General features: G+C 49.3%; 2 protein-coding genes, 2 long non-coding RNA genes and 2 other non-coding genes across 9 annotated transcripts; 2 read left to right on the top strand and 4 right to left on the bottom strand.

The window, feature by feature from the left end:
- The first annotated feature begins 3,476 nt into the window (after positions 1-3,476).
- Positions 3,477-97,374, top strand: RAB7A (RAB7A, member RAS oncogene family). 3 transcript variants are annotated; one of them, XM_073787778.1, is made up of 7 exons: positions 38,556-38,726; positions 58,762-58,866; positions 81,157-81,217; positions 83,889-84,015; positions 91,461-91,679; positions 93,167-93,295; positions 95,988-97,374. In XM_073787778.1, exons 3-7 carry the CDS (start codon positions 81,165-81,167, stop codon positions 96,081-96,083), a joined length of 624 nt encoding a protein of 207 aa, XP_073643879.1. In that variant the 5' UTR covers positions 38,556-38,726; positions 58,762-58,866; positions 81,157-81,164; the 3' UTR covers positions 96,084-97,374. The 3 variants fall into 3 exon arrangements, with proteins under 3 accessions (XP_073643880.1, XP_073643879.1, XP_073643878.1); XM_073787779.1 differs by lacking the exons at positions 38,556-38,726; positions 58,762-58,866 and adding an exon at positions 3,477-3,501; XM_073787777.1 differs by lacking the exon at positions 58,762-58,866.
- LOC141275713 (uncharacterized) lies at positions 23,997-30,425 on the bottom strand. The gene is made up of 3 exons (XR_012323940.1): positions 29,986-30,425; positions 27,066-29,500; positions 23,997-26,600 (listed from the first exon to the last, which is right to left on the bottom strand). It is a non-coding gene; the product is annotated as an uncharacterized lncRNA (long non-coding RNA).
- Positions 52,917-53,023, bottom strand: LOC117314048 (U6 spliceosomal RNA). Its single transcript, XR_004528731.1, has one exon. It is a non-coding gene; the product is annotated as a U6 spliceosomal RNA (small nuclear RNA).
- TRNAG-CCC (transfer RNA glycine (anticodon CCC)) lies at positions 62,876-62,948 on the bottom strand. Its single transcript has one exon. It is a non-coding gene; the product is annotated as a tRNA-Gly (tRNA).
- On the bottom strand, positions 96,999-117,921 carry LOC117313985 (uncharacterized). Of its 2 annotated transcripts, none has more exons than XR_012323939.1 (3): positions 108,036-117,921; positions 100,281-100,400; positions 96,999-97,325 (listed from the first exon to the last, which is right to left on the bottom strand). It is a non-coding gene; the product is annotated as an uncharacterized lncRNA (long non-coding RNA). The 2 variants fall into 2 exon arrangements; XR_004528673.2 differs by having other exon boundaries at positions 108,095-117,536.
- Positions 117,922-119,106: 1,185 nt separating this feature from the next.
- Positions 119,107-120,497, top strand: H1-10 (H1.10 linker histone). The gene has a single exon (XM_019947284.3). It carries the CDS (start codon positions 119,446-119,448, stop codon positions 120,085-120,087), a length of 642 nt encoding a protein of 213 aa, XP_019802843.2. The 5' UTR covers positions 119,107-119,445; the 3' UTR covers positions 120,088-120,497.
- The last annotated feature ends 1,743 nt before the right edge of the window (positions 120,498-122,240 follow it).

Here is a 122,240-nt window from a genome sequence, read left to right as displayed (position 1 = left end):
AGAAGTGCTGATGATGAGTGAACGGTATGTTACTTTTTAGCTTAAAAAGTACTGCCCCCAAATTCTCCGTTAAACATGAAGCCATTTTCATTCTCTTTATTAATTCATCCTTTCACTCCCTCAAGAAACATTTATTGAGCTTTAAGTTGCATACCCATCCGAAAGAGAGGCAGTAAGACATCCTTTTAACAGGGAACATACTTTTGATGTGGAAGAATGAGAGGGAAGATGTCTTGTAGACGGTGAGCAGTCTGGGCCACAGAACTCCACAATCCTTTTGAGGAACTTGCATTAGTTCCGTCTGGGGCAACGAGACCCAATCTAGGCCAGACTACTCGCTCTCCCAGAAGCTGGAATCTGAAGGCAGCAACTACACCTGAAAACTGCAGAACTGATTCATGTGCGCTGGGCGGCCTGCAGAGCTGGCCAGGGTCCCGCTCTGATCCCCAGCTTCTCCGTGTCTGCTTCTTCAACGCCTCCCACTCTGGAAGCACAGGCTCTTCTCAAAAATAGAGGAGGGGGCTTCCCTGGTGGCGCAGTGGTTGAGAGTCCGCCTGCCGATGCAGGGGACACGGGTTCGTGCCCCGGTCCGGGAAAATCCCACATACCGCGGAGCGGCTTGTGCCGTGAGCCATGGCCGCTGAGCCTGTGTGTCTGGAGCCTGTGCTCCGCAGCGGGAGAGGCCACAACAGTGAGAGGCCTGCGTACCGCAAAAAAAAAAAAAAGGAGGAAGGAACTCATTCCACGAGGCCATCATTACCCTGATTTCAAAACCAAAGACATCACCAGTGAAAATAAACTACAGACCAATGTGGGTTTTTTTGTTTTTTTCGATAAATTGATTTTATTTATTTTTGGCTGCGTTGGGTCTTCGTTGCTGCACGCGGGCTTTCTCTAGTTGCGGCGAGCGGGGGCTACTGTTTGTTGTGGTGCGCGGGCTTCTCATTGCAGTGGCTTCTTTTGTTGCTGAGCATGGGCTGTAGGCACGCGGGCTTCAGTAGTTGTGGCACGCGGGCTCAGTAGTTGTGGCTCACGGGCTCTAGAGCGCAGGCTCTGTAGTTCTGGCACACGGGCTTAGTTGATTTGCGGCATGCAGGGATCTTCCCAGACCAGGGCTCGAACCCGTGTCCCCTGCATTGGTAGGCGGATTCTTAACCACTGTGCCACCAGGGAAGCCCCCAGACCAATGTCTTTTACGAATATATGTGCAAATATTCTCAACAACATATTAGCAAACCAAATCCAGCAACATATAAAAAGAATTATATACCATGATCAAGTGGGCTTTCCCAAGAATAGGAGCTTGGTTTAACATCCAAAAGTCAATTAAAGTAATACACTATAATAATAAAATAAAAATGAAAGAGAAATGAAGATTCCCAGATAAACAAAAATTGAGAGAATTTGTTGCTAGCAGACCTGCATTCCAAGAAATAATAAAGGGAATCTTTCAGGCTAAAATGAAATGACACTAGACAGTAACTCAATTCCAAACGGCGGGGGTCGGGGGGGGGGAGAGTACCAATCAAGGTAACTACGTCGGTAAATATAAAAGACAATATAAAGTACTTTTTGTTTGTAGGCTTTTTTTTCTTTCTTTCTTTCTTTCTTTTAAATTCTGATTTAAAAGACAACTGCATAGGGAATTCCCTGGCGGTCCAGTGGTTAGGACTCAGTGCTTTCACTGCGGGGCCCAGGTTTGATCCCTGGTTAGGAAACTAGGATCCCACAAGCCGAGGGGCACAGCCAAAAAAAAAAAAAAAAAAGACTACATAAATCATTAATTATACACATTATGTAGATACAAGTGCAAAGGCCTGATGTTCCTATTCGCTTTGGTTTGTGTTGTCCAGCATGAATGTCACTCAGTAAGGACGATATTTGACAATTTCAGTGTTCAACAGAAAAATACGATGAGGTTTCCTTCCTTCATTTCTTCCACGACAAGGCAATAATACCTGTGCATTTGCGCACCTGGCTTCACAAATCTTGTCTATTTCCCAAGGACAGAAACGGCATCTTCCCTGGGTCCTGGGCTCTCGCCCAGGAGTGTGATGACGATCAGGATGAAAACTCTCAGACTTGCCCTTAACTACACGTGCTGCCATTAAGGTGCTAACTCATCACCTATGTGGGAACTGATACCAGATACAAAGGTTATTTTTGCACTTTAAAGAGAGGTCTCCTGAAGCTCTGGAATGCATCCAAACAGGAAGCTACCCTGATGGAATGGGAGGTGGTCTGATTGGTGGATTGAAGCAGGTAGAGCAGGTAGTTATCTAAAAAGTCCTCAAATCACTGTATTTGCACTTATGACATAGAATATAAGTGCTACGCATCTTGGAAGTGTGAATCCCAAAGACGTCTATGAAGGAGGACAAGCAGGAGCCCTACAAGGGAGGCCAGGCTGCCAGGACAGAGCCAGGGCTGCCTCCGGGGCACTGCCCAACCAGTCAGGTCCCTGAGGGCTGAGAGAGCTGATAGCCAGGTCTACCAGAACACCAGCCCGTGGGGACCCATCACCAGCCACAGATAAGGGACAACTTCTGGGTGGGCCTGGGGATGGTGCTTCCCTGGGCCGTCTCCATAACCACTGCCGTCTGCTTCACGGACCCCCTGGACACACTCTAACGTGTCGCTGGCCTCGTTCAAATAAGCAGGTATGTTCATGCCTCGTCTGCTCCGCGGGAGGCCCTCTGCAGAAGCTTCCTCAGCTCCCGTCATTAATGTCCCCACCCCATGCACCACGCTGCCCCCACTGTCCTTTACCACTTCAACGCTCCCTGCCCAGGAGGATCCTCCAGGAGACCTGTGCAGACCCAGGGCAGCACAGGGGCCATCCGCACGGGGTTGTTATCACTACGACCGATGGAGAAGAAACGGACGTTAAGAACCAGGTACTGTCATCCGAAAACTCAATCCTCGCAATAACCCCCCGATTAAGTAATGTTACCCACTTTACAAAAATAAAGGGGGGACGGATCTCCAGGTCATCTTCACCGGGGTTTAGCAGAGTGGGCAAGGAGGGCGCGTGTTCTCACCCGTAAATGGTAATAACAGCACGGGCCTCCCAGGAGGGGGCGAGGTAACAGACCACGCAGACCCTCAACCCACGCGATCCCAGCCCGCAGCCCCGCGCCATCGCCGTTGCGCACGCTCGGGTGCCACCCCACCCGCGACCCAGCTCTGAGCTCACGTCAATGCCCCACCCCCAGGAGACCCGGAAGCAGAATTCCCCGCAGGTCAAAGCTGGCGGCGCTACTCCGGCGCCGCCGCCAGAGGGCGCTCACGCCACCTTTGTTGGCTCGCGCCTCACGGGTCAAGTCAGCGGCCGGTCCCGGAAATGGAGGGCTTTGCCGTACAAGATGTACAACATGGCGGCTTCCTGTGTGGCGGTACGGCACGCTGAGAGGCTGGCCTGTTTCTGGGACACGCGGGGATTGTAGCAGGCTCCTCGCGAAAGACGGCTCCCGCGGAGTTTCCCGGTGTCTTTGTCGTCGGGTAGGTGGCCGAAAGTGAGAGATGGCGGCCCCCACTCTGCGTGGCCGGAAGTGGAGGCGAGTGTGCGGCGTGGCCCGTGGTCCGGCCGCTGGCGCAGGACGCTCGTGCTCTGCCGCGGTGGGGCGGCCTTTGGGGCTCCTGGCCCTTCCCGGGCTCGGCTTTGGGCCGTCAGTGCCCCGCGGCCACGTTAGGGGTTCCCTCTCGGCCGTTTAGGGAGGGGCGCCGGTGCCCTCAGCTGCCTCGTGTGGACACGAAGGCTGACCTTCATGTCTTGACCACGAAACCAGGAATAACCAGGTGACATGAGTTAGTCTGTCCTCTCAGAGGAGTGACCTGCTGTCGCTAGAAACCGCAAGACGGTTCCTACAGTAATGTGGACCCAACCCCAGCAGACACTAAGTGAAAAAAGCAAAGCGCGGAAAAACATGTGAGGATGTGCATTGTTGGCGGGTTTTGGGTGTTTTTTAAAAAGATCCACGAGGATAGAGATGCCCACGAGCTCGCACAGGCAGAGTCCCAGCCGAAGGGCCGAAACGGGCGGTGAGGAAGGCAGCAGAGATGGGAGGACGGGGACAGGGGCGGGGGAAATAAGTTTGGGGATATTTGAGTGTGTGATCTAAATACACCAGGTCTTTTTATGAGGTTATCACATCATAAAGCGAGAAGGCAACGTTTAAAAAAAGTAGGTTTTTTCAGCTGGAGCCACGGTGGTTAATAGATTCATGAGATTGAATTTGTGAGGATAAAATTTTAGAGGTCAGTACTGTAGTATCAATACTTGCTGCAAAGGTTTCGAACCGATGAGACGACCTGAGTCTTGAAAGCGAGATTTTTTTCTTTTTGCTTTTGTTTTTGCGGGGGGGAGGAGGAGCCGGGCAAACAGAAGGCGCTCAAGACCGGTTTGTTGAATGAATGAATGAATAAATGCCTTTTTGCTACAAGCACACATTTTCAGTAGGTTCAGTTGCTGGTATATCTTCTGTGTTTTTAGGGTTAGTACCATGGAACACAATGGCAGCATTGACTTAGGAACTGAAGCAAGTTCTGCCTTAAAATCATCCTGAAATGTCTTCTTAAATGTTTAAAAAATAAAGTAGTAGCAATTTCAGAAGTGGTATTGGTTTTGGGAATCACTTATTTGAACGTGAGAGCAACGTCCTCCTTCCTGAAGCAACTGACCACAAGTGGACACCCTTGCACGTACCACTCGGGCCTGTGGTATACACATAATGCCGTAGCTCTGGTGATGGAACTAGATAGAGTTAGCCAAGTTCCTAAGCTGTGCTAAGTGCTCAGGAAAGAGCATTTACTATTTGGGGGCAACCCTGAGTTGCTTGATAACATTTTTGCCTCTGGGACCTTATAGGGGCTTTAAAAATATGCTAGTTGCCCTATGGATCTTACTTTTATTTTTATCATCTTAGAGGCCATATAATGCAAAGAATTTAGCTCCTTATTGTGTATCGTTGAGTAAGTTACCTAACCTTCGCAGCCTTCAATCTTCTCATGAGTAAGACGAGAATCACAAAACCTCTTTCATAGGGTCGCCGTGGAAATGATTAGAGACAATGTATGTAAAGCACCTTGTGCAGGGCACACAGCAGGCGTTCAGTAGTGGTCTCTAGTTCTGCAGTATTTCAACCTCAGGGTTAAGGAACTAATACCGCACTCAGAGGCAGAATTTCTCCGGAGGGTAAGGAGCAGGTGGCCACAGGGTGACAGTTAACACAGGAAGCCTGCAAGGAGAAGTGGGGGCCAGCAGGTCTGCCGGCTTCAGGGCCCCCGGCTTCCCGTCTCCAGTGGGAGAATGCGGATATGGTCTGCAGGCCGTTTGCGGAGATGCCTCCTTGCTCACAGCCACCTGCACTGTTCAGCTCACAGGCACCTCTTCGGAGCGTCTTCCAGGGCCTTTCAGAGGCATCAGCCTCCCTTTCTGCGGCTCATTGCTCATATTTCATTGCTCATTTAATATGAAACACGTACCACGTATGTGTAAAATTTTTCTTTTAGTTTAATAATGGTAATGTAGAACTCAGCATCTTAATATTTTTAAGTGGCGTTAATATTTCAGTGGCGTTAAGTACGTTCACACTGTTGTGTAAGCAATCTCCGGAAGTCTTCATTTTACAAAAAGATGGAACTCTGTACCCATTAAACAATACCTCTCCACTTCCCCCTCCCCTGGGTCCCTGGCAGCCACCATTCTACCTTCTGTCTCTGTGAAGTTGACTGCTCCAGGGACCTCATATAAGAGGAGTCATAGAGTATATTTTGTGAGTGGCTTATTTCACTGAGCATAATGTCCTCAAGGTTCACCCACTGTAGCGTGTGTCAGGATTTCCTTCCCTTTAAAGGCAGATTAATATTCTCTTGTGTGTGTATAGCACTGAAGGGGAGCAGAATATGCCGCCCCAAATGTGCCACCTTGTTCATGTGAATTATTTTGAGCTAAAGGCTGTCAAGACCCAGCAGTTTCAGGAAAAATTTTTACCTCTTCTTTATCAGCCTAAAAGAATTGCAATAGGGGGCCAGCCCCTAAAGAAAGCAATTAGCAGAGATGACTTATTTATGTTAAAGACTTAACCTGCATGGCAGGGCAGGCGTCCGCTCTTCTCAGCTGCTGTGAATGGCCCTCCTCCCCTCTGCAGCCCCAGCTTCTATCCCTTTCCTAGTTCAGGGATGCAGGTAAGTCTCAATTGCCTGACTGCCTTTGGGTCTCATTTTTATGGGACTCCCATACATATGAAATTAGATCTGTTTTTCTCCTGTTAATCTGTCTGATGTCAGCTTAACCATTAGACCAGCCAAAGAACCTAGAAGGGTGGAAAGAAAATTTTTCCACCCTGACACCACATTTTGTTTCTTCATCTGTCAGTGGACACCTGGGTTGTGTCCACCTTTTGGCTGTCGTGAATAATGCTGCTATGAACACGGGTGCGTACGTATTTTAACATGAAGTAATATCTAATAGGATTATAGAGAGTAGAGTGTGTTTTATATAGTTGCACTTGACGAAGTAATTCTGAATCATAAAAAATGCACTATTAAGCTGTTTACAAGGTCATTAGAAGATTAAAAGATGTAGTTAGTCACTGTGCATCATGGGCCATGACGTGGCCTGGTGATGGGACACAGGTGTAAGGTACTGTGATGATCGTGGATTCCCTTCTGCCCTGCCAGTGGGTTTGGGGGATTTTGTGGATAATCTTATTTAGAGATGGCCTCGAAACCCTAAGGAATAGGTGCACAAAGATAGGAATCAAAGACCTTTAAGGATTGTGAAGTGAAATATCCGAAGCCCCTGACTAAGGCCTAATGTATTCATGTGTGAGGTGTGGATAAGTATTCATCTCAGGGGATGTTTTGGGGACAGTAGAGTCACGTGGATGAAGGGCTCACCTGGCCATTAAAAGGAAGCAGTATATCTGGGTGAAGGGTACACAGGGATTCACAGGGGTTCTTTTTACTATCCTTGCAACTTTTTTGTAAGTTTATATCAAAATAAGTTGAAAAAAACGAAGGCATCGCAATAGCATGTAAAGTAAAACACAACTTTGAGGGAAACTTTATGTGTGCAAAAAAGACATGACATTTTTATGTTAAAATTGCTAATCGTGGTTATCTCTGGGTGGTAGAATTACATATTTCCCCCTCCCTTGGTGTTTTCTTGAATTTACAAGGTTTTTTTGTTGTTGTCACTGTTACTGTTGTTTTGTGCGTGTATCAGTTTAATAACTATGGAGAAAAAACCATTAGTACGTAGTTAAATAAAACTCTGGGGTCTAGTAGTTATCTAATACTTGTCAGTAGAAACGTCTGAGACCTTGCATGCAATTGAGTGCCATGCAGCTGGCCCCTGGCTTCTGTGAAAGACCATAGCATCAGGGCAAGGATGGGGGCCCTGCGACCTCTGGTCTCACTGTTGGGTGGGTCCTTTTTCCAGGGTTGATAACACCACACTTCAGGACCCAATGCTTAGAATGTCAGCTTGGAATGTCAGCAGCTCAAGGCCTGAAAGATCCTTAACAGTCATGGACTCCACTTCCCGCTGCTCTGGACCTCTCTCCCGCTTCTCCAGCACCCAGTCTCTGCTTGCACTGCTCAAGGAGCAGAGTGCTCCCTGACTAGGGGGCCTGTTCCTTTCTTGGACAGCTCTGACTGTGACAGTCTTCCTTATTTGTAGTCCAAATCTGACCCCTGCTCTGTTCCTCAGAGATGGTCAGGATGTGTTTGTGCCCCACCCAAGACCAGCAGTGAGGGACTCTGAAGTGTCCACCCTGAAGTCTTATGACCTGTCTTTTCTTTTTTCTTTAAAGTTTATTTATCATTTATTTATTTACTTTTGGCTGTGTTGGGTCTTCGTTGCTGTGCTTGGGCTTTCTCTAGTTGTGGCGAGCAGGGGCTACTCTTCGTGGAGGTGTGCAGGCTTCTCATTGCGGTGGCTTCTCTTGTTGTGGAGCACAGGCTCTAGAGTGCGGGCTCAGTAGTTGTGATGCACGGACTTAGTTGCTCTGCGGCATGTGGGATCTTCCCGAGCCAGGGCTCGAACCTGTGTCGCCTGCATTGACAGGCGGATTCTCAACCACTGCGCCACCAGGGAAGTCCCTGACCTGTCCTTTTCTAACCCAGCTCTTTTCCCCAAGCTCCAGACCCACACCTCCTCCTCTCTCCTGGTTCTCTGTGTTTGTCTATCCCACCGGCACCTCATACTCAACATCTCCAAAGCGTGACTATTCTCTCCTTTCTCACCCAGGACGCAAGAGTAATGCATGTTACTTGTCTCTGCTACAAGTGATGAACAAATTAGGGCTTCATTTTTCTCTTTTGTAAAAGAAGTTTAGATTTCTGCTAGAGTGGCTGCCCCATGGGACCATCAAGGACCCAGACTCCTATCTTTTGATGGAAAACCCAACCCATAGTGCCTTAGCTGAACATAGATTTCCCTTTTCTCATGGAGCAAGAAGTTCTGAGAAGTACTGTCGACCCATGAAGCCATCAGAGGCCGAAGCTACTTTTGTCCTTTTGCTCACTCATCCTTACCCTGTGGTTTTCATCCTCATGCTTGTCACCTCAGGGTCACAAGATGACTGCAGGCAGGATGAAGGGAAAGGGAAGACGGCAAGTTTGCCCGGCTCAGTCAGCTTTCTTGTTCTGAGCTGCTCAGGAAGCCCCACCCAGCAGCTTCCCCCTCGTTGCCTGGAGTCCTGTCACCTGGCCACCTCTAGCTGTAGGGTCTGCTGAGAAACAGAGTTCTTTAGCTGGGCCCATTGTTGCCCTGAACAAATCAGGCTTACATTCTAGGAACCAAGGGGAGACTGGACATGTGAGCAGTGGTGTCTGTCACAATAAAGCTTCCTTGGGACCTCCCTGGTGGCACAGTGGTTAAGAATCTGCCTGCCAATGCAAGGAACACGGGTTTGAGCCCTGGCCTGGGAAGATCCCATATGCTGCGGAGCAACTAAGACTGTGTGCCACAACTACTGAGCCTGCACTCTAGAGCCCACGAGCCACAACTACTGAGCCCACATGCCACAACTACTGAAGCCTGCGTGCCTAGAGCCCGTGCTCCGCAACAAGAGAAGCCACGACAATGAGAAGCCCACGTACTGCAATGAAGAGTAGCCCTTGCTCACTGCAACTAGAGAAAGCCCGTGCACAGCAACGAAGACCCAACTCGGCCAAACATAAATAGATAGATAGGTAGGTAGATAGATAGATAGATAGATAAGCCTGGGACGTCCCTGGCAGACCAGTGGTTAAGACTTCGCCTTGCAGTGCAGGGGGTGCAGGTTCGATCCCTGGTTGGGGAGCTAAGATCCCACATGCCTCATGGCCAAAAAACCAAAACATAAAACAAAAATTGTAACAAATTCAATAAAGGCTTTTTAAAAAATGGTCCACATTAAAAAAAAAAACTTAAAAAAAATAAAATAACATAAACAAGAAGGCACCCCTGAGGGCTCTCTCTCTAGTGAACCATGGTTGCCTTCGAGGAAATGGCTGGGAGTCCTCCTGGGAGGGAAAAGGTTGGGGAGGTTGCCCAGAGGAGTCCACGTTCCCACTGATCTTTTTCAGCAAAGCACCCTGTGTGTCTTCTCGAGCATGGTGGTCAGGATGCCTATCGAGCTGCCTTCATCTGGTGGTCACATTCAGTGCTCTCTTTCCAATGAAGTGTGCTCTTCCTCAAAAGGAAAAAAGAAGTCCAAGCTTTCTCAACAGCACCATTTCCCAAAATCACCAGGCACCCAAGTGCCACCTGTCTTGTTGCTTGGTCATCTCTAAGGAGTTGCCATCACCTAAATAGTCTAAAACTTGTTGCCACACATTTGGTTCCAGCCGGTGGAAGGAGGGAGGGATAAAGGGGGTGCACCCTGATTTTAAGGATCTTATGTAGAAAGCTCTCATCCACTGACCACCACTTAAAGCTTTACTCTGAGCATCCGTGTGTTCTTGACCTTTGCCTTCCTAGAGTTTATAGTCTCCTGGGGAACACAAGGAACAATGATAGCAGTGATACGTGCTAATAAGAAAACAAACTCGGGGTTGGGGTAGAGATGAAGGTGGTCGGGAACAACCTCACTGAGGAGGAGTCGTGCGATCAGGGATCTCCTGGAAGAGGGACCAGCAAGCACAGATGCCCTGCAGTGGTAATGTGCTCGGCACATGGGAGGGGCAGCACGGTGTGGCCATGCACCTAGAGTCGTGTGAAATCAGAGGAGTGTAAACCACGTCAGGTGGAGCCTCGTAGGCTAGGATAAGGTAATCATTCTTAATTTGAGTGAGATGAAAACCTCTGCAGATGTGTGAGCAGGCAGGATGGCACTTACATTTTAAAGACCGCTTTGATTTAACAAGCTACGAACTCTGCATACTGTGGATCAAAGACCTAAACGTAAGAGCTAAAACCGTAAAACTCTTAGAACAAATTATAGGGCAAAAGCTTCATGACATGGGGCTTGGCAGTGATTCTGTGGATGTGACACCAAAGACACAGGCAATGACAGAAGAAATAAATCGGACTTCATCAAAATTTAAGATGTTTGTGCATCAAAGAATGTAATCAACAGAGTAAAAAGGCAATGTATAGAGTGGTAAAAAATATTTGCAAATCACATATGTGGTAAGGAATTAATACCCAGAAAATATGAAGAACTACTAAAATTCAGCAGTACCAAACAACGCAATTCAAAACTGGGTAAGAGTTGCACAAAAATATGAATGTATTTAATGCCACTGGTACACTGAAAAATAGTTAATTTTGTTATGAAAATTCTACCACAATTTAAAAAATGAATTTTAAATAGAATGCCCAAAGGACTTGAAAAGATATTTCACCAGAGGAGTTATCCAAATGGCCAATAAACACATGAAAAGATGCTCAACATCACTGATCATTAAGGAATAGAAATCAAAACCACAATAAGATAACGCTTCACACCCATTAGGAATCATCAAAAAAGCAGAAATTGGAACCCTTATACACTTCTAGTGGGAATGTAAAATGGTGTGGCTGCTGTGGAAAACAGTATGGAGGTTCCTTAAAAAAAACAACACATAGAATGTCCATATGATCCCGCAATTCCATTTCTGGGCATATTCCCAAAAGAACTGGAAGCAGGTACTCAAAGAGGTATTTGTACAACAATGTTCACAACGATATTTTTTTAATATAAATTTATTTTTCTTTTTGGTTGTGTTGGGTCTTCGTTGCTGCGCGCGGGCTTTCTCTAGTGGCGGCGAGCGGGGGCTACTCTTCATTGTGGTGCGCGGGCTTCTCATTGCGGTGGTTTCTCTTGTTGTGGAGCACAGGCTCTAGGTGCACGGGCTTCAGTAGTTGTGGCTCGTGGGCTCTAGAGCGCAGGCTCAGTAGTTGTGGCGCACGGGCTCAGTTGCTCCGTGGCATGTGGGATCTTCCCGGACCAGGGCTCGAACCCATGTCCCCTGCATTGGCAGGATTCTAACCACTGCTCCACCAGGGAAGCCCCACACAGCAGTATTCTTCACAGTAGCCAAAAGGTGGAAACACCGCAAATATCCTTCAGTGGACAATGACTAGAAAACAAAATGCTGCCTCTCCATACATACAATTGAATATTATTCATCTGTGAAAAGCAAGGAAATCCTGACATACCCTACAGCATAGGTGAACTTTGAGGAAATTACGTTAAGTGAAGTAAGCCAAAAGGACAAAAGTCAAATATTGTGTGACGCCATTTTTTATGAGATCTCTATAGAGTAGCCTTAGAGATGGAAGTAGAGCAGTGGCCCCGGGGGCTGGGGGTGGGGGCGGGGATTGAGGAGTTTGTGTTTAATGGGGACAGTTTCAGTGCAGGATGATGAAGAAGTTACGCAACGGATAGTGGCAGTGGTCGCACGACAGTGAGAACGTACTTAATATCACTGACCTGTGCACTTAGAAATGGTTAAGATGGCCTTTTTATGTATATTTTACCACTATAAAAATTTAGCTTAATTTTTAAAATTTAAATCTACCTACTCAAATTACCATATGGTTATTTAAAAAATTGGAAGAACTTTGACATACTGTTAAGTGAAAGAAGTTGAATGCAAGGAAAATCAAAGGCTGCCCAAGAAAGGAGATGTAACCGTAGTACACTGCTTGGTTGTGCAGGTAATAATATTTCTATCGTGCTAATCATATGAGCAGTATTTATTGAGAGAGTCCACCTGTCAACTCAGCAAGCAAGACAATTATGGTTACAGAACAACATAACACATTATCAGCTTGGCAGTGTAAAGTTATAGTTAACAGAAGTAGACAGGTGGCGGGGTGAGGGAAGGAAAAGGTAGAGAGCTGGAGCTCAGGTACGGCCGGCGTGGAAATTAAAGAAGAGCTACAGACAGTAATGAAAACCCTTGGAAACAGTGGAGGAGGGTGTAAGTGAATTAAATCCTCACGCAAAGCAGGAAGTCAGCGTGCCATTCATATACCCAGAAATAGGATCAGCGTGTTATTTAGAGCTATAGGGGTAAGCACCAGCAAAACAAACAGTTGAGAGTGACTGCTCTGAGGGGCAGCCTTGGGGTCAGGAAGGGGTGGAGCAGTTGGCTTTTATTTAAGCCCTTCAGTACTAGTAATGTTTAACCATATGCATATATTGCTTTGATTAAAAAAAAAACCTTAAAAACTATTTTAAAAATCAAATTGTAGGGTAACATGTAATCTATGACCCTGTTTTTAAAAAGAAACTAAACCCCAGCAAACCATGCATCTGTGTATAGATGATTATCTGAGCCCAGAGAAATATGTGAAGGATCGTGCTTGTGTCTGGGAGGTGGCAGCAAAGGGTGTGGGAGAAACCTTCACCTGTCCTCCACGATCTGTTGTCTGACTTGACCATGGATTATTTAGGTAAATGTTTTGCCTTTATCATTCTCTCTCTCTCTAAACCACTTGAGAGTGAATTGAAAACATCTTTGTGTTTAACCTCTAAATTCAGGGTTTATTTCCTAAATTCAGAGGCATTCTGGTAGAAAACCAGAGTGCAACTATCAAAATCTGGAAATTCAGCATTGATACAATCCTGTTATCTAATTTACAGCCCGTATTCAGGTTCTTCCATTGTCCCAATAATGTTCTCTTTTTTTTTGCGGTACGCAGGCCTCTCACTGTTGGGGCCTCTCCAGTTGCGGAGCACAGGCTCCGGACGCGCAGGCTCAGCGGCCATGGCTCACGGGCCCAGCTGCTCCGCGGCATGTGGGATCCTCCCAGACCGGGGCACGAACCCGCGTCCCCTGCATCAGCAGGCGGCCAATAATGTCCTCTTTATGGTGGTGGAGGTGGTGGTGTTTTCCTGGTGTAAGATCCATTCCAGGCATTGCATTTTGTTTTCATGTTCCTTAAGTCTCTTGATCTGGAACAGTTTCTTAGCCTTTCTTTGTCTTTTTCGACCTTGAGGTTTTTTAAGAGCAGAGGCCAGTTATTTTGTAGACTGTCCCTCAGTTTGGGTCTGCCTGATGTTTCCTTCTTATTACATCCAGGCTTTGCATTTTTGACAGAAATACTATATGTGATGTTGGGTCCATCTCCGTTCATCTTGTCAAGAGGTCCATGGTGTTGCTTTATGCCCATGTTGCCAATGTTAAGTGAGATCATTTGGTTACAGTGGCAGTCCACCAGTCTTGCTCTTTCTGACTTACTTCACCTAGTATGATAATCTCTAGTTGCATCCATGTTGCTACAAATGGCATTATTCTGTACTTTTTGATGGCTGAGTAGCATTCCATTGTCTGTATGTACCACATCATTTATTTATTTATTTGGCTGTGCTGCGTGGCATGTGAGATCTTAGTTCCCCCACCAGGGATTGAACCCGTGCCCCCTGCAGTGGAAGTGCAGAGTCTTAACCACTGGACTGCCAGGGAAGTCCCGACCACATCTTTATTCATTCATCTGTCATTGGGCATTTAGGTTGTTTATAAATTTTATTTTTTTAATTGGTTATTCATTTTTAAAATTTTATTTATTTTATTTTTTTGCACCTGGACAGGGACTTGAACACTGGGCCCTCAGATTAAAAGTCTGATGCTCTAGGAGACTTCCCTGGTGGTCCAGTGGCTAAGACTTCATGCTCCCGACGCAGGGGGCCCGGGTTCAATCCCTTTTCAGGGAACTAGATCCCACATACTGAAACTAAGAGTTCACATGCCACAACTAAAAAAGAAGATCCCACACGTAGCAACAAAGATCCCACGTGCTGCAACTAAGACCCAGTGCATCCAAATAAATAAATATTCAAAAAAAAAAAGTCTGATGCTCTAGGGGAGTTCCCTGGTGGTCCAGTGGTTAGGACTCGGTGCTTTCACCGCCATGGCCCCAGATTAAGTCCCTGGTGGGGGAACTAGGGTCGCACAAGCCACATGGCTGGCCAATTAAAAAAAAAGTCTGATGCTCTACCGACTGAGCTACCCAGGCATTCTCCCAACGTGTATTTTTAAGCTAGGCAGAAATGACAAGGAAGCACTTTAGAAGAGGGTTTGGTAAAGGCCAGCGTCTGGAACCCGCTGTCCTTCCTGCTCATCTGGTTCCCCAGGCCCCTCGGTCATCACTTGCCATCACTCCTCTATCCCATCCATTTCTGCCCTGGATATCTTCAGAGGCAGTGCGGGCCCTGTGCACAGTTCTTCAAACCTGAGGCCTAGGAGATGCTAAGGCAGTGGTTCTCAAACTGTTGTCGTTTGTTTTTAGGCCACAGCATGCGGCTTGCGGGATCTTAGTTCCCCCACTAGGGATCGAAGCCGGGCCCCCTGCAGTGGAAGCACAGAGTCCTAAGCACTGGACCACCAGGGAATTCCCCCTCAAACTGTTTTTAGAATGTAAAACAGATGAAATGGAAGTTGTTTGGGTTACAGAAGAGCAGTGAGCTGCAGCCGTGCCCAGAAGACCTTCGCCTTCCTTGCTGGCTGGCTTCTGAGGCCCTCAGCTGGCGCCCTGGGACAGCGTTGGAGCCTCGGGCACAGGAGGCACACCGATGGCCACTGGCCCCTCGGGAGGGCTGGCTAGAACAGCTCTGACCCTGAGACCTGGGCCACACGAGTCATCGGCTTTTGAGAAGGGACTCTCAGCCTGTGCCCAGGCAGCATCCCAACCCCCCACACCATGCCAGCTGTACTTTCTCGTTTGTTTTCCTGGGATATCGACTGCAGCCCAGAGAGGAGGCCAAGAAGAAGCATGAGAGCCCCAGCAAGGGCCCCCCCTCCCCTCTGCCCTGAACCTGAAGGCGGCTGCTTCCTTCCAGCCTGCACCCTGGAGGAGGCAGCCTGCTCGGATGTCCAGGCCACACTTCCTGAGCTCTCCCTGCAGCACACCAGCCCCATCAGAGGGGAGCTGGGAACGTGGTGGATGACCACAGCCGCCAGGAGGAAGTGGACTGGAAGAGTTCTTCACTTCTCCAAAGTTACGCTTACTGGTGGCTTTCGGAGTCTGTATAAGGTGGGGGTGGGAGTGGGGTGAAGACCATACCAGCCAGGAATGAATCCCAGCTTTGTTACTGACCACTAGTAGCCATGTGACACTGACAGGTCATTTCAGTGTTCTGATCCTCACTCTCCATTCTAAAGTGGGGGCAAAAATTAAGCAACTCCTACTGTTGTCACAGGGACCAAATGTCATCTTGCAGTGGGGTTTCCAAATCTTAGAACTGGCATGCCACCTGCATGATTTTGGCCATATCTTCATGCCAGTTTTACTATTACTTACCTAATTATCCCCCCAGTTGGTTTGCCTTTTAAACATGTCCTGAAGAGATACTGCTCATGAAATTGGGTTTGTTTCACATGTTATGTTTTCCTACTCTACCTTAAAATAAGTAGACAATGATTAAAATTTAAAACGTTCCTGTGTGTACCACAGTCGGGTAATGGATGCAGAGTGATGGCCCTGCTCTCTGCTAACGAACCACCAGCAGTCCCCCTCCCCCACCCTCTCCCCAGAGTCTCCCATTTAACTTCATGGCTTTGTTTGTAGGGAAGTGAAGGAGAACCCAAATCTCTGTGACGATAGGTATTTTAACTCCTTCCCTGTGTTGTTGCAGACACTCAGTTGGCCTGAGCAGTGGCTAGGGTTGTACAGCCCTTACCTTTGGGTGTGGAAGGAGGACAGATCTGTCAGAAGCAGGATCCCTGCAGCGAAGGCTGTGTCTGTGCTTGCCCTCAGCTGCTCTCAGAAGTGGTCTGTTCTCCACTGAGGCAGGCCAGGTCAGGGGAGCTTTTTGGTGGTGGTGGTGGTGTCCATGCTGCTTTTTGGGCATAACAACAATAGGCTGTCCAGAATGTAAGCCAGAGCCTGGACTTGAGCCACATTTTAGGTGGATGTGGTTGAATAGTCAGGTTTTTTTTGTTTGTTTGTTTTTGTTTTTGTTTTTGTTTTGCGGTACGCGGGCCTCTCACTGTTGTGGCCTCTCCCGTTGCAGAGCACAGGCTCTGGACGCGCAGGCTCAGCGGCCATGGCTCACGGGCCTAGCCGCTCCGCAGCATGTGGGATCTTCCCGGACCGGGGCACGAACCCGTATCCCCTGCATTCGCAGGCAGACTTTCAGCCACTGCGCCACTAGGGAAGCCCGAATAGTCAGTTTTAACGGCAAGCCTCTGCATTGATCAGAGTTCAGTTAGAGGAAACAAGCCATTCTACCAATTTTAATCAGAAAGGGATTTAATCCAGGGCGTTAGATGCTTACAAAGTCATTGGAGGGCCTCAAGGAATGTCTCTGAGTGGGCCTTCAAGAATGCAGCCAGAACAACACAGCAGAACTGGCCTACCAGGGGAGCTGCAGCCTCTCCCACAATCAGGAAAAGGGGGCATCACTGGAGCTATGTTCCAGATATAAGGGAGCCTCTGCCATGGCTGCAACTCTCTCAGTCTCTTAGTTCACACAAAGCTGAATTGCTGGGCTTCCCTGGTGGTGCAGTGGCTAAGAACCCACCTGCCAGTGCAGGGGACACAGGTTCGAGCCCTGGTCTGGGAAGATCCCACATGCCACAGAGCAACGAAGCCCATGCGCCACAACTACTGAGCCTGTGCTCTAGAGCCCGCCAGCCACAACTACTGAGCCTGTGTGCCACAACTACTGAAGCCTGCGTGCCTAGAGCCCATGCTCTGCAACATGAGAAGCCACTGCAATGAGAAGCCCATGCACTGCAACGAAGAGTAGCCCCCGCTCACCACAACTAGAGGAAGCCCACGTGCAGCAACAAAGACCCAACACAGCTAAAAATAAAATGAATAAAATAAATTCATTTTTTTTAAAAAGCTGAATTGCTGCTGAAACACAGTGTTTCCCTGGCTGTGCTAGCCAGCAGTAGCAACTGGAGAAGCGAAAAGATAACCATGACCTCACTCCTAGCTGCGTCAGTGCACTTAACTGGTGGAGCTAATTCATCCAGAATTCTAGCTGCAAGGAAGACGGGGAAATGTAGTTTTCAGGTTTCTGGCCTCAGCCTGTGAAGGCACACAAGGAAGTTGAAATGGATGATGAGAACCAGTTCACATACCACCACAGTCGGACAAGTGATGTGCCTTCCCCTCCAAGACCTGGGCCCAGCATCATCTCTAGCCACCATCCACCCTGTGTTCAGTTGAGTTGCTGGGGTGCCTCCAACGTTCAGTGCCTTTGCTCAAGATTTTCCCATTGTCAGGAAGGCTCTTTCTTGTTTTTTTCTGGATGAATTTGGACTTCCTCTTCTTAGAAGCTTTCTCTTTCCTCCTGGGAGAAGTTTGGTTCTCAGCTTCTATAGCATTTTGTGTTTTCCTTCTGTAATGATTTATTTACATGTTTGTCTCCCACACCAGACCTGGTAGGCAGAGACTAGGTCTCACCTGTCTTTGTTAAAACAGCTGAGCAAGGTCTGGGCCAATTCCTTTTAGCTCCTGGCATATAAAAAGAAGAAGACTGAAACAGGGTAGTACGTTTTCTGGTACAGTGTAAAGGTTTCAGTTTACCAACCTAATGCTTTTAATATAAAAATGATGATGCAGTATAACTGGGGCATTTTTAAAATAAGTACAGAAAAGGGCTTCCCAGGTGGCGCAGTGGTTGAGAGTCCGCCTGCCGATGCAGGGGACACGGGTTCGTGCCCTGGTCCAGGAAAATCCCACATGCCGCGGAGTGGCTGGGCCCGTGAGCCATGGCCACTGAGCCTGCGCGTCCGGAGCCTGTGCTCCGCAACAGGAGAGGCCACAACAGTGAGAGGCCCGCGTACTGCAAAAAAAAAAAAAAAAAGTACAGAAAAAAATTAAATAGATAAATCTGTAGAACATAAAAAGTATTAATTCATTTTTAAAAGGTATTGGAAACTGTAGGAGAGAATGCTGATTTTGCCCCAAATCAGTTCTCTACTTTTCATGTTATCATGACCCTCAATTTTTAGCTGGATATATGGTCAGCCAGATCAAATGCTACATTTCCCAGATTCCCTTGCAGCTGTGTGAGCCATATGATTAAGCCTGGGCTATGGGGTGTGGGACCAAGTGCTCTGTGCACTTCAGGTCCCCTGAAAGGGAAGAGGCCTTTTCCAATAGGCAGTCAGCCACATTGGGCCATGCAGACCTGGGCACCCCAGGGACAGTTGAGCAACAGTATGTATATTTGAAGCCTGGCTCCTTGATACTGCAAAGCTGGGCTATTAATAGATGAGAAAGAAACCTGTCAAGTACACAAGCGTTCTGGTTCTATTTGAGCAGCTGAAAGTACATCCTGATTATTCCTGGTTTGCAACTATGCAGTTATATGATGAGCACCGCTGTCTTGCAGATATGACTTAATCTGTACACAGTGTACACAGCATTAAAATCCTAAATGTAGCACCTGTTTGTGAATGTGTGGTGCAGGTGTGTTCTTCCTGAGTCCCTGCAATAGGGAGTTGGGCCCAGAAAAGACATTTACTGTGTAAAACAATTAATCATCTAGGAGGTCATATGTGTTTTTTACTCTGTCTCAGGTGTTCTTTTGGCAAGGTAGCCTGTTCCCAGCTTTAAAGGAGTTTCAGCAAGATATAGAAAGCTCATTTCATGGAGATGTTCATCACTGTGAAATACTGGAAATGAAGTAATAATAAATCGACATGGGAGGGATTAAAGAAATATTCATTTAGTCAAAGGAAAATTGCAGGCATTAAAATAATGACAATTATGTGTCAAGTATAATATGCTTTGAAGTTATGCTGAATCAAAGAAGATTATAAAATAAGGTTCAAACTGGGAATCCACCTGTGTCAGGAAGTGTGTACACAAAAAGAACAAAAAAGTCCTGATCACCTACTGTGTGCTAGGCCTCCTGCTGAGTCTTAAGGATACACAAATTAATAAAACATGGTCCTAGGCTTCCTTAGTGGTCCAGTGGTTAAGACTCTGCACTTCCACTGCAGGGCACAAGTTCAGTCCCCGATCAGGGAACTGATCCCACATGCCGTAAGTGCCATAAGATCCCACATGCCACGCAGCCAAAACAAAAAAGACATATGGTCCTATTATGGCTCTCTGTTATGATACCTGCACCCAGTGATGTGCAGTTAAATTCTTAAAAGCTGCCTGTCATTTGTGGGTGGGGGAAAATATTTTGTAATTTTGCCAGTTTCTGTGGTGTAAGCGTTTCCACCGTGGCTGATTTCAAGCTACCAATGGAACTTCACTGAAGGAGGGAATTGGGAAGAGATGTACACAAGTGGCTCTTCAGAGTCAGCACAAGCTGGTTCCTGCATGTCCCTGGAGCCTTCCACCACCTAATGTCTACCAGTCAGGAGATGGCTGTTAAATAAACAATAACATATTCATAGAATGGAATACTAATCAGTCATGAGAAGATCATACTTTGGAATAATTAGTCATATTTGAAAAATGTCAAGGTTTAGTTTCAAGTTTCAACACAAGCAGCTGTGAGTGAAAATGACAGTGTGAGTGAAAATGGCAGTGTGAGGATTACAAAAATTGCTTCCTCCATAAAGTCAACCAGAAGGTTGGCAAAAATTGTCAGAATCAACTTTCTGAGAAGTGTGGAAACTAGCCAAGCTCTTGAAACAAGCTGGAGAGCACTTATTCAAGAATAAGGGTGAACACTACAGATTCAGTGCAATGCCTTTCAAATTACCAGTGGCATTTTTTACAGAACTAGAAGAAAAAATCTTAAAATTTGTATGGAGACACAAAAGACCCCGAATAGCCAAAGCAGTCTTGAGGGAAAAAAACGGTGCTGGAAGAGTCAGACTCCCTGACTTCAGACTATACTACAAAGCTACAGTAATCAAGACAATATGGTCCTGCCTCAAAAACAGAAATATAGATCAGTGGAACAGGATAGAAAGAGATAAACCCATGCACCTATGGTCAACTAATCGATGACAAAGGAGGCAAGGGTATACAATTGAGAAAAGACAGTCTCTTCAATAAGTGGTGCTGGGAAAACTGGACAGCTACATGTAAAAGAATGAAATTAAAACATTCCCTAACACCATATACAAAAATAAACTCATAGTGCTTAGAGACCTAAATGTAAGACTGGACACCATAAAACTCTTAGAGGAAAACATAGGAAAAACACTCTGTGACATAAATGACAGCAAGATCTTTTTTGATCCACCTCCTAGATTAATGGAAATAAAAACAAAAATGAGACCTAATGAAACTTAAAAGCTTTTGCACAGCAAAGGAAACTACAAACAAGACAACCCTCAGAATGGGAGAAAATATTTGCAAACGAATCAACGGACAAAGGATTAATCTCCAAAATATATAAACAGCTCATGCAGCTCAATCTTAAAAAAAAAAAACAACCGAAACAAAAAATGGGCAGAAGACCTGAGTAGACATTTCTCCAAAGAAGACATACAGATGGCCAAGAAGCACATGAAAAGCTGCTCAACATCACTAATTATTAGAGAAATGCAAATCAAAACTACAATGAGGTGTATCACCTCACACCAGTTAGAATGGGCATCATCAGAAAATCTACAAACAACAAATGCTGGAGAGGGTGTGGAGAAAAGGGAACCCTCTTGCACTGTTGGTGGCAATGTAAATTGATACAGCCACTATGGAGAACCGTATGTAGGTTCCTTAAAAAACTAAAAATAGAATTACCATATGACCCAGCAATCCCACTACTGGGCATATACCCAGAGAAAACCATAATTCAAAAAGACACATGAGGGCTTCCCTGGTGGCGCAGTGGTTGAGAGTCCACCTGCCGATGCAGGGGACACGGGTTCGTGCCCTGGTCTGGGAGGATCCCACATGCCACGGAGCGGCTGGGCCCGTGAGCCATGGCCGCTGAGCCTGCGGGTCCAGAGCCTGTGCTCCGCAACGGGAGAGGCCCCAACAGTGAGAGGCCCGCATAACGCAAAAAAAAAAAAGAAAAAAAAGACACATGGGGCTTCCCTGTTGGCGCAGTGGTTGAGAATCTGCCTGCCAATGCAGGGGACACGGGTTCGAGCCCTGGTCTGGGAAGATCCCACATGCCGTGGAGCAACTAAGCCCGTGTGCCACAACTACTGAGCCTGCGCATCTGGAGCTTGTGCTCCGCAACGAGAGGACATGACAGTGAGAGGCCCGCACACCGCGATGAAGAGTGGCCCCTGCTCGCCGCAACTGGAGAAAGCCCTTGCACAGAAACGAAGACTCAACACAGCCAAAAATAAATAAAAATTAAGAAAAAAATACAACATACTGAAATTAAAAAAAAAAAAGACACATGCACCCCAATGTTCATTGCAGCACTATTTACAATAAATAGCCAGGTCACGGAAGCAACCTAAATGGCCATCGACAGACGAATGGTTAAAGAAGATGTGGTACATATATGCAGCCATAAAAAAGAACAAAATTGGGTCATTTTTAGAGACTTGGATGGATCTAGATCTGTCATACAGAGTGAAGTAAGTCAGAAAGAGAAAAAGAAATATCATATATTAACGCTTATATGTGGAACCTAGAAAAATGATACAGATGAACTGGTTTGCAGGACAGAAATAGAGGCACAGATGTAGAGAACAAACGTATGGACACCCAGGGGGAAAGTGGCGGGCAGGTGGTGGTGGGATGAATTGGGAGATTGGGATTGACATGTTTACACTGATATGTATAAAATGGGTAACTAATAAGAACCTGCTGTATGAAAAAATAAATAAAATTCAAAAAAAAAAAAAGGGTGAGCAGTGAGTGTTATGACATTTTAACTGGCCCTAGAGTCATCCTCTGTTCTCCAGGTCCACAGTAGCCTTTAGAAATAACAGCCTGCATTTCTGGTGCCACATGGCAGCTACCAGAGGAAGAGGAGTGGAGCTAGAACTCATTAAAGACACATTCTAAAATGGATGCCATTATTTGATCAGTCTGGTGGTTCCCTGGAAGCCCTCAGTTGCAAGGCTACCTTGGAGCTCACTCAGTGTGAAAAGTCTTCTCTCTAGAGGACATTTTTAAAAGAACAATTACAGGCAAGTTTTTTAACTATGTGATTGTTAGAGGCAACAGATAAGAGTTGGGTCAAACAGTAGACCTGAAAAAAAAAAAACTTTAAAGTTTAGGGAATAGAGTTCCATAAGGGCTTTGGAAGCTTTGACGCATTCCGGGAAGTCTGGATGGTCGTGCACACATGTGGGTCTGTGTGCCCAGGGATGTGCACTTGCTCAGAAAAGAACTGAGAAAACCCTAAGCTCTCACCTTTGTTGACCTTGAAGCATTGCCCACTCAGGAAATGAAGTCTAAGGTGGAGTTGTAAACTGCCTGTCTGCACCCTGAAAGCCTGTCCTAGCCACACTTACAGCCCCTTGGCAAAGAATGGGAGATTTATTTGTTCCAGGCATTTAAAGAAATCTCTGTCCTATCATTAGCTGACCATTAACTGAATAGAAACTTCAGTGACCTTATGTGACAAAGAATACAGACAGTATAGAATTAGCTCAGGGTAGTTACTTAACTACTACGACAAGCAGTAATGACAACAGACCTTGGGGACGGAGAAAATCATATTTCTAGAGCTGTACATTCAGTTATTTAAAATGTCCAGTTTTTACCAAAAATTATGAGAACACTTCCCAACTCATTTTCTGAAGTCAGAATTACCCTGACACCAAAACCACACAAAGACATCACAAGAAAAGAAAACTACCGGCCAGTATGTTTTGTGATCGTAGATACAGAAGTCCTGAACAAAATGCTAGCAAACTGAATCCAGTAGCATCTAAAAAGGATACACCATGACCAGCTGGGATTTATCTCAGGATGCAAAGCTGGTTGAACATATGAAAATCAATTAATGTAATATACCATATTAATTGAACAAAATGGAAAAAAAAAACACATGAGCATCTCAGTAGATGTAGAAAAAGCATTTGACAAAATCCAATACTCCATATGATTTTTAAAAACCACTTAACAAAATAAGAACAGAAGAGAACTTCCTCAAATGGATAAAGGGCATCTAAGAAAAATCCATGGCTACCATCATATTTAACGGTGAAAGAGTAAGAAGTTTTCCCTGAGATTAGGAATAAGACAAGGATGTCTGCTTTCATTACTTCCTTTCAGCATTGTTCTGGAAGTTCTTGCCAGGGCATTTAGGCAAGAAAATGACATAAAAGGCATTCAGATTGGAACGAAAGATGACATGATCTTACATATAGAAACTCTTAAGGAATAAATACACAACACACAGTGCTAATAAACAAGCTTAGCAAGGTTACTAGATACAAGATAAATATACAAAAAAGTTCTGTATCTGTGCACTAGCAATGAAGAATCTGAAAATGAAATTAAAATTCCATTTGTAATAGATTGAAAAGGATAAAATACTTAGGAATAAATTTAACAAAAATGCAAAATTTATACACTGAAAAGTTCAAGACATTGTTGAAAGAAATAAAGAAGATCTAAATAAATGGAAACACACCTTGCACTCATAGATTGGAAGACATAATATTGTTAAGATGATAATCCACTCCAAACTGATGTATAGATACAATGCAATTTGTATCAAAACTCAACTGCCTTTTTTTTTTTTTTTTGGCAGACACTGACAAGCTGATCCTAATCTCTTGGAAATGCAAGGGACCCAGAAAAGTCAAAACAACCTTGGAAAATAAGGACAAAGTTGGAGGACCTCACACTCCCCAATTTCAGAACGACTGCATAGTAACAGTAATCCAGACAACGTGGTACTGGCATCAGGATAGACGTGGATTAACGGAACCGATCAGAGAGTCCAGAAATACACCCATACATCTACAGGCAATTGATTCCAGCTAGGGTGACAAGCTCATTTAATGGGATCAGAATATTCTTTTCAACAAATGGTACTGGGACCACTGCAAGAGAATGAAGTTGGATCCCTAACGATACCATATACAGAAGTTAATTCAAATTGATCAAAGGCCCAAATGTAACTGCTAAAACTGTAAAACTTTTAGAAGAAAATGGGGGAATTCCCTGGCAGTCCAGTGGTTGGGACTCCACGCTTTCACTGCTGAGGGCCCAGGTTCAGTCCCTGGTCGGGTGGCTGGGATCCTGCAAGCTTCGTGGCCAAGAAAACGTAGATGTAAATATTTACGACCTTAGAGCACACAATGGTTTCTTAGCTATGACATCTAAACCTCAAGCAACCAAGGAAAAAAATTAATGGGGCTTCAAATTTTAAAACTTTCATGTGTCAAAGAACACTGTCAAGAAAGTGAAAAAATCCACAGAATGGAAGAAAATATTTGCAAATCATATATCTGCTGAGGATGTATTACCCAGAATATATAAAAAACACAATAAGAAGACAACCCAATTGAAAAATGGACAAAGGATTTGAATGGACGTTTCTCCAGAGAAGGTATACAAAAGTTCAACAAGCACATGAAAATATACAAACTTCATTAGTCAGTAGGAAAACGCAAATCGAATCCACAATGAGAAACCACTTCACACCCACTAGGATGAGTACAGGAAGAGAAAAATGGGCAATGACAAGCGTTGTCCAGGATATCAGGAAATCAGAACTCTCACCCACTGCCGGTGGGAATGTAAAATGATTGGAAAGTACTTTGGCAGTTCCTCAAAAAGTGATACGTAGAGTTACCGTATGACCAGCCAGGTTTATACCCAAGAGAGTTGAAAACATAGGTTCACAAAAATGTGTACGTGAGTATTAATAGCAGCATGATTCCTAGTAGCCAAAAAAGAGAACAAATGTCAATCAGCTGATGAATGGATAAACAAAACGTGTCTCTCCATACAGTGGGATCTTTCTCGGCCATAGAGAGGAATGAGCACTGACGACACACCACAACACGGAAGAACCTTGAAAACGTTAGTGCTCAGACGCCAAAGCACAAGATCGCATATATATGCAACTCATGTGTATCCGTATATGTAATATCCACATACTGCATATATGCATTTATGTGCAGTGTTCAGAATAGGCAAATCCATAGAGACAGACAGTAGGTCACTGGCCTCCGGGGCTGGGAAGGAGGGAATGGGGAGTGGCTACGAATGGCATGGAGTTTCTTTACGGGGTGAAAATGCCCTGGAGTAAGTGGTGCTATTTCCACACCCTGTGGATATACTAAAACCCACTGAGTTGTACACTTTAAAATTGGTGAATGGTAAGGTTTGTGGAATATGAACTATATCTCAAATAAACAACAAGTAGGTTACAAAATAATGTTTCATCTAAGTGGTAGGAAGGCAGCCTCTAAAATGACCCCAGTGATTTTCATCCCCTTGTGTCTCCCTTGGTCTTTGGTGCGGGCCAGATTTAGGGACTCATAGCAAACAACACAGCAGAAGTGGTGGAATGTTGCTTTTGACGTTCTAAAAAGTTCTAAAAAGATGGAGCCTGTCCATCACCCTTCCTCTCACACGCATCCCTCGCTCTGGGGAAGTGGCTCCAGGCCCCGAGCAGCTCTGTGGAGCTCCCGGGTGGGGAGGAACTGCTGTCTCAGACAAGCCATCGCAGACCTACGCCTGCCAACAGCCGCAAGAGTCAGCATCCAGGTGGGTCCTTCCCCCGTCAAGCCTCGAGGTGACTTCAGCCAGCACGTCAACTGCAGCCACGTTACCCCTGGATTCCCGACCCTCGAAACCATGAGATAATAAAGGCTTGTCGTTTTCAGCTGCTAAGTTTTAAGGTGATTTGGATATTTTCTGAAGATAACTACCGCAGTGTGTTATATCAAACATAGACAAAAGACACAAATGACGTATACCACATATTGTTTTACCAGTTGTCTCTAGGTGGAATGATTGTTGGTGCCTCATTTTCCTATTCACAGATGCCTGATTTTTCTAAAATGTTCATTAATGAACATATGTTGTTTACATAATCAGAGAGAAAGTGAAAGGGATAGCTGATTTCAGGATGCTTAGGAAGCATTTGGTGACATAAGTGCCTTTGGTATAACATTAGGTAGACTAGGCAGTATAAAAATGGTCCATAGGGAATTTCCTGGCGGTCCAGTGGTTAGAACTCCGTGCTCTCATTGCCAACGGCCTGGGTTCCATCCCTGGTCGGGGAACTAAAATCTCAGAAGATGCGGTGCAGCCAAAAAAAAAAAAGTCTGTATACTGATATTATTGCATAAAAATTCCATCTGCATCTGGACAAAGCCTGGAAAAGAAAACTCAAAACAGTTAGTTCTTTGGAGTCTCTGTTTTGAGTATCAAATTAATTGTTATCACGATGTTTAATTATTGAGTTCCATTCAGCGGAAACATTGAAAGTAAAGAAAGATCCCTGAGGCAGAGTGGAGGCCAGGCCCCAGTAGGAGGGTGGAATCGTGGTGCGTGCTGTATGGGATGCAAGGTCAGGCGTTGGAATGGAACAAAGGATGAACCCAGGAGAGGAATAGGACACCAGATGGGTGGATCCTGGTGCCTGGTTTAATGAAAGGGCAGAGAGAGAGATGATCCAGATAACTGTCCCACACTTGAGATACCTCCAGAGAGCACGGAGAAGGGAAATGAGGTTACTCTCTCAGCATTATTAATAACAGCCTTCCCCCACTATCCGAAAGTAAAGCGTTCCTAAGAAACCTTTCATGAGCCAAATGGCGTAAAGCGAAGGAGCAGTTACCTTAGGACACATCTTGCTCACAGATGCACAGAATAAATCTGGATAAGATGCTTGCAGACACAGTTTAAAGCTTGTGGCTTGACGCTGAGCTGCTGAGTGTGGCTCCTGGGGGAAGGGGCTTGGCGGGGCCGCTCCTGCTGCTGAGCGCGTGCGCTGCCTCTGTGACAGCTTGCGGCAGAACACACGATGAACACTACTTCTGCTTTTCGCCTTTGATCGTAAAAGTGAAAATCCTCTTTAGAGAGCTTTTGGTTAGTGAAAACAGGTAGTAACGTAGGTCTTTCGTGAAAGCGAAGTGGCATAAAGCGAACTTCCAAAAAGTGGGGAATACCTGCGTTAGGTTATTTTGAAAGCTTGACGTAACAGTTTGTGTTCTGTTTGCCTTGTTTCTTCCAAGAATGGAATACGGTCCTGGCCTTTTAAGTTGCTCACTAGTGCAGTCAGTGGGAGAGGAATGTCTAAACGGTGTGATAGTGGTCATTAATATTCAAATACTGTCCAGATATTCAATGCTGTTCATTAATACTCAGATTATCCTCCTTTCAGGGTCATAGTAAGATCATGCTTCCCTGCCTCATGGAAGTTGTTGTGACCAGGTGACAGGCTTTGTCTAAGGAAACATGAATGGAGGCATCATGTTTTACATGCGGGCAGGGGCCTTGAAGAGGCAGAGCAGGAGTTTCCACGTTTGCGCGCTGGAACAAACACAGCAGCGGCTGGTCTGCAGTGGTGGAGGCTGGCGCCATCGGCCCGGGTTCCTGAGTGAGGACGAAATTAAAAAACAGTCTGGTGGTGGATACACAGACCTACGCAGGGGATTCAGTTACGTAGCACACAGCATGCACGCGCATGGGCGTGCGCGCACACACACACACACGTGCAGAAAGGAGTACAAGACTGAGGAGCTCTGAGTACGACCAATGTCCGTGTCGTCCGCTGAAGAGCTATAGCTTTGCAAAAATGTCACCCTTGGGGGACATTCAGTAAAGTGCTCAAGCCGTCTCTCTGCATTATTTCTTACACCTACATGTGGATCCACAATTAGCTCCAAAAGAGAAAAGTGACAAAATTATTCGTTTTCCGGTTATTTTCCAATCTTTCTGAATACCTCAAGGAGAAATTCTAAGTGTGATAGCAGTGCGTATGTTGCATTTCTCTGACACTTGCAAATGCACATTTTGAACAAAGGAAGAGCAGGCTTCCTTCAGCAGACAATATCTAGTTATAATTCAATAATGCTTATTTTCATTATGCTTCTTTTGCCAGTTATCTTCTATATATATCAAGAGAGACTCGTTATCCCCTTATGATGGTGATATAAAGTTTTTCTTAAAAAAAGTTAAAAAAATTTCTAAGTCAACTCCCTTTCCATAAATAGCAGTGTTGATGGCATGGGAAGATGGTTTGCAAACAATGGAATTTGAGGGAACACAGACCCCCTGGGAAAAAAATGTAAAATTAAAAAAAAAAATCAGTGTTAATTGGTTGAAGAATCTCAATGTCTTATAATATAAATATGAAATATGCTCTGGGTAGCAGATTTCTTAATGACATTAAAAATTTTGAAGTGTAACATACATAGGAAAAAGCATTCAAATAATAAGTAAGTGTATAACTCAGTAAAATTCTCCCCAAGTGGAGTATAAATGCCATGCAATTCCAGTCTATATTCTAGCAGAATTTTTTGGGGTGGAAATTGACAAGTTGATTCTAAAGTTTACATGGAAATGCAAAAGGCCAACAATAGCCAAGGCCATCCAGGAGAGGAGGAAGGAAGTTGGAGGGCTCTCACTGCCAGATATCAGGATCTATAATGTAAGTATAGTGATTAGTGTGGTACTGGCATAAAGACGGGTAAACAGATCATGGAACAGGACAGTCTAGAAATAGACCCGTAAATACCCAGTCATCCGATTTATGCCAAAGGTGACACTGGAGAGCAGTGGGGAATGGGCCATCTTGTGAACAGATCTTTCAGGTCCCAGCTGCTCCGTGAGCACTGCCATCTCTGTTGGGCCTGCGTCCCGCACAGGCCGTGTGTGAGTTTTCCGCAGAGCCCTTTGGGGCCGTCCCACAGCTCAGGTCCGTGATGAGGGAGGGCTGACTCAGGTTTGAACTCTTCCTGCCCCTCTGGCTCATCCTCTTCAGGTGCCCCGTCCCTGGCCAGCCCTCCTGGCTGCGGAGCCAGTGAGGGAGCTGTGGTCTCCGGCCTCCACGTTGGCCCCCGTGATTCTTCCCGCCGGGGTTCATGTCCTTCCGTGGTCCCCTCTCCCACCGAATGGGAGCTGACCTGTGTGACCAGCTGAGTTCTGTGGAGGTGATGACACAGGACTTCAGAGGCTCGGTCCTATCCGACGTTCCAGCGTCTACCTCAGTTCTTCAGATCGTTTTCTCAGGGGGAAGCCAGCTGCCGTGTTGTGTGGACACAAACAGCCCTATGGAAATAAGCTTATTGGTCAGCACCGGTCGGCCAGCGTGTGAGCGAGCCCCAGGCAGGCCTTCAGATCATCCTTCACGGCTCTCAGCTGAGGCCCCAGACAGCACGGAGTAGAGATAAGTCATGCACGTGACCTTCAGTCTGACCTCCTGGCCCACAGGGATCATGAGATAAGAAATGACCCCAAGTTTATGGCCCTCAGGTTCGGGAGCGTTTAGTTTTGTCGTAGTAGATTGCTGATACAGAGGCTCAAGCCTGCTGCCCTTCGGACCAACCCCTTGACTCGGAAAGGCCTGCCTAGTGGCTTTACCCACGCAGGTTTGCAGGCAGCCGCCCTGCAGCCTCCTCTTTGAGCCCCTCTCCTGTCCCTGCCGGGAAGGCAGAGGACAGGATCCACACACCTGCTGCCCACGACGCAGAGGTTCCCTTGGGGAATGAGATGCCAGTCCGTCCTGCTTCCCCCACCCCAGCTTTACACCTCACCTTGGCAACGGCGGGGGAGGGGAGCCCAGTACTCTGGGCTCAGCAGCCCTGTGACTGCAAGAATTCCCTCTGTCCCCTCTGCCCACGATTCTGCTGCTGCTGCTTGTGTGGGTAGGGGAGGAGGGGAGCCGTCGTGGCGGGGCCAGTCCTGCCGCTTCTCTGTGCCTGTGCGCCCCCGTCTCAGCCGATGTCCTAGTCATCCGAAGTGTCAGATCCTCCATGCTCTTTGCCCTCAATTTTGGATCTTGGCTGTCAATACGAGGAAAACAGGAAAAGGCCCTGTTGACATCTGGATCAAAGGCATTCACGACCCACCACGACCCAGTCTTTGTGCGTGAGTTTCCTTACTGCTCCTGCTTCCTTCCCTTGAACTCTGTTCTCCAGGAACACTAAGCCGTCAGCAATTTCTGGAATGAGTTATGTCATGTGCTCTCTTTTCTCTAAACGTTCGCACCCAGCTGTCCCTCCCAAGCAGTCGCCTTCCTCTTGGCCCAGCAAGTTCTTAATCATCCTTCATGAGTCACCGCAGCACCTCCGGCTCTGGGAAGCCCTCCTTGACTACTCTGTCTCCCAGGCTACCTCAGGTGTTTCTCCTGGGCCGCCCCCGCTCCTTCACTTCCTGTACCCAGCGATCACCACGCTGTATCAGTGGCAGAGGCAGACAGCTCCCCAGCGAGGTTTGCTCTCCCTCTTCTTTAGTGCACAGCTGTTGCCTCACCTGCGCCCCTGTTCCGTAGGTCCTCATGCATCCAGGTGTGCAGCATGACTAGCTCTTACCAAAGTAACACGAGCAGAGGTGGCATGTGTCCCTTGCACACCCAGGCATCAAGAAGAAGATGTACCATCTCCACGAAGTTCTACCCCTGCTACCAGCTCTATCTAGACGATGGCGAGCCCCTTGGGAATGGTGTGGCCACAGGGGAGAATGAGCCCAGTCCCCACGTCAGTGTGTGGAGGAAAGCCACCTGCTTCTGTTTTGTTTGAGATCTGACTCATTTGGAGGCCTATTTGTTATAGCAGGTAGGGTTGCCTTCTGTAACACAGTACCGTGACGGTGTGTTTACCAATATATTCTTTTTTAAAAAAATCTTATTTATTTATTTATCTTTGGCTGCGTTGGGTCTTCATTGCTGCGTGCGGGCTTTCTCTAGTTGCAGAGAGCCAGGGCTACTCTTTGTTGCAGTACGAGGGCTTCTCATTGCAGTGGCTTCTCTTGTTGCGGAGCACGGGCTCTAGGCGCGCGGACTTCAGTAGTTGTGACACGCAGGCTCAGCAGTTGTGGCTCGTGGGCTCTAGAGCGCAGGCTCAGTAGTTGTGGTGCATGGGCTTAGTTGCTCCACGGCGTGTGGGATCTTCCCGGACCGGGGCTCAAACCCGTGTCCCCTGCGTTGGCAGGCGGATGCTTAACCACTGCACCACCAGGGAAGTCCCTACTAATATATTCTTGATGAACTAGCCTTAAAGGAAAGGGGGGAATTCTTTATGTGAAAGGAGAGGAGTAGGGGGATGGGAGAGCAATGAATTTGTCAGTCGTTCAGTGAATATTCGCTGAGTATCTGTCATGTCCCAGGCACTGTTCCAGGCGTTGAAATCACAGCATCAAACCAGGTAGACAAGGTCCCTGCTCTCAGGAAGGGGGAATTCTAGGAGGAGGGAGAATTTCCCCATAAAACAAGGAAACGAATAATTACAGGGGATCCTTGCTCATTGAGGTGCTTTGGAGACAATGTAACAACGTAACAAGGTTATATTGGCCCGTGAGGGCCTCCCTGTAGTGTCATTTGAGTTCAGTGGTAAGAAGGATCCAACCCGGAGAAGATCTTGGAAACGGGGGCAGGGGGACTGTCTGGGCCAGGGGAGCTGGATGGGCAGTGGCAGGGGCAAGCTCAGTGTATCTGGGAGCCGGAAGAAGCTGGTGCGGCAGGAGCGGCCTGATGCCAGGAGACAGGGAGGCCGGGGGCCGGGGTCACTCGCCACCCACTGCCCTGCTTTGTTTCTGTTCCCCACACTTATCACCATGTAATATACCATAATATTTTATTTCTTTATTTGGTTGAGCCGGTTCTTAGTTGCGGCCAGCGGGCTCCTTAGTTGTGGCATGCGAACTCTTAGTTGTGCCATGCATGTGGGATCTAGTTCCCTGACCAGGGATCGAACTTGGGCCCCCTGCATTGGGAGCACAGAGTCTTAGCCACTGGACCACCAGGGAAGTGCCTAATATACTATATATTTCGCTTATTTACATGGTGAAATTCTGTGTCTGCCACTAGAATATAGGTTACATGAAGGCAGGGATTTTTGTCTGTTTTGTTCTCTGCTGTCTCTCCAGTGCCCGCCACGCAGTAAGTGCTCAAGCTACGTTTGTTGAATGAATAAATAGATGAAAGATACAAAGGCCAGATGATGTAGGGCCTTGAAGGCCGTTCCGGGGGGATGGAAGGTGCACACGGGGGGCCCGTGTTGGTCAGGGAAGGCAGGACGAGACACCCACAGCTTGTCAGGATGGAGCCGCAGGAGGGCTTCAGTGCACAGCATAGGAAGAACGACGGGTGGAGGCGGGCGCCCCCCGTCCCCACAGTGCTTGTTAATCTGAAGCACAGAGTCTGAAAGAGTCAGGCGCAGTGACCCCGAGAAGGGGCACCCGCAGAGACGCGGTCCATGGGAGAGAACGTGGGAGGGCCACAGCTGCTGAGGGCGCAGCGCCTGCCTCCCAGCCCGTTGACTTGGGGTAGTGGGGCAGCTCTCCAGCAGTGGCTGCACTGACCCCTTGCCTCTGGCCTGGCCACCTCGCCCCTCCTAGGGTCGTTGACGTGCTCGTCCATCCTGGGCCGTGAGTGGGGCGGAAGTTGTCATCCTCGTGCCACAGAAGAGGAAACTGAGGCTGAGTTGTCACCAGGGCTCTTTTGGATGCAAGTGACAAACATCTACCTGAACTGCCTCGTCTTACCTCAGCTCCCCGGAAAACAGAGCCTGAGGCCCGGCTTCACGTGCTGCTGCTTTATGCCGGGTTCAGGACCTGGCAAACCAGGCGGGGAGCGGGAGGGAAGTGCGAGGTGAGTGTTATGCTGGCGTGATGCTCAGCAAGGACCGCCGCCAGGTTGACACAGGACGCCGCCACGTGGGAATTCCGATGAACACGAACGATGTTTTACTACCAGTATTTTTATTTGCTAATTCTGACAAACTTATTCGCACACGCCGTCCCCAGGAAGGCCGTTAGGAACAGCCACTGGGGAAGGTGGGAAGGTGACAGCAGACTCTCCTCTCAGCTCCCCACTTCCGGCGTCCGTCCTGTTGGCCAGTTTCCCGGTGGGGATGTCCACGACCTACGTTTCTGGGCTGCGGTTACTAGGGGAGCCGAGGCCTCTGAGCTTCCAGGCAGGTAGGACCTGGGCCCTGCAGCTGCTCGGCTCCATGGAGACCAGCCCCAGAGCGGCTGGGGCTCCCCAGTAAGCACGTGGGAGAGGCTGGGGGGCAGGGAGGACTCGGGCATCTCTGGATGAAGTGTCCCTGGTTGTGTCCCTCTGACGCGTCCCTGCCGCCCCACTTTAGCTCTGCCGCACGCGGGCTCTGCTCTCCAGGTGACAGGAAGCCCCCAGCAAGTCTAGGCATGGCTGACTCTTTCTCCTGGGAAAAAAGTCTTCCTTCTCCCAACAGGTCTGCTCCCTCCACCCCCCAAAAAAGACTGTGATGCTCTGGAGCTGCTCGAGTGCCCGTCCGTGAAAGGGTCACCGTGGGCAGAGGGCTGCAGTGCAGCCTTGTGGGCAGGAAGGCTCTGGAAAGCAGCCTGTGGCTAGTTGTCGGAGGAGCAGGGTCTAGGGTGATGTGTGGTTGTCTTTTTGTGGGCGTTCCACACACACACACAGCCCACTGGCACCTCCTGGAGCTCAGGGACTTGGGCTGGTTCATCTCTGTGTCCCTGTGGTCAACCTGGAAGCTGTGCTGTGCGGCATGTGGGATCTTAGTACCGTGACCAGGGATCGAACCCACACCCCCTGCAGTGGAAGTGCAGAGTCCTAATCACTGGACCTCCAGGGAAGTCCCTAATTACATTTTTAAAAATATATATATTTATTTTTGGCTGTGTTGCTGCGCATGGGCTTTCTCTAGTTGCAGGGAGCGGGGGCTACTCTTCATTGTGGTGCGCAGGCTTCTCATTGCGGTGGCTTCTCTTGTTGCAGAGCACTGGCTCTAGGCACGCGGGCTTCAGTAGCTGTGGCTCTCGGGCTCTAGAGCACAGGCTCAGTAGTTGTGGCAGTCCCTAATTACTTTTGAATGAATGGATGAGTGATCACATCTTAAAGAAAAGTGCCTGAAGCCACCACCCAGAAACCGACATGTAACTCTGGTCTCCCCCACATGTGGTGGAGCACCTTGGAAGTCACATTCACGTGTGAGTCCCCAGTGACCCAGAGAGGCGGGCTCATCAACACCATTTCAGAACGAGGACACTGGGGCCCAGGGAGCTCAGAAGAGTACCTCAAAGGCACAGGGCTCCGGCTGAGTGCTGGGCTCAGGGTGGAGGACCACCCAGCCTAACTCCTGGGCTAGTGAAAACTGCCAGGGGTGGAACCCTTGAGCCAAACCATCTGTGTTTGAATAGAAAATCTCAGAGAACTTTATCAATCATGCAAAGCTGCACCACACAGAAAAATTCAACATTTGACCCTGCGTTGAATTGGTCAGACATGTACCCAGCGGGTGCTGGGCCATTGAGGCAGGCCAGGGCAGGTGCTGGTCCCCAGGCTGGACGAGGAGGGAATGAATCAGCAGACATCAAGCAAGCAGTATCCTGGGGCTGCGGCGGGCCTGGACGGGCCATGGGTTGCCGTGGGAACAGGGGAAGGGCCGCAGTGAAGCAGCCTGTGAAGGGAGACACACCTCACACATAGACACGCACACGCTCTGCTTCAGACCCTCCCCGGACTTCTCCTCACACGCAACACACATGTCAAAGGCCTTCCCACCACCCATGAGATTCTGCGTGAGCCAGCTCTGCCCGTCTCCCCACCCCCTCTCTTCCCTCTCTCCCTTCCTCATTCTGCCCAACCACACTTGAACAGGACACCTTGTCTCTGCACAAAGCTATTGCCTCTGCTGTTCCCTTGTCCCGTAACACCTTCTGCTCAGGTAATCTCAGCAGGGTCGCTCCATCTTGTCAACAGGTCTCTCTGCTCAAATGTCACCTCCTTAGGGAGCCTTTCTCACCACCTGTGTCGAATGTCACCTCTCCTCCAACTTCCCTCACTGTCCGAGAAGCCCATCTTATCGCCTGCATCCCATTTATCACTCTGTGGATTTCTTTTTTTTAATCTAAATATTTTTTAATTAGAAAAAATTTATTTATTTATTTGGCTGCACCGGGTCTTAGTTGCGGCACGCGGCATCTTCGTTGCCGTGTGCAGGATCTTCAGTTGCGGCGTGCGGGGATCTAGTCCCCTGACCAGGGATCGATCGAATGTGGGCTCCCTGCATTGGGAGCGCAGAGTCTTAACCACTGGACCACCAGGGAAGTCCCTAATTTAAATATTTGGTAGTTAATACAGTCCCATAGTTAAAACTTAAAGATAATATAGGGACTTCCCTGGTGGCGCAGTGGTTAAGAATCCACCTGCCAATGCAGGGGACACGGGTTCGAGCCCTGGTCCGGGAAGATCCCACATGCTGTGGAGCAAGTAAGCCCGTGAGCCACAACTACTGAGCCTGCGCGCTAGAGCCCGTGCTCCGCAACAAGAGAAGCCACCGCAATGAGAAGCCTGCACACCGCAACGAAGAGTAGCTCCCGCTCACCACAACTAGAGAAAGCCTGCGCAAAGCAACGAAGACCCAACGCAGCCAAAAATAAATTTATTAGGAAAAAAAAAGTAAGGCCAACCCAAATGCAAAAGGAAGGGAAGTAGATTCCACAACTCAAAGGAAGGAGGAACAAAGAATTTACCACTTTTTTAAATCTATCGTGGTCTACCTTCAGGATACAGATTTTGTCTAGTTCTCCTGTGTGCCAGATATGCTCACCTCCTCCCAGAGGCCCTAAAAATCTCATCCCAGTACATCACTGGCTCATAGTGGATCTTGTGTAAATCAGGTCCTGGTGCAAATGAGGCTCCTCAGAAGATGAAGTTCCTGTGATTCCTCAAGAACAGTTTCTTGAATATGTTTCTCTTGATCTGAAGACCTGTGAGCTACGGGCATGTTTTCTACTCTCCACAGCACAGAGCCAACAAACAGAGTTGACAAGCACATGACAACCGGAGCAGACCCTTCTCTTCAAAAGGGGAAAAACAGGAGTGACATAGCTACGACTGGGTCACAGCAATTTTGAAATCCAGTTAGGCACATGTTGTCAGTTTTCTGATAAGGGTCCAATCCTGCTCCTTGGGAATAATTCTCTGCAGCTCCCGACTCCACCTTCTTGGCTGATGGGTTTCTTCGGAGTAGTCCTTTCTTTTTCATGAGAAATAGCCATGTTTGCATTTGAATAGCCATCTTGGTCTGCTTCTTAGAAAGCTGGGGGTTCACAGGTCTCTTTATTTTTGTGCTCTGCCTTTTTCTGTGTTCTCTAGTTGTTTCTTTAAGCCTAGCATTTTGAATGGCTGCAGAGTGGGGTGGAATTACCATAATTCTTGGCTTCGGAGTCCATTTCCAACTTGCATTGCCCTGAATACTCTATAAATGGTACTCACTGAGCATCTACTGTGCCCCAGCACTGTTCTAATCAAGGATATGGCAATGAATGAAACAGACAAAATCCCTACCCTTACGGAACTGCCATTCTAGTGGGGGAGAGGGACAGTAAGCAAACAAGAAAGCAATATGAAGAAACAAGAAAGCAGGAAGGGAGATAGCAAGTGGATGTTTTATGTCTAGTGTGATAGGAAGAGGAACTTCAGTTTTATTTAGGGAAGGCCATTCTCACTGAGAAGATGACATTTAAGTCAAAACATGAAGAAAGTGAGGGAGTGGCCATACAGATATCTGAGGGAAGAACTGTCCGGATCGAAAGAAATACAACTGCAAAGGCTTTAGTTACACGTGTGCCTTCTCTTTTCTTAAACTAGTGTAGTCTGAGCAGACTGATCAGAGGGGATGTTAGAAGGAGATGAGGTCCGAGAAGTATCTAAGGGGTCAGGACTTTTTTTTTTTTTTTTTTTTGGCGGCTTGCAGGATCTTAATTCCCCAACCAGGGATCCAACATGGGCCCTTGGCAATGAAAGCGCAGAGTCCTAACCACTGGACTGCCAGAGAATTCCCAGGATAGGACCTTTTGTTTGTAAAGCCTTTAGTTTTTATTCTGACCTATGGGAATAGTTTGAGCAGGAGAATGACATGGTTTGACATTTTTATAGAATTACTCTGGCTACTGTGTTAAGACTGGATAGGGAATGAGGTGGGAGCAGGAAACCAAGGTTGTTGCCATAATCCAGGTGAGAAATGATGGCGGTTCAGAAAAGGGGGAGTCACATTCCGGATATCTTTTGAAGCTTGTGGATGAGGGGTCCGAGAGAAGGGGAGTTGAGTTAGTTTCCTAGAACTGCTGTCACAAATCATCACAAGTTTGGTAGTTAAAACAACAGAAATGGGCTTCCCTGGTGGTGCAGTGGTTGGGAGTCCTCCTGCCGATGCAGGGGACGCGGATTCGTGACCCGGTCCGGGAAGATCCCACATGCCGCGGAGCGGCTGGGCTCGTGAGCCATGGCCGCCGAGCCTGCGCGTCCGGAGCCTGTGCTCCGCAACGGGAGAGGCCACAACAGTGAGAGGCCCGCGTACCGCAAAAAAACGCAAAAACCAAAAAAAACAGAAATACGTTCTCTCAAATACAAAAGTCTAAACTCAACACCGTTTCTCCCCGCTCTTGCTGCTGGCATTCTTTGGGTTGTGGCTACTCACTCCAGCCGCTGACTCCATCTCCACGTGGCCTTCTCTTCTCTGTGTCTCTTATAAGGACACTTGTCATTGGATTTAGGGCCCCCCCATGGTAATCGAGGATGATCTCTCTCCAGATCCTTAATTACACCTTCAAATACCCTTTTTCCAAATCAGGTCACACCCACGGGTTCCAGGATGTGTAGGGGGGGGTCACTATTCAACCCACTACGGGGATCAAGAATGATTCCAAAGTTTTTGTACCCAGCAACCAAAAGAATGAAGTTTGCATGAACCAGTAAGAAAAGGCTATGAGAGGAGCATGTTTTTGAAGATGGAGCCAAAGTTCTGAGTAGATTCTAATGTGTGCAGGTGGAGCTGGAGCTGGGTAGGGTGCCCCGTCCTTCGCAGAGCTCTAGTGGGTTCAATTTCTTTGCTTCTCTTTTGGTGCTAAGTTCAGGGGCTGAGGCATCGGTGGGTGGGTCCAGCATGGCGCCACCCTGCTCCCGGCCGGGCCTCAAAGATGGCCGCAGCCACTGGGGGCAGACATGTTTGGGCCACGTGACCCAGGCCCAGGCCCGAGGCGGCTGAACTTGACGCACGGTAGAGGCGGGGCTCCTCCCCCGCAGCCCTGGCGTCGAGCGTCTCGTGACAGGTACTTCCGCTCGGGGCGGCGGCGGTGGCGGAAGTGGGAGCGGAGCCGGAGTCTTGGCCATAAAGCCCGAGGCGGCGGCGGCGGCGGCGGCGGAAGCTTGGACAGGCCGAGGAGCCCGCCGGAATCGGAGCTTGGACTTTCCTTCGCTCCTGTCGACCCCTCGTCTCCTCCTCGGCGGAGCCCTCGCGACGCGCCCGGCCCGGAGCCTAGCGGAGCGGCCGCGGTAAGTGGCGGCCCGGCCCCATCCCCCTCCCGGCCCTAGGTCGCCGGTGCGCGCCGTTCGCGTCTTGGGCAGGCCCGGCCCGGCCTCTTGGGGAGCTCCGTGTCTTCGGGCCCGGCGTCAGGCCGGCCGAGCGTCCGCGGGGGTGTCAGAGGTCGCCGGGTGTGACCCCGGCTGGCGGCGCGCACGCCTGTTTCCCGGGGCGTCCGGCCCGAGACAGCCAGGGCGACCTAGCCTGGGCGGCCCGGCACTGGGGCGGCGGCCGAGGGCGGGGGCCGGCCGACCAGCGGCGGGGGCGCCGCCCACCCTGCTCCGGTGCCAGGCAGAGCCGCGTGCCCGCCGTCCGGTCCTACCGATGCGGATGAGGGTCCCCGACGCCGCGAGTCCACGGAGACCCGGGTCACGTGTCCCGGGCTCCCTCGGGCGCCTCGGGCTCCCGCGACTGGGAGCTTTTTATCACAAAGACGTTACGGTGAGGCGTGGAAGAAGTTTCCAAACTTGCTGGGGGAGAGACGGTGGCTGGGTGCAGAGCTGTGTTTGGTTCGGACCGCGGCGGGGCCCGCTTAGGGCGTTCAGTTCGGGCTTCCCCGAAAGGAATGGTTCGCAAAACTGGGAAAATTGAAAATAACAGTAGCAAACATTGGAGCGGTTACTTCATGTTAGGCAGCGTGGCGATATTTCTGCACCGATTATTGTATTTAATTCTCAGAATAGACTTCTCAAGTACCATTACTGTGCCGACTTACAGATAGGGAAATGGAAGATCGGAGAGGTTAAGTCATTTGCCCAAGGTCGCAGAAGTAATAAGTTATGGAGCGGAGATTTGAGTCCAGGCGCCCAGACTCCAGAGCACTGTGCTCGGCCTCCGGATTGTACTGCTTTCTGATGCCCCTGAAGCTTGTGAAGTATCTTTTGCCACCTGGTATCTGTCTCTCTCCGCCTCCTTTCTTTCTAGTGATGTCATTTTGGAAGCCTTTTCTGGTGCCATTAGTTCTGCCTTAAAACCATAACATATTCCATTTGCAGTTGTGAGTTTTAACACAGTTTTTTGTTTTCAAGTAGTGTAGTGCCAGTAAACTGGGAGCTCTAGCATCATAGCAGAGTACTCAATTGAGGTTTGAAAGTTTTTGTTACCTACGTCTTCTGTCAAATGAGTTGGGCTGGCAGTCCTGCCATGTGGTTCTTTCCTGTTGAAAATACTGTATCTTCTCTTTGGATTCCAAAAGAACAGGCTCTTGTCTCTTCCTTGTGACTGAAGCAGCTGATTACCCGCATGACTTCTCATCCATGGATTGATAAAGTCTTCTTTTGGTGTGCTTCTCTCTCCAGACTTAGGAGAGTTTGTTCAGATTTGAGTCTAAGAACTGGAAAGTGAGTTGTGAGTACTTCTCCTGAAGATCCTGTCCAAGCCCTGTTGTAGTCTGATTTCTTTTCTTTTGTTTTTAAACTTTGTTACCCAGCCTGATATACTTAAGTGGGTATTAAGTGTGGTAGCCTTAAGTATTGTTTGCATTTAGAGGAGTGTAACGATGAGTAGCGTTTCATCCATTCATCAGCTGTTTTGAGTATCTACCATGTATCAGGCATTGCCTGTTGACTCAGGGAGATAGACCTGGTTCCTATCCTCAAGGAATTTAAAGATGGTGAGTGATCACGGCCAGGAATTCTCTTGTGGAATGGCTTGGCGGTAGAATTTGAGATTTTTTTGTAAAAGGAGTTATTTTTCATCTCAGCAAGTGCATTCAGAGTAATCCAGGCAGCACGGTGTTCTGGGTAACTTGAAAGCCTTGTTCATTTTAACAACAGCATTTGATTTGGTTTGCTTTTGAAAAGAGTTCATAGAAGATAATATCACAGTTTCTAAATTGGTCGTGTTTTTTGAAGGGTAATTTTCATCTCTAAACTTGTTTTACCTTTTGCTCTCCAGCATTTTTTGTTGTTCACTGAAGAGGGGGTTGGTGTCACTGTCATCTTACAGTGCGAATGTCAGCTTCGGGGGCTGTCTGAGCAGAGGTGCACTTGGCAGGCTGGGGCTGCTGCTTTAGCCGACAGTGAAAGTTTCATGTGCCACCTCCCAGTCTCAGTACCAGTATCATCCTAGATAAAACCCTCCGCCACCCCACGTCCCACAAGTCCTCTGGTTTCCCTTCTTTAAGAGGGGACGTGAGTTTTGCATTTGTGGTAGAATTTCAAGAGTAGCCAAACAGAAGGGGGAGTGGAATATAGAAGATACTCTAAAACAGCTTTATTTGGACATTTTTTCAGGTAATTGTTAGCAACCTCATGGAGCAAAAATATTTCTTGGTGCCAACCAGGCCTAACCCCTGCCCCAAACCCCATAAACAAAGAGCATTGCTTTATAGTACAGTGTGGCTTTGAATCCAGTTCCTGACCCCACCACCAAGCGAAGCAGAACGTTTTGGTTGTTTGATTAGCTTATAATAAATTTCCAAAGGGACCTGCCCTGAGAACATCCTTGCCCTTCGGTTTGGCGTTAGTCTTTCTATGCAAAGGTGTAGCAAACCCAGACCACACACGTGGGAGAGCCCTTTTATGCACTATTTCTCTCTGAGATTTGACGTAGATATTTACCATTATTACTGTCATGAGTTGTCTGGCTCTCCATCTACGTAATTCACATATGGCTAAGGAGAACTCACCAGGCTGTTGGTCTGGGAGTTAGAGTCCGGGTGTTCCGGGGAAGTCTGGAGGAGTCCTCCTGCATGAGGCCCAGACGGTGGTTCACCTGGCACTGATGTCATGCCTGAAGGAGGCTGGAGCTGGGGAAGTTAGCTCCCCCCACTTCGCTGCTCCTGGCTTTCTGCTGCTTCCTGTCTCCCCTGTAAGGTGGCGGTTGTATTCCCGGCATTTGTTCCTCTGCGTGATCACACCTGCGTCTGTGACTGCCGTCTGCTAGAGCTGTGTGCTTCTGTCTGCAGTTTGCTGCGATGTGTTGATCTCTTCAGTTATTTGCTCTCGCACGTTCCTTGTATTTTCTGCTTTTTCCTTCCCGCATATGGCATTAAACACAGAAAAATAGTTTGCACTTATATTTTAAAACTTGTTAATGGCGGCTGTGGTTAGTGTGATTTGTGAATCAAAAGTAAAAGTGATGCGGTGCGGGAAATCAGAACAGGCTTTTTAGCACTGTCTCCGACTAGTTTCAATTTTAGTACTCCAGGCTGTGATTTCAGAAACAATTTAAGAATAGCTACTTGCAGAATGTCTCCATGGGGGAGGAAGAGAGCTTGGGAGTTGGTTCCAGTGGTGACATGCAGTATTGGCCTTGTTCATCTCCCTGAAGATGCAGGGCTTAATGCAGGGGATCTCAGGCCTTGCCCGGGGCTCTCTGTTTTGGTGATGTCGTCACTGCCGCGGAGATCAGTCTCACTGATTCTGTTGTCCATATCCTGGTTGTCTAGGACTGCTTGCTGTCTGCACAGAGCACGTTTGAGGAAGCCCATCAAGGGAGTCAGGGACCTTGCTTGGCTCTCAAGTGGCCTTGCGTGCGTGCCCGTCCCCAGGTGCAGGGAAGCGCCTTCTCTGGTCTCCCCACCCTCTCACAGCCAGAGGGCTTGCTCTTACTACTGCCTTTCCTGGACTTAAGCTCAGCTCAGTTAGGGAATACTTTAAAATTTCCATTGTGAAGTAAAAAGTTACGTCATTGGTTTCCAATCTTGGTATGCAGTTTTAATTTTAAAAATTTATTACCATTTGAGTTGTTTTGAGAGTACACAACAAAGCTACTATGAATTAACCTTTAAAAAACCTGATTGTAACAGCACAGACTTTATGAAAAATAATGCCTTCTTACATGTGCTATTCAGTCAGGCTACCGACAGTTCTCTGTGTACTTACAGGCCAGGGGACCCAGAAATAAATCTGGGTCGTTTGGGCAGCCCACAGGTTAAGAGCCACGTTAAAGTCCTCCAGCCTGTCCTGTTCAGTTGATGGTTGTTAAAGAACGTTCTTTTTTTTTTTTTAATGAATTATTTATTTATTTTAGGCTGCATTGGTTCTTCATTGCTGTGCTCGGGCTTTCTCTAGTTGTGGTGAGCTCGGGCTACTCTTCGTTGCCGTGCACCGGCTTCTCATTGCGGTGGCTTCTCTTGTTGCGGAGCACGGGCTCTAAGCATTCAGACTTCAGTAGTTGTGGCGCATGGGCTTAGTTGCTCCGCGGCATGTGGGATCTTCCCGGACCAGGGCTCGAACCCGTGTCCCCTGCATTGGCAGGCGGATTCTTAACCACTGCGCCACCAGGGAAGTCTGCATTCATGTTTTGTAGAAACTTTTCCTACATGGTATTTGTCTTTCAGTGTTTTTTAATGTTTGCCTAGTGCTTAACAGTTCACATAGGATTTCAGCTGGTGTTCACAGCAGCCCTGCAGGCTTAAGAGGGTGGCCGAGCCTGGGTGCTCAGGTGGCCCGGCTACTCTAATGCTAGTCTGGGTCTCCTGAAACACAGCTGAGGCTCTTTCTGATGCACCAGCCTGGCTTTTTGATTATTCATGATTGCTGTAACGCACTCAGCATTTGACTCCTTATAAAAACGTATCTTTCTTCCACTGTTTTTTATTTAAAATGACATTTCTCTTTTGCTGATTATTAAATAAGTCATTTCTTTTAAAAAAAAAGGTAGGAAAATTCAGAAGTAAAAAGAAGAAAAATTCAATTCACTACTCTGAGGCAGACTGGAGTGTTAACTGGTTATTTAATTCTTATGAATGTATACTTTAATGAGATTCAATTTTTAAAGTATGGTATGAGAGATTAACTTTGGAGGGCCCTGGATATTCTTTGGATCCTTTGACTTGTGGGACCCCTCTAGATAAACACTCAGTGGTGGGAAGCTGGGATCCGGAGACTAGCTGTATTTTTCAAATGTTTAGTGGTAACAGGTGAAGAACCTGATGCATTCAGTACCATAATGAGGTTTTTTTTGCCGTGGTGACAATGGATCAGTAAGTTGTTGCAACTTGTCATTTCTACATTTTAGTGAACTGTGAATTTGCAGTAGGGCATATGAAAAGCGTACAGATAAATGAACAACTTCGAGAGTTTTCATAAACTCAGAAATAAGCCCCCTTGTGCCTCCTTCAGGTCATTGTCATCCCCTCCTGCTGCTTTTTAAAAAAATGTTCTAGTTTTCCATTTACCTTTTTTTTTAATATTCATTTATTTATTTAGGCTGCACTCAGTCTTAGTTGTGGCATGCGGGCTCTTAGTCATGGTACGCATGCAGGATCTAGTTCCCCAACCAGGGATCGACCCCTGGATCCCTGCATCGGGAACTTGGAGTCTTACCCACTGTACCACCAGGGAAGTCCCTCCTCCTGCTGATTTTTAACACTGTAGTTTAATTTTGTCTGACTCGACTTTGTGTAAATCATACACTGTGTATCCTTTTGTATCCCTTTCTTTGAGTCATTGTTGCCTGTGAGATTTTCTGTTGGGTGCAGTGGTAACTCCATTTTCATTGCTCAGTAGTATTTGATTATATGATACACCGTAGTGTTTTTATTAACTTATTGATGGGCATTTGGGTAGCTTGTAGTTTGTGGCTGGTAAAAATAATGCTGTATCGGGACTTCCCTGGTGGTTCAGTGGTTAAGATTCCACGATTCCACTGCAGGGGGCACGGGTTCAACCCCTGGTCAGGGAAGTCTCACATGCCACGCGGTGCGGCCAAAAAAAAAAAATGCTGTATGAATATTCTTGGTTTGTCTTTTGATGACTGTATGCACACATTTCCATAAGTTAATGCTGAGGAGTGGAAAGTTTCAGCGTGTATATCTGTATATTGCTAGGGCTGCTATAACAAATACCACAGACTGGGTGGCTTAAACAACAGAAATTTACCTTCTCATGATTCTGGAGCCTAGAAGTCCGAGATCGAGGTGTTGGCCGGGTTGGTTTCTTCAGAGGCCTCTTTCCTTGGCTTGTAGGTGAGCATCTTCTCCTTGTGACCGCATATGGTCTTTTCTCTATAGGGGTCCGTGTCCTAACCTCCTCTTACAAGGACACCAGTCTGATGAGGGCCCACCCTCATGACCTCGTTTAACTTTAATCACCCCTTTGAGAGCTCCGTCTCCAAATACAGTCATATTTTGACATTTTGAGGTACCAGAGGGTAGGACTTCATAAATTCTTGGGGGGGTGGGGTGGGGGACAAAATTCAGTCCGTAACGGTATGTGCTGCACCTCGGTAGACACTGCCGGCTTTCCAAGGCTGTATCCTGCTTTACACTCCCATCAGCGGTACGTGAGAGTTCCAGGTATTCCACATCTTTGCTGACGCTTATTTTCATTTTGCCCTTGTGGTGCTAGCATCGTATCTCCCTCCAGTACCAGCATGGGGAATCCTTGAGGGGGTGGGGAGGTTGTTTCTGGAGCCATATGTGTCATAACTTGAGACTGCCTCTTGTAAATGCTTTTTAAACCCGTTGGGAATAGAAAAGCAGAATGACTTCAGTCTAGTGAGCAGTTAGCCCCCCTTAGTTGCCCTTATGGGTTAGTTTTTGCATTTATAATCTGGACTGATTCCTGGGGATGGAATTGGCTTCAAAGTGTCACCTGCAGGGTATAAATCTAGCCATGGTAGAGAGTGCTTTCACTGAAGTTCTTTTTCCGTCTGACACTTGGATTCCCTCATACATGTGCTAGGACTAGGTCTGTTCTGCATGTTCTGACTGACCATTTAGGTATTAGTTGGTGTTTGACCAGCCGCCTTCTGGCTGCGTGATCTTGAGCTTTGTGCATCCACTGTAGGCCTCGGTTTGATTGGAATAATAGTACATGCCCTTGCCCTTCCCCCACTCGAATCTCCTTGAGGGCAGGGATGAATCATTATTCTAGCATGGATCTTGAAATATTACTCAGTAAACTTAAAAATATTTTTCCAGTTCTCACTTTGGACACTGCTTTACTATCTGTAGCATGTAAGTTTTGCTTCTGGGCCACTGATTAATATGGATAGCCTTCCTGAATGATAAATTATGTGTTCTGTGTTCATTTGACACAGTTTTATTGTCTACTGTAAGAAAATACTGCTGACAGCTGTGGGGAGTATCAAATAAAAAACACTGGAGGTTTAGGAATAATTGTAAAAACAAGACAGGTGAGAGTCACAAAAATGCTGGAAGTGTTCAGTGACTGGGTTAGGTGGTGCTGAGTAGATTTTGGATGAATTGATATGGAGGGGAGACTCGGGAAAGCCATTGTAGTTGGAGGGAATGGCATAGCAAACGAATGGAGGTGGGGGAACGTAGGGCAGATGGAGGGACTATGGTACCTCAAATTGGGGAATGGCAGTATGTATGGGGGCCAGACGGGGGTGGGGAGGGGACGAACTCCAGTGCCATGTTGAAGGATTTATGTTTAACAAAGTGGTACTTCACTGGGTGGTGCTAGGATAGGGCGTAATCCTTTCACTTGATGTCACAATCCTATTGGGTAAGACTGATGCTGTCCCAGTTATGGATTTATAGTTTACCTAAAGAAACACACATTAAGGGATGAGTGGGGCTAGGACTGAAATACAGGTGGCATGCTTAAACCTTCAGAGAGGTACTTGCTCAGAAATGCGTTTAACACAGGTTAAAAGTAAGAGCTGGTTTGGGGGGGATGGGCTGGAGAAAGAGAGCAGTTAACTTGGTTTTCTTCTTGAGCCGGTCAGCACATGTGGACACTTCTTACCAGTTTATGGGCAATGTTTTATTGGCTAAATGCCTGAGATAATCTAGGGTTCATATCAAACGTTCAAACTATTGAAAAATAGTTGTGTGTAACTCTCGTTTTCCATTTTGTCTTACCAACAAATAAAAAAAAAGGCACTGTCGTCGTGGTCTGTTAATACAGACTCTTAGCTCTTGGTTTGGCACCTGCATTTAGAACAGTGGGAGCATCATAGTCAAGAATCTGTTGATCCAGGGGCTGCAAAGTCCTCGTAACAAGAATCGCTTTCCAAGGAACTTGATTCTTTGAGAAGGTGGGCTTAGTTTTCCCCCTCCCCACACATGAATCTGATACTTTGAACAGAGTATATATATACACACAGACAAATAATCTCTTTACTTTTTGTAGAGCTTAATGGTTACCTTGTTTGATGCTTCACTTCCAAGTTCAAACTAAGCAGCAGCATTTGCCTTGTCAGAATCTTTTTTCAGAAGCAAGAGCAGCCTGAAAGAACATGCTCAGTATCCCGACTAGCGCTCCATATTCCAGGTTAGTGGATCCAGGCAGATGTGTCTTTAACCCCAAGAATGCTGAGAAGAATAGCACCTTCTTATTTTCTTTTTTCTTTTCTTTTCCTTTTTTTTTTTTGCGGTACACGGGCCTCTCACCTCTCACTGTTGTGGCCTCTCCCGTTTTGGAGCACAGGCTCCGGATGTGCAGGCTCAGCGGCCATGGCTCACGGGCCCAGCTGCTCCGCGGTATGTGGGATCCTCCCGGACCAGGGCACAAACCCGTGTCCCCTGTATCGGCAGGCGGACTCTCAACCAGTGCGCCACCAGGGAAGCCCTCTTTTTTTTTTTTTTTTAAAGATAAGTACTTTTTTTTTTAAATTAATTTATTTTTAGCTGTGTTGGGTCTTTGGTGCTGTGCGCCGGCCTTCTCTAGTTGCGGTGAGCGGGGACTACTCTTCGTCGCCGTGTGCGGGCTTCTCATTGCCGGGGCTTCTCCTGCGGAGCACGGGCTCTAGGCGCACGAGCTTCAGTAGTTGTGGCTCACGGGCTCTAGAGCGCAGGCTCAGTAGTAGTGGCACACGGGCTTAGTTGCTCCGCGGCCTGTGGGATCTTCCCGGACCAGGGCTCGAACTCGTGTCCCCTGCATTGGCAGGCAGGTTCTTAACCCCTGCGCCACCAGGGAAGCCCAGAATAGCACCTTACGGAAGAGAATAGCCTTTGTAAACTTTAGTGATCTTTTTTAAGTGTTCTTTTAAAGTGTTTTTGAAAAGAGGGATGCTTTGACTATTCTGTTTCTTTTGAAATGTAAATTTCCAGGTAGTGAGTTTTCCAGCAGCATCTGACTGAATTGGCTGGGTTTTTCTGTAGTAACAAATAATCTCAAAATGGCCAGCGTGGGGGCTTCCCTGGTGGCGCAGTGGTTGAGAGTCTGTCTGCTGATACAGGGGACGCGGGTTCGTGCCCTGGTTCGGGAAGATCCCACATGCCACGGAGCGACTGGGCCCATGAGGCATGGCCGCTGAGCCTGCACGTCCGGAGCCTGTGCTCCGCAACGGGAGAGGCCACGGCAGTGAGAGGTGAGAGGCCCGCGTACAGCAAAAAAAAAAAAAAAAAAAAAAGGCCAGCGTGTCCAGTATGGATTTTCCGGGGGCTCTGTGTCATCCTTACTCCAGCTGAAGAAGCAGCCACAACAGTGTGGGACGCTGTTGGCTGTCTTGGCAAAGTAAAGGAGAACTGTTGGAGGGTCTTGCTCCCGTGATTAAGTGTTCCAGCCCAGAGATGACACGTCACTTCTGCTCACAGCTCACTGGTTAGAGTGAGTCACACTGCACAAGGGATCAAGAGGCGCTTGACTTGGAAAGCACAGAGTTGGAAATATTGGAGAAATGGTGCTAGCTTTACAGTGGCTGGCTTCCGTGGGTAATAGCTGTTGGGGGAAGGTGCCTCATTTGTAGATTCTTGTTCCATTAGCTAGTAATTTAAATGCAAAAAAGAATGCCAAGTTGCCCATAAATCTTCTCTCACAAATCAGCTTCCTATCGTAAGAAATTTATTTCTTTTAAATGATAAGTGGGATAATCTCAATTCGATTTGCCCGAAGTAGGCGTGAAAGGAACGTTTGAGTGTGAGCCCTCCCTTGCCGTCTACATTTTCAGTACCCTCGCCCAGCTCCCCCCCACCGCATCCTTCTTGTGAAGTGCTACTGGATAGTCTTGAAGTGGTCCTTAGGTCCCATTCCTTCCCTGGTGCAGAACCCTATGTTTTTCTACACAAACTGTCTCCAGCTTGTCTTCCTGGCTTTGTCCTTTTGATGCAGACCCTGTGTTGCCCTGACTTGCTGTATTTAACCTTTTCCTGACCACACTTTGTTCCCTGCTTCCTACAGTTCGGTTCCTACCACTCCCCTTCATCTCTGTGTTCTGTCTGTTGGCGTCCTGCCTTGCTCAGGCACCACCAGCTTCATTTCCTAAGTTATTCCCATCATATTCCCACCTTTCACTGAATCCCTGGGACCTGTATATGTGTGTCTTAAACACGTGTTATAGATGTTCTACCTGCTCTAGGAGAGGTTCTTAGGGTAAAACCCAGACTTATTTATTTAAACCAATAAGCCTTTTGCGGTGGGCGGGCACTGTGCAGCTTGCAGGATCTCAGTTCCCGGACCAGGGATTGAACCTGGGCCACGGCAGTGAAAGCCCTGAATCCTAACCACGAGGCAACCAGGGAACTCCCAGATCCTAGACTAATTTATGTTTTCCCTCCAAAGGTAACCGTATGAAAGAAAGAACTAAAAATACGTTCCCCGAGTGGCTTTTGATAGATACATACACACACACATCTGTTGTGCTCCCTGCTGAAAATTCCTCACCTTGTTTGAAATTGGTGGACCAGAAGCTGGAGGATTGTAGAGGCTTCCTTAAGCAGGGCCATGGGATGGATCTCAATGGAGTTGCTAAGCTTCAGTTTCCACTGCTGGAAAATGAGAGTACACTGGTCCCCCCTTATCCCCAGTTTCGCTTTCTGCAGTTTCGGTTACCTGCGGTCAACCGTGGTCCAAAAATATTAAATGGAGAATTCCAGAAGTAAACAATTCGTAATTTTCAATTGCGTGCTGTTCTGAGTAGCATGATGAAATCTCCCTCCTTCCCACCTGGAATCCCCAACTGTCCACATTCTCCGCTCCAGACGTCCAGGCCTTGACACTGCCATGGCCCCACCATCTGGGATCGCTGCAAGCGATGGTCCGCCTTTAGATGTGTAGTCAGAAGGCCAGCAGTGGCACAACGCCATTTTATCCTCTCACGTCACAAGAAGAGGTGGGGTGAGTACAGTACAGGAAGATATTTTGAGAGAAACCACATTCATATTTTATTACAGTATATTGTTATAATTGTTCTGTTTTGTTATTAGTTATTGCTGTAAATCTCTTTGCTTGCCTGACTGAAAGTTAAACTTTATCATAGGTGTGTATGTATAGGAAGAACACAGTGAACAGGGTTGGGTGCTGTGTGTGGTTTCAGGCATCCACTGGGGTTTGCCCGTATCTCCCATGGATCAGGGGGGACTAAGTGCCCACAGGATCCTGCCTATTCTAATTTTCTTTGGCTCTTGCTCATACTGCAGTGGCGTTTGCAGTATCCTAATTGGCAAGATGACGTCATGGAAACGTAAAGGACCCTTTCAGCCACGGAGAAGCTGTCACCTATGTGGAGCCCTGCTCATTCACTTCTTTAGAGGAGCAGGGGGGACCTCACTGCTAGGTGGCTAGATTTTTCCTAGAATGACTTGTTTCTAAATTACAGAAGCAGTGTAGAAGTCTTAAAGTCAATGGTTCTCTGTCATCCTTCCGATAGTTGGTGACCGTACTTCCAGACTTACATTTTTCTGTTTAAAGGGGGTCATACAGTGCACACTCTGTGTCTCTTGCTTGTTAAAGACTTCACTCAGCACCCGTCCGTGTCAGTGCCTGCTGTCGCTCGTGGCTGTGCGCTGCTGCTGCTGGCGTAGGCTAACGGTCCTCTCAATGAACACTTCAGGGACTTCTACCTTTTCTCTGTCACAAAATCATTTACTGTTTATCTTTGTCCACTTACCTGGTAGTTTCCCTGAGATATAGTGGTCATACCTACGTAAAATTTGCTACTCATTACTATAGTACCCCTAGGAAGGTTGTGTACTTAATATTTGTAGTTGGAGAATTCTATTTATATAGTTGCCAATTGTCAATTCTCTTAGTGTTTGCCAGTTTAACTAGTGGGGAAAATTTAAATGGTGCCTCATTGTTTAACATTTCCATTTCTTTGATAAGTGGATTAAACTTTAAAAAAAAGATTAGCCATTTATTTTTCTTTTGTGAATTGGCTTTTGTTCTTGAAAGCTCAGGTGAGGGTTTTTAAAAAACTGTATAGCGGGGCTTCCCTGGTGGCGCAGTGGTTGAGAGTCCGCCTGCCGATACAGGGGACACGGGTTCGTGCCCCGGTCCGGGAAGATCCCACATGCCGCGGAACGGCTGGGCCCGTGAGCCGTGGCCGCTGAGCCTGCGCGTCCGGAGCCTGTGCTCCGCAACGAGAGAGGCCACAACAGTGAGAGGCCCACATACCGCAAAAAAATCCCCAAAAAACATATATATGTATCAAGACTATTTCTTATATAATAAGAATATTTTTTATATAGGAAGAATATCAACGCTTTTTCATGTCGCAGTGTTCCTGGCTTGTTTCTTTTGGCTTGGTTTGGTTGATGCTGTGTTTTTGTAGTATAAAAACTTTTCTGTAGTCATGTCTGTCAATTTGTTTTGTTTTCTGGGTTTCATATTATACTTAGGCCTTCTCCTTTCCTAGGACAATAAAAACAATGGTTATTTTTTTCCTAGTACTTAGCACGTTTGGAATTCTTCTGTATGATGTGATGTCAGACTCTTTTTTTCCAAATGCATAGTTGCCTTAGTATTTCATTGTATTGTCATCTTTTCCTCACTGACTAGAAATTTTTTTTTATCACACACACTGATTTCCCATCTACATGTGTCTTTTGTGAATGCTTCTGTTCCATTCTTTGTTTCTGGGACAGTGCCGCTGGGTCAAGCTAGGAGATTGAGTCCGCTATCATAGACCTCCTGACAGGGAAAAGCCCTGGGTCAAGCTGCGAGATTGAGTCCGTTATCATAGACCTTCTGACAGGGAAAAGCCCTGGGTCAAGCTGGGAGATTGAGTCCGTTATCATAGACCTTCTGACAGGGAAAAGCCCTGGGTCAAGCTGGGAGATTGAGTCCGTTATCATAGACCTTCTGACAGGGAAAAGCCCTGGGTCAAGCTGGGAGACTGAATCCGTTATCATAAACCTCCTGACAGGGAAAAGCCCTGGGTCTAATGGCTCCACTGGTGAATTCTAACAGACATTTAAAGACAGCACCAGTTCTTCTCAGATTCTTCCCGAACATTGAAGAGGGGGGAAGATTTCTTAGCTCATTCTGTGAGACCAGCATTGCTCTGATATGAAAGCCAGACAAACACTACAAAAAAAAGAAAACCACAGAGTAGTATCTCTTATGAACAGTGATGCAAAAGCCCTTAACAAAATACCAGCAAATCAAATTCAGCAGCATATTAAAAGGATTATATACCGTGACCAAGTGGGATTTATTCCTGGAATGCTAGGATGGTTCCACAACCAAACAGCGATCATGAATACACCCCATTAACAGAATGAAAGGGAAAAAAACCATGTCATCTCAGTTGATGCAGAAAAGGCCTTTGACAAATTCAACACCATTTCACAATGAAAACGAAACACTGGGAATAGAAGGAAATTATTTCAACATAATAAAAGCCATGTATGAAAAACCCACAGTGAACGTTATACTCAGTGGTGAAAGACTAATACTTTGTCTTCTAAAATCAGGAACGAGGCAAGGATGCCCACTTTTACCCCTTCTATTCCAAACACTACTGGAAGTTCTAGCCAGAGCAGTTTGGCAAGAAAAAGAAATAAAACATCCAAATTGGAAAGCAAAGAGATACATGGTCTTATACGTGGAGTACCTTAAAGATTTCATACCAAAAAATTAAAAAACTAAAACCTGCTAAGAGCTAATAAACTAGTTCAACAAAGTTTCAGGATACAAAGTGAACACACAAAAATCAGCTGCATTTCTTTTTCTTTTTTTTTCTTTTATAATTTATTAATTTTGGGCTGCATTGGGTCTTCGTTGCTGTGTGCAGGCTTTCTCTAGTTATGGCGAGCAGGGTCTACTCTTCGTCCCGGTGCATGGGCTTCTCATTGCTCTGGCTTCTCTTGTTGCAGAGCACGGGCTCTGGGCGCGCGGGCTTCTGTAGTTGTGGCTTGTGGGCTCTGGAGTGCAGGCTCAGTAGTTGTGGCGCACAGGCTTAGTTGCTCCATGGCATGTGGGATCTTCCCGGACCAGGGCTCAAACCTGTGTCCCCTGCATTGGCAGGCGGATTCTTTTTTTTTTTTTAGTGAGATATTTTAATATAATTGCCTTATTAATAAAAACATGGAACGCTTTGCGAATTTGCGTGTCATCCTTGCTCAAGGGCCATGCTTATCTTCTCTGTATTGTTCCAATTTTAGTATATGTGCTGCCGAAGCGAGCACGGCAGGAGGATTCTTAACCACTGCACCACCAGGGGAGTTCCCATCAACTGCATTTCTATAGACTAAAAATGAACAATCCAAAGAGGAAATGAAGGAAACAATTCCACGTACAGGAGTATCAAAGAGAATAAAATACCTACAAATAAATTTAACTCGGTAGGTGAGAAAGACTTGTAAAGTAAAAACTATAAACATTGCTGAGAGGAGTTAAAGATGTAAATAAGTGGAAAGACATCTCACATTCATGGATTAGAAAAATTAATATTCTTGGGAAACCATCTACAGATTCAACGCAATCCTTATCAAAATCCCAGTGACGTTTTTTGCAGAAATAGAAAAACTTATCCTAAAATTCATGTAGAAAATCATGGGACCCTCAATAGTCAAACAAGTTTGAAAGCTCAAAGTTGGAGGTCTCTCACTTCCTGATTTTAAAACTTACTACAGGGGACTTCCCTGGCGGTCCAGTGGCTAATACTCCACGCTCCCAATGCAGGGGGCCCACGTTCGATCCCTAGTCAAGGAACTAGATTCCACATGCCACAACTAAAGACCCTGCACGCCTCAACTAAAGACTCCACATGCTGCAACTAAAAGGTTCCTCATGCCTCAACTAAAAGACTCCGCATGCCACAACGGAGATCCTGCACGCAGCAACGGAGATCCTGCGTGCCACAACTAAGACCCAGCACAGCTAAATAAATAAATAAACTATAGTAATCAAAACAGTGTGGTACCGGGATAAGGATACACATGTAAACCAGTGGAACAGAATAGAAATCCCAGAAATTAATCTTCACATTCATGGTGGATTGAATTTTGACAAAGGTTCCAAGTCCATTCAGCGGTGAAAGCACAGTGCCTTCAACAAATCATAATGGTGCTGAGAAAACATCTACCTGCAGAATGATTTGGACCCGGACCTATCATCATATAAAAAAATTAAAACCGGGCTTCCCTCATGGCGCAGTGGTTGAGAGTCCGCCTGCTGATGCAGGGGACACGGGTTTGTGCCCCAGTCCGGGAAGATCCCACATGCCGCGGAGCGGCTAGGCCCCTGAGCCATGGCCGCTGAGCCTGCGCGTCCGGAGCCTGTGCTCCGCAATGGGAGAGGCTACAACAGTGAGAGGCCCACGTACTGCAAAAAAAATAAAAAAATAAAACCAATCAAAGACCTAAATATTTTTTTCTTTTTAAAATTTATTTTATTAATTTTTGGCTGTGTTGGGTCTTTGTTGCTGCACGCGGACTTTCTCTAGTTGCGGTGAGTGGGGACTACTCTTTGTTGTAGTGCGCAGGCTTCTCATTGCGGTGGCTTCTCTTGTTGTGGAGCACGGGCTCTAGGTGTGCGGGCTTCAGTAGTTGTAGCGCACAGGCCTAGTAGTTGTGGCACATGGGCTCTAGAGCGCAGGCTCAGTAGTTGTGGAGCACGGGCTTAGTTGCTCCGTGGCATGTGGGATCTTCCTGGACCAGGGCTTGAACCCGTGTCCCCTGCATTGGCAGGCGGATTCTTAACCACTGTGCCACCAGGGAAGCCCAGACCTAAATCTTTTTTTAAAAAATTTTATTGAAGTATAGTTGATGTCCCGTGTTGTGTTAATTTCTGCCATACAGCAAAGTGACTTCGTTATGCATATTCTTTTTCATATTCTTTTCCATTATGGCATATCACAGAATATTGAATATAGTTCCTTGTGCTGTACAGTAAGACCTTGTTTATCCATTCTATATATACTAGTTTGCATCTGCTAATCCCAGACTCCCAATCCATCCCTACCCCACCCCTCTCCCCCCTGGCAACCACACATCTGTTCTCTATGTGTGTGAGTCTGTTTCTGTTTCATAGATATGTTCATTTGTGTTGTATTTTAGATTCCACATGTAAGTGATATCATATGGTATTTATCTTTCTGACTGACTTTGCTTAGTATGGTAATCTCTAGGTCCATCTGTGTTGCTGCAAATGGCATTATTTCTTTCCTTTTTACGGCTGAGTAATATTACAGAGCGTGTGTGTGTGTGTGTGTGTGTGTGTGTGTGTGTACACACACATACATGTATATACATACACACACCCCACATCTTCTTTATCCATTCATCTGTCAATGGACATTTAGGTTGTTTCCATATCTTGGCTATTGTAAATAATGCTGCAATGAACATAGGGGAATGTATCTTTTTGAATTAAAGTTCTGTCTGGCTATGTGCCCAGCAGTGGGATTGCTGGATCATATGGTAATTCTATTTTTAGTTTTCTGAGGAACCTCCATACTGTTTTCCATAATGGTTGCACCAATTTACATTCCCACCAACAGTTTAGGAGGGTTCCCTTTTCTCCACACCCTCTCCAATATTTATTATTTGTACACTTTAAAAAACTTACATGGATGCGTCGGGTCTTAGTTGTGGCATGTAGGATCTTAGTTGTGGCATGTGTGCTCCAGAGTGCTCAGGCTCAGTAGTTGTGGCATGTGGGCTTAGTTGCCCCACGGCACATGGGATCTTAGTTTCCCGACTGGGGATTGACCCTACATCCCCTGCATTGGAAGGCGGATTCTTAACTACTGGATCACCAGGGAGTCCCTTGTAGCCATTTTTTTTTTTTTTTTTTTTTTTTTGGCTGCTCTGGGTCTTCGTTGAGGTGTGTGCAGGCTTCTCTTGTTGCAGAGCACAGGCTGTAAGCACGCGGGCTTCAGTAGTTGCAGCACCACGGGCTCAGGAGTTGGCGGCACGTGGGCCCTAGAGCATATGGGCTTCAGTAGTTGTGGCGCATGGGCTCAGTAGTTGTGGCTCACAGGCTCTAGAGCACAGGCTCCCTCCCCTTGTAGACTTTTCTTTTTTCTTTTTTTTTTCTTTTTTTTTGCGGTACGCGGGCCTCTCACTGTTGTGGCCTCTCCCGTTGCGGAGCACAACTCCGGACGCGCAGGCTCAGCGGCCATGGCTCACGGGCCCAGCTGCTCCACCGCCTGTGGGATCTTCCCAGTCTGGGGCACGAACCCGTGTCCCCTGCATTGGCAGGTGAACTCTCAACCACTGTGCCACCAGGGAAGCCCCCCCGCCTTGTAGACTTTTTAATGATGGCCATTCTGACCTGTGTGAGGTGGTACCTCATTGTATTTTATTTCATTTTTTAATTTGGCTGCACCAGGTGTTAGTTGTGGCACGTGAGATCTTTAGTTGCAGCATGTGGGATCTTTAGTTGCGGCATGCAGGATCCTTTAGTTGCAGCATGTAGGATCTAGTTCCCTGACCAGGATCAGACCCAGGCCTCCTGCATTGAGAGTGCAGAGTCTTAGCCACTGGACCACCAGGGAAATCCCCCTCCTTGTAATTTTGATTTGCATTTCTCTGATAATTAGCTATGTTGAGCCTCTTTTTATGTGCCCGTTGGCCACCTGTATTTCTTGGGGGGAATGTCTGTTTAGGTCTTTTGTACATTTTTTGATTGGGTGGTTTTTTTGTTATTGAGTAGTGTGAGCTGTTTGTATATTTTGGCAATTAAACCTTTGTCAGTTGCATTGTTTGCAAATATTTTCTCCCAGTCCATAGGTTGTCTTTTCGTTTTGTTTATGGTTTCCTTTGCTGTACAAAAGCTTGTAAGTTTGATTAGGTCCCATCTGTTTATTTTTGGGTTTATTTCTGCTGCTTTGGGACACTGACCTAAGAAAACATTGGTATGATTTACATCAGAGAATGTTTTGCCTATGTTCTCTTTTAGGAGTTTTATGGTGTCACGTCTTGTGACCTAAATCTAAAGAGTTAAAACTTTGAGGGACTTCTGTGGTGGTCCAGTGGTGTTAAGACTCCGTACTTCCACTGCATGGGGCGTGGGTTTGATGCCTGGTTGGGGAACTAAGATCCCACATGCCACGTGGTGCAGCCAAAAAAAAAAAAAGTTGAAATCGGGGGTATTTCAAGAGATGGATTCAGCAGTGATTTTGTAGATATGATACCAAAGGCACAGGCAACACTAGAAAAAAAAGGTAAATTAGACTTTATCACAATTAAAAACTTTTGTGTTTCCAAGGACAGCATTAGGAGAGTAAAAAGTCAGCCTACAGAATGGGAGAAGATGTTTATAAATCATACACCTGATGAGGCTTAATATTCAGAATACATATTTAAAGCTCCTGCAAGTCAACAACAAACAAGCAGTTTGATTAAAAATGGGTTCAGGACCCAAATAGACATTTCTCCAAAGAAGATATAGAAATGGCTGATCCACACACAAAAAATACACAGCATCACTAGTCGATAGGAAATTCAAAACAGTGATATACTACTTCACACGGATTATGATGGCTCTTGTTTTTAAAAATGCAAAAAATTGGTGTTGGTGAGGATGTAGAGAAATGGGGACCCTCGTGTATTGCTGGTAGGAATGTAATATGGTGCTGGAGTTGTGGAAAGCAGTGTGGTGTTTCCTTAGAAGATTAAACAAAAGTACTATATGTCCTGGCACTTAGGTGTATATACCCACAAGATTTGAAATCAGGATCTCAAACAGATACTCGTACACTGTTGTTCACAGCAGAATTATTCACAACAGTCAACAGGTAGAGAGTACCTGTGTGCTCATCAAGTGGTAAATGGATAAGTCAAATATGGTATCTAGATACAGCGGTGTATTATTCACCATATAAAGGAATGAAGTTCTGGTGTGGGCTGCAATGTGGACGAATCTTGAAATGAAAGCATGCCAAGTGAGATAAGCCATTACAGGAAAGGAGAAATATTGTATGATCCTGCTTACAAAAGCTATTTAGATAAGGCCAATTCAGAGACAGAAGGTAGAACAGAGATTACCTCTCCCCTGCAGGGGGAGCAGGAAATGGGGTTATTGCTTAATCTGCATAGAGTTTCTGTTTGCCCTGATGAAAAAGTTCTGGAAATAGGTAGTTGTGATGGTTGCACCACAGGGTGATGTTCTTAACACACGCAGAAATTAAGATCAGTATCTTCTCTTCAAACAAGTTCTTTCTCCCAAATAATAGCCAAACAGCATCTTAACTGACAGATCTCTGACCTTGAAATGTGATTTTGTAGTTACATCAAGGTTGGTAAACAGCAGTAGGGAAACTGAGAACCTCTATTCTAAAGCTGCTGTCCTAAGTCGACCACGCATCACCACCTTGCAGTGTGCTCAGCAGTGCTGCGTGGACCTGTGCGAGAGCACGCAAACCTGACCTAGTTACAGACTGTTCGGCCCTTTGCCTTTGCAGCGTGGTACTGGTGTGTTTCCACCTTGAGTTAGTGTTTGGCAATGATAATCCTAAATGTTATCCGAGGCAAGCTGTGCATTGGTGATCTTCTGAGGCATGTGGATCTTTATTTTGCCAGAATCTTGCCAGCACAGTTTGAGTCCCTTTAAACCTATACTTCAGTAATAACCTGTGGATAGTAACCTTTGAAATGGAAGCAGAGTGTTTGGAAACTTCTGACATCCTGTTCTTTAGCACTTCCTCCTCAGCCTAAGGAGCTGGACTTTTGCCTGAGCCCTGCAGTCTGCCGGGTTTTCACATCTACCTGGTGTGATGGTTAATTTTGTGTGTCAACCTGACCGGGCAAGGGATGCCCAGGTATTTGCCTGAAGCATCATTCTGGGGGTGTCTTTGCCGTGTTTCTGGATGAGATTCACAGTTGAATGTGTGGACTGAGCAAAGCAGACTGCCCTCATCCAATCCTGGGAGGCCCAACTAGAAAGAAAGGCTGAGGAAGAGAATTCACTTTGTCTGCAGGTTTTCTCCTGTCTTCCATCTCAGACTGGATCTGACACCACCAGCTCGCCTGGTTCTCAGGCCTTCAAACTGCAGATCGTGGGACATCTCGGCCTCCATAATCACGTGAGAACTTCCTTACTAAATCTAAGTACTAAATCTCATGTATGTATTATATAATCTCATACAGTGTTACATAAACATAAATCTCATATATATGAAGTTTATTTTGTTTTTTTTACAAACAAAAAAATTCTATTGTAGTTGAATTTTGTGTAAATTTCTGCTGTACAGCAAAGTGACAGTGGTACATTTATGTATACATTCTTTTTCTTTTTTTTTAACATCTTTATTGGAGTATATTTGCTTTGCAGTGTTGTGTTAGTTTCTGCTGTATAACAAAGTGAATCAGCTATACGTACACATATATCCCCGCATCCCCTCCCTCTTGTGTCTCCCTCCCACCCTCCCTATCCCACCCCTCTAGGTGGTCACAAAGCACCGAGCTGATCTCCCTGTGCTATGCAGCTGCTTCCCACTAGCTATCTATTTTACATTTGGTAGTATATATATGTCAGTGCCACTCTCTCACTTCGTCCCAGCTTACCCTTCCCCCTCCCCGTGTCCTCAAATCCATTCTCTATGTCTGTGTCTTTATTCCTGTCCTGCCTTTACGTTCTTCAGAACCTTTTTTTTTTTTTTAAGTTTCCACATATATGTGTTAGCATACGGTATTTGTTTATCTTTTTCTGACTTAATGAAGTTTATTTTTAACAACAGATTTTAAATATCACTTAAACGTAACTGGTAAAACGTGGGCTTATATATGGTGTCAACAGAACCATTAGGCTCTGTTCCTTCATCCTAATGGTTCTGTTTCTCTGGAGAACCCTAACTAGTACATCTGGCGTTAATAGAGTTACTCTTCCTAGAGACAGGCCCCAGAGCATCATTATGCTGATCTTTTCCATACCTCTGCTTCACAAGTACTTCTTACAATTCAGGGAACTAGTCTGATTTGAGAATGGCCAGATGTACTCTGACTGGCAAAAAGGTCATTGCAGTCGCCAAGCCAACAGGCTTTTTTTTTTTTTTGCCGTACACGGGCCTCTCACTGTTGTGGCCTCTCCCGTTGCGGAGCGCAGGCTCAGCGGCTGTGGTTCACGGGCCCAGCCTCTCTGCGGCATGTGGGATCTTCCCGGACCGGGGCTCGAACACGTGTCCCCTGCATTGGCAGGCGGATTCTTAACCACTGCGCCACCACGGAAGCCCCAAAATGATTTTTTAAAATTCTATTTCAGTCATTCCTTCTGTATTCCTTCTACTCTCTTTTTTAAATTAAAGTAGTTGATTTACAATGTTGTATTAGTTTCACGTGTACAGCAAAATGATACAGATATATATCTATTCTATTTCAGATTCTTTTCCATTATAGGTTATTACAAGATACTGAATATAGTTCCCTGTACTATACAGTAGGTCCTTATTTTTTTATCATGTATTCCTTCTACTGGCATTCATGTGTTAAAAATTTTTTCCCACTTGTCAACTGGCAAATTTTTCTCCACTTGTACAGTTCCTTTTTTTTCCCCCCATAAATTTATTTATTTTATTTATTTATTTTTGTCTGCGTTGGGTCTTCGTTGCCGTGCGTGGGCTGTCTCTAGTTGGTGGCGATCGGGGGCTGCTCTTCATTGTGGTGCACAGGCTTCTCGTTGCGGTGGCTTCTCGTTGTGGAGCACGGGCTCTAGGTGCGTGAGCTCAGTATTTGTGGCTGTCAGGCGCTAGAGTGCAGGCTCAGTAGTTGTGACGCACGGGCTTAGTTGCTCCACAGCATGTGGGATCTTCCTGGACCAGGGCCCAAACCCGTGTCCCCTGCATTGGCAGGTGGATTCTTAACCACTGTGCCGCCAGGGAAGTCCTACAATTCCTATTGAAAAGGCAGGATACACTAATTGTTTTTCTCTAATCATGGGCTTTCAGAGTGAGGAATTATTATATGAAATAATCTTCATCAGAATTTACACTTTGTAACATTTTTGGTAGCTGATTATAAAGTCATGACTGCAGAAAGGAATCATATGGTACATTTAGTTCAGTCTTACACTTGCTCTCCTGATGAGTGTCCTGTCTTCTGCTTACCATGACAGTGTTTTCCCAGTGCTTCTTGGTATATCCTGCTTTATTCAGCAACTGGTGGTTATTCCGTTTCCCTGATTCAAAACTCATTTGTTAAACCACTGGTCCGGATCCTGTCCTCTGGAGTAATGCAGTTGGGCACACGTTTCTTGTGTATTGAGGCTGCCACTGTTTGAGTGCCTTTTTTCAGTGGAGCACATCAGAGTTCATGTGACGTTTTTGCGTTTGTGTCTGTATAGGTAGAGGGGCCAGCTGAGAACCTAGAGATTTCTTCACATTAGAAGGTGTTCCGGTGTTATTTGGGTTGGGTTAGGCAGGATAGGTGAGTAGGTGTGAGAAGCAGTGACGGTGAGGAGGGGCAGGAAGGTCATTCCAGTTAAAAACATGTCACGGCAGAGTCCGAGGTAGATGAGTTGAGGGCGCTGGAAAGGGACTGGATCTGGAGAAGTGGGAAGCTGTGGGCAGGAGCCTGGTGTGTGGTCAGGGCCATCACTGCACTGCTCCTGGTTGCCGTGGACTGGGTGGAGGGTTCCTGGCACCCTCCCAGGAGAACCTGGGAATCCACGTCCCGCCCAGCGTGGTGACGGTGAGACATCCCGTGATTTCACCTCTCTTCTCCGTTTTTGACTTTTTAATCCTGGGGGCCCAGATTATTTTGCTTACGTGTAGTTTGTTCTGTGTTCATTGGTTGATGCCCGTTGGGATGTGTGTTCTGGAGTTGTACTTCAGCACAGGTGGACTGGCTGGGGCTCACTGGTGTCCCTGAGGGCTGTGTGTGTTTGTAGCAGGTGCTTAGTTCTTGATTAGACTCTTGCTGCTGTTCCTTGTATCTTTAAATGTTAAGAAAGAATATATCTTAATTTTAAGTTTTGTATTTGGTGGAAGATTCCCTCAGTCATGGGGCTCATCTCAGAAAGAAGGGTAGAGACTAAAATAGGTTCTGTAATTGAGCTGTCACAGGACAAGGAGCCCCACAGCGCACTGAGTTGGAGAACGTTGTACTGGATTAATGTCACCAGGACCCGGTTGTAGCTCCAGGAATTTGAGAAGTAGAGACATGTTGGTCTCTGGCTCCTCTGCCTCTTCATTCTCATATCTTCTCAGGAACACACCCACCTTTTACAGAGTTAGGAATTCAGTGAAGGCCCAAGGAGAGGAAATTACTTACCTCAACTTGCACAGCTCGTAAGTTTCAGAGCCCAGATTTGAACCAGAGCCTTCAGGTCCCAAGCCCTTGGTTGGTCTCTCATCCCCCAAGTTCCTCTTGCATGTGAGTGAGGAGCAGATCTGAGCCCCTCTGGGGGAAAGGAATTGGGAATGCCCCTGGAGCCATAGCCTGCTGACCAGCCTTGTGTGACCAGCTGTAGACCAGTAGGAATCTTGTCGCTCTTCGTGTTCTCTTCAGAGTATTGCGTTTTTGCCTCTGAAGATGAACCAAAATGCTTAAAACTTTTTTGGAAATGTTGGCTGTTTAAGTCTAGTTGTTGGGTTTTTGGTTGTTGTTTTTGGTTTGGGGGGGCGGGGGGGGCGAGCGGAATGCAGGATATTAGTTTCCCAACCAGGGATCAAACCTGCGCCCGCTGCAGTGGAAGCACGGAGTCTTAAACACTGGACCACCATGGAAGCCCCTAGGTGATGGGTACTGTTCAAAGATAATTTTCAAGAAAATGTAAGATCATGACTGTCATTTAAATATGAAATGAACAAAGAACAGACATACATGGAAGTTGGTAATGTTGCAGGGAACCTGCAGTTGGACACAAAACTGTCTTTTCCATGGTGGAAATTTGTCCAGATAGAATTCATTTGTGTAGACAAGAGCCATTTGTTCTACCATCATTACTACAACCTACAGTTGGTAAGGGCAGTGAGACCCCAGAGTCTAAGTAGTGCATCATTTCCCATTGGAGGCATCCCATACTTTTTTTTTTTTTTTGGCTGTGCTGGGTCTTAGTTGCAGCATGCAGGATCTTTAGTTGCGGCATGCGGGATCTAGTTCCCTGACCAGGGATTGAACCTGGGCCCCCTGCATTGGGAGCGCAGAGTCTTAACCACTGGACCACCAGGGAAGTCCCCTATACTCTTTTTTTTTTTTTTTTTCTCCAGTACTTGGGCCTCTCACTGTTGTGGCCTCTTCCGTTGCGGAGCACAGGCTCCGGACGCGCAGGCTCAGCGGCCATGGCTCACGGGCCCAGCCGCTCCGAGGCACGTGGGATCCTCCCAGACCGGGGCACGAACCAGTGCCCCCTGCATCGGCAGGCGGACTCTCAACCACTGCGCCACCAGGGAGCCCCCCCTATACTCTTTTTAATTGCAAGTTTCCTTACAGCATATGAGTTGATAATGCTACTCTCTCTACTTCTTTCCTTTCATATTAAAAATTTTTAAACACTTGTTTTAAAAATGTTTTTGTTGGGGAGGCTTTGTGAATTGAAGCCCCAGTGGTTACATATTAGATTTAATGTACTTTGATGACATGATATGAAATATGGTCTTTATTTTAAAGCTGATGTATTTGGGAACATTTTCTTCTTCAAGTATCTGTTCTGAGAATGATGACCCTTGTGACAAGGTATGGGACTCCTGGTACTCCTATATTCCTAGTATCTGACTTGGAAGCAATACCCAAGGTTTCGAGCCTGTAGACCCTTAAACTTTGGGCAAGAGTTTGCTGCTGTAACTAGCATTTCCCCTGGGGGTAACTCCACCTGTGCGCTTCAGTGTCGGAGAGGTGAATGCTGTGTAGCCACGGTTTTGTATTCCTTTGATCTTATTCTTTGGAGAGGTGGAGGGGTTTGGGTGTTGTGACAGTGCAGAAGTTGAAATTGAAGTTCACCGTTTGGAAGAAGCAAACCAGTCTTTGGAACTAAAGGGCTCTTGCATCCCTGGACAGCCAGCGGCCATTGAGAGTCCTTATGTCTTCGGTTAAACGTGAGGAGGGTGGGCTGCCCTGCAGGGGGAGTCCTCTTTGGGGGTCTGTTGACTGGAGAATAGCAGGAGCGCGGGGGAGGAGAGGCAGCACTAATGCAACCTTCACATTTGTAGCCTGGCCTTTGGCCACAGCTTGTGTTGACTTGGGGAGGAAGGCTGCTGGCTTAATGATGCTCTCCACCTTGCCCTCCTGGGGACTCTGCTTGAATCTGTCTTCCATTGGTTTCCACCTTTCCTCTCTTAGGAGGGTAAAGGACACATTTGCTTCTCATCTGATAGAGCTCAGCCTGCCTCTCTGACTTCTTTCCCTCTGTCTTGGTGGCATGTTGTGTCACGTGACCTGGGCTTCCCTGCCTGAGATTCTAGAACATGGACCCGTGAGCAGTGGCGTTAACTTGTTGGCGCCTAACATGACCAGGCGTATTACATTCTGCAATGTTTGCTGTACTTGTTTTGGAGCTGTGGAGACAGATTATCACTTACCTGACTGGATTTTTGTGTTTTATTTTGGCTTCTTGATTAGGAAGTGGCCAGGAAGAAATTGTTTTGAAATGTAAGTCTAGCTGTGTGAGACACCTCAGTCACCATGGTTCTTCCAAGGGTTCTTGAGAACAAAATACGTGTGACCACCTTCTGCCATCGCATCCAGCTCCTAAGAGGATGTAATGAAACTCTCTACACTGTCAGGAGAAGACTTTCACACCTAATCAAAGGAGGATTTCAAGATTTGGTTGACGTTTTCGTACTTTGACCTTACGCAGGCAGATTGGTCAGCGTGACCTGTGTCTGGTCCTTGATGCTCCTTGTGTGGTTCACAGTATGGTTTGCTTTCAAACAGTTAACTGGACCTCAGTCTCAGTGGGTTACAAAGGACCTAGGGTAGTGTTTGGACACTCCTAGGCTGCTAGGACCAGTGGCTCCAAATATTTTGAAGTGGTTATGATGCAGCCAATATCTTGCTGTAATATTCTAACGAAAAACTCGCATGTTAACTAATACTTTCTAAAGTTTGCTCTTGAGGAGCTAGTATCTTTACTGTGTTTTCAAGAGTGAAAGAAGATGAGCTAGATAATCGGTAATTAATGGCCATAAATCGAGATATGAGATGTTTGAGGACTGTCTACTAATGCTAGTAAAATCCTCCAGGGTTGTTTAGACCAACACCATACCATAAAACTTCCGGTGATGATGGAAATGTTCTCTGTGCTGGCCAGTGCGGTAGGTGCTAGCTGTGTGGCTTGTGAGCACTTAGTGTGGCTGGTGTGGCTGAGGAGCTGTATTTGATTTCATTTAAATGGCTAGTGACTGCTGTGTAGGACAGCACAGGCCTAGACCAGCCTTTCTCGACCTTTTTTTTTTTTTGCGGTACGCGGGCCTCTCACCGTTGTGGCCTCCTCCGTTGCAGAGCACAGGCTCAGGACACGCAGGCCCAGCGGCCGTGGCCCACGGGCCCAGCCGCTCCGCGGCATGTGGGATCTTCCCGGACCGGGGCACGAACCCGCGTCCCCTGCATCGGCAGACAGACCCTCAACCACTGCGCCACCAGGGAAGCCCTGTCAACCATTTTTGATTATTGCACCTCCCTTCTGCTCCGCAGGGCTTTTTAGATTTTTTTCCCCTAATTGTCTCCCCTACCCCTGTAAAGTTTTAATACCATGCATGTACTGTGTCTATCTGTTTTTATATTGCAGCTTCTAGAGGGCCACAAACCATTGTTAATAACATCCCTGCTGGGAATGCATGGCCTGGACTAAGCAAGGGTTGGCATTGTCGAGAAGCTTAGCCCGATGGCAGTACGCTTCCTGAACAGTTAGAATGACTGCTAAGGCTGGTGGTACCTGTGAGTGCAATTAAGAACATCAAAGCTGAGTGAGTTTTTAGAGGTTTGTAAAATTCTCCACATCCTTATGGCATCACCATGTGTTAGTGATGGACGGTACTTTTACAAAGAGGCAGGCATTTTAAGAAGTACAGTGAATCTGATCTTGTCAGGGTAAGCAACCAGGAAGTTGAGTGATCTGGAAGCCACGTTGCGTGGACAGGAGTTGAGAAAAGATGTTGGCACTGGTGATGGAGTGTCTGAGTGTCTCTAAATCCCTCTGCAGCCTTTGACAGTGGAACACTGCACAGGAGGTACTTCATGGTCACTGTGAGTGTGCAGGCAGGAACTGGGCAAGGTGTCGGTGCCACGGAAGAAGTGTCTCTGCTAATAAAAGCTCAGGATAAAATGACTTCTAAGGACCCATTATGGCTGAGTTTAAGGTGATTTGGCTTTGTTCTACCCTTGGCCTCACTGTTTTTTTTTTCCCTATCTATTTATTTATTTATGGCTGCGTTGGGTCTTCGTTGCTGCGTGGGGGCTTTCTCTAGTTGCGGCGAGCAGGGGCTCCTCTTCATTGCAGTGCACGGGCTTCTCATTGCAGTGGCTTCTCTTGTTGTGGAGCATGGGCTCTAGGCGCAGGCTTTAGTAGTTGTGGCTCGCGGGCTCTAGGCATGCAGGCTTCAGTAGTTGTGGCACACGGGCTCAGTTGCTCTGCGGCATGTGGGATCTTCCCGGACCAGGGCTCGAACCCGTGTCTCATGCATTGGCAGGTGGATTCTTAACCACTGCGCCACCAGGGAAGCCCCCTCACTGTTTTTAGAATCACACAGAACCCCTTGTCCAGCAGGGAGTTGTGAAATAGCCAGCTGAATGTGGCCACTGAAGTTTCCAGTTTAACACTTGAAAGCTACAAAACAGAATGCTTTGTTCAGCTTACAGAGAATTATGATGGCCTCCTTTTGAAATAAGAAGTGTTTGTAGTTTTCTGTAGGTAAACCCCAGCCTCCAACCCAGTAACTGACACCTACTGGACCCTCAGCAGGTGTTTGAACTGAACTATGTGTTCTTACCCCTAGGTCATGGTTAGTGACCACTGTTACTGAAAAAAATGGGGATACATGATTGGACATGTTTAAGTCTGAAGCATGGAGGACGGATCGCAGGACATGGGATGTTTTAGTCTGAGGTCGTCTGATCGACGTGGGTCAGGATCTTGGGAGCCACCCTCCTAGGGCGCACATGCCTATACAGTGAATGCACAACAGTAGAACAGAGGCAGGAATTCAAACTGTAAGTCGCTTAGTGACCCAGTGCCCATTTCTCAGTTCTGCTTTTTCTTGCATGGCATTGGCCATGGATCTTCCTCCAGTGACAGGTCTCATGCCGGATATGACTCCACTGCAGTGTTTGCTGCTGTACGGCACAGGGCCTCAGTGCTGGTGTACAGTGTGGTTTTAGGAAGCACGTAAGTGAAGGTGCGATTTGTCTTAGATGAATAACTAGGACCTCAGACACATTTATGTGGGTTAACATGCAAATATAGCAAAAGTCAAACAGGTAGTATGAGAGGCTGTAGTGATGAGATTTGGAAAGTGAAGTAATGCTAGTTGACTAGGTACACGTTTTTATTCACTGTTAGAAAAGCCCTCATGTCATAATAGCCACTTATTGAGTAGATTTAATGAGCCAGATAGAGCTTTCTCTGCATTATCTCACTTGTAGGGGATGCTCGTTTTTCACGTGAAAGCACATTTAAGTTCACACAGCTGGATGTGCGAGATGGGATTTCATCCCATGGTTGTGATCCAAAGCCCATAGTCTTTGCATGGCCGTTGCACCTCCCCTGTGGAGGGGTGGCCTTTAAATTGCCTTGCTTGGTCAGTTTCTAGCCGTCCTTCTCTCCCTGGTGTTCAGTTCAACCATTTATCTGTCTCCCTGAGAGTTTGGGAGCGCCCGCTTCTGACTATCATTCAGTGGGTCTGTGATCGCAGGTTCCTTAAGCAAACTGGAATGGGACAGTCAGAGCAGAACTATAAAATAGAACCTGGCCTGGTGCCTTGCACTTAAATACCCCGTGAAAATTTCAATGTTGGAGAAGCCAGTGATTCTTGTTGGAAGAACTCTGGAGCTGGACTGCCTCATTTCAAATCCTGGCTCCAGGGACTTTCCCTAGTGGTCCAGTGGTTAAGAATCCGCCTTCCAATGCAGGGGACGTGGGTTTGATCCCTGGTCGGGGAACTGAGATCCCTCATGCCGCGGAGCAACTAAGCCCATGCACCGCAACTGCTGAGCTCTTGTGCTCTAGAGCCTGTGCACCACAACGAAAGATCCCTCATGCCGCAACGAAGATCCTGCGTGCCACAACTATGTTATTTAACATAGATAAATAAATATAAAAAAAAAATCCTGGCTCCAAGATGACTAGCTGTGTGGCCTTGGACAAGTTACCTTACTTTTCTGTGTGTGTACATTTTGAGTTCTAGGGAGAGGCTGCCATTTGAGCCCGAGCTGAATGGAAAAACATTGCAAATGCCAGGACAGTTCTCCCTGTGGCAGAGGCTGGTGCCCAAGGGGTGGGGACGCTTGCTGTGTGCCTCCTCCTTTCACCTGCCTGATGGTTGGACATAATCTACCTGGGTTAGAGCTGAGGAGCAGCACCGAAGGCTGCGGAGGCCTCTAACGGAGCAGCGCTGTGCGCGAGTGGCCACCGAGTCCCCTCTTGGCCCAGGCAGACCTTAGTGAGGGGCGGGGCTAGCCGCGAAAATGATCCAGGCCTGGGACTTGCCTGGTGGTCCAGGAGGTAAGACTCAGCGTTTCCAGTGCAGGGGGCCCAGGTTCGATCCCTGGTCGTGGAGGTAGATCCTGTGTGCCGCAGCTAAGAAGCCCGCATGCCGCAAGTAAGAGTCTGCATGCTGCAACTAAAAAAAAAAAAAAAACAAACAACATCCTGCATGCCACAACGAAGATTGAGCATTCTGAAACTAAGAGCTGGTGTAGCCATAAAAAATATTTTTTAAAAGAAAATGATCCAGGCCTGGGGAGGAAACGGAGCTGCCAAGGCATTTCTTTATGTCTTGTGTAATCCGTCTAGATTTTTGCCTACTCCCTTAAACCTTTACTGCTGAAGGATCACAGATCACTGCACACAAGAAAGTAATGTCTCCACCTTTTAAGCGAGAGCACAGACGACAGTTAATACTGTGGCGGATCCAGAGAATGTGCCCTGGTGAGAATGGTCAGCCAGGCTTTTCCTGCTGAGTGATGGGCAGGAGGCTTAAAGTCTTCATGTGAATAAGCGCTAGCCTTGTGCTCGGAAGCTTGGCATCATCCGTGTGGGCCGAACCTAGCAGAAGGCGCTCGCGGGGGCAGCCCCTGGACCCGTGTCTCCACCAGGGAAGGCTGTGCTCTCCAGGCCCGTGTGGGGCCCCGTGGGAGTTGTCCCCAAGCCCTCACGTGCGGGGCCCCGTGGGGAGTGGCAGGTGCACCTGAGACGGAGCATTTGCGGGGAGATGAGGCCTGTTGGGAGCAGTGTTGCCAGATGAGACGAGGCGGCTCCCTCGAAAGGTTGCCTGGAGCAGCGAGGTGGCTGTCTTGGGCTTTGTGTGCAGCTCAGGCCTCCCACCTTGGTGACGTTGTACTCCTGTGTCCCGCCTGTCTTGGCCCCCCAGGCCTGACGCTCCACGGTCCTGCTTTCTCATCTCAGTCCTCTAGCACTTTCCCCTGGGCTTCCTGGGACTGTCTCTGAAGCTTATGAGGAGTTGACAACACTGCAGCGTCCTGACAGTTTGGACACGCTGAACGCTCCTTCTGAGGCCTCGCTGTGCAGCTGTTTAGCCTTGCTTTGGAAAATGTTCGGTGTTTCTGCCGGTTGGGTTCTCTCTTCTACACCAGTCTTGTCTAGAAGTCCATATTTGTCCTGCCCTGCGTATTGTTTGTCTTCTTGCCACCAGGCAGCAGCCTCTAGGAGGCAAGGCCCACCAGCATCGTCCTTCGCACTCTCATCCAGGGAGTGTTGCTGTTCCCGTGTTCGCACAGCGGTGCAGACTGAAGTCATAAATCCAGCACAGTTAACACTGAAACTTAAGATGTAACTAAGTACAACCATATCTTTTAAAAATAGATTTGATTGCAAGATTACCCCAGGCCCTCAAGTATTGGAGGAGAGGGGAATATGATAAAATTCAACTGAGTTCATGTTTTTCATAGTCTTGGAAATCTCTGTGAACTATAACACGGAAGTAGGTGAATGTGAATCTCAGCATACCTGTTCCTTACCAGATCCTTGAGTCAGTTAAAGCAGTGGCTCTTGAACTTTGCAGAGTACAAACTGATTCAGCAAGGCAGGAAATTCCACACGTCCTGCGCACTGCCCCCAGCCATTTACGACCCTTGTGTGGGCACCCTCTTCGGGCATATTCCATTCTGGGTTGGTCAGAGATACTGGCAGTATCTCTGCTTTTAGTGGGGTTTTCCTACAGTGAAAGGTAACTATTACTCAGATTCTTTATCACATCTGTATTTTGATCCATGTCTGTCCTCCACTCAGTTAATATATTTGCCACTTAAAGATATTTTGAGCATTAACCAAGCAAACCATATGCTTAATTGAGTGAAGACTTTTTTTTTTTTTTTTTTTTTGCGGTACGCGGGCCTCTCACTGTTGTGGCCTCTCCCATTGCGGAGCACAGGCTCCGGACGCGCAGGCTCAGCGGCCATGGCTCACGGGACCAGCCGCTCCGCGGCATGTGGGATCTTCCCCGACCGGGGCATGAACCCGTGTCCCCTGCATTAGCAGGCGGACTCTCAACCACTGCGCCACCAGGGAAGCCCCCTTCTCTTCTTTATGTCAGGGTCACTTCAAACTTAGCATGTCTAAATCAAACATAATTCCCTTCCAGAAAACACCTGGCTCTTTTTCAGGGTTCCCTGTCCGAGGATGCTTTTGGTTGCATTGCATATGAACCTGGGCGCTTCGTGGCACGCCCCTCGTGCCCTGCCTCTTCTGAGTCCAGTTCACTGCTTGGTGCTGCCCCGCTTTTCTTGGCCCTGGGAGCACCTCCGTTCCCCTCAGTCTCACCGTGGCTCTGGTGCAGTCCCCTTGCCTGGAGGTTACAGCAGCCTCTTCACGTCTGCTGTAGGCTCTCCTGCTGCTGAACACTTCCCCCTCCCCCCGCGGCAGACAGGTTGATGCTTTACAGTATGAACACTACTGTGTAAGAATCGCAAACGGTGGGCTTCTCAGTGCTCTGGTTTCAGGGCCCCGCCATGGCCTGCTAGGTCCCCTGTGGTCTGGCCGTCAACCCCCAGGTGTTCGTTTCTCCCTGCAACAAGGCGTTTGCATGCTGCATGCGCTGGTTTTCCTGCCAGGGAAATTTTGGCGTGCTTTTCCACCTTCAGATCCAGATTCAGTCAGATCTTCCTGGAGGAATCCTTCCCTGACTCTCCCAGCTAAGGTAATTACCCTTAAAATTAATTTAATATGTCTCGATCACGGTAGTCTTTTAAAGTAGTTGGGCACCTCCTTAATGTGCTACGTAATGAAAGAGTGTCTATCCCTACCCCTTGGGCCCTCAAACTGTCCTTTTGAAGGCTTCTAGTAACATCTTCCTGCTGAGTTCCCACGTGGAGGTGGTGGTTCTAAATGGAACATCAGACCAGCAGCCTATTTGCTAGTATCATTACAGTAGTAAGTCTTACTTGGAGCGTACAGGTTATGCATTATCTGCAGGCCACGTATTTCAAGCTGTATAACCCCAGTATCTCACAACAAACGGCACCCCTGCATGGATGGCAGCGGCGCTCGGTTAGAGGACCGCAGTCCAGGGCGGAGAGCCTTTCGAGGACGGCGGCAGAGGTGAAGATGGTCTTGCAGGTGACTGTCGTCGTGTCCTGCACTGCCCGCAGCCTTCCACATGGTCAGAGAGCCATGCCCTGAAGGTTGACCTCTTCCACCCAGAGGGCCCTGTAGAGCCCCATCCTCCCCTGGCAGTGCGGGAGAGTGTAGCGGACACAGTGGAGGGAGGCGTGAGTCGGTCCTGGGCTCTGGGGAGGTCAGAGGGAGCTTCTCAGTGAAGGTGGCATTTGACCTTAAGGGAGTGAGGAACAGCTCACCACAGACAAAACCTGGTGCCCTCGGAGTTTATAACCAAGATTTAAGGGTTTAAGGTTATTCTGAAACAGTTGTGTTGAATGAAGGGAAATTGGGAACTGGACAGTGGAAGGGCACAGAAGGTGTGCTAGGCCAGGCTGATGACTCAGGGGAGAGGAGAATAGTGCAAACAAGGCAAAGGCTGGTCACAAGTCGAAAGGAGGCCTAACTGCCTAGATGCCTGTTGTACATTCAGAGGCACTGATTGTCGTGCCCAGTTGCTAAGTTCTGTGTTCCAGTCTAATCACGTCTGCATTCCTAGAACACCAGCACTGTCCTGAGTGCCCTGGAAATGACTGGATGATTCCACAGAAATGGCTTTTGGCCTCCTACATTTTTCTCTCCTTCACTTCCTTGTACCTGCTTTTGGTCCCTGTACCACCTGATCGTGGAGTTTCAAAACATCTCCAGTTTCCATCTTTCTTTGTTGGTGGGACATTTTTGCTACTGTTTGAAGTTACGACTTCAGTTTTAGTTCTGTAGCTTTTAAAACGTTACTCAGTGATGCTTTCTTTTGCCTCTCCCCTGGGCTTAGAACTTGGAAGCCATTTTCATTTTTAACCCAAGCCAGTCTGTCACACCCCGTCCTTTTTCCTCTTTCTTGTAGTAGAATATTTCCTAGATTTGCTAATAACCCTTGGGTCGTTAAAGTGGCCACGCTTCAACTCCCATCCCCAAGGACATGCTGGCCACCCTTAACAACACTAAGTTGTCTCAACCTTCCTGCTTCCCCAGGTGAGATGAGCAGTTAAAATGCTTATTAGCCTGGAGACAGTCAGTAGTGAGCTTGCAAGGGAAGCAGTTGGTGATGAGAGCTTACTACATACATCAAAATGGTCTGTTTGAGCTCAGGCCTCTGGGTAACTAGTCCTCCTTCACGCATTCGTGACCTGTGTTCCCCAGGCCCGTCAGGCAGACCTCCCTTCTGTACCCAGCATGACTTCCTTCCTTCGTTCCACCTCCTGGCTGGGAGGTGCTGTTGAGAGACGTTTTTTTTAAAATTTTTATTTATTTATTTTAACATCTTTATTGGGGTATAATTGCTTTACAATGGTGTGTTAGTTTCTGCTTTATAACAAAGTGAATCAGTTATACCTGTACATATGTTCCCATATCTCTTCCCTCTTGTATCTTCCTCCCTCCCACCCTCCCTATCCCACCCCTCCAGGCGGTCACAAAGCACTGAGCTGATCTCCCTGTGCTATGCGGCTGCTTCCCACTAGCTATCTACCTTACGTTTTGTAGTGTATATATGTCCATGCCTCTCTCTCGCTTTGTCACAGCTCACCCTTCCCCCTCCCCATAGCCTCAAGTCCATTCTCCAGTAGGACTGTGTCTTTATTCCTGTCTTACCCCTAGGTTCTTCACGAGAAACATTTTTTATTCACCTTACAAACATTTTATGGCTGTTTCCTGATACTTCAGAACCCTTGCACAGTGCCTTTTAGCCACTGGAATGAAGTTGTCTTGGTGGTATTATTGGCTGAAAATTCTGATCTCATTCTGACTTTTCTCTTTCCTTCTTAAGCTCCTCTGGGATCGGAATCCAAATTCATATTTGTGTCACCTTTTTCTCTCTCAAACTGTTATTAAAAGAAGTTACCTGTGGGACTTCCCTGGTGGCCCAGTGGTAAAGAATCTGCCTTACAATGCAGGGGACACAGATTCGATCCCTGGTCAGGGAAATAAGATCCCACATGCCCTGGGGCAGCTAAGCCTGCGCACCACAACTACTGAGCTCCTGTGCCTAACTAGAGCCCGCGTGCTGCAAACTACAGAGCCCGTGCACCACAAGAGAAGAGGAAACCCGCGCACCACGAGAGAAGAGAAAACCATCGCCCCACAACGAGAGAAAGAAAACCCGCGCACCACAACGAGAGAAGAGAAAACCTGCATGACACAACTAGAGAGAAGGCCACACACCACAACGAAGAGCCCACGTGCCACAGCAGAAGATCCTGTGTGCCACCACTAAGACCCAGTGCAGCCAAAAATGAATAAAATAAATAAATAATAAATCTTAAAAAAAAAGTTACCTGTTCTTACCAAAACCCTAACATAATTTTTTGCTAGACATTTCTAACCTCAGACGTCTGCGGTGGCAAAAGTAACACTCCTGCTTGCCCCGCAGCCAGAGGCTGATGATCACAGATGGCCAGAGAGGATTACCAAGCCTTAATCTGGGATACATCTGCCAGAAAAGTTTGTCAAATGCTTTTGTTAATGAAAACGAATGTATAAAGTCTTGATATCTCTTCCAGATATTCCTTGTGTATTAAAAGTGTGAATTGCATTTACAGTTTTTACTACAGGAAATCTCAGGTGTTATGAACCTCCCTGCCTCCCACCAGTGACTCAGCCTCAGTTACCATCTCACCCCGTCTTTGGCTGTGCACGTGGTCTCACCCTGTAGGTTATTTGAAGCATGAAATGCCGTTACGATCTTGGTGATCAACCCAGTGTAGTGGCTGAGATGAAGGCCTTTGTAATCAGTCCTGGGCTCCAATCTTATGTCTGGATATTTTTAGAAATGCAGTGATCACTTATGAGCTTCTGTGTCCTCATCTGTTAACTGGGAATTCAACCCTATGGGCTTGTCCTGAGGATTAAGTAGACGACCTCACGGAGGCCTGGGGTGCAGTTCACTAGCTGGAATTTGCTTCTTGCTGTTCCATGAGCTGTGCCCTTCCACTCTTTAGGTCCTAGTCTGCTTCCTTAGTTTGGAAAGTTAAAAAAAAGAGTCTGCCTACAACAGACGCTACTGTTCAGCTTGACGACCAAACACGGTAATATTATGTGAGTTCAGATGCCTTCCCTGTCTCTCCACGTAACCTTCTTCAAAACTTTATCAGCAGACATCGCTTGCCTCCCTCTCTCGAGCCTTGAAGTCCATCAGTTTGGAGAGCGAGAAGACGGCTGGGTTTCTCTAATGGTCAGGAACACAGCCCAGACTCTCGGAGGCAGTGGGATGCTGGGTAAAGTTTAGAATGGTACTTCTTTTCTGCTCAGAAGCCTACAGCTTGCGAAGTCTGTGTCCCAGTGTTGCTTCCTTCGCGATGTTATATTTAGACCATGTGTGCAGTAAATCACATTCTAGTAGGTAAAATAGGCAGAGACCATCAGACAACTGAGAAGTACATGGTGGCAATGTTTGACTCTCCTAATGTAAGGAGTACAAATAGAACCCGCTGACCCTCATTTGTGGCTGTCTATCTGATTAACAGTGATTTGTGCCAGTGATAGCTGGGGGTGGCGAAATTGAAATGCTAGTTCATTGCTGGCACGGGTGGAAACGGTTATTCTGGAAACTAATTTGTCAGCGTATTTCAAGGGCCTTTCAAATACTTATACTATTTAGCTGAGTAATAACTCATTTGTGAGTCTGATCAGATTGTATACATGGGTTCATCTCATTATAACTAAAAGCAACCAATTAATAACAAAGGAGTGGGATTATCCATATGCTGATGTATTACCAGCCTTAATAACGTGGGAAGATATTTAATGTAGAACAAAATGGGATGCAAAGTTATGAACAGCATGATCTCAGCCGTTCGAAGGAAAACTGGCAAGACTTATATACCCTGATGCTAATAGTGATTGCTTCTAAGAGATGGAACTGTGTTTGGCCTTTGTCTTTGCTTCATTCTTTTGTACTTTTCTGAATGTTGTACAGTTCAGTACTTTAATGGGGGCAGAAAAGTCAACTGTCTGGTTAGGCTGTAGCTGTTAAAGGCAGGCAGCTTGGAAACACACACCAAGTAAAAATGTTAATGGACTATAGAAAATCAATTGGTTTAACTGTCCCAGCTTTGTTGAACCTTTAGCACTTGTTCAGATATTTCGTGCCATCGTTAGTTTTGTATCAGACACACATGCAAACCAGAACAGCAGTTTTTGACCTCACGTCACTGGTTTTCCAAACCTTGTGTGTGCGCCTCAGTCCCCAGAGGGAGCTTTTTTAAATGCCTACTTCCTGGAGAACCAGGGGAAAGCTGGTATTGCTGAGTGGCAGGGCAGTCAGGTGTTGGGTCTGGGCTTACACACCTGTTAACTCCAGCTCTGCCACTTGATTGCTGTGTGACCTTGGACGTGATGACACCTCGTTCAGTTTCATCCCCTGCGTTTTACACTGTTGTCTTGACGGCTTTGCAGACACTTTGCTCTCACCTCCTTGGCCCTGCATCTCCCTACAGAGCCTCACCTCCACTCGAGCATAGTCAGCGTGTTTCTGATCACCAGGCAAAGTCGTTCCACCTCCACGAACTCAGACTTTGTGGTGGCCTGCTGACCCCCAGCTTCCTCTCTTCCCCTCTCCAGCCCTTTATCCTCGTTGCCCTCCGCTGACCCCTCTCCGTCAGTCCCTTTCTGTCCTCACTGACCCTGCCTAGCCCAGAGCTGGGGACGGTATTTTCCTGATGTTTTTACCTGCTTGGGGCTTCCTTGTTTTGTCTGCCTTTATGGCCAGCTGGCTGCTGTGCTTCAGCAGTGAGGAAGGCGGCAGCTCCAGCTGATGGGGGGAAGTTCTGGCTTTTGATTCATTACACGGGAAACACTGTACGAGGGAAAGAATCGATTCAGCGTATGGAATAGTTCGTGTTCTAAAAAAATGCTTGTTCTTCCAAGGAAGAATGCACCCCAGAGCACACTGATCAAGTTTGGTTTGATAGCAGAAGGAAGGAAGTGTGTTCGGAATATATCTTATTCTAGAAAGGCTTTTAGAGAGCTTCCTGGATTAATGGATGCTATCTAAAATGTTCATTTCCAGGCAACAGGGGTTAGGGACCTCATATAGCTCCTTCTGTTCTCTCTGCCTGCTTCCCTTTCTCCTGTAAAAGTGTAAAAGGGAAGTGGTCTGTGCGTTGAAGAATGGTTTTCCACTTAGAAATTTCTAACTTGGTAGGATTTTTAAAAGTAATTTCAGTCTTCAAAAATTCATGAAGATGGTGGTGGAAATGGATAACAGAAAGCAGAGACTGCCAGTGAAGGTTCTAAAGCCACTGCTTCTTGTGGCAAAAGTTGTGTTCAAGGTTTCGTTTGGTTTTATTTTTTTCTTAGCTCTTTTCTAGAAACAAGTGCCCCATTCTTGGTCCTGGAGAACATTAAGTACAAAAACATAGCTCTTAGCTTCTGCCAGTTTGAAGCCGTCAGCGTCCTGGTGAAGCCAGCCGGGGGTTTCCTCCGGGCTGGCGCCCTGTTTGCAAAAGCCCGACTGTTCACAGGCACCGGGCAAAGAGGAAAGTCTGCCTTTAGGTGCACCTCATGGCGAACAGGAATATTCTTGCAAGCAGAAAATTTACCTGAAAAATCAACAGGTGAACATTGTCCTCCAAAATGGAAATAGCTTTTTGAGTTTAAAAGAAATGCGCTCTTCACATGAATATAAAGAAAACGAAATCATTTGGAATCCCACCACCCAGGAAAAACCTGCCAATCTTGTATGTATTCCTTTCAGCTTCATACGTAGCCATTCTTACACTTACATCTTTACTCCTGTGGGAATCTGTTGTGGAAGATGAGGTTTAAGGATGTTAATTCTGGCTCTCACCACTTGGTAAATTGTTCATCCTTTTGCTGCTAAATTTTGTAACGCTGGACCTGCCGAAATTGTTCCTTTCTGGACCCTCTTCCGTTTATTCCAGCCCATGGTGTTCATACTGTATTTTTGTAACATACTTTCCAAGACTGTTAGGCAAATCCCTGTCATTACTCTTTTTTTGAGAGGAATGGGAGGGACTCTTGTGCATTTATTTTTATGAATAAAGTTATAATTACTTCATCAAATTCCAAAAAAAACCCCTTGGAATTGTTTAAATAGGGAAGAATTCGTATCTTTACATTAAGGCTTCCTATTGGAGGTATCTCTTCATTTATTCAGATTTTCTTTGTCTCAGTAAAATTGTCATTTTTCTCATTTAGATGCTATATGCTGTTAATCACTGCAACAGTGGTTGCAGTGTAAATTTGGAAAATCCTTCAGGAAAGTGAATTAGCAAAAGTTATGGAAGTGTTTATACTTTTGACTCAGTTACCCCATTCCTAAACAGTACCCGTGGGTTAAGGTGGACAAAACCCTTTCCTGTGAGTGAGAATTTGCCCTTTGTTTAACTTTCTAGCTGTTTCCCTGGGAACCCCACTAAAGGCAGCGCGGTTTGTGATAAAATGTCTCCTGGTTGGTGATTGCATCTGACAGATGGGGAGTGGCTGTGAGTACCTGATGGGCCCCAGGCCCACTGGAGCACAGTGGCTCTCGCGCTGGACGTGTCCCTCGTGGGGAGCCCCCCAGGAATGAGGGCTCAGAGTCAGGGTGGTGAGTCCAGGCCGCCTCCCTATGCCTGAGCTGTCTGCGGTGTGGGCTGTCGCGAGGACAGCCAGCGATCCGTGTTCCTCAGGGCCGGCATGGCCTGTGATAGTCACGTGAGTTTGAGCCTAAGAGACCTCCCCAGGGGCATTGCTGCGGCCCAGGAAAATGACCCCACAAATGGAAGTTCAGAGCTGTTTCTTATGGCGTTGTTTTTCCCAGATTTTTGATATATTAAACAAAAGGTAGGAATGGCTTTTTAAATGCTTAATTCACTCAAAGAAATATTAGACACTGAGACTCATGGAAGCAAGTACTGGAAAACAAGGCTAAATAGTAACATGGGAGAGACAGAATACCGGGTTGTGTGTGGGGCTGGGTGAGCTCTGATGGGGACTTGGGACTTCCTGGCTGTGCCCTCCGCTGTGTTCTGGGGGTTCTGTGACTGGGTGTGCAGGTGAGGAAAGATGCTCAGGCGTCGTGCTCTGCTGCCCAGGAGGGTCAAGGTGGCCGCATGGGCCCACCTGCCACCGCTGTGAGCAGAAGCCTGAGAGGACACAAACGTGAGGTCTGTCGGGTGGGAACAGGATGGGTGAAGTGTGTTTCTTACTTCCTTCTAATATTATGAAATAATACTGGATGCACCGTGAGCCTTACTAAACCAGGTCGTGGAAATCCTTTTCCCATTCTCAAAATCAGTGACTTAAACATTCTTTAAGAATTTCTTTGCAAAGCTCACCTTCTTTTCATACCTTTCCTTAATTTGCCCTTTGGATTTGAAACTTGTCCCAACTGTCATAATTTGATCTCTAGCCCAAAATATGGTACCAGACCTTGGGGTGAGACTCTTAGGTTAAACTTTGGTCAAGGTAGTCCCTAGGGAGGAAGGTAGGGCTGTGGGTCTCGTGGGTGATCATGGGTGATTGGGGGTGTGTACCTCTAACTGCAGAGAGAAAAAACCAACACCAACCCTAGATCTGATGGATGACTACAGGAAACAGGCAGAACTCGGGCTTGTCTTATGCCGCCCCCAGCTAGCACTGGTGGGCGCCTCATAGACAGAAGCTATGTCTGTGTCTCCAGAGACTGCACAGACACGAGGCTTTGGGCTGAGACAGCTTGCCCCAGGCTAGGTCGTGGTGCCTGCTAACTGCCTCTGCTTTGACTCTCGTCCCCACACCATTTCTGAAGCTGTGGAAGACACCACTTTCAGGCGCGTAGGGCTCGCCACCTAATCCTGCCCTGTGGGCACTAGCTCCGTTCTGATAATTTCCTTCAGTTTCCTTGTGATGCCACCAGCTGAAAGGGAACAGTTGACAGCCAGGCATCTGGAAGCCGAGGCGTGGAGCTGAGTTACCGCCTGGGCTCTGCGACTTACTGCTTCTCTCGCCTGGGCCTGCGACTTACTGCTTCTCTTGCTGCCTTCTGGACTCTGTTCTGCTGTTTATTCATCTCGGTATTTGGCACACATGAAAATCATAGCACCAACATTTACTAACCACTTACTATATCCTAGTCAGTGTCCTGAGCATTTTTCTCATCCAGGCCTCACATCACCCATGGGATGTATGCCAACAGGTTAAATGACTTGCCCCGGGTTACACAGCTGGAAAGTGGCAACGCCAGAGGAGCATGGGATCGGGATTTGCATGCTTAAGTCACCCCCACCGTAGGTAGGCAGTGCGGTCATCCTCACCTTCAGGAAGCCAGGTGGATAAAGGTGAAACTAAAGGTAGCTTTTTTCAGACCCAGTCTTGACTGTCTTGTCTTCCCAAACTATGGAAAAATAACAGGCTTTATTTAACCCACATCCTTACCTACTTTGCTTAAGTATAAACACTTAATTTCCCCCAGCTCCAGTGAAGGTAGGAGTCGGATATTGCCCCGTGACTGTTAGTGGTAGTCTCCTGCCGTGGCTGTTTCAGCGTCTCCCGAGGACAATGGCCAAGGCTAGAGGTTCTCAGAAGGCATGGGTGTCATTTCTGAGGCTCACGTGCAATCATAAATTCCTGATTCTAGAGGCGGTTGCAGCTCTCCTGGGGATCAGCTGCCTGAGGAGTGCTCCTCTGGTAGTTTCAGTTAAGTCACGGACATCGGAGGCCAGAATTTAGGACTCCTGCTTTCTTGAAAGTTGTTCATCTTCTGAAAGTTACTGGCTCAGGCCCTGAGGACTGAGGGGCAATTAAGACAGGAGGTCGGTCTCAATAAGTAAATTGACCACGCGGTCACGTGGTGGCAGAGAGTTGAGCACAGATCGTATTGTCTGGTCGAGGCTGTGGAAGGCTACCCGAAAGGCTTTCTGGGGAAAGGTGGTCTCAAGAGCTGCGAAGTCAAATATTAATTTGTGCACTAACCCGATATTTGATAATTCTCTACTTGGCACTGGAGAATAAAACCGTGGGGAATAAAACTGTTTTCACAGAAATTATTAGGAAAGGGAGAAGAGAAATGAATATAATACATTAAAATGTCAAGTACAGTTTATCCTCGAACAGCACGAATGACGCGACCCTGCTCGGTTGATACTGTGGCTGCAGGACCGCGGATGCGGCGCCGCGGATGCGGAGGGCCGACTGTTAAGTTATAAGCGATTTCCAACTGAGTGGAGGGTCAGTGCCCCTAACCCTTGAGATGTTCAAGAGTCAACTGTAGTGGTAAGTACTCTGAAGGAAAAATAAGGCAGAGTAAAGGATAGACGGCAAACGGGGAGAGGGTGTTCCGCTTTCCTTCAGATCAAGTGGTTGCCTCCGAGGAGTGATGTTTGAGCAGAGACCTGCCTGAAGCAGGACCCAGCTGTTGAGTAAATGGAGCATTGATCCAGCATCCAAGTGGGAGAATCATTCCTTCAGACTCCTCCCAGGGGCGGGATGGCCCTGACACACCATGTGGCCGAGCTCTTGGGTCCAGAGTTCCAGTACTGATACTGTGTTCCGTCGAAGGCCCTGGACGGCGGGGAGCCACTTGCAGAAGAGCTCAGGCGCAGTGCTCTTGGGGCTGCCGAGGAGTTTTGTGCCCAGGGAGGTGGTCCCCCTGGGTGTTCCCATCCTACTTAACGTGCATTCTCCTCTCTTCCAGCTTGAAGGATGACCTCGAGGAAGAAAGTGCTACTGAAGGTTATCATCCTGGGAGATTCTGGGTAAGTGTCCCTCCTAAATTTGAGCCAGCACACTGACCTGGGTTTAAATTTCACCCGCTTGGAGCTCATACCCTCTGTGCTGACATTTGCTGCTTCCGTCTCTAATAGCCGTGGCATTAGGGCCCTACGTTTCCGTGCTCTTGGGAGCACAGCAAAAATCGGAATGACCCCTAGTCAGGTAGTCCTTTGTTCCCCAATTTGGGGCATGATTTAGGGAAAAGGGTGGCTGTTTGAACTCAATTAATGATAGTTTCATGGGGGCTTCCCTGGTGGCGCAGTGGTTAAGAGCCCGCCTGCCAGTGTAGGGGACACGGGTTCGAGCCCTCCCTGTGGCTCCGGGAAGATCCCACATGCCGCGGAGCAACTAAGCCCACGAGCCACAACTGCTGAAGCCTGCGTGCCTAGAGCCTGTGCTCCGCAACAAGAGAAGCCACTGCAATGAGAAGCCTGTGCACCATGAGGAAGAGTAGCCCCCACTTGCCACAACTAGAGAAAGCCTGCGTGCAGCAGTGAAGGCCCAACGTGGCCATAAATAAACAAGCAAACAAAGAAATTTACTTAAAAAAAAAGAATCCGCTTGCCAACGTATGGGACCACGGGTTCGATCCCTGGTCTGGGAGGATCCCACATGCCGTGGAGCAACTAAGCCCGTGTGTCACAACTACTGAGCCTGCGTTCTAGAGCCTGCGAGCCACAACTACTGAAGCCCATGTGCCTAGAGCCCATGCTCCACAGCAAGAGAAGCCACTGCAATGAGAAGCCCGCGCGCTGCAACGAAGAGTAGCCTCTGCTCACCGCAACTAGAGAAAGCCTGCGTGCAGCAAAGAAGACCCAACACAGCCAAAAACAAAGAAAGAAAATATATTTTTAAAAAATTCATGGAATCCCTTTCCCAAGCTGGTTAGACTAGGGAGCGCTGTTTATGTAGGCTTGTTGCCGTTGGCGCCGTGTCCACGAGATGGAGGTTTGGGGTGCACTGTGCAGCACACGCAGACCCCCGAGACACTGCGGGCTTGGTTCTGGACTGCTGCGACGAAGTGCATATCGAAGTGAAGGGAGTCACGTGAACTTTTTGGTTTCTCAGGGCATCTAAAAGTTAATGTTTGAACTATACTGTACAATTAAGTGTACAATAGCCTTATGTCTAAAAACAGTGTACAAACCTCAATTTAAATGCTTTTATGGCTAGAAAATGCCAACCATCATCTTAGCCTTCAGGGAGTCGTAATATTTTTGCAGTAGTAACATCAAAATCACTGATCGTCATAACAAATATACTAATGAAGAAGTTTGAACTATTGCGAGAACTAACAAAATGTGACACAGACATGAAGTGAGCAAATGCCATTGGAAAAATGGCACTGAGAGACTAGCTTGACACAGGGCTGCCACAGACCTTCAGTCTGTGAGAAGCGTAGTTTGCACAGAGCGCATTCAAGTGGGGTATGCCTGCATCCTCCTCCTGCTGTGCCTGAGTCAGTAGAGCCTGGGACTGGAGAACTGTGTTCGGGTCTTAGATCTGCCGCTACTGCGTAACTAGCTAGTTCTTTCATCACTGTGAAGATTCAGGGGGTTACGGGGGGAGCTTTTCAGACTTGGCATCTGAAGTGACCCATGAAAACTTAGACCAGAGGCTACATATTTTTAAAAACAATATGATAATAAATTGCAGGTGCACGTCCTTCTTCCAAAGTTCTTTTCAAAAGGCAGTGATTTTTCTACCGTGGCTGGCTTTTTTAATCACCCGAGGAGCCTTTTAACAATTAGCATTTGCCCAGACCAGTGGGTAGGACCTGGTTGGCAGTGCTTAAATAGACGCGCACTCATCTGTCCCCCCTCCTCTCTCCCTGTCCCCGCTTCCGCTCACATACATTCTCCTGGTGCCTCTGGTATGCTGTCAGGATTGAAAGTACTGCTTTTAGCCTGTGTTACCCAAACTTGCCTGATTACACATTTCCTGTCTTTTCCCCCTGGAAATTCTGGTGCACGTGACCAGGTGAACACTGCCTTGGGCTGTTTGTATTTCCAGGTCCCCTCTGCATGTGAAATGCATGTGTTCCTTTGTGAAAAGGAAGGTATTACTGGCTGTGAGGAAGGCTTGCGTTGTCTTTGGCCTGTCCTAACTACCTCATCACCAAAAAAAAATCACACATTGTCTCTTGCTGAGTTTTCTTACTGGAAAATACCTCTGGAGGAGCATACTTTGAGGTGGATTCTGGTTTGGTGGAATACTGGTGCTTTTTTCCGCTTCAGATTTTAAACTTGGAAGCGGCAGATTGGTTAACTGGCGTAAATGTCTGCTCGGAGCCAGTGGCTTCCTCTGGCTGTTTGCTTGGACTGAACAGCAACCACTAAATGGAGACACACCCAAGGCGGCAGAGATATTTTTGGACTAGTGGAGCGATCTTATTGCTGGGGCTTCTTTTAGAAGGAGAGAAATAACACTAGGCTCTACCAACTACACCAGAACCTCGAAGCAGCTTTTCCAGATCTGGCCTGCGTCTGTACCCTGTGTTTTTGTCCCAGGAGAAAGCATGTCGTCAGGCGAGTGAACTGGGAAGTTTTCCTCCTCTGATGGGGGTGGGCAGGTTCCTTCCGAGCTGCAGGTGTCAGAGTCAGTTTTCAGTGCCTTCCTAGTTGACTTACACTTGTGGTTTTTCTCCAATTTCAGAGTCGGTAAGACATCACTCATGAACCAGTATGTGAACAAGAAATTCAGTAATCAGTACAAAGCCACAATAGGAGCAGACTTCCTGACAAAGGAGGTGATGGTGGATGACAGACTAGTTACGATGCAGGTAAGCGCACGCCTCACCTTGGCCAGCCAAGCCTTGGTCATTCCGTCTTCACCCATCTTTCATGCCCAGGCATCTTCCCCTCCCTGTTCTTTAGATCTCACTATTATATTCATGGATAATTGGCTTATAGATAGGATTGCCATATAAAATGCAAGACATCAAGTATGTCCCAAGTACTGTGTGAGACGTACTAAAAATTTTTCATTTTTTTCCAGAGTTCAAATTTAACTGGACTTCCTGGTTTTCATTGTCTTTTTGCTGTAAATTTGGTAACCTACAGGTTCTTGTCTTATGTCTCCAAAATGTGTAACTTGTCTCTTTCCTAATACCCTCGCCTAGTTCTTCAGGCCAAAAAAATCGTCGTGTCTCTCCTAGGTTCTTACAGCAGCTGTTAAATTAGTTTTCCTGTTTTTCTGGCTTCTTATAATCTGTCCTATCTGTAGCCCTTAAAGTTGTGTTTCTATTAAGCCAATCTGGTTTTTCACGTATCAGCTTAATCTGATTTCAAGGGCTTCCCTTTCAACAGTTAGGATAAAAACAGATTCCTTCACATGGCTCTTTAAAAGCCTTCACATTCTGGCTACAAACTATTCTTCACTTTTTCATCTCCTGCCAGTCCTTCCGAATCATGTGCTGCTCTTACAAAGCTGTGGTTGAACGTGTCTCTGCTTGCTAGGCCCTTTGGTCACAGCTGCACCCATCCTGAAGTCGCCAACTTTCAGCCCAGATGTTGTCTTTGGAAGCTCCCACCTCCACACCAGTTGTTCCTTACTTTCTCTGCTAAATGATGTCCTGGGGAGACTGAGACATGGGGGTCCTAGCGAGCACCGGGCTCGCTGAAATGTTTGGATGGTACAGGTTGCAGATAGTTTTTACATGTGTTGACCTCAAGCTGTCACATGCTCCCAGGGGAACTCAGACCTCCAGGATGGGGCTAATGTGGCTCCCCCATACCGCAAGCATACACACAGAGGTGCTCAGTGTACAGCTGGAGGTGGGCGAGATAGGTCAAGGGGATTAAGAGGTACAAACATCCAGTCATACAATAAATAAGTCCTGGGGAGGTAATGTATCGTCGGCAGGATCGTAATAACTCTGTGTGATGACAGATGGTAGCTAGACATTGTGGTGGTCCTTTTGTAACTTACAAAAATAAAAAAAAAATCACAGTGTCCGTACACCTGAAACTAATATAATACTGTACATCAGTTATACTTTAATAGTAAGTGTGTGTGTGTATAAAACTAAAGTTTGAATAGGCCAAGCTTGAGAGAAAAGGAAATTACCAGATAACAGGAAAGAAGAGAGAACTGAAAGCTCATCATAAGCTCAGGGGCTCCTGCCATGGTGATCTGTGAATTTGTAACGGGGACTTGAGTTCTGTCTGTCATCAAGGACAAGAGGCGTGAACTGCACAAGATGCGGGCCCAGAACCCCCCTGCACACATAGACACACACTCATTAGGACCTTGGAAAGATGGGAAAACAGGACCCAAAACCTCAGCCCACGCAAGTGGCAAAGCTGGCATGTGCGGTGCAGGCTGGGGCTTTGCTACTTGCTTCCTGGTTGCAGACTCCCAGTCCCACTGTGCCCGTGTGTGGATTCTCAGTTTCTGCTCTGCCAGGCACAGAGAGTTTAGTCTGGAGGATCTGACATTAACCCTCTGTCACTCCTGGCAAATACAAAGATAAGACCACCCTATAGGGACAGAGGATGAGCTCAAGGGGGAATAATGGCCTGCAGAAAATGCTCACAGTGACTAGAGATTTCTTGGAATGGAAACCATAAATGAAAAGGGGCACTATAAAAAACGAGGATATGGGAAGCTTAGAACTTCAAGAAGTGAAAAAACAGTCACTGAAATCAACTGAGCAGTTAAACCTCAGATTAAACATAGCTGAAGAAAACAGTAAACTTCAAGATTAAGCTGAGCAAATTACCTCAAGAGTAAACTCGGAACTGGAGTGCCAAAAATCAGAATCCTAAAAGCAACTGGAGAGAGAAGACAGCTTACAGATAAAGGAACAGCAGTTAGATAAGTTCTCGGCTGCAACAGAAAGCAGAAGGGAAATGGGATGTCTTCAGGGTGCCGGGTCAAACGCCACCTGAAGATTTCCCGTGTCGCGTAGCAGGAGAAGCAGATGGAGAGCCACGCTGTGGTTCTGACAGCCGGGTGGGCTGATGAGAAGCGAGACTCTGTCCCTCCTGGCTCAGGGGCCATTCTGATAGAGCCCCACAGGTCCCACGAGCTCAGATCTTGGAGTTTCCCGGAGTCGACCCCATCTGGAGAACCCAGGGCACCAAAGCAGAGTCTGGAAAGGGTGGGAGGAAAGAACATGGTCCTCAGGTTGAAACAAAAGGCTGGCCCTTGTGCTCCTGCAGCCAGTTTAAAAGACTAGAATTAAATGAAAACCGTCGTCTCCGGACAAAGGCGTCATCATGTTGGATCTTGAGGAATCCTCCCCTGTTTTTCACGGGCCTTCAGCACTTGCAAAAATAGATAATTCAGATTAAGACAGCAAGGCAAGAACCAGTGGAAACCCCCCTGGCCATTCAGAGTGGTCTTTGTATTTAAAGAAACCAGGCAATCTTGTGTATCTGTGGAGAAGAAACTAAGCAGGTGGTGTAGGTCAGTAGAACTTCTAAAAATGAAATGCAATAACCACAGTTTGGAAATATAGAGAGTGTTTTTAGCAACAGATAGGATACACCACAAGAGGGCTGAAAGGAAGAAAAATGGTGGGAAATGGGGAAAAGAGGTAAAAACAGGATTCAGTGAGTAGGTCGCTCGCACTTAATTTTAATTAGTCTCAGCCGAGCGAATAGGTGAAAGTTATTTGCTGAGGATTTCTCAGAACTGATGTGGCACCAGATCCACAGATTCAGGAGGAACACAGAAGTCTAGAGGAACCATATGGAAAAAATTCCTTTAAGACAAACTTGAAGGCAGCCAGAGGAAACAGAACGACCTGGAGGAGCAGTGAGGCTGCCAGTGGGACTGGCAGGCTGTGGCATGTGAGCCGGGGCTGTCAGCAGGGTGTTCTGAGCCCTGGAAATGCCCGCCTCCAAGAAGGAAAGCGAGCGCCTCCTTAGGCTCGGGCAGAAATCCTAAGAGACGCACTTCAGGCGGAAGTGGAAAGGTCTGAGATAAGATAAACTTAATTGTATTGCATGCATCTGTTTTTAGAATTATGACCCTAATAGTAAGAGTATGTAGCTTCAAACCAGTACAAGGAAACCGGGATTGGAACTGTGTAATTTAATGTGTGGGGAAAGATGAGTGACCGTGTGCATTTTTAAAATTTCTTACGTTGCTCAGGAAGAAGCTAGAAATCAATCGGTATTAAACATTAGATGGAGTCAAGTGTGCGTGAAAAACCTAAAGGTAACTTACGAAGCCATAGTAATGTAAACAGTATGACATTGTCACAGAGATCCACAGATCAAGGGCACGGAGGGCACAGAAACAGGCACACCTAGCTGACACTGGGTAGGCAGAGGAGGCTTTGCAGAATGGGGAAAGGACAAGTCAGAGGACAAGTCGTACTGTAAACAGGCCTCTGGGCCGGCGGCTTTCCATTTGCTGAGGAGTAGCCAGAGTGTTCAAGACCTGAATGGAAAAAGCACGAAATGAAAACCTGTAAAATGAAAATACAGGTTCTTTTGGGTTTTCTTAACTTTAGGCATTTAAAATAGAGAAAGCACAAATCATAAAAGGTTAAAGATTGATAGTAGACCACAGTAAACATCTGAATAACAAGATTCTAAGTAACAAACTACAGACTGGGAGAAACTGTTAATAATGCCTAATAGTATCCATTCGGCAGAATGACCTAGTGGGTAACAGGCAACTCTCAGGAGAAACCACGTCCTGTGGCCTGACGTCAGGGAATTGCAAATTTAAAAGGCTGACAAAATCGAGTTTTGGCTACAAGTAGATAGAATATTCTCAAACCGATGGTGGGAACATATCCGTGCAGCCTTTCAAATGGAGACTTTTGTTGGCTCTCCAGCGTCACACACACACATCCCTGACAAGCAGCCAGTCTGCATCTGGGTTCAGAGCCTAGGAAACTGTGGGCCCGACGACAAGTGAGGAAGGATGCTCACTGCAGCCTCTGTGCAGTCACGAAAAGCTACGGATGATGTAGAGGCCCAGGGGGTCAGCGGTGGTGGTTTAAGGCACCGGATACTGTACAGCTGTTAGCATCTGGAGGAAACAACAAAAGATGCAGAGGATCTTGCACATGATATATGGAATTATGTTACGGACACTGTCTGTGTGACACAGGTCTCGGGCCGCTTACTTCTAAGGGGGGAAGGGAATGGAAGGAAGGCTGTGAGGAAGGGCTGACTCTCTTCCTGAAGAACTGATGTAGAAACAGCAGTGTTGATAGTTGTCACCTTGGAGTTCTGGGTAGATAGATATATTGGGTGTATTTTGAAGGTAGAAAATAAAGTATTTCAGTTAAAATATTACAAATTTTGAAAGATCATAGCCACAAGACTGTACTTTTGTAAGTGTTAAGTTAAATTAATTTTGGAAACTTGCTGAGAATAACCCCCAGTTTTTCAACTTTTCTTTTTAATTCCTTACTTTGCCTTCTCAGTATCTGAGTTCCAAATACCCATTTGGTTCCACCAAGAGTCATAAAGTTCCGGTGTAATTCTGCTCTTGGGATCCTGTCCTAAAGAAGCAATCTGAAACACAGGAAAGACTCTCTGTGTTAAAGCTCATTACTGAGTTACTTATAATTATGGGAAATTGGCAGCAATATATTTTTTTAAGCAATATTTTTTTAAAATGAGTGAAGTGGTTTGCTGAGTGTTGGGCAGAGTAAGGATGTGCGCTCTCGCCGGGGAGGGTGCTGTGTGTTTTGTGGGGCGGAGAGGAGTGGCCTGTGCACTGAGATTCCAGCTGCGTGAGTGACCCTGCAACGCGGGCACCTAGAGAAAGATGTGTGCTCGTGAAGACCTCTGGGTGGGAGGACACCAAGAGTTTCGGGGCATTTTTTGGCTTTTGCTTTACTTATCCAGATATTTACATAGTGACAATGTTATTTCTCTAATGGGAATTTTGTTGTTGTTGTCCAAGCCTATATTTGTTTATAATTTTTTTTTTCCTGTGTTTCTCTTTATAGAAGTAGTTGTCAGTTTTTACCTGCTGTGACAGAGTTCTCGATTCTCCCTCCACCTTGGTCTTCTTTTATGGGAAAAGGCTCTTTTCTCCACTCAGGGACACGCATTCAGGGTAGGACGTCGGACAGCAGGAGAGCACAGAGGTGACCCTCACAGGGTCCGGCTGCTGCCGCGCTGTCCACAGAGACCGTTTGTCCGCACGTGTGCTCTGCTGCTCACGTGGGGCGGGGCGGTGCCCTTCCCTGCCCACTGAGAGCAGCCACAGTCTTCGGCTTTGTTTCTTTCATTGCCCTTCAGCCTTACCATCACTTCTTCTGGTTCCCAGTGGCTGCTTCCTTCCACGTAGTGTGAGCACTGCTAGGCCCCGCGTGGACATTACCACAGCCTCCTGACTCCACGCCTGCAGGCACGCTGAACCCCCGTGGCCACTAGGACGTGTCCTTTTCAGGAAGGTTCTTCCCAGAGTGCTTGGAGCACGCGTGGGCTCGAGGTTCCCGGGGGGTGGGGGGTGGGCAGGGGTAGGCTGCCGTGGTCGGGCCCCTTGTGGCCAGAGCTGTGACCCGGAGTCTGTGTGCTGGTTGTGGAGGGCCCCATACGTCGGAAGAGAGGGCTGCGTGGGCCCTGCAGAGCTGCCTTCCTTGGAGGGTAACCTCTGGGCTGGGGTGGGCACTCTTTGCCCCGCACTGATGGGCGACCACAACAGCCCCCTTCCGCGTGCACTGTCCTTGGCCTGTCTGTGAGCCAGAGTTTAGCCTGTGTAGTTGCACTGCTTTATGGGAACTTCTTCAAGGGGTTCTAATGCTGCCGTTTCCAGCTGTAGATATTTCCAGACAATATTTAAGTCCTGGCCCTGCTCTGTCTGCCATGATGTTGTTTGAGCCCGTCCCCAAGGGAAAACCAGCCTTCAGCATTTGCATGTTACGTTTCAGGGCTCCTTTTGGAGAACATTCTCGGCGGTTCTGTGGGGTTTAGAACATCATGAGTTGGGTAGTATTAAAGAAATGCAAATCCCATGATACTGCCCTGTTCTGCTGCGTCATCCTTCTGTGTATTCACTCACTGCGCAAGCATCCTGTGCGCTTCCTGTGCAGTGAGGCTCTTCCTACCTGAACTGGAAGCTGTCTGTGGCCGCGCTGGAGTTGGCGTGTCCCCGAGTGCTGTGGGCTGCCTGGGAGGAGCTTCGGGGAGGAGCTCAGCCCTGCTTCTGCAGAAGCTGCTTCTGCAGAAGCCGCTTCTGGAGATGAAACTGTCGTGGCTCAGTCCACACTCCGTGTTGGTCTAAGTCGCAGGCCTTCGGTTCACTGGCTGGTGGTTTGGACATAAGGTTGAAATTTTGGGGGGTTATGAGGATTTTCCAGATTCTCATGTTGCTCTGAAGCTAAGTGGTTTCCTGCAGACAGTGGAGCCAAGAGGTGAAGACTCCTGTCAGCTGAAAGTAACTGCGAACCGCTTTGGACCCCGGCACCGTGGCTCGCCGCGGGTGTGCGGCCATTCTGGGGAACACTAGTCCTCTCCAGGCAAACCGGGGGCCCTGTTGGGATCTGGGGCGTTGAGGAACTGCATCCTTGCTCTTGGACCTGGTGTGGCAGTGAATGGTGGGAAGTTCTTTGAGCTGAGCGCCTGGTGGTCCATTGATGAGAAGCGACTTCGATCTGTCTTCCTTGGTGTATTCTCACATTGCTTGTCCCTTTATTCCTCGCCCCCTGTCTCCTTCCCACCCCTCCCCCTTTTCTGGTACTTTTGTTTCCTTTGTCTCTTAATTAAGGTATAATATAACTAAAACATACTGGGGTTTTTTTAGGTCAACTTTATGTATACAGTAAAATGCATACATTTAAATGTACAGTTTGGGAGTTCCCTGGTGGTGCCGTGGTTAGGACTCAGTGCTTTCACACTGCCGTGGCCCGGGTTCAGTCCCTGGTTGAGGAACTGAGATCCCGCAAGCCGCGCAGCACGGCCAAAAGTAAAACTGAATGTACAGCCCGATGAATGACCACCTCCCTAGCTTTCCACCAGCCCAGGAAGCCCCAGGGTCCAGAAATCTTACGTTTACATTCAGGTTTTCCGTAAACATCTACCCACGTGGCCACCACCTCGATCAAGACTAACGTTTCTCTAGCGTCCTCCAGACGCATGGGACACGTCCACTTACACTGCTGTCTGTCGGTGTGCTCTGGACACTCGGGTGCTGAATTCTGTTCCTGATGAGTCCTGAAGTGATTGTCTCTGGGGGGGCCCCTGGCGTCCTCCACACACCCCACTCCTGGCACTCCGCCCCAAGGAACGACCGTTTTGTCTCTCGCAGATCTGGGACACGGCCGGACAGGAGAGGTTCCAGTCTCTGGGTGTGGCCTTCTACAGAGGCGCAGACTGCTGCGTCCTGGTGTTTGACGTGACTGCCCCCAACACGTTCAAAACCCTCGACAGCTGGAGAGACGAATTCCTCATCCAGGCCAGTCCCCGGGATCCTGAGAACTTCCCCTTCGTTGTTCTGGGAAACAAGATTGACCTCGAAAACAGACAAGTAAGTGCCAACGATGCCGGGGGTCATCACTATGGGGCTTGAGAACCTGAGAACCTGCCCTCGCTTGGGTAAGGGCTACTGAGTCACAGGAAGGGCCTTCTTGTAAAGGGGCAGCTAAGTTTTGGATGACAGGTGCTGTTTTTAGATTTGACTGGGAAGAAACTATATGCCACAGGGATCTACACCCCATGTCTCTGGCTGTGTGTGCCCCATGCGGGGGTGGATGTGGGAGACAACTAACTAGCCACCTGCCCAGCCCTTGGAATGGGGCCTTGCTCCCTAACCTGTAAAGACCTACCATCCTGGCCTCCCCGTGGACAGACGGGCAGCGAAACTCTGCAGAGGTTGGTATTCCCTTGGGAATTACGGCAACAAAGCAGGAAGCCCGCCGAGTGGGGCTGCCTGCACCGGCAGCTCTCTCGGTCCCGGTGACGGGATTTCCCTTGAGGCCGGGTGATATTTGGTCTTTGGGACGCAAAGGCAGACTTGCACTTCGTCTGGCTCATGCACTCTTAGATCGGGGATGCTTCCTGAGTCTGATGCTGTGTTCATCTGACGAGGACACTCAGATGCCAGATGACGGTGTGTCTGGGGCTGTGGTGCCCAGGAGGAGCTTTCTAGCATTTTCCTCTCCTGTGAGAGCCCCCTGCTTCTGGGGTACTGCGTGAATTTGGAGGGTTCTGTGCTGAGGCCAGACCGACTCTGGGGGTGCACTACCTCCTGGCCAGCTGCCTTTGGGGACCAGGGCCCAGGAGGCCAGTTCACATCCCCATGCTGCCCCTGCAGCTGTGACTTTGGGTCATTATGGGTCATTATTACCTTTGCCTCTGAGCCTCGTTCCCGTTCCCTTTCTGTGCTGGGAAGGAGGGGATTCGAGTGTGACCTTCTCAAGTGCTCTCTCAGCGCCTCAGGGGCCTCCCTTGATCCTCGTGTGTACAGGAGATGCTTTGGGCTTTGAGCAAAATTGCTCTAGGTTCCTTTCAAATAGCACTTGTCTGGGGAACGTAGGCTCTTAAGTGTAGCTAGGTGTATTTCTGACCACTCGTCTCTTTTTCTCCCTTTCCTGAGTGGCATGGTCCTTCTCATGCCTGAAAATGGGCTAGGGTGGGGAGAGGTCAGGACATGCGAGGCAGGGTGAGGGCCTCGGGGCTCTGGTGCCTAGGTGTGTGGTCAGGTGAGGTGCCGTGAGCAGTCACAGAAGGGGCTGCAGAGCTGAAGACCAAGCTGCCAGGCCTGTCCTGTGCTGAGGGCTGCCTCTGAGGTCCCAGGAGGGACGGTTACTTCTTCCTGGGCTGGCGTCTTACTCCCTTCAGAAGCTGCTTCTAATCTTAGTGCGGCTGAGGGTCCGAAGGTGTGGGTGGTAGGCGGGGTGCTTTGGCTCCTGGCTCTACTGTGTGTAGGGGTGACCGGGGCGGCGGGGGGGACAGTCCTTCCCTGGTAGGATTCCCGCTGTTCCCTGCACACACATGCCCTGCCTCTTCTTCCAGGTGGCCACAAAGCGGGCACAGGCCTGGTGCTACAGCAAAAACAACATTCCCTACTTCGAGACCAGTGCCAAGGAGGCCATCAACGTGGAGCAGGCCTTCCAGACGATTGCCCGGAACGCGCTGAAGCAGGTGGGTGTCCAGCGGTGGTCTGGCTACCTCTGGTGATGGGCCGCTGAGCTTGGCTGGCTGCCTTGGCTGAGCTTGGCTGGCTGCCTTGTCCTGCCGGCCTGGCTGCCTTGTCCTTAACCTTCTTTCCTCGCTGACTCTTTTCCATGTAGCCAGAAACCCCTGTGTTTATCCAGGAAGGTAATGGCACAGTCTGCTAAGGCTTCCAGAAATTCCGCTCACTTGTGAATAACCTCAACCGTGCGGGGCAGCAAAGACCTCAGCCGAGGTCTCCCTGGTCTGACCAGCTGCATTGTTCTTTCCTTCTGCAGCTGTCAGGTGGCCAGGCCACTAGATGGCCCTGGTCAGACTGGTCCTTCTGTTTGAGGAGGGGATAAACGGGAATTTGAAACCCATCATTGGATCCAGTTTTTTTAAACAAATTAAATGTATAATTATTTATGTATGTATGTACGGTTGTGTTGGGTCTCTGCTGCTGCGCTCGGGCCCTGTCTAATTGCAGCAAGTGGGGGCCACTCTTTGCCCTGGTGCGTGAGCTCCTCACTGCAGTAGCTTCTGTTGCGGAGTGCGGGCTCTAGAGTGCAGGCTCAGTAGTTGTGGCACACGGACTTAGCTGCACTGCGGTGTGTGGGATCTTCCCGGACTAGGCTCGAACCCGTGTCTGCTGCATTGGCAGGTGGATTCCCAACCACTGCACCCCCAGGGAAGTCCTGTTTGGTTTTTTTTAATCATATCTGAGCTGTAAGAGATTGCGGGCTCTAGGAATTGTGTTCCTTGGATAAAGTTTTCCTACATTTTTTCTTTATTTATTCAGTTGTTCCCCTGAAATAACAGTGGCTTCTTGTTGGCAAGGGCCAGTTGAAGACTTTGTGACTCAGCAGCTCTGTTGGGGCCAGTGCATTGAGGCAGGTCCCAGCATTGTCAGTCGTCTGTAGTGGGCAGGTGAGGGGTGCGGTCGGAGGCAAAGGGCCCGTGGCAGCTGCAGAGGGCAGGGTGGTTCTGCAGCTCCTGGGAGCGGGTTTACAGAAGGCGTGCTTCTCAGCAGTCGGGGCACCTGGCCTGCGGGCTGTACAGGAGTCGTTTTTCACCAGTTCCCTGTTGGCTGGCATCACTGTTGGCGTTTTCCTCTCTGAATATTGCTGTCCCTAGAGCCTCATTACAGTGGCGAGCTGGCATCTTGGGAGTGAGACTGTTAGACTGCAAGGTGTGTGTATTTTTGCGGGCAAGCGCCACCTGGCTTCCCAGGGACAGTAGTAATCCTTCAGTTCCTGCCAGCGCGCTGTGGGCCTCCCCCTGGAGCTCCGCTGACACTCCCCACGGCAGAGCCCGTAGGCAGCCCTCCCACGGGACCCCGCAGTGCTCAGGAGCGCTTTTGAATTGAACCTCACTTCACCTGTTACTGCAGTGGATTTTTTTCAATTCCTTTGGCCATAGAGAATTTTTTAGTTGAGTATGCAGTATTCACATACGTTGGGGTCTGTCCTGGCCGTCTGCCTGCTCCTTGCCTGGACCATCTTGATTTCACTGCCTCTGCGTCTGACCCCTGATCAGGCAGGCCTCCCCTCACTAATTTTATCTTTTTGGTTCATTTTATTCATTTTTTCTTTCTTCACCCTCCCTCCAAATAAGACCTTATTGAGATTCTGATTGGAAATGCATTACAGCCGTTGTATTAGTCTCTCTGGGTGCCTTAACAAATACCACAGACTGGGTGGCTAAAGCAATAGACTTTTATTTTCTCTCAGCTCTGGAGGCAGAAGCCCATAATCAGGGTGCCAGCAGATCCGATCTCCGGTGAGGACTCTGTTACGACAGGAAGTAGCTAAGTGTGTGGGAAGGGCTGAGGGCATCAGATAGGGTCCGGGGTGGCCGCCCATGGCGCACACTTTCTTTTGGGGATGACAGAAGTGTCCTGGAATCACGGCGTGGTGGCGGCTGGCAACTTTTGAATATACCCAACAACACGGCACACGCACACTGCTGTGTTCAGCAGAGCTTTTTTTAAAATATGTAGTCCTAGAGGTTGTTACTTTTATAGCAATTGTGAATGGAATGATTTTTCCTAGAGAACTTCTGATGGATAGAACCAGTCCCTGCTTTCCCGAATCCTTGAACAGTTCCTGCTGTCAGTGTTTAAGTGACAAATTACTTCTCTACATCAGGAAGTAGAAGGCTGCTCCTCCCTGGAGACATGCTCATCAGCGCAAGGCCCGCTGAACTGACCCCAGTCTGTATCCCCACCAGACAAAGGGATCCGTCCTCGGCTGGGCTCTGCGTGTGCAGATCTGGAGATACAAAAAGGAAGCTAGACCCTGAGTCCAGAAAGATGAGAGCAGGTAGAGGGCCGGAGGAGCGCCCAGGAAGAGCGCCCAGGAACCTTGAGGACATGCTGGCTCAGAGCGGCCAAATCCAGGCCACGGGAGCGTCTACCTTCTTGTCAGACGTTGGTAGAAGCCTCGGAGCAGGCGGCGGCCCCCAGGCTGACGTCACACGGAGGGCGCGTTGGCCGTGTCCTGCCTGCCTACTCAGTGTCACCTTGCCCCATCTTCCGCTCACTTGGCTTCGAGCACCTTCTGCCAGGGCCCTCACTGCACTGCTGGGCCTGCTCCGTGCCCATGCCCCCCATCTGCCCGGGCTGAGCTCGGGAGTCTCCCCGAGCCTGGACTAACCAGCCTGTCTCTCTCTCCCTGCCCAGGAAACGGAGGTGGAGCTGTACAATGAATTCCCCGAGCCCATCAAACTGGACAAGAACGACCGGGCCAAGGCCTCGGCAGAAAGCTGTAGCTGCTGAAGCGGCAGAGCGAGCAGAGCACAGAGCCCTTCGCGCATCAAGAACACAAGTAGGCCTTCCACCACGAGCCCCTCTCCTCTCCACAGTCAGTCATCTCTCACATCCAGCTGCCAAAAGAACCCCCAGACACAGTCTCCCCTGCACACACACACCCGACACAGACTCACTCCACAGCCCAGGCCTGTGCCGGCTCCATCGGGGTCCCTGCGTCAGCCCTCAGATGGCAGCAGGACGGACCGGCTGTAGAAATCGTTCCGGTTTGGAGTCGGCCTCGGAGACGACTTCTTTTTGTCCACTGGAGAGAGAGAACTGTTTACAGTCAACCTGTGTCTAATTAGTTCTGGTTTTTTTAACTTGTCTTGTGGTCTTTTTACCCCCCCACCCCCGTGAAGGCTACCACTTGGGAAGGCGGGTGCCCTGCGCTTCATTACAGGCTCACACCCAGTCTGATCAGGCTGAGTTTTGTATGTATCTGTTAATGCTTGTTACTTTTAACTAATCAGATCTTTTTACAGTATCCATTTATTATGTAATGCTTCTTAGAAAAGAATCTTATAGTACATGTTAATATATGCAACCAATTAAAAATGTATAAATTAGTGTAAGAAATTCTTGGATTACGTGTTTAAGTCCTGAGATGCAGGCGTAGAGATGGAGGGTGAAGCCTGTCTGGATCGCAGAGTGTTTAGCCACTCAGATTTCAGAAATCCAGCTGGAGGCAGTATTCTGTACAGTAGACACGAGAATCATGTACGCCTTTTAATCAAAGACTTAGGAGCCAAAAAGCTTTTCATCTCTCCAGGGGGAAAACTGTCTAGTTCCCTTCTGTATCTAAATTTTTCCAAGAGGTTGATTTGCATAATACCATGGTGTGTGCAATGGAGAAACGGCTGTTTCAGAAATATAAAACTCTCATTTTTCTTTTTTTTCTCTGCTCCACACTTTGAAACTCCCTTATTAGATCAGCATCCACGTACAAGAGAGAAAGGAAAAGGAAAATCCTACCAGACCTGTCCTAGGGACTTTACCTTTGTTCTGGAAGGTGCTCCTTTCGGGGCTGTGGCATCCTTAGGTGAGCAGACCTTCTCTCCTTCTTCCCAGTACAACCCGCCATGCCTTCCCCGTGTCCTGGGTGTGGAGCCAGGCAGCTGTGCCCCAGGACCTGCCCCGCATTGTAGCTTGCTTCTCAGAGCACCTCCCTCTCTCCAGAGGCCTGCATTCTAGGGTGTGGGCCAAGTTCTTCTGTAAAGAGATGAACGTGATGCCAATAAAATGTAACAAGAACAAAGACCATCTGTCTTCGCCCTGTCTTTTTTCCCTCTTCCAGACTCGGGCTCAGGAGAGACCCTGTTAGCTAATCCCTGCCGTTGCTTTTTCTGGGCCCGCAGGACTCTGAGGCAGAAAGGCCTTCTCCTCTCCAGCCCTGCATACCTGCCCCTGGCTTTTGTCTTTTGCATTTTTAATCACAGTATTGGGGGGGGACCCTGCATGGAGAGAGCATTGTCCCTTTAGAGGAGCAACCACGAGCTGCTGGGGACCCATGGACCACCACGCACAGCCTGGGAGTGTCACTCGGTCTTTGTGCTGCCTTGTTTTTAATGCTGTGATGGTCGACCGTCACATAGTTCTGGATCAGGACAGGAAGACCTGGCAGCACCAGCCCCATGTTCCAACATAGATAAGCAACAGCCGGGACTGAGTAGATGCCGCCCAGAGCCAACTGTACGAACTAGTCGTGTTTCCCGCAGCAGGACAGTGTAGGTTTTGCAGACGTAGCCTTTGGATTCTACTTGGGTCCACTTCTCAAGCCCCTCAGTCGTGTCTTTCCCCCGCTGCTCTTGGCCCGGACTTCACGTGTTAAAGTAGCGTCCTCAGGAGCTCACAGCCACAGCGCCGCCGCGGCCAGCGGGGCTTACCCCTGCTGCGGCCCCGCACCCGGGCTGGGCTTGGGGGTATGCTGTTTGGCCTCAAGAGGAGCAGAGTCCTTCCCAGCTGGCGGCCTCGTGCTGGGCCGTGCTGTGTGGACCAGGCTGCTGTTCTCAGAGCGGGTCCCTCTCGCCCTAACCCTGAACATGACGTGGAAATGGACTTTGACCTCTGACCTCAGCCATGCCCTAAAACTGGTGACCATCCTTACACTGACCTGCTTTATTTTTGAAATGAGCCCGAACATAACCTTGTGGCCCTGATCGCAGCCGTAGCTGGCTGATTCGAAATTTGACTTTTAACCGACCTTGACTCTGTGCTCAGCTTCGTCTTGTCACTGACAATCATCCTAAACATGGTCCCCTTTGAAATGACCTTGAATCTGACCCTCCTCCTGACCCTGTCATATTCAAACTGAAGTTAACACTGAACCCTACCTCCCGTGACAGCCTTCCTCTCCAGCCTGAGACTAGTCCACACCACGTCCCGTCAATGGCTGGCTGACCTTGGTCTCACCTTATCTACCTAAACTCCGTACGCACAGCTACACTTACCTAGATTGGGTTTCTCCACAGTAAGAAGTAAGGCTGAGACTGAACTCTGCACTAATATAGCATCTTTTCCCACATTCCTACTAAGAGTCAGCATCAGCACGTGCTTTTGAGAGAAACAGGTTTGCTCCAGCAAGCAGTAAGGTTTGCTTTTGAGGAGAATGGGATTTGGAGTGTTTGCACTAACGCAAATTCTTTTCAGTAACACAGTTGAGTTCGTTTGAATTTGCTGTGCCTCCCGGTAAGAATGTGAATCGAGACGAATGTGTGCTGCTGTGTCTACATTCATCTCAGTTTGTTCTAACAAGAGGAAGTTACTTTTGAGAAGAATGGGAATGATTAGTTGCACGGATACAAATTCATCTCAGTAGTACTCCTCAGCTTGATGCAAACCCAGTCACCCTGTGACTGTGCATCGCTGCGCTTGCATTCACTTCACTCCAACAAGCTGTAAGGAGTCTGGGACTGACGTTGTTGCACTGATGGGAGTTCTTATCAAAACCTCTATTCAGATTGGTCCTAATTCCTACCTCGCAGTAAGAAAGTGCCTTTAGATGAAGGTGTGTTGCATTGCTTCCGTTCATGTTAGTTAACACTAACCAGCAATAAGGTTTTATCTTTGAGAAGAATGCCTGAGGCCGAGCTTGTCTGCACATATCTAGTAGCACTGGTTAGAGCTGAACGTAGGTCCATCACGGTTTACGCTGACCTGCAGTGGTTGAGACTAAGCTGCTTACAGTAATACGGATTCTCCCCATTACCACTAATTACACTCATCCTAATTGGCTCAGGCTCTCAGCAAGAGCTTGCTGTTGGGGTGAAAGTATACTGCTGAGTATATTCACCTTGTTTCATTAATCCTGACCCAGACCCTGATTCTCAGCCAGACACACTCAGGTTGAACCTCTTGCCTTGTCACGACCCTAAAGATCTTCCTGGACCTCACGCTGGTGTTGCCGCGTCTTTGCCTTCCGAATGACCTGACCACATGATGTCCTAATTTTAGGTTGACTTCCTGCTTCACCTCACACCAGATGTTTACCTTGAAACTGACCCTGAGCCTGACCCTGATCCAGTCTCTCACCCTATGGATATGTGTTCCTTGTGAATTGCCCTGATTTCTACCTTGTCCTGAACTTGACCCTGTGTCACACTTACGTTACAACCTTGGAATGACCCTCCTGATGCTGCACGTTAACCAAAGTCAGTGCTGAACTGGTCCTTGAATTTGATCATCTTGAAGTTGACCTTGAAACTGACCCTCACCCCTGGCCCAGATCATGCTGCCAGTGTCTCACACTGAGAAAACTGACTTTTACCTTGAACTTCTCCACTCCAGTCTTGTCCTTCACACCGGGATGCTCCTGACCGTAATCCCCGTGAAGCAACCTTGGGTAAGCTTCAAACTAACCTGGAACCTGACCTCGGTCCAGGGTTCTGTGCCTCGCTCTTCAGCTTGATCCTGAACTTCACCTTGACCCTGTGCCCTGAAAATCACCTGGCCTCAATCCTCCTTGAAGTTCACATAAGCAAGAACTTGACCTCACATTTGAAAGTGGCCCTGTACAACTCAACAACAACAAAAAAACCCAGTAGAAAAATGGGCAGAAGACCTTAATAGACATTTCTCCAAAGAAGAGATACAGATAGCCTACAAGCACATGAAAAGATGCTCAATATCACTAATTATTAGAGAAATGCAAATCAAAACTACTCATACCAGTCAGAATGGCCATCATTAAGAAGTCCACAGGAATTCCCTGGTGGTCCAGTGGTTAGGAAGGCATGCTTCAACTGCAAGGGGAACGGGGATTCAATCCCTGGTCGGGGAACTAAGATCCTGCATGTGTGGGGGCAAAAAAAAAAAAGAGAGCTGTTCTTAAAAAAAAAAAAAAGTCTAGGGCTTCCCTCCCTGGTGGCGCAGTGGTTGAGAGTCCGCCTGCCAATGCGGGGGACACGAGTTCGTGCCCCGGTCCGTGAGGATCCCGCATGCCACGGAGCGGCTGGGCCCGTGAGCCATGGCTGCTGAGCCTGCGCGTCCGGAGCCTGTGCTCCGCGGCAGGTCAGGCCACAACAGTGAGAGGCCCGCGTACCGCAAAAAAAACACACACAAACACACACACACACAAGTCTACAGGTAACAAATGCTGGAGAGGGTGCAGAGAAAAGGGGACCCTCCTGCACTGTTCGTGGGAATGTAAGTTGGTGCAGCCACTATGAAGAACAGTATGGAGGTTCCTCAGAAATCTAAAAATCGAACTACCATATGAGCTGGCAGTCCCACTCATGGGTGTATGTCCAGAGAAAACTCTAATTCAAAAAGACACAGACACCCCAGTGTTCACTGCAGCACTGTTTACAATAGCCAAGACATGGAAACAACCTAAATGTCCGTCAACAGATAAATAGATAAAGAAGGCATGGTACATAAATACACTGGAATACTACTCAGCCATAAAAAAGAACATTACGGGCCAGGACCTTTGAATATAGGTGCAAAAATTCTAAACAAAATATTAGCAAGCCGAATCCAATAACACATAAAAAAACATCATACACCACAATCCCAAGTCTGAATCCAAGTGGGATTTAACCCAAGTTCACAAGGAGGGTTCTCAACATCTGCAAAATCAATGTGATACATACATTAACAAAAGAAAACTCAAAAACCAAATGATCATTCCAATAGATGCAGAAAAAGCAAAAACAAAATTCAGCATCCATTCATGATAAAACCTCTTACCAAATTAGAATAGAGGGAACACATCTCAACATCATAAAAGCCATTTATGACAAACCCACAGCCAATATAATGTGAAAACCTGAAAGCCTTCCCGCTAAAATCTGAAACAAGACAAGGATGCTCACTCTCACCACTTCAATTCAACATAGTCTTGGAAGTCCTAGCCACAGCAGTCAGACAAGGAAAAGAAAGGTGATGCAAACTGGAAGGGAAGAGGTAAAGCTCATTATATACAGATGCTATGATACTATATATAGAAAACCCTGAAAACTCCACACAAAAATTACTAGATCTAGTAAATGAATTCAGCAAAGTAGCAGGATACAAGATTAATATTCCAAAATCAGTTGCAAGGACCTTCCTGGTGGTCCAGTGGTTAAGACTCAACCCTTCGACTGCAGGGGCCATGGGTTCCATCCTTGATTGGGGAAGTTATGCATGCCACGAGGTGAGGCCAAACAAAACAAGACAAAAAAATCGGTTGCATTTCTTTACACTAACAGTGAAATATCAGAAAGGGAATGGAAAAAACAAGTAACTTCTAAAATAGAACCAAAATCCTAGGAATAAACCTGACCAAGGAGGTGAAAGGCTTACACCCTGAGAACTACGAAACATTAATAAAGGAAATTAAAAAGGATTCAAAGAAATGGAAAGATATCCCATGCGCTTAGATTGGAAGAATATTGCTAAGATGGCGATACTACCGAAAGTAATCTACAGATCTAACGCCATCCCTCTCAAAATTCCCAAGATACTTTTCACAGAAATAGAATAAATAATCCAAAACTTTATATGAAACCATAGAAGACCCGGAATTGCCAAACCAATCCTGAGGGAAAAAACAAAGCAGGAGGCATAACTCTCCTATACTTCAAACAATACTACAGAGCTACAGTAATCAAAACAGTGTTGTGGGGCTTCCCTGGTGGCGCAGTGGTTGAGAGTCCTGCCGATGCAGGGGACACGGGTTCGTGCCCCGGCGGGGAAGATCCCACATGCCGCGGAGCAGCTGGGCCCGTGAGCCATGGCCGCTGAGCCTGCGCGTCCAGAGCCTGTGCTCCACAACGGGAGAGGCCACAACAGTGAGAGGCCCGCGTACTGCAAAAAAAATGTTTTATGGGTACAAAAACAGACATACAGATGAATGGAACAGAAAAGAGAGGCCAGAAATAAACCCACACACCTATGCTCAATTAATCTCTGACAAAGGAGACAAGAATATACAATGGAAAAACGACAGTCTCTTCAGCAAGTGGAGTTGGGAAAGTTGGACAGCTGCATGTAAATCAATTAAGTTAGACCACTCCCTCACACTACACACAAAAATAAACTCAAGATGGCTTAAAGACTTAAGACATGACACCATAAAACTCCTAGGAGAGATCATACACAAAACGTTCTCTGATGGGACTTCACTGGTGGCTCAGTGGTTAAGAATCCGCCTGCCAATGCAGGGGACATGGGTTCGAGCCCCGGTCTGGGAAGATCCCTCATGCCCTGGAGCACCCACCGCTTTGCACACTTGCCTTCTCCCTGTGAGTGTCACTTGCACGTGCTGGCCAAGAAGCGTGTGACTGCCACCTGGTGCTGCCAGAGCCCTGGTGTGTGGCAAAACGAGGCGATGGAGGCGCTACTCCACCAGGCGGGCTCCGTCTCCCGAGTTTCCTGACGTCTGGGGAGAAGCGAGCTCGCTGGCGGGAGTCCTGCCTCAGTTGGCACTGCAGGGCTAGAACCGCCCCTGTCGCTGGGCACTCGCCATTTTGCCGGAGCTCCAGGGAAAGGAGCCAGCGCTGGAAGTACGTTACCACTTAGGGTCTAGTCTAGCTCATGGGCGAACCTTGAGTCCCTACTTTAGGCCAGAGGGGAGGAAGGGTAAGGGCTGTAATAAACCCCTCGCTTTAGAGGAGGAAAGCCAACTGGCTGAACTGGGGTCTGCACGTGTATCTGTATCTGTTGCTTCTACTTGGAGAAGCCAGCATGGCTGTTAGTTCAGAGAAGCACGCTGGGGCCTTCCCTGGCAGTCCAGTGGTTAAGACTTCCTCTTCCAATGCAGGGGGTGTAGGTTCGATCCCTGGTGGGGGAGCTAAGATCCCACATGCCACACAGCCACAAAACCAAAACATGAAACAGAAGCAGTATTGTACCAGATTCAACAAAGACTTTTAAAAAATGGTCCACAACAAAAAAAAAAAAAAAAAAAAAAAAAAGACCCTGGTTCTCTCTCCAGTCAGCCCTCCACGCCTGGAAAGGACTGTTTGGGGGCTGTCTTGTCCAGGGGTTGTGGAAGGACAGGGAAACTGCCTGCCATCCCCCATTTCTGGCGCTGGGATAGGATCCTCCAACTCTGAGATCAACTCAGGTTACCCTGGGGATCATGAGAATCCTGTCAGGTCACTGATTCTCTGGCTATTCTCGCTGTAAAAACGGAAACTGCTGAAGCATATGAAAAGGATTATACACTATGTCCAAGTGGAATTTATGCCTAGAATTCAAGGATGATTCAACATACTCAAGTCTATCGATGCACAACATTTACAGGATGAAGACAAAAAAACATGATCTCAACTGATGCAGAAAAAGCATTTGAAAAAATTCAACTAGAAAGTTTCTGCAAAGGAAGCCATGAACACAATGAAAAGACAGCCTACTGAATGGGATAAAATATTTGCAAATCATACAGCTGATAAGCGCTTAATATCCAAAATATATTTAAAAACTCATACAATTCAAAAGCAAAAGAACAAACAATCCAATTTAAAAATGGTCAAAGGGGCTTCCCTGGTGGCGCAGTGGTTGAGAGCCCGCCTGCCGATGCAGGGGACACGGGTTTGTGCCCCGGTCCGGGACGATCCCACATGCCGCGGTGCGGCTGGGCCTATGAGCCATGGCCACTGAGCCTGTGCGTCTGGAGCCTGTGCTCTGCAACGGGAGAGGCCACAAGAGTGAGAGGCCCGCGTACCGCAAAAAAAATAAAATAAAAACAGGCAAAGGATCTGAAGAGACATTTTTCCAGAGGACACACACAGATGGCCAACGGGTACCTGAAAAGATGCTCAATGTCACTACATCGGGGAAACGAGGCAAGACCACGATGAGATACCACCTCACACCTGTCAGAATGGCTATTTATCAAAGACAAGAAATAACAATGTTGCTGATGATGTGGAGAAAAGGGAACCCTTGTGCACTGTTGGTGGGAGTGGAAGAGAGTATGCAGGTTCCTCAAAAATTAATAACAGAATCATGCACCGCACGTTTGTGGGGAACCTGGAGCTGAACCGTCTGCAGACGAGCTGCTTCTGGGTTGGGCCTCGAACGCAGCAGAGCGGCTCCCTCGCCGCGATCTACTGAAAATCGGCCCTCGACACAGGGGTTTGTGAAAAAGTAAAACGAACAAGTCAATTAAAAAAATAGAACTATCAACCCATCCAGCAATTCCACTGCTCAGTATTTATCTGAAGGAAGTGAAAACACAACTCGAAAGACGGCTGCACCCTCATGTTCACCGCAGCACTATTCACAACAGTCAAGACATGGAAACAACCCGAGTGTCCATCAACAGATAAACGGATAAAGATGTGGTCCACGGATGCAATGGACTCTTAGCCGTAAGAAACGAAGGAAATCCCGACATTTATGTCATCGTGGATGGACTTTAGGGCATCAGGCTAAGCGAAGTAAGAGAAAGACAAATACTGTATGATCTCCTTGATATGTGGCATCTAAAAATAAGTAAATACGCCAAACCCACGGACACAGAGAACAGACTGGAGGTTGCCAGAGCTGGCGGGGGTGGGGGGTGGGCGGTGGGGCTCGGGGGTGGGGGGTGAAATGGGTCAAGAGGGCCAGGCTTCCGGTTACAACGTTGGTCCTGGGAATGTAACGTCCTGGATGGCGACCAGGGTTAGTCATATTCGACTGCATATTTCAAAGTTGCTGAAACAAGCTGTCTTACCTGACGCGCGGCAAGCCACAAGCTGAGATGCCGAGGTCGGAAAGCCGAGCGAGGAGACAGGAGAACAGACGCCACGGCAGGCAGGGGGCCCGGGTGGTTTCGGGATAAGGAATAAGGAAGCAGGGCGGGGTCCACGCATGGGGGGCGCGGAGAAAAGTGACGGAAGAAGGGTGTGAGCCGGTGGAACTAGGCCCCCGGCCTCTGCAGGTTCAAAAGGCCGCCCCGGGGAAAGCTGCGCAGGCCCAGTTGGAGGGCCGGCGGTCCTAACCGGTTTCAACCGGCTCAGCTCTAACCGGGTACAGCTGACTCTGGGCTTTCCGGACACTATTAGGCTGCGTGGAGGACACGCAGGTCTTTTTGTAGCAACAATTAAAACCGCCTTGATGAGTCAAGGCAGGTTACAGGTGAAATGGATTTAACTAAGCAGTCCCTGCAGTTTCACTAAGAGACTAGACCTTACAAGTTCTCATCAGAAGAAAAAGAAAATTTGTAACGATGTATGGTGACGGATTTGACTACACTTACTGTGGTGATCACAGTATATACAAATAGCGGTACACCTGAAACTAATGTCATGGTAGGTGTCAGTTACCAGTGTTTAAAACTTTAACCCCTTTTTGTGAAACAAACACTGAGTCAACTAGCAATAGAAGGAAACTGCCTCAACATAATAAAACCCACATATGAAAACCCCACAGTCAACATCATACTCAGCGGTTAAAGACTGAAAGCCTTTTCCCTAAGGTCAGGAACAAGACAAGGGTGCCCCCTTCCATCACCACATTCCGCAGAGCACCGGCAGTTCTATCCAGAACACTTAGGGCAAAAAAATAAAAGGCCTCCAAATTGGAAAGGAAGACGTAACAGTATCTTTGTTCACAGATGGCACAGTCTTATATGTAGAAAACCCTGAAGAGTCCACGATATAACTAGAGATGATAAACTACTTCAGCAACATCGCAGAATACAAAAATCAACACACAAATCAGCTGCATTTCTATATGCTAACAATAAACAATCCAAAAAAATAATTCCATTTATGATAGCGTCAAAATTAATAAAATAGGGCTTCCCTGGTGGCGCAGTGGTTGAGAGTCCGCCTGCCAATGCAGGGGACGCGGGTTCGTGCCTCGGTCCGGGAAGATCCCACATGCCCTGGAGCAACTAAGCCCGTGCGCCACAACTGCTGAGCCTGTGCTCTAGAGCCCGCGAGCCACAACAACTGAAGCCCGCGCGCCTAGAGCTTGTGCTCTGCAACAAGAGAAGCCTCCGCAATGAGAAGCCCGCGCACCGCAACCAAGAGTAGCCCCCGCTCGCCACAACTAGAGAAAGCCCGCGCGCAGCAACGAAGACCCAACGCAACCAAAACAAAAGAAACAAACACCCAAAAAAAACAGAAAATGAGTGTTCCCAAGGATGTGGAGAAATTGGAACCTTTGTGCACATGGAAATAATGTAAAATGGTGTGCCTGCGTGGAAAATAGTTTGGTCATTCCTCAAAAATTTAAACATAGAGTTACCATATGAGCCAGCAATTCCACTCCTATGTATTTACCCAAAAGAACTGAAAGCTGGGACTCAGAGAGATGGTCGTATAGCAAGTTCATAGCAGCATTATTTGCAATAGCTATAAGGTGGAAACAACCCAAGTGTCCATCAACAGATGATGAGTAAACAAAATGTGGTTTATATATGTATAACGGAATACTATTCAGCCACAAAAATGGAACAAATTCTGAATAATGCTGCGACATGGATGAAACTTGAAGCCATTTTGCTAAGTAAAATAAGCCTGACATAGAAAAATAAATATTGTATGACTTCACTTAGATGAAGGCGCTAGAATAGGAAAAATCCTATCAACCGAAAATAGAATAGATGTTGTGGGCAGTGGGGGAATGGAGAGTTACTCTTCAGTTGGTACAGAGTTTCTGTTAGCAATGACGGAGAAGTTCTGGAAATAAACAGTGGTGATGGTTGCACAACATTGTGAATAGATGTCATGACACTGAACTGTATACTTAAAAACGGTTAAAATGGTAAAAAGTTTGTTACGTGCATTTCATTTTTGTTTTTAAAAAAGGGGAAAAAGGAAACTGCCGAGCTAAAGAAGTCAAAGGCAGTGTCTGCAGCTCACGAAACCTGAAAAGAGGCCTCAGCCTCACAGAACCCCAGGGGCCCCTGCCTCTGCCCGCAAACATCCTCCATCCTCTGTGATGTCCCTGCGCGGGGTGCCCTTTCGGCAGAAGCGCCCTGTGTGGGCAAAGCCACACCGCACACGAGACAGTTCGGCCAGCTCGACTTCTGCTGCCACTCCCCCGTGTATATAGAGAACACGAGCTTCTTCCAAGGTGTGGGAGGCCGCAGTGGTGTGGGACTAATTTCTTTGGCCATCAAGCCCTAAAAGAGCCAGTGGGCAAGGCCTGCCAGCCTCACTACCTGAAGGAGGTGGAAGCGGAGGGGGCCAAAGAACACCCCCTCAGGCACCCCTCCCTCCCCCGAGAAAGGCCCCAGACTCAGATTGCCGCCCATCCCCCCCCTTGGAGTGGCTCTCACCCACCCGGCATCCCATCCCGGAAGCTGGGAAGCCTGCCCCCTGGACCACAGGGAGCCCCAGGGCTCACCTCCTCCCGCTGGGGGCAGGGCAGTGTTTCCACTGCCCCGAGGCAGGCATTCTTTCTCTGGTAATGCCCCCCTCCCCCCCGGAAATCCTAGTACCCGTCAATTATATCCCAATAAAACTGGAAGAAAAAATCCTCATGCCTGGGCTCTACCTTTGGCACTGTGGATTTCACTGTCCTGGGAGAAGGCGCTGGGAGTTTTTAAAGCTCACCAGGTGATCTGAGTGGGCAGCCAGGTTGAGAACCACTCTTCTGGATTGTGACCAATCAGCAGAGGCCGTGGCCCAAGCCTCCTTAGGGAACTAGGAAAGGAGCTGGCGTCACCGTGGTCATCGTGTTCCAGTGTCCGTGGTCCTGCAAGGTGGCGGGTTGGCAGCAGACAAGTATTAGAGGGCACAGCAGTTGGTTTCTACTTCTGTTTTGTACGTTTCTGGAAAGGGGAAGAGAGAAACCCCCTTCCCTTCTCAGTCAAGGCCTGAAGCCCGAGGAACTACCGTCACACGCCCCTCACTGTGCACAGGAACCGTCCCCCTGGGAAGTCACACCTGGACCTGGAGGCGCCCAGGGCTCCCCGGAGCAACAGGGCCCCTGAGCTGCCCACTGGGGCCCCAGAGCAGGGCGCTGGCTTATGCACAAGTGCACGTCGCTGGGTAGCACATAAACCATCCGGAAAGGGGCCAGGAACGAGGTGCAGATTCTCAGGGCTGAGTTTGGGAATCTCAGTGCTGCGCGGATGCTGCCAGAAGCTGCCTTGGAAGCCAAGCTGCTGTGCTGCTCTTTCCACGCTGACCTCTAGGTCCAGGGGCTGGGAGGGGCTTTTGAGAAAGTCGGCTCACAAGTCTGGGGCCAAACTCAAAGCGGGAAGAGTGCGCCCTGCGGCTGGCCTGGCACCTGGTGCTGAGAGGCCCAGAGACCCCCACCTCCCTCTCCATCTCCTTCTAGACTGGTTGCAGATCAGTTTGGTAAAGAATCTTTGGGCAGCCCTTGCTCCTCAGGGAGAAGCAGGTGAGGGAGCTGGGCCAGGCACAGGGTCCCACCCTGAGGAGCCCCCAGCCGGCCAGTAACACGGAGGGATCTCTGGGGCTCAGGCACATGCAAAGAACAGTGTCCAGGGGGTCTGCACACAGCAGGCTTAAGTGGAGTTTTCATAAGATCACGGGCAGACAGGGCTGAATCTGCGCTGAAGTCCAGGCTAGCAAGCCAGGCAGGCCAACCCTGAGCTGCAGACGTGCCTTGTCTTACTTCTTACAGTTTTTTCTTTAATCTAAATTTTTTTTAAATTTTATTTATTTATTTTTGGCTGTGTTGGGTCTTCGTTGCTGCGCACGGGCTTTCTTGGAGTTGCGGCGAGCGGGGGCTACTCTTCGTTGTGGTGCGCGGGATTCTCATTGCGGTGGCTCCTCTCATGGCAGAGCACGGGCTCTAGGCGTGTGGGCTTCAGTAGTTGCAGCACGTGGGCTCAGTAGTTGTGGCTCGCGGGCTCTAGAACGCTGGCTCAATAGTGGTGGCGCACGGGCTCAGCTGTTCCACGGCATGTGGGATTGTCCCGGACCAGGGCTAGAACCCGTGTCCCCTGCACTGGCTGGCGGATTCTTAACCAACTGTGCCACCAGGGAAGTCTTTTAATCTGAATTTTGAATAATGTTGAGAGAAGAAGAGATTATAGACTAAAAAATGTCGTTTTGCCACTTGTCTTCAGAGTGTTCTGCAGCCCGGGGCCTGCCTTCTACCTGGCATAGCAGCGGGGGCTGGGCTCATTGCCCCCCTTATGGGCGCACCGTGCCCCTCAGATCACCAGTCCCTCGCAAACCATCTCATTCATTGATATTTTCTACCTGGCCAGGTAGGCCTGTAAGTCTGTGAACCCCGGGACAGAGAAAATTAATGCTTTTGTCTTCTGTTTTGGTTTGGACTTTTTTTTGTTTCCTGGGACAAAATTGGAATAGAAAAGCATCCCAGACAGGTGGACAAGAAAGGCACAGAGGTGTGCAGTGTGGTGGTTCCACACGAGGACAGATCTCTGGTGGTTTAGCATCAGGCAAATCTGCAAAGCTCTGGTCCCCAGTGTCCGGTGTCACCACAGGGGCTGGTGGCGTGGATTCCTGACATACAAAGGCCAGCAGGTGCCGACTGTACAGGCCTTGAAGGCAGCATCGGGAGTGGCCAGTGAGGACCAGTTAAAAGGTCACTCTGGAAGCCAGCTCTAGTGGTTGGTGCAGTGGCAGGTCAGGTGTGCACCAGCGGTCACTTGGCCATATCCCGGGAGAAGTCAGCTTTCAGGTTAGCCAGTCCTCTACTGGGGCTGTGGACATCTAAAAATCTGTGCAGGGTGCGGGTCTTGGGAGGAAACCAGCAGTTGGTCTCCTTGGCGGGCGTAGATGTGGCCTAGGCTGTTCTCTGAGCCTACCAGGCAGAGGTCAAAGACCAAGGTCAGCTTTGCAGAGCTTCTGCCATAGCCTGGCTGGGATCTATGGGGGCAAGCGGTCCCCACAGCGGGACGCCTTCCCTGGTGGCTGCCCGGCGGCGTCGGGGGGAGTCTTGCAGCGTCCTTCACAGAACCTCATCTCAGAGCCTCGTCCAGTGCAGCCCCGTGGGGAGTGACCAGAGGGATCTGTGCCCAGGGGACGAAGTCCTGGGGTCTGGCCTCGGTGCCACCCCAGGGAAACCTTGGCAAGGCCTCAGGAGGACCTGTGGCAGGAAAGCTCCAGCGCAGGTCCTGGACCAGCAACAGTACCCAGGGGTCCAAGCTCTCCAGGCTTTGGGTCAATTCCTTTTCCCAAACCTGCCCCAGCATCGACCCTTTGTTAAACGAGACACTCCCCCCCGCCCCTTCCTGGGCCTGTCGAGAAGGGGGTCTGGGGGTCCCCGTGCTGACATGCGTCTCCGGGCTTGAGGATCCGCGCGTCTGCTCCCCAGAGCCGCGCAGCCGGTGGGCTGTTGGGAGGGAGGCTGGCAAGCGGTTTCCATGGAGACGGGGCGGGGCGCGCGCCCAACGCCCGCCGGCCGAGCGCAGTTACCCGCTGGGCAGTCCAGCCGCACGGGCGGGGCGGGAGGGAGGCGAGCGCGGAAGGGCCGGGGACGCGGGTGAGACCACGCGGCGCGCCCCTTAAACCCGGAGGGGACTTGGGCAGCCGAAAACGCAGAAGCTGGGCGCCGGCTCCCGCTCCCCCTGACGCAGAGACGAGCATCCTTCCCGAGCATCCCGGGGACCCTTTCCGCTCAGTCCCCTCCACAGCGATTGACCCCGGCCGTGGTCGTTACTCACCCTAAGGGTGAAGACTGTCCTTCCCGAGAACTGTCCCCGCTCCCCACACAGAAAGCTGCCCCAAGGCCCCAACCTCTCTCCCGTTTGAAATGCTAGTTCCTCCACTGGAGCCAAACGCTCACTTGTCGAAGGCCTAGGGTCTGGGGGAGGGCAGGGGAAGGTGCTTTCTTGGACCTAACCCCCAGGCTCTCCAGGCGCGCAGTTTAATACCTTGGGCAGAAAAAACGGGCCGAATCTCACTACTCCCTGTGAGGGCCCTTTCTCTGTCACTTATTCGAACAAATGTTTATTGAGCATCTACTGTATGCTAAGTACAGAGAATTCGGTGACCCACACACCAGACAAGCTGACTCCAGGTGGGGAGGAGAGACTAGGCTATAAATGCAAAAGCTCAAGTAGTGATAAGCGCTTTAAAGAAAAACTTGTCGAAGTGATGGGGAAAGATGGGGGTGGGTGGCCCTACTTCAGACGGGGTGTTTAGGGAAGGCTTCCCTGAGGTGTTATTCACCTGACTGGCAAGAAGTAATAGGGCCTGAGAGTCCAAGGAGGAGGGAACAGCAGCACAAAGACACCGCGTGGGGTGGGCCGGCTGTCCAGGGCAAGGACAGGAAGGCAAGCCGCATAAGGCCGTGGGGAGACGCCTGTATTTTATCTTAAGTGTGATGGGAAGCTGCCGGCGTGTTTGAGGGGTGGGCAGGATCTGATGGGGTCCAATGGGGGCTTTGAGAAAACCTTGGCCTCTGTGAAGATGTGGCAACAGGGAGATCCACTCTGAGGCTTTCTCAGTCTTCTGGGGCAGATGGCGCCTAACAGGCAGGTCCAGAGTGAGCTTAGATGCCTCAAGACTGCTTGGCCCTCCTCCGGCTGCCCTTCCGCCGTTCCCTGGCTCCGGGGCCTGGCCCGGATGGAAAGACTTCTGCACCCAAACCAGGCTGGAGCTTGGCGAACACCTGTCCTCATCCTGGGACCTAGCCTTGGCCTTGCTGCCCCTCCCCCGGCCCTGGCTAACTGGACAGATGAAGTGTCAGGAAGGGCAACAGCCCTGCACTAGGAATCAGACTCGGAGCGCAATCCAGTGGCACCGTGTGAGCCCTGCGTCTTCTCTGGACCTCAGCTTCTGCATGTAAGGTGGGGACAGGGCAGACAGGACACAAGACAGGGTCAAAGGGTCCTTCCCACTGGATCCATCGACGGTCCCAAAGCGCTCAGGAATTAATATCTGATTAGAGGGAAATAAAGTAAGGGAACTCATTTTTGGAGAGCCGTTTATGTCGAGCTCTAGACCAGGTGTTGGTTTGGCCGCTTGTTTCCCCCTTTCACAAATATAATTCTGAGTCCTAACGGACCTAACTCCTGAGTTTGGAGTTAGATTCCTTTCTAGATTCTCATCATGCAATGCTACACAAGACAGACAAGCTCTTGGGGGTGGGGGACAGATGCTAAAACAAAAGATACTTTAGCTACAGAAAACTTACGAGAAAAGGAATGAGGATGACAGGACTGAAGGAGCCGATGGAAGTCAAACCAGGGGTGGGAAGTGGGCTCTGGGAGGGAGGCCGCGGGGAGGGCAGGGGCGCCAGGACATAAAGTCTGAAGAGGTCAGCAGGCCCGAGTGCTGCAGGACGGTCGGGGAGCCCTGGAGGGTCCTGAGCGGGGAGGGCGGGGGCCCGGGCTGGGGGGTGGCAGCCCCCCCGGACAACGGCAGTTAGGGAGTGGAGTCCCAGCCTCTCAGGGCAGCTGTGAGTTGTTCTTGACCAGGAGAGAATGTCGGGATCGCCAGTCACACTGACATGAGCATCTGCGAGCCTCGCAGGCCCCTCGGGCTCTCGGCTCGGCCCTGGAACCGCGCAGACTCGCACTGGGACGGGAAGCCCGCCAGAGTTTGACTCCCATCTCATTCATTCAACGAATATTTATTGAGGACCTACTACGTGCCAGGCCTCGTGCAGCATGGGTTGATCGGGTCCCTGCTCTCCTGGGGGTGGCAGGCATGAGAAAGCGAGAGGTGGTGTAAGACCACGTGCTAAAAAGTGGGGTGGGGGGGCCGCCTTGAAATGAGGTAAACAGCAAATGCTCTGCCATCTCTTCCTGGCCAGGGGTCACCGGGGACCTTACCCAGTCTCTCCTGGGTCCCGGTTTTCCACCGCAGGCAGAAACGCAGCCCCGGCCGCACGGGATGGGTGGATGCCCGGCGCCTGGGCCCAGGCTGCTCTCGCCACCTGTAGGGCTTTGCGTGTCCCCCCCTCCCCGCCCAGGCCCCCACGGGAGCGTCTCCACAGCTGAGGCTACTTGTAAGAAAGGAGATAAAGCCAAGATTCCCTTGTCGGCGCCTCCGCCCCGCAGGGCGATGATGGAAGATGGTTTCTCTCTTTGTAGCGTTTTGTCCTGGTCGCCGGGGCCCCTCCCCAAATGGTCTCTCCATCGCAAACCCGCCCGGGCTCCTCGGGCCTCAAACCCCGGGCCTTCTGGAGAAGAGATGTCAAGCTCTACCACAGCCCCAGGCTGGAAGACAAGTCTGGCCTCGCCCACTGGGCCGGCTCCCTCGCCGGGGGGCACTGGAGCAGGCAGCCTGGGTCCCAGGAGACCCCTGCCCCGCAGACAGGGGGGCCGGGAGCCCGCGTCTCCTGGGCCAGGAGAGTCGCCGGCTCCCCTGTCCTTGAAACAAGGGCCCAAACGCCATCCAACTCCACTGCTCCCCCCAGACCTGGCCCAGCCAGGCAGAGACCCCCGCAGGGGAGGCCCCTGGGGAGGCTGGGCTGGGCAGAGGCCGAAAGGAAGGGCAGGGGAAGGTGGGGACGGCAGGGCCAGGCTGTGAGGGGGGCAGGATGCCACGTCCCTTCACACCCCCAAAGGCTGGTGGCCGCGGCCCAGAAGAGATGAGGGGTCAGGAAGCCCTGAGGAGGTGGCCAGGTCACGGGGGCGGGGGGATGGCGGTGCCTGAAATGGGGCGGGGAGGTGGGGACACACACAGGCCAGGCTGGGTGGAGTCACAGAAGCCGGGATGGGCGTTCATGGGGGACGCGGGTGCGGGGAGGAGGGGGCGCTCAGAGGGCTGCACGGTCGCGGGGCAGCAAGGCTTAACCCGATTTATAACAGTGAATCTGGCGGCTACTTCTGGGCTCGTGAACAAAGGACAGTCACGGAAACACCTTAGTAACAGCCCCGCCTGCCCCGCAGGAGGACACGACCAGATGGCTGGCGCTGCAGCCGTCAGGACAGGCGACCTGGACGCGGACCCGGTGTCCAGAGTCAGCGACACGAAGCCCTGTGCGCGCACAGCTCGCGAGCTGGGGCCAAGGGCGGGGGCTTTGTTTTCACTTCACATCCTTCTACTCCCGTTGGGTTTTATACCACAAATAACTTCACCAAGAAAAAACTACCCAGCACTTAAAGAAATGAAAGGAAAGAAAAGTCAAAGTCCTGGAGAAGATCCCCAGCTCGGGCACAAGCGGAAGAGGGAGGTGGTAGGACCCCTCCTGGAGCCGAGCCACTGTTCACGTCCCAGGGTATGGGCTCCACTCTCCACGCCGCGCCTCTGATCAGCACTGCAGGCCCGTCTCTAGGATGGGGTCCTTACTCGGCACCCACGGTCCTCAGTCCCCCGGAGTGGGGGCCTCCCTCACTCTGACCCTGACACACAGCGCCAGGGGGTGGCGGGTCCTGCCGAGGTCTGGCTCCTTCCACACTGAGAAGCACCTAAGTCCCTTCTTGACAACCTGCACGTTAAGGACAGCAGCACTTTGGGGGTGTCTGCAGAGGTGGTGGGCAGCCGGGGCCCCGGGGACAGGACAGGACGCGGTGGCAGCTCAGCTCCCCGTTACACCTCCTCTAAGCGTCAGCATCTACTCGTCCGCTCCTTTGACCTCAGCCTCCCGCCTGGCGGTCCCGCCCCGCCACACCGCCGGCCCTGGGGTTGAGCGGCCAGAGGCCCTCACCACGTCCCCATTCAGGGCTTCACAATACACATTTGCATCTTAAAGGCAACCTCCCCGCAGCCTCGTCTGGTGAATTCCCCTTTTTCTCCCCTTAAATACTGAAAAGCACTTAATGCCTCTTATTTACATTTCAAACCCCAAACTGGGCCCAGCCCAGGCTAAGGCTGGAGCCAACCTCTCGGTTTAAAACAGCTTCTGGGGAGACAAACCCTTTGGCCTCTTAACTGTTACCCCAGCAGCCCAGCCACAGCCGACTGGGCCTTTCCCACAGCAGGCTGGCGACCCCACAGCCCTCTGGGCCTCCCCACCCGGGGCTCCTGCCCAGGCTGTCAGAAACACTCCGAGGTAGAGGTGCCTCTGTTTGCCCCTTTGTGCGTGCACCCCTTATACAGATGGCAACACTGAGACCACCCGGGGCCCAGGCAGGTGGGTCACACAGGGAGTTTGGGGGAGGGGAGCTCCTGACTCCCAGAGTCCACCTTCCTGCTGCTGCGTCGCCAAGCAGGGTGTGCCCGGGGCTGGGGGCCGGCAAGGAGCAAGGCAGACCCAGCTACGCTCTCGGAGCCCCCCCAGAAACAGGCAAAACAGGGTCAGATGATCGTTAAGTGCTAAGAAGAAAATAAAGCAGGGTAACGAGACAGGAATCCCAGAGAGGCGTCTTGGCCCGGCTGGCCTGGAGGCTGCACTGAATGGGTTCTGGGTGAAAGGAGCTAGCCACACAGCAGGTGCGAAGGCCCCAAGGTGGGAGCCCCTGGTGTGTGGGAGGAACAAAAAGCCTGGAGAGGGAGGGCGGCAAGCGCGGCGGCTGGGGGAGAAGTGCACACAGGCACCTATGGGTGGGGGGAGAGGGAAGAAGAGATGAGGAGGGGCCCATGCTTTCTGCACGTTTGGGGAGAAGCAGGATTGCAAGAGAAAATGGGGAGTTTTTGTTTCAGCGAGGACACAGAAGAGATGCTTTTTAGACATCCCAGGGGAAGCGGTGGGCAGTTCGCGGCGCCTGTTACTTGGGAGAGAGACAGAAATGGGCGTCACCAATGTACGGATGGTGTTTGGAGCCCAGGACTGGAGGAGCCTGCCTAGGGAGAATATGCACCCCCGGCCCCGGGGAAGGGGTGGCCCTCTCCACCAGGCCCTGGCCAATTCCAGGTGCTCCTTTTCCCATATTTTGGCATTTTCCCATTGGCCACGTGAGGTCTTCCCCACCTGTGACGTCCTTAGGATGGCAGGGGGCTACCCAGGCGCGTTGGGTTCAAGAGGCATCCCTGAAGGCCTAGCGTCCTGGAGAACTGGGTAAAGCTGCTAACTGCCACCAGGCCTCCGTGTCCTCACTTGTATAATGAGGTCACTGGGAGGAAATCGCCTCCCTGCCCACTCCCCAAGCCTAGAATTAGTCTCCCTGAGCCCTGGGCCCCAGGCAGCAACCCACCTCCGGGCAGGCCAAGGAGCCCAGGAGGGCCGGTGTGTCCTCCCTGTGGACTGCCCTGCCTGCATGTGTCCATTCCCTGCTTTGATTCCTTCTCTCCTCCAGTTACGGCCAGGCCTCCCCCAGGGCAAGGGAGCCTCCCGGCACCCTTCACTGAACTGTTACTCAGGCCCTGCACCCTCTGCCCACTCCCCCCAACCCACCCCGGTCAAATCTTCAGATTTTTAAAAGGGAAATCTGAAATCTGGACTGCATTTCTACTGAAATCGCCTGATTTTTAAATCCTGGAAGTAATTCAGGTCTTAGTAAAACACCAGGCGAAACAGGCAGGGTCCAGGCAGAGGGTCTCAGAAGCCGGCTCTGAGGACCAAGCAGCTTCCTGAGGGAGCTGCACTGGACAGACCGGCCCTTCCTTCTTGAAACTCTCTCCTCCTCGGCTTCCAGGACACCAGCCACGCCTGGCCGTCCCTTCCCCTCTGACCGTTCTTTCTCTGTCTCCAACGGGCAGCCTCCCTCTCCAGCCAGCCCCACGTCCTTCCTTCCCCTCCGATGACCCGGGGAGACAGCCCTCACCCCGCCTGCTGCTGCAACCAGCTCGATTCACATTTCCAGCGACCTGGCCCCCTCCACGGCGACGGCTGGGCAGGTTTCAGTCGGGGGTCCTTCTGGGCTATCACCCTCTGCTCTCCCTTTGACCTTTCAGAGACCCAAGCTGGAGCCCCTCGTGCCAGTCGCCCGGGGGCCCTGGGCCAGCTCTCTCGTGGGCGCCCCTGCTCCCACTCGACCTCAGTGCGCCCTGGTCCTCCTGGGAGGGCCGCCACGCCCACCCCCAGCACACCCACCCTCTGCTCACTCCCAGGGCTTCTGCTCCCAGGCAGACCCCTCGGGGGCACGGGGTCTACATCTCGCTGCTTCTCACCCTGCACACACCCTGCATCTTCGGAACCCAAGATCTTTGCTCAAGCCATGCAGTATCTGCAAGCTCCTTGCCACTGCTCCCTATTCCTCCCAAGGCTCAGCTCTCACAGACCCGTGTGTCCCACCCCACCCCCCCACGTTAGGAACTTCGGATGGTCTTTCGTCACCTGGGCTGGGCTCGCTAAGCGGCCCTCCTCCCTGGGAGAGGGTCTTGGCCTTCTCTGCTGGAGCCCGGGCTGAGATCCATCTTCCCTCTCCTACGGGCTGTACTCTCTGCCCCCTTTTGTGGCTCAAGCCCCTGATGCCCGCAAACACCCCACCAGCCTCAATTTCCTTCTCCCCTGGGGCTTATTCCCCAGCTTGTCGGAAAGCAAATGGGGGCCGGACAAGCGCCGTGACGGGGAAGCACAGACCGCTCAGGGGGCTGCTGGGTCAGAAGGCCCGAGACGCACCCGCTTTTTTTGGCTTTCACGGGCTGCACCTCTTCTCACCCCTGGAGCTCCAGTCCAACCCCCACCCCGTCCCACCCCCTCTCCTCCATGCTCGGGCCTCAGGGAACTGTTTATCCTGCCGTGGCCGTGGCCGCGGCCGCAGGATCCGGGCCTAAATCACTCACCCCAAAGGGATCCGCCCTCCTCCCGGAGCGTCTCCCCGTGGCCTCAGCTCCCCAAGTGGGGGCTCCTTTGGCTTCGAGAAAGATGGTCCAGCGCCTCCTCCGCACCCCCAATACTGGACCCAGCGGCAGGGCCACCAGATTTGCACAAGCCTCCGCGTGGTACCCGGAGAGGGAGCCCCCGCTCTCAACTGCGCTCCCCACACGGGAGGGGGAGGGGTGTGGCCCGGAACGAGGAGCAACTCCCCTCCCCCATCCTCTCCGGGAAACCGTCCGGAGTCCGCGGCCTTCCCCTCTCTCCCAGCCGGAGCCGCCATTTGGCTTTGGGGGGGAATGATGGAGGCTGCTCACCCACCATAAAATGGGGCACTTGTAGCATCTGCGGCGGGGGCGGGGGCGGGGGCGGGGGGGGGACGGCGGCTAGGAAATGTCCCCAGAGAAGCACCTGCGGTCTTCTCCGCCGCCTCCCGCGTCCTGCCCAGGCCCCCGAGGCGTAAGGAGACCCCGGGCGCGCAGGGGAGGGCGCCAGCATCCGCTCTCCTCTTGCACTCTGGCGGAGACCCCCCTCGAAGCCGTCCCGGCTCCCTCCACACTGCCCTAGCCGACCGCGTGAGGGCGTGCCCTGTGTTAGTTCGGACAAATTAAAGCGCGTCTAGCGGGCAGGCCAGGGCCCCCCCGGACGCGGTCTGGCCTTGGGGGCCCGTGGACCACTCTTGGCTGACTGCCGCCGAGCTCCGGGCCGCGGGGCCTCCCCGGGGGCCCGCGCTATTCGGCCCTAAACGGGGTGCCCCCCTCCTCTCGCGCTCCCGCAGCCTAGGGTGCGCCCCTCCGTTCCCCTCTGCCGAGCCCTCCCTGGGCGCGGGCCGCCTCTCCGCCACGCCGCAGGCTCGGGCCCTGTCCGGGGCGCACGGCGGCGGGCGCGGCGGCGCCGGGGAGGCGCGGTCTGGGAAGCCAGCGGCCGGGGAAGGGGCTCCAAGAAGCACAAGTTGGCGCTGGCCCCGGACCAGGCTGTTGTTGTTCTCAACGTGGTCCGCCGTAGAGCCATAAAAGCAGAGCGGGGCGCCCTCCTCACCAGAGCCCAGCGCGCACGCCCAACGAGCTCTGGCGGAGGCGGCGACGCTCGCGAGGCCGACTAAACCCGCTCCGAGACGGTCCCCGCTTCGTCTATCTCGCGTCGGACTCCTGCGCTCCGGCCGACCCCGCGCCGGCCCCGGCTCGGGACCCCCGCTCCGGCCGGCCCGGCCCCCACCCCAGCCCTGCCGCCCGGCCCCAGGCACGGCCGCGGCCGCTCCCGCCTGGAGCCGCCGCGCGCCCCCAGCCCCCCGGCGCCCCCGCGGCCCCTCGCCTTTCTCTTCCCGGCGCGGCCCCCGGGCTTCCGCGCCCCGCCCGCCACCAACCCGCTCGCCACCATGTCTGTGGAGCTGGAGGAGGCCCTGCCGCTAACGACCGCCGAGGGGGCGGCCAAGAAGGCAGCCAAGGCCGGCGGCTCAACCTCGCTGTCCCCGTCCAAAAAAAGGAAGAATAGCAAGAAGAAGAACCAACCAGGAAAATACAGCCAGCTGGTGGTGGAGACCATCCGCCGACTGGGCGAGCGCAACGGCTCGTCGCTGGCCAAGATCTACGCGGAGGCCAAGAAGGTGGCATGGTTCGACCAGCAAAACGGGCGCACCTACCTCAAGTATTCCATCAAGGCGCTGGTGCAGAACGATACGCTGCTGCAGGTGAAGGGCACTGGCGCCAACGGTTCCTTCAAGCTCAACCGCAAGAAGCTGGAGGGCGGCGGGGAGCGGCGCGGAGCCCCAGCGCCCGCCTCCGCCCCGACGCCTGCTGCGCATAAGGCCAAGAAGGCGGCCCCGAACGCGGCCTCTGCGCGGCGCGCGGACAAGAAGCCCGCCAAGGGCCCGCAGCCCGAGAAGCGCTCGCACAAGAAGGGTGCCGCCTCCAAGAAGGACAAAGGCAGCAAGGCCAAGAAGGCGGCAGCCGCGGGCGGCAAGAAGGTGAAGAAGGCGGCCAAGCCTAGCGTGCCCAAAGTGCCCAAGGGCCGCAAGTGAACGCGGGGTACCGGCGCCCGCTTTTCCACCCCGACTGCACGTAGGTTTTGCGCGGGGCACCGGTCCGGGCCGCCGTGCGCGCTCCAACTTCAGGGGACCCGGGCCCGCACCGGCCTGCCCATCCCCCGCGTGGGAGCGTTTTTTTGTTTGCTTTAGATTTTTGAAACGGCCCTGGCGATGCTCCTATTGGCTCTCGCCCTTGGCAACGGGTGTCGCCTTGGTTACCGGGCCCCGAAGGCCGCGCCGCGCCTGCGCGCGAGGCCGCTCAGTCCTTCCCGCCCCCGCCCTGCCTGTTTCCGGGCGCGCGCCGAGCAATCGCGCGGGGCGCGGGGCCGCGCGGCGCTCTTTTTTCTCGTCGCCGTTTTTGGGGCACAATAAATTGGGCACAATAAATTGTTTAAACCTTTGAACCGCTCTTGTTTTCTTCCGAGTGGAGTAGGGTTGGGCGTGGCCGCCTCGGGGCTTGGGCTGGATGGGGGGCGGGTCCCCAGCATCCCGGATCCGTTAGAGGTGCAGGCCCGGAGCCCGGCATGAGAGGGGGCCGGTTGGTCCCCGAAGGAGGTGTGGAGTTTACCTTGGTAGATAGACAGTTGGGTCCACCGCCTGGGGGGCGGGGGAGCGGGGGCTTTGCGGGGTCTGCGGGTTAGAGACCTTCACGTCTCACAAGGTCACCGCACGCTGGGTCTTCACAGAGCTTACTGCGAATTCAGTGAGACTTCGTGTTACTCTGACAGGGACAGTGGAGCCAGGTTTTGGTTCACTCACCACTAACAGGTGTGGTCTGAGCAAGGCTCTGACCCTCCTGGAGCTTGTAAGTTACTCTGGAGTGCACACGGGACCCAGGGTTACAGACAAATTGGCAGGAATGACCCTCAACCCTGGGACACCCTCCCACCCTTCGTGTCCATCTTATGGAATAGTTGTGCTTCTAGTTGGGCACTAGACTTGAGGCCTATTCTGACAGATGCTCCTATGAAGGGACAACCCTCCAAAACAGGGAGAGCCCTGGAGCAGTGGAAAGCCAGACAGCATTCTAGGGTAGTGCATATGCACAGACCAGGCTGAGCAAGTAGGTGAGAGAGCTTCAGGGGATCTCGCCTAGAGAAGAGGCCCTGGCCGGCAAGTGACCCTGACCATGGCCTGGCAGCCACTACCCTCCTCTGGCACACAGGCTGGGTAGCAGGGCAGACCCTTCCCACGTTGAGCAAGTGGCCAGCCAGTCCCACTTCAAGTCTCTCTCCACCCTGCTGCAGGTTCTCCCCACTGCTTCCTGCTGCAGGGCCAACTGCCAATGTGTTATTGCCCTGGCCTGGGCCCAGGGCACACAGCAGCGGGCCAAACCAGCACAAGTGCTTGCCCTGCCCACGCTTCCAGTGTGGGAGGAGTGGGGAGACAGAAGTCACAGGGGTGCCACATCATTGCCCTCGAGGCAGAAGCTCGGAGAGAGAGACTTGAGAGCCAGATGGGGCCCTGATCTGGCTGGCATTAGGGCAAAGGCTGTTTTCAGTTATTGGGAACTCCACCCACCTTGTCAGCCCACGTCCTGGCCACTTCCTGATCAGTAACAGCTTCATCTACTTTGCAGTTTTGATTTTGGGGCAGTGTGCCCAGTGCCCTGCTGCAGAGCCACCGTGCCAGCCTTGGCCGGTCCCAAGCTGCCTGCAGAGCCAAGCAATAGGCCACCAGCAGCTAGCAGCAGTGAGAGGCCGCAGCCTCCCCAGGGTTCTGGGGGATGGCGCTCCTGGCCAGCTAAACGGGAGCCCTCCCATTCCACACCCTCTTTCCCTAAACCAGAAACCCAAGCCCAGATGCCACCTGGGCTCACCCCAGTTGTCCAAGTCTGCATCTGAGGCTGGGGCCTGGGGCTTGGGTTTCTGACACTCTCCTAGGTTGCCCTGAGGTTCAGAGAGGGTTGGAAGGGCTGCAGGGACCTGGGCACGTGGACACTACTCCTTCCTGCCCAACCCTTCACACTGAGCCACCTCCCCTTCCCAGAGTCCTCCCTGACCAAAGCTCCACCCCTACTGACTCTCTATCCTTTGAAGACATCCCGTGAGCTCCAAGGCCCGAAAGTGCCCTTCATGTTGGCCTTATGCCACACTGTCCTTCCAGATTTCCCACTGAAATCCGCCCTTCACTGCTCATACCACCTG

Source organism: Tursiops truncatus, chromosome 10, assembly GCF_011762595.2.
Source record: "Tursiops truncatus isolate mTurTru1 chromosome 10, mTurTru1.mat.Y, whole genome shotgun sequence".
Taxonomy (NCBI): Eukaryota; Metazoa; Chordata; class Mammalia; order Artiodactyla; family Delphinidae; genus Tursiops; species Tursiops truncatus.
Note: the sequence above shows the minus strand (reverse complement) of the source record. Positions and strands in the feature narration are given on the sequence as shown.

Bases quoted from the DNA above. Each gene is read 5' to 3' on its own strand.
- RAB7A (XM_073787779.1), top strand. From the start codon at position 81,165: ATGACCTCGAGGAAGAAAGTGCTACTGAAGGTTATCATCCTGGGAGAT. The intron at 81,218-83,888 runs GTAAGTGTCCCT...CTCCAATTTCAG, and splicing joins ATCATCCTGGGAGATTCTGG to AGTCGGTAAGACATCACTCA. The intron at 93,296-95,987 runs GTGGGTGTCCAG...CTCCCTGCCCAG, and splicing joins CCCGGAACGCGCTGAAGCAG to GAAACGGAGGTGGAGCTGTA.
- H1-10 (XM_019947284.3), top strand. From the start codon at position 119,446: ATGTCTGTGGAGCTGGAGGAGGCCCTGCCGCTAACGACCGCCGAGGGG.